Source organism: Euprymna scolopes, chromosome 26, assembly GCF_053919585.1.
Source record: "Euprymna scolopes isolate OS-2025 chromosome 26, ASM5391958v1, whole genome shotgun sequence".
Classification (NCBI taxonomy): domain Eukaryota; kingdom Metazoa; phylum Mollusca; class Cephalopoda; order Sepiida; family Sepiolidae; genus Euprymna; species Euprymna scolopes.
The window spans coordinates 75,847,412-75,991,590 of record NC_136507.1 but is presented as its reverse complement, the minus strand read 5'-3'; the positions used below and the strand labels follow the sequence as shown (position 1 = coordinate 75,991,590).

At 34.6% G+C, this 144,179-nt stretch overlaps 2 protein-coding genes across 3 annotated transcripts in view; both read left to right on the top strand.

Moving 5' to 3' along the window:
- Positions 1-24,813: 24,813 nt before the first annotated feature.
- On the top strand, positions 24,814-110,262 carry LOC145248199 (uncharacterized). Of its 2 annotated transcripts, none has more exons than XM_080110062.1 (4): positions 24,814-25,173; positions 93,534-93,719; positions 101,865-102,832; positions 109,404-110,262. In XM_080110062.1, exons 2-4 carry the CDS (start codon positions 93,563-93,565, stop codon positions 109,701-109,703), a joined length of 1,425 nt encoding a protein of 474 aa, XP_079966188.1. In that variant the 5' UTR covers positions 24,814-25,173; positions 93,534-93,562; the 3' UTR covers positions 109,704-110,262. The 2 variants fall into 2 exon arrangements, with proteins under 2 accessions (XP_079966188.1, XP_079966189.1); XM_080110063.1 differs by lacking the exon at positions 24,814-25,173 and adding an exon at positions 92,419-92,879.
- A 21,404-nt stretch (positions 110,263-131,666) lies between these two features.
- The window catches only part of LOC145248200 (baculoviral IAP repeat-containing protein 5-like), a 14,728-nt gene continuing 2,215 nt past the window's right edge, over positions 131,667-144,179 (top strand). Inside the window, exons 1-2 of the mRNA XM_080110064.1 lie at positions 131,667-131,912; positions 138,651-138,760. Coding sequence (XP_079966190.1) covers positions 131,793-131,912; positions 138,651-138,760 — 230 coding nt within the window. The 5' untranslated portion in view covers positions 131,667-131,792. The remainder of the gene's footprint in view (positions 131,913-138,650; positions 138,761-144,179) is intronic.

Sequence of the window (144,179 nt, the reverse complement as noted above, 5' to 3'; positions counted from 1 at the left end):
TGTGTGTGTGTGTGTGAAAAATTCAAAATGTAAAAATTTAAAGACCAAAACAAGTGCAGAATCTCTTGCAATAAATAAACTTATTTATTTATTAAAATTAAAATCGATATTTCCATTCATAACAGAATCTTCTTTAGGCTTACTTAATATATATATATATATATATATATATATATATATATATATATATATATATATATATATATATAATTCATGTCTATTTTTAATGTGGTGAAATATATATATATATAAATATCTATATATATGTAAATACATATATATCAATATATATATATATATATGTATACGTATATGTATATATATGTATATATGTATATGTATACATGTATATATGTATACATGTATATATATGTATATATGTATATATATACATATATATAAGTATATATATATGTATAAAAATATGTATATATATTTATGTATATGTGTATATATATATGTATATATGTATATATATATATATATATTTATGTGTATATATATATATATATATATATATAATTTTGATTTGATAAGCATTTACATATCAGTGAATATTCCTAAACATTATAAGTTCTTATTATTTTTATTGTTAAGCAAATCTAAAAGTATTTTAAATCTTATTGTATTGTTATTTTGCTAGTTTTATTTTTTTTTATCAGTAATATTATTTTATATATATTATGTATATCTTTATCAATGGATATGTGTATATATATATATATATATATATATATATATATATATATATATATATATATATATATATATATATATATATATTAGCAAAAGTACCCGTCGTGTACTGGGTTCAAAAACACTCTACAGAAAATGGACTCAGATTTATGAAAGTATGATAGGTTATGAAAAGTAGAGGGTTGTAAAGAGATAGTTTCGAATTTGTGGGTATCAAAACCAACGCAAAATATGATGAAAGTAAAAATAAAATAGATAAACCCCATAATTTATTATACCATACCTCTTCACATTGAAACACTTATCACAATATTCTGTGGATATATGTAAAAAAAAAAAAAAACCTTGTTAAATTTTGTGACATATTCCCATTCTATGGAGGTCAGGCGTGAACGAACACCCCATAATTTTATTATACCATATTTATTCAAACTGAAACATAATTATCAAAGTATACTTACACAGATAGATATGAAAAGTCTTTATTAAAGTTTGTGCCTATTTCCATTCTATGGAGGCCAGGCGCGAACGCAGACGCCACAATTTTATTATACCATCTCTATTTAAGTTAAAACCTACTTATCAAAGTATTCTTATGTACATCTATATCAAAAACACTTGTAAACGTTTTTTTTCTTTTTTTAATTTTTTGATTTTTTATTTCCATACTTTGTGGACCATGCGCGAACGCAGACCCCACAATTTTAATGAACCACCGTTCTGCCAGATCAAACATACCCATTTCTGTGTCTCGATACACCTATCATTATATGTAATCAGTTTTTTAAAATAGTCAACCATATAGGAGCATATTCGTGACCACACACACACACACACACACACACACACACACACACACACACACACACATAAACACACACACATACACACAGATATTCAGCGTTATATGATAATATATATATATATATATATATATATATATATATATATATATATATATATATATATATATATATATACGTTTACGAGTCTTCGAAGCTGATTTGAACTTTTATATCGATGATGAATATTATTTTATCCACCTGAACTCTGTCTTAAATCATCGTTTTTCATTTTCTTCCCCAGAATCTGCCGTATTTAGACTAAACGACGCTTTAACATGCATATTGGTAGACATTTTCTTGTGCGAATTCATACGAGAACGGCAGGTAATTGAATTCTCGTTACGGAGAAACCAAAACCTTTCTTCTTCTTTTTTTTCTTTTTTTTTCCGAATGTTTTCATTATCTGTTCATTTATTTTATTTCTACATGTTCCCACGTATTTTTGTAAGATCGGTCTGTTGCGCATCCATTGGAAATAGCATGTACGTTGGTCTGTCACGTTTATGTGTGAATTATAATTTTGGCAGTCTGTAACGCTAAACTTTTAAATAGCATCAGTCTCGGTCTGTTATTTCTTACCAGGGTCGTTCCAAAAGTAATGACTCCTATTATTTTTTTTATTCTGCCAGAATGGATCAGATAGGATTGCAAACTGCAACTGAATTCTTATGATGACTGAAATTATGCACTCATGACCTGAAAGTTTCATCTTTCTGTTGTAGATATTGATAGCCTAAGACTTAAAAACTGCAACACTATCATAGACGTGCGTTAGAAGCAAAAGTGCGTCATTGAATTCCTCCGTGCAGAAAAAAACTGAATTGATTAACATTAACCTGTTGAACGTTTACAAAGCCGATGCCGTTGATGTCAACACAGTTAGAAGATGGGTTCGTAGATTTCAAAATGGAGATAGAGATGGGAGTGGTAAAACGCGCACCGGATGCCCATGCACAGCCACCACCTCAGAAAACACTGTGTATATCTCGTTCACGCTGATCAGGGGATAACGGTGGATGAAATGCATGCGCGTATCAGTGCACTGGAAATGATGTTGTCATCCCTAGAATACAGCAAAGTGTGTACTAGGTGGGGGTCCACGAATACTCACGCAGGAGCAAAACAGTCACCGACGGGATGTCTGTCAGGACTTCTTGAATCAGTGCATGGGTAGGTGTATCAGAATTTGGGGGTAATTTTTGACACCCCTAACACAAAACTGCAAATAAAATATTTTTAAAAAAACTCTTAATTTCTCTTTTAAAAGTGGGTTGTTTATTTTCTTTATGGAATATACTTCCAAAATAAACTATTAAAGTTGTTAAAAAAATAATAGAAATATAATTTTTTTATTTAAAAAAAAAAACAGTGTTTACAAAGTGCCGGCGCGCCTTCATGCAGCCATTTTTTTTTTTTTTTTGCGTGATGAAATCAATTGAATTTTACGAGTTAAATATTTTTCAATTTTTAAACTTTAAAAATGAATCAAATTTTTTCTATTGGTTCAATTTTGAAGATATTTTCAGGGCCAATGTTATATTTTATGCTCTTTCCAATAAACTAAATATAATATTTTAGACAAACGTTATTTTTTAATTCACCCCCCCATTTTTAAAGGTCTATTAAAATTTAAATAATTAATTTACTCACCAATGTTTTATATATCACAAATTGGAGATAAAAGATCAATAAATAAAATATTCTAATTTAAAACAAAAAAAGAAGTGTTTTTTGGAAATTTACATGTAAAGTCCAAAGTGTAAAACCTTTTCTTTTAAAAAAACACGTGGATTTTTTTTTTAAGTGGAAGCTTATGTTATGCTTAGATTGTCAAGAAAATATCGGATACTTACGACAATTTTTTTCTATTTCATTCAATGTTTTCTTTTTTTAGATATTAAAAAAATTCACTCGATAAAGAAGAATTAAAATATACTAAATGGAAAATACATGTATTTCTATGAGAAAAGAAAAAAATTCATCGACTGTTTTTAAGGTAAAAACTTATAAGTAAAATGTGACTATTTTTCATTTATGGGGACAAATATTTCGTCACGATCAAGGCTAGACGGCTAACGCAAACGTGTGGTTTTTACGTCCTTCTGTTCATCCATAGTTCAAAAAAAGAACAAACACCGCTTCGGCGTCTCACTAACACCGTAAAAATGCTTATGTAATGGCGGCCTTTTCAAATAGTTGTTTAAAAAAAATATTTTATTTAAAAAATACATGGAATTTAAAATATAAATATGGATAAATTCTTAAAAATGAAGAATGGAAGTACCCATTGAATAGTATTTTATAAGTAAGTGATTTTTTGGAATTGATATCTATTTTTATAATCGAAGTAAGTAAAATTTCGTTGATTTTCTTCAAATCTTTTTTTAAAGAAAACCGATTTAAAAAATATATATATATATTGCATAATTTACTATTAAACCTGTAAGTTTTTTTTTAATTTCGGTCTTTGCTCCTTTAATTGAAAAAAAAATTAGGGTTTGAATTACATTTTTCAAGTAGTTATAAGCTTGGAAAGATAGGAGGTCAAATTATTCAATTTTTTATCACGCATTTTTAATGTCGGTTTCTGACACTGCTAGTGCATGGGCGTCGGGAGCGCGCTTTGTCAATCACATCTCTGTCAACACTCTGAAATCGACTATTACTATTGTTTTCTACTATTTATATATATATATATATATATATATATATATATATATATATATATACATACATACACACACACACACACACACACATATATATATATATATATATATATATATATATATATATATATATATATATATATATATATATATACTAAAATTAGTAAAATAATAGTAATATAAGATAATTTTATTGACTCCCATTATCATGCAGGGGAGGAGATACTTGCCCTCTGGGGGAGGCTGCACAATTAAATCTATTGTTTATCAGGCCAAAATTATTCCTGAAAATAACCCAAGCAAAGAAGAAATTTTCATTGGAATAACTCAGGGTATCTTCAAGCAGAGACCTGTATGCACACAACTCCACCTTCAAATATCCTAGCCACCACGATTTGGTCATTTAAAGAATCTAACACTTCATATAAAATAGAATGGTCGATCCTTGATGTTAAAAATCTTATGACCCAATCTCCAAGACCTGCCCCTTTGGACCACCGAAAAATATAGAATTCTTCAGGTTATCAATAACCCATCCATAGCTTGTATGAACATTAAAAATAGGATCTTCAGACCATGTCCGCACAAAAGGTAATTCCTCTTTGCCAAATGGCCTAACAGCAGTATAACTTAACCTATACACACCCTAATTAACACAAAGACGCCAAAATACCACATTCACCTCTTATTCTAAACTCCCAACCAATCCTCTTCTAAATCATATTTCAGCCTTCCTCGCTACATAAACTCCTTACCTTAACTATATTACGCCCCCCCCCCCGATAATAAGGAAAACCTTTTTATGGAGCTGTTATATTCCCCCAGGCCCTCGCAACCTTTCCATTTCTCTTACCAGGCTACGTAATTTGACCTCCTTTCTTGACCTTATTTTCAGTGCCATTATACCTTAAAATCGATCCATTCCTTCCCCCACTTCTAGGTTTTTTGCTTCTGTAATTTTCATTATTTATATCTGTGTTTTTTTTTTATTATTATTATTATTATTATTATTATTATTGTCATCATCATCATCATCATCATCATCATCATCATTATTATTATTATTATTATTATTATTATTATTATTATTATTATTATTATTATTGGCTCACATGGAGCTTTCACACAAGTCAACAAACGATCTGATTGGAGACCCGTGGTGTTCTCTGGAAGCTGAGTGACAACAAGTCTCCCCAGACGTCCAGCTCTCTCCTCCTCCTTCGATAGCATTTGCAAATAAATTTGCATCATCGCAACAGCCTCTTACCATTGATTTCTCGCTGGCAGTGGCCATTGGTCTATACTTGAATTTGAGTGGCACTAAGCCTCCCCAAGATCCCAGTTCTCTTCACACTTGTCCAGCGGAGGTCTGGCCAGTGCTCCCTCCTCGGTCTCTCCATTTGAAACTGAGTTAAAACGCTCGTTTAACGTTTTTCTCTGTTTGAAGATACAATATTTATTTCAACACTATATATATATATTCCAAAGGCGTACCAGCAGTTTCATTGCGTTGAATAAACCATAAGAGGTTGGATAGAGTCAGCGCAAGTTAAAACGCTCGTTTAACTTTTTTTTTATTATTTTCTCTGTTTGTTTACTTTGTATTGTTTCACTTTTTCAAAGTCGCTGATGAATTTGCGCTGACCCTATCCCAACTCTTATGGTTGATTCAACGCATTGACACCACTGGTACGCCTTTGAGATATATATATATATAGTGTTGAAATAAATATTATATCTTCAGCTCTCATATCTACGATCAAGCACTTCATTGGATTTTTTTCATCGCCTCCTGACACGGTATATATATATATATATATATATATATATATATATATATATATATATATATATATATATATATATATATATATATATATATATATATATATCCACTTATTAAGTGTTTCCTTTTCAGATTAGATATGTTTTTAACTCTTTTTCAAAGTGTTTTTAACATGTTTTATTAACTTATATATATATATATATATATATATATATATAGAGAGAGAGAGAGAGAGAGAGATACACAATATTTAATTCATCACTATGTATGCATATTTCAAAGGCGTACCAGCTGTTTCATTGCGTAGAATCAACCATAAGAGGTTAGATAGAGTCAGCACAAATTCATCAACGACTTTTTCAAAGCCGCTGATGATGAATTGAAATAAATATTGTATCTTCCACTCTCACATCCACGATCGAGCACTTTATTGGACTTTTTTCATCGCCTCCTTACACGGTATATATATATATATATATATATATATATATATATATATATATATATATATATATATATATATATATATATATATATATATATATATATATATCTTCTTCTCTATTCTTCTATCTTCTCTATCTCTCTCTCTATATATATATATATATATATAAATAAAATGAACTCATTTTTTCCCGTCTGATTTTGACATTAATAGGATTAAAAATCAAGATATTTCATGCAAATATAATATGGGCAAACGGCAGAATAATATCTGAGGTGTGTTATAGGCTTATTATTTCTCAAATTCCTCGATAATCTTAGATTTCTATACTTTTTCTGCTGAGAAGTCACGGCCAAAATCGGTTAAGATCAATGGAAGTGGTAAAATATTTTCTCTCTAATAAATTCCTCCTCCCCCTGCCACCACTTAACACCGTTTGGGGATCGTTCACAAGGAACAGTTGAGAAGAGAACACCGGTTTGGCTTCGTAGTTCTTTCATGTGAAGTTATTTAAAATCACTAAACTAAGCTGCAGTGCTCTGTGGCGTAGTGGTTAGCGTGCTGGACAATTCACATTATATTTTCACGTTCGCGCCGACCTACCGTAGTCGTTTTTTTTTTGTTTTTGTTTTTTTTTTCCTAAACAACTGGAATGGACTTTTCTTGGTGGCCGAACTGTTAACGTTGCAGATGTTTGTTTTTTTTTTCACACTTTATTTTCCTACTTTTACTCATGACTCCGGGTTTGATCCTTCCTACTTACCTACCATAACATTTTTTAAAACTCCCCCCCGTCCCGGAAACAAACACTCGGGCAACGCCGGATACCCCCGCTAGTATATATATATATATATATATATATATATATATATATATATATATATATATATATATATATATATATATATATATATATATACACACACTCGTATATTGTTTTAACAAAATGAAGACAACAAAGACTGGAAAGCAAGTTGTGTATTTTCATTGCTCGTTACAAATGTTTCGCGACTGTTTGGACAATTTCAAACCTTATATCGTTTGAAAATATTCAGAAGAACGGCCTCTCTTCAGACGTTGAGAAAAACACCTTTTTTTAATGAACAATATGGAATCCATTTCCCTTTTAAGGAAAACTATGTGATAAAAATTTACCTGCATTTCTTCCTTCAGAGGGTTTTCCGTTTTCTTTTTTATTTTATATATATTGTATACATATATATGTGTATGTGTGTGTGTGTAGCTACTTCGTTTAATCACATAAAATTAATATACAAAAGTATAAATTTATGCGTAAACTTTACGTATTTACTTCAGCAGTGCTCAATACGTAGGTAAAGCTAGTTAGTAAGTTATAAAGTATTATGGCGATTAAGCTACACTGAAAATTTCGCGTTTCATCCACTAGAGTGGATGAAACGCGTGAATTCAAACATGGCCTGAGCGCATAAGCCTGAAGAATCCTTATATATTTTATAAATTACTATATATATATATATATATATATATATATATATATATATATATATATATATATATATATATATATATATATATATGAGCAAAAAGTTAATAAAATATGTTAAAAAACACTTTGAAATGAGTTAAAAACATATTTAATCTGAAAAGGAAACACTAGATAAATGGATAGTCCTTAATCCGCGGAGTTTCGAAGAAATACTCTCCTTCTCATCAGAGGGTAGGAATTAGCAAAATGCGGGATCGGATTTTGCATGCAGAAGTATTTGATGAAACAACAAGTAAGTCAAAGATCTTACTTGAAAACAAAATAAGTTAAGCAGAGGGAATATGTAAAGAAAAAGGTGATTACACATGAATGGATAGTCTGGTGGAAGATAAAAAATCCAAATGTAAAACTTCAAGAAAGTTAAAAGAATTTCCATTTGTACAAGTAAAATCCAAATATATATATATATATATATAATTGGAGTAAATGAAATTGTTTTATAGTACTATTTTTCTACTATATATTTATAGCTATTTAATGCTGTTACTTCTTTTTAGTAAAATATGTTCATAAGAGATTTATATATTTTATTACTGATGATTTCCGGAACGTGTTTACAATATCTATTTTTTTTTATTTATAATAGTAATTCCATTATTGAATAATATTATCTCTTAGTCACTGCTATATTTATTCATGACAATTTGTTTAGAGTGTCTACAACTAATTCTTACTTCCTATCTTTGGCTTAAGTACTTTCCTCTCTCTTTCCCCCTCCTCTCTCTCTCTCTCTTTCTTTCTTTCTTTCTCCGTATCTATCTATCTATCAATCAATCTATACACACACACACACACACACACCCACACATATATATATATATATATATATATATATATATATATATATATATATCTTTCTCTTTCTCTTTTCCTCAGAATTTAATGATTGCTAATTTTACATTGAGACACAGTTAACATGTAGAGTTGTGTGCTGTACGTGTCGGGCTAAAATACACCGCTTAACAATGGGAACCCAATTGTTCGTAATCAGATACCATATTTTAAAAGATGCTTATGATTAGAGTAAGTGGTTTTAAAACATGTGCTAGTAAACACACACACACACACAGATGTGCACACACGCGCGTAGAATCTTCTGGATATAATGTTGCGGTCGAATTTTTTAGGTGATTTCAGGCATAAAACAATTAAAGCAAGTGGGGATTATGTCCAAAAATTCAGAACGTAATGTTAAGACGCCAGAAGTGGACTCGGTTTACCTAAATATGGAATGGAAATAATTAAGTATTAAACGAAAACGAAACCACATGGAACCACTTTCTGTTTTATCACGAAACAATGAAAAAATAATAAACATTTCATTTTTTTTTTTTTTACATTTCTATTGATATATTTTTAATATTTCAAATATATTCACATGGAAATATTGTATTTCAAAAAAGTAATCCGAACTTTCATAGTTTATATTTCTATAAATAATTTTCTAAATTTTTAAAATACATTCATCTCCATATATAATAATTTAATTGCAGAAATTCCCCTCTAAGCCAAAGTACACTAGGTTTGCTCCAACAGATGTCACATACAAATTTAATGTGTCTAGACTATTAGCCACTATATTATGTAACTTTTGAACGCCATCTTACACATTTATTCGTTATAGTAAAATCCTAAATTACATCCTAGGAGCAACATCATCACAGTCGCAACCTTCTATAGTGAAAGTAGTTGTCATTGTTCTCTCTTAATAAAAAGTACACCTACCGCTCCCAGTCAACATCGGAAAACTCGAAAAGAAATAATGCAGGATGAAGCTTTACAATGATTAAATATGTTTTGTTTTATAATTTAAATTTCAAAACATTAAAAAAAATGATAATAAATGTTGGTTTAATTTTACAGTAGATAAACTTCTGTTTACATTTACAGAGTTATCGGTGTCGATCGAGCGAGTCCCTTATAGTGATTACATGGTTCGATGATATTTGTACAACTAAACGGAAACTCTGTCAAAATTGGTATCGTTTTCTTTCAACATCGACTAAGCCGTTCTTTGCAAGGAAAGGTCAGCACGCCTCAGATACGTACGTTTTAAAGGCGTTTGCAAAGTTATTCACGCCTCGCGATACGTACGCTTTAAAGGCTTAGCGTTACACGTTCGTGCCTACCTACTGCAGATTTTTTTTTCTTTTTGCGCTCGCACAGGTAGTCGCTGCTATTTACATTTTATGAGGGGGTTGCTTAATTTTTTCAATTTTTTTTCGTATTGCTCGCACGCGTAATAACTATTATTACATTTTTCGTTTTTACTTTTGAATGCGAATAGTTTACAAACCAAAATAATTTTTTCCTAATTGTATTTTTTGGGGGGGGTATATATATTAAAAAATGTTTGTGCGTACTTTAAACACTTATGACTAATATTTAATGTTTTTTTTATATATTTATATGAAAATAGGTTACAAAACATGAATTGTTTTGCTTAATTTTACCCAATTTTATTTCCGTGTATATATATATATATATATATATATATATATATATATATATATATATATATATATATATATATATATATATATATATATATATTTAAAAATGTCTGCAAAGAATATTATTTTCAAAATTATTTTCAAAATTATTTTTAAAATTCTGTTTCTCTTTCTGTTGTCTAACATTAAAATTTAAAAAGGTTTACATTGTTTCAAATTATGAAATTTCTATTTATATTGTTTATTATATAAACAAAAGTCTGTATATATTGTTTAAAATAACTAATAAATGTTTATTATTTACAGAAAGCGTTTTGTTTCTGCTAATTTAAAACTGTTACTTTCTGAAATACCGTTTACCTGTTTGCATGGTAACGTACAGGTGACTACATGAATTTAGTTCCTTTTAAGTGATATAGGATTCAAGGGTATTTTGCCATCTAAACTTCAGTCTTGCCAACAAAAATACCATACCATGAACCATACGCTGAACCATACCTTGTCCGCCAGACTAGTACGCACGAGCTAAACGACACTGCAACCACCAAATTTTGTTGTTCATTCATAGTATTTGCGCGTGGTAATCCTGAGATCGATTATCAAAGTTACATTTCGGACAAATTTTATGACAATTCCATCCCCACTCACAAAATGCAATGTCTATTCTAAACATAATAAAATCCGTTCTAAACATAAGAAGGTTGGAGGTGTCCATTCCGAAAGCTGTTCTTTACATGAGGAGGTTGGGGGTTGAACAAGATCAACAGCAACAACAACAGCCGTACTTTAATTCTTTTACGCGGGGGGTGAAGCATGCTACCACTAGGCAACGCCGGTAAACGGGTCCTGCTAGTAAGGAAATAATTTAAAATTTTATCATATAATTTTGTTAAAAATAATGTATCATCAAAACAAAGTAGCTACTTACAATTGTTTATGAAACCGAAACTTTATTTATATATATATATATATATATATATATATATATATATATATATATATATATATATATATATATATATATATATATAAAAACAAGAAAATTCTCATTAGGTTTTATTCGTGGTTACAATAGGAGTTAAAACAAACAAAAAATTATAGAAATATAAAAAGATAAAAGTTTATCATTTTTTTAAATTTTTTCATGATAGCACAAGAAGTGTTAAAACTAAAATACTTTTTGGAGATTTTTTTTTTTTTTTTATATTTCGTTTCGTGTTTACTGACTTTCAATCCATATTTAGGTGAACTGTGCTCACTTCCGGCGTCGTAACTTTGCGTACTGGATTTTTGGACATAGCCCAAATGGACTTACGTTATCACTAGGGCTATAACAACAGACTATTCTTGTCATTGTTTTGACTCTCGGGTATATATCCGACACAGACACAGTTAATCAACTGAGAAGCACATCATTATATAAAAGCATATACGATATCAACTGATACCCACTCGAGAGTTTAAACAATGAAAAGAATGTGCTGCTGTCCTAGACCTAGTTATCACTAACCGTAATTTCATGGATGATTACCGATCGTATTAAGATAAGCTTTATTTGACTATCTTTTAAAACTAAAATTAAAATTATTTTTCTTATATATTACTAGCTTGGGTGCCCGGCGTTGCCCGGCGTTGCCCGGCGTTGCCTGGGTCTTTGGAGCAAAAAAGAAAAAAAACGTTATAGTAAGTAATCGAAAAGAGGGGATGACTTCCAGGAAGATAGACCTTCATTTTTTTTTATTAACTCGTGTTCGGCTAAGTAAAAGTAACGAAATGCATTTTGTATAACAAAACTTGCAACAGTTTTAGAACTTCAAAACAATACAGACTGGTATAAAATTAATTTTTGATGCGTTCGTTAAAAGTTATGTGTTGTATATTTTGTTTCTGATTTCTCGGTTGTAAAGTATACTGAAGGATTGCCAGCATGTTCACTTCGAGTTATTTAAGACTTATTATTTTCCCGCCCGAATCTCTGACAGCTTTAAGACGAATTGGAGTCACCGACCATCCTGATGTAACAATGAAGACAAAAACTAAAAAAAATTACCAGCTTTAGTGCGGATTAGTTGTTTTGCGTGGCAGTCGATCATGTTATAAAGAAAAAAGAATTTCTGTTCATGATTGTAGTTTTTTGTTTTGTTTTTTTTTTTTTAGTTGGAAATAATTTGGGCACACGTTCAAAGTCGTATCCAGAGAAGAATGTAAGAAAAATCCCGCCTATATATTAAAAATTATTTTATACTAGCTTGGGTGCCCGGCGTTGCCCGGATGTTTGAAGGTGTGTGTTGAGCAAAAATGAAAAAAAAAAAAAACGTGATAGTAGGCAATCGAGAAGAGGGGATGACTTTCGAAAATATCGGCGGAAAAAGCGACCCCTCCCTGTAGAAAAGTGTCCAGTTGAGGGTGAAGGAATTAATGTTTTCGGCCAATTTTTTTTATATTTGTCGTCCGAAGGACCGGGCTTGAAAACGATACTGATCTTGTGAAAATCCGTCGCCTCTGTCGAAATTTTTAGGCTGACCTACATACATACATACATACATACATACATACATACATGATGGCAGCAAATTCGTTTTCGAATATTGCCATTACTTGATATATATATATATATATATATATATATATATATATATATATATATATATATATATATATAAACATGAAGACAGATCAGTGGTGGGCCACACGAAGGTGGCTTTTAGCCCTACCAAACTCTGGTATTCTTTGGCACACATGGTGCAGACATGAGCGCCACAAGCAGCACGTTCTTGATGGTCACTTTTATGAACATTCAAATGCCGTTTCAAATCGCCTGCTGTTTTGCACGTCCGCACACAGTTGACACAAGTTAGATCTGACAACACAAGACTGTTTTGCGGCCCATTACGCTGATGAGTAGTCTGGTGGCTTATCAGCCCAGCTCTGCTCAGACATAATCTCCCGCATATTTGGCGCCACAGCTCATCAACTGCTTCCCTTTCCGAATATCACGCTTCAGTCGTTCATACTGGGTTCGATCAGCCTCAAACTTGCCCACACCTCCCCGCAAGACCCTTCTCCACTCTCCACAATCCAAAGCATGACTCTCCCAGGTTTTCTCATCCATCTCACATTTTTTAAGGTGGACCTCAAACCATCCTTGAATCTCATTTTAGGCTTTTGAGCCAGACGTCTTCCCTCGGCAAGCTCGCCATAAATGAGTTGTTTGGGAAGTCGACTGTCTGACATCCTTACCACATGACCACTCCATCTCAGTCTATGTTTGATAATAAAAGCTTCAATACAATTCATACATACATACATACATGGTAATGGTGTGGTGATTGTCACTTCTTGACAGAAGACCATCTTTCCTTTGCTTTATTGTTGATTACTCATTCATTTTCATGTATTTTTGAAATATCTTTTTTTTTATTATATACGCATATATACACTTATACACACATACATATATACACGTGGAGATGTGATCAAGATGCATCAATTCCTATTTTCTGTGGGAACGAAGGTGGTTCTTCAGACCAGCCCTGCTCTTACACAGTCTGTTGCAAAGGTCACACTTAAGCTGAGATTGAGGGATGCCAACTGGTGCTGCTCTACTGTGGACGCTCATATGACGCTTCAGGCCTCCACTCGATTTACAGACCACAGAGGAAACAGAACATCTGTGCCCTGCAATGTTTTCCCCATCAAAGAAAGATTGATCTCCATGTGAACGCTTGTGGCTAGCTAGGCCAGCTCCGGATAAACTCATTTTACCGCATAAATCACAGATGTGGTTCTGCATGAAATCCTCCGACAGACCTGATATATCTGACAGATTTTTCTTACGGATATCACGCTTCATTTTTGCATGCTCATATTTTTCTTTTCAAAACTATCAGCCATGTTAGACCAAGGAGCGCCACTTTTTACGATCATTGGAAGCACATACATACATACATACATACATACATACATACATGATGATTGCAACGTCTTGTCAGACGAGTGCCACTCCCTCAGACACTTAAAGTCCATGAGCCCAAAAATGACTTCCATCGCTACAGCACCACTTTTATGGACAAATGCGTATCTATACACAGCTGATGTTACAGAGTCTTAGCTTTGTACGACAACTAAGTCTCTCTCTCTCTCTCTCTCTCTCTCTCTCTCTCTCTCTCTCTCTCTCTCTCTCTCTCTCTCTCTCTCTCTCTCTCGGTTCAAAATTTTGAGATCCAGCAACAAGCAAGAGCAAGATAGCCAGCAACAAGTCAAACTGCAGACCAGCTTAATATGGGTACTAGTCTCCCGCTTTATGGTTTTTTAAATCAGAGATTTGCTTCTCCAAGAAAGGTTGCCTTCACCACGGCTTATGGAAGCCATCTCTACTCCAGCACACACATACATACACACAAACATACATACACACAAACACACACACATACATACATACATACATACATACACGCAAACACACACGGTGCTAGTTGGCCGTTGACCCCGAAGAAGGGTTCATTCGTCCTTTGAAAGGTCTTGTTTTTAATCCTTCAGGGAGACTAGCCGCCCTCCTCACCAAACAAGCCTGGTGAGGGAACCAGTATAGTCGCCGGTGACCTGACCATGGGGCAGGTAGTACTGGGTTACATGGTACCAGTAGCATATGACATGACCTGACTACAACATGCATACATACATACATTTAAACAGACAGATGAGATTTATAATTTAGATTAAATGAGAAATCATTTTGATTTAAAATCCATTTACTATTACGCGTGTAAACTTGAGAAAAGCACGCTTAAAATGCGCCTGCATTAAGTGAAATCGAACAACAAATCAAATTCGGTCGCTATCTTGTTTTGATTTCGCTTAATCAAGTAATAATAATTGTACCAATTTGTATGCATGAGAAACCAACGGGCATAGATAGAGATTTAATGACAAAAAACACATGGATTAAAAGCAGATTGAAAATTGAATAAAATTTTCAGAGCAATATATACTAGTGGAGGAGTTGTTCCCGTCACTCAGTCCGATAGAGACTATGCCAACTCAGTGGTTGCCGCGCTAGGGTATTTTATCTGTTTAGTCCCACGAGATCAACTCTTCCAGATCTTGTCTCCTTTCTTTGAGAAGGAGTGGATTTATTGCTTACTGTCTGAAGAGCCCCGACCGGGGAATGCCGACGGAACTGCTCAGGAAATTTTTAAGAGGCAAGAGTGCTCAAAATTCTAGAGTGCTGATTTATTCTCCCCGTCTTCTGGCTTTGTGTTACATATTCTTATGGAGAGAAGAAAGTAAATACCAAGTCTAATTTTGGACAACTGGGAGAAAGCGTTGGTGTTGGAAATTTGACAGTGTCATACTGCCACTTTGTTGTAGGGGACTACTATCAGGGACATAGACATCAGGGGTACTGTGTAGGGAGTTGGGCAGAAAGATGTCGGCTCACGTTGCATTTGAACTTCTGCATGTCAGTACAGTTGGGGAAGCAGGGACCTGGCAGAGAATTCCAAAGTCTAGCTGTCCTGGGGAAGAAACTATTGGAGTAGAAGGCTCTCTTACATCTAGGGATCTCTACTATGAACGGGTGGGATTTAGCTGCTTGTTGGGTTTGTCGGGAGTATTTACGTCGAGGGGGCACAAGTGCTTGCAGTTCGTCAGAGCATTCACCGTTAAAGTAATTGTAGAAAAGGCAGAGGAATGCAACATTTCGTCGATGGGACAGGGGCTGAAGTTTAGATGACAGTTCAGGACCTATCAGATTGGCGACTCTCTTTTGAACCTTGTCTAGGAGCGAGATACTAGTGGCAGATGCACCAGCCCAAATATGACAACAATACTCCATACATGGGCGAATGGTGGCCTTATAGAGGTATAGGATACTTTAGGGCGTTAGTATCTTTCTAGCACGGTAGAGAGAACTTACCTTCTTCGCAGCGGTTCTGGAGATACTCTCGATGTAATTGTTCCAACTCATGTTTCCTGAGAGCGGTAGGCCGAGGAGTTTAAAGGATGTACTTTCAGATAAAGAGTCATTGGCCATTGCTATTGGTGGTAGAGAAGGTTTCTTGTAATTATTGAAGGAAACGAGTTTAGTCTTGGCAGCATTGAATGTGGCCATCCATTAATGTCCCCATTCCACTACAGATCGGAGGTAATCCCCCAGTGCTTCTGCCATTTCTTTAGATATGTGTTCATTTGCTTTCCTGTCGTGTCTGTTATAGAGTGTGGTGTCGTCAGCATATATACCCATCTCACAGGCAATTTTGTCAGAGAGGTCATTTATGAATATTAGGAATAACAGAGGTTCCTGAGGCACTTCCGCATTTATATCATATTGTTTAGATGTACGACCGTCGAGGACAACCTGGGTTTTTCTCTTATCTAAGAAGGATTTAATTATGTCATGTATTCTTCCAATTATACCATATGATCTGATTTTCCTGAGAAGACCTTCATGCCATACCCTGTCAAAAGCCTTAGATATATCTAGAGCTACCGCTATACCCTCCCTCGCTTTGTCCACTGACTGGTATATACGTTCTGAGATTACAATTAGGATGTCTGCTGTTGAACGGGCTTGTCTAAATCCATATTGTTGGTCAGTCAGAAGTTTAGTATCTGTAAGGTGATGGACTAGAGCTTGGTTAATCATTGTCTCAAATATTTTGGCGAAAAGTGGGAGGAGGCTAATGGGACAATAATTTACTGGGTCAGTTCTTTCGCCAGAATTCTTGAAAACTGGTACTACAGAAACAGTTTTCCAGCAGGCAGGAAAGCAAGCTTCATTAAGGCATTTGTTGTAAAGTTTGGAGAGAACTACTTCGGCGGAGCACTTTTTTTAATCATTATTCTGGCTGTCACAACAAAATATTCTTTTCATTCTTTTGACCCTCAAGTATATATCCGACACAGTAAGACACAGTCAATCAACCGAGAACCACACCAGTCTATATAAAAACATATAATATATAAACGGATATATACTCACGAATCAAAACAATGGAAAGAATATGCTGTTGTCACAGCCTTAGTTATTATATTGTTGTTTGAAGAAGAGTTTCTTCTGCAGTTTGAAACGTAATTGTAACCTCATTACAACTATGGGAGATTTACATACTTTTTTGTTTGTTTGTTTTTATTTTATTTTATTTATTTATTTATTTTTTCATATAGATGAAAGAGATTCCCAAATAAATTACAATCCAGAAGCCGGCCTACTTAGTCAAGAGATTCGGCACAAATTACTACTTGTTGCTCAAGCCTCTTAAGCTTGTTAACATCCACATTCAACCATCTTGCTTACGTCCAGTTACGATCCTTCCATATAGAGGCCACTTCAAACTTCAAATTTACAAAACTAAGGATCATTTCCAACATGCTTGTTAACAGACTTCACAAACTTAACGAGTACCGTGAAAACTTGGCACTGTTTCGCACATTCAAGATATCGGATTCATTAACCATTACTGCTAGTACAGAAATATTTTTCGACAAGACATCATGCATATCTTATAATTCTGTATCGATATAGACTCGTTGATACATTCTAATTATTTGGAGAAAACAAGTTTGTATGTGTCATTTGTAAACGTCAGATAAGTGAAGAAAAAAAAAAGAATCTGCTTAAAAAACATTTTAAAACAACTCAAGTGGCAAGGATTGATAATTCCGAAGATGTTCGTATTGACAACACGTCACTTCTCGCTTATCTTTACTTAACGAGATTTCTGTCAGGCGATTTTTCTGACGTTGTCATTCGTCAGCCATTTTGTTTTTCATTTCTTTGTTTTTTGGGGGAGGGGGGGTCGATTTGTTTCTGTGACGGCTAGAAAAGTTTATTATTTTGTTTTTATGTTTTTCGTAGTCTTAATTAATTTATGTTTAGTTTAGTTTTCTCTCTCTCTCTCTTTCTCTCTCTCTCTCTCTCTCTCTCTCTCTCTCTCTCTCTCTCTCTCTAGATCCAATTATTTTTGATCGATTGACGTTTAACAATCCTTCCGTATTTTGTCGGCTTTTTCCGTAAAACCTCGTTCTCACTGTCCATGCAATTCTTACTTCATAACGCCGCCATTCAACAACGAGAACGAATCTTCTGAAACTCCGTCCATTTACTCTGTGCGTTTAACGGTGAAAAGTCTATTTCAGACTTAAGCATGACAGACCGACGAAAATCGTAGTTTTTTAATAACTGGTAGCAAGAATGAGAAGTGATTTCTACGAACATTAAAAAAACAACTAGTTCTAATTGCTTACTCTCTTTCTTTTTCCGTTTCCTTTGGGTTCACTTTCTTCCTCACTTCCTGAAGCAAGTAATTTTTCACAGAAACGTGTGTACTCAAAATATTTTTTAACCAACTGAAATTATTCTAAACTCCAAAAAGTAACACATCTATGTGAAAATAGTAAGCCAACATGAAGTATAAATACTTACAATCTCTATTTGTTAGAGAAATGCCTAAACATGTGATAATCGAGGATTATTATGATCATTATTAATATTTAAAAAAAAATAGAATGTCAGAAAGAATGTTATCATAGCGAAATAAACATTTACAGATAAAATTATTTATGGTAAAATGTTTTAATAAAAATGAATGTTAGTTTTCCTAGCAAGCACAAACAAAAATGCTAACTTGGTTAAAAAGAATGTTAGAACATAAATAAATATACGTGACGAAGGTAGATCATTCGATTTATGTCTTTGGTCACGTGGAGTTAATGATGTAAAGAGAAAACGTGAAAGTCACGTATCAGTTAGTTAAGAGTTAGGAGTCAGAGAGAGAAGGCCCGGTTGTGAGTCAGAGGAAGAAAGATGGTCGTGGACAGTAATGGCTCCGAGTAAAGGAAAATGTCGATAGTAAGAATCTAAGACCAGCATTGCAGCTTTCCAGTGGAGGAAACATTCGGTAAATAAAGCTGCTGTAATTAACACCAAAATTTTGAGTTATACGAATCTTCATTTACACCTTTTCCGAGAATCCGTCGAATCAAGATGAAAGATGAACCAGGTATATTTCTCCATTGACTGATGTAAAGCCCCACAGACCGTTATTTGTCTCTTAATATTATAATTGTTATATATCCTGTTTTAACAATCACTAGACGATCAATAGGACATTCATGTCTAAACGATCGATCAAATATCAATAAATACATCATATATACAACTCTTTCGTGTTATATAGAACCCCGCTATACAACGCATTCGAGTTAGTAACAGGTGTGAACTAAAATAACTTATCTTGATAAAGTTTATCCGATGTCTACAGTTAACTACTATTTCGCTTCTTCAATTAAGTAATTGGGGTGGGGAGAATCTTCAAAATGTTTACATTTCCAGTTTCTCGATCGAGTGTAATCGTATTGTCCAAAAATATCTGCGGGTCCTGGTCCATTGTATTATTTTCCATTCGATTATTTGCGAGCACCCGCTTTTTTGTTGAGTTCGCAATAATTGTCCGAAAGCAATGTTTTAAATTATTTTGTTTAATGAACATGCTTTTCTGATTATTATAGTTTTTATTTACGCGCAGTTTCTTCTATGTAATATGCTAACGATCTCTACTCACGTATCGAGATGTGTAGACGTAAATACTGCAAATATATGCACAGCTTCCCTATCTTGGGTTGAGCATATTTGGAAGCGATATACAAATTACCATTAGCGTATTAAGCGATGCTCTTTGTGTAAACAAATGGAGCTTAGGTATTTGAACAATGTCAAAACATTGTTAATTCACTGCCCGCATAGCAGCAGCCGAATAGCGCAACAGTTAGAAATTTAAGGTGAAAATTAAGGAAAAAAAACTCTTTAGGCCATGGCATTTCGAAGCTAAATGCTTCTCATCAGAAGAGGAGAGGGATCAGAATTATACAAAATGCAAATATAGAAAAAAGTGACATAATAATACTTAGATATGAAATGGGAATGAAGGAATATAATAAAATGGTAAATATTAATTAAAAGTAGGTACGGTATATAAGGGTACATCGGAAGGGTAGTATATATGTAGGTAATATAAAAAAAAATCATAGGCTACTATGAAACAATGGGAATCATTAAAGAAGAGCCAATAATAAAAGAAGAAAGGAAAATATAGGGAAGAAGAAGAAGAAGAAGAAGAAGAAGAAGAAGAAGAAGAAGAAGAAGAAGAAGTAGTGGAGAAAGAAAGGCGTAGATAGAAATAGTAAATAGGGATCTGGAAAAAAAACATTTATGAATAGATAAAAATAAAACTAAAACGATCTGAAAGTGAAGAAAAATGGGATTAGAAAATGTTCAAAAAGTGTTCCAAATAAGTTCAAAAACAAAATTAAATAAAAAAAAAAAATAAATAAATAAAATAAAAATAAAATAAAATGATACAAGTTCCAGTGAAGTTTTTCGTTAACGGTTCCGGAAACCGAAGAAGATGACAACCGTTTACAAATATAACAAGGAAGCATAAAAAGAAAAAACTTGTACGCAGTTTATGACGATACATAAAGAAGGATGAAAAAGCAGTTTATAGCTATATCTTACAAGGAAGGATGAAAATCGGAAAGACGATACCTAACAAGGAAGGATATAAAAAAGCAAAAGTATGTCAAATGTTCGTAACTATACATAACAAGGAAGGATATAAAAAAAAAGCAAAACTATGTAGGCAGCTTAAAACTATATATAATAGGGAAGGATAAAAATCGGAATGACGTAATCTTGTGATTGGCAAAAATTCAATCTTTGTATGACAAAGAAAATATTTAAAGAATACATAAAAATAACTTATTCAAACTGCTCACTTAAAAAGCAAACTACAATATATTAAACTCTTTTCACACACATCTAAGCAGCCCCTAAGAATAAATAAAACACCGGATTTAATAACATTAATACATTCATATTCTGGAAATCAACCACTCAAAATTAAAGTCAGATTATTTATTCAAAACCATACATTACAGATTTAAGAGATGTACCAAGGTAAATATATGTATGTGTGTGCGTGTGTGTGCGTGTGTGTGTGTGTGTGTGTGTGTGTGTGTGTGTGTGTGTGTGTGTGTGTGTGTGTGTGTGTGTGTGTGTGTGTGTGTGTGTGTGTGTGTGTGTGTGTGTGTGTGCGTATATATTATAAATTCCTTTAATTTCGCGCAATTATTTAGTAGTAGATTAAGTGTATACAACACCATAGCTACAAAATTATATATAATAAAATCCTGAATTTATTTTTTTATATATATTTTTTTTTTAACAATTCGGAATAATTGCCAAATTATGATGTATACTAGGGTGACCTGTATTCGAGCGTTGCCTGGGGAAATATATTTAACAAAAATTCCGCTATATATAAAATATTATATCTCTTTATAACATTTAATGTGCATACATGATATACATATATATATATAATATCTCCTTATAAGATTTAATGTACATATATATATATATATATATATATATATGCATACATATTATTATTATTATTATTATTATTATTATTATTATTATTATTATTATTATTATTATTTCTACAATCAAACAACGTCATAGCTCACTAAAGTCATAAAGGCTTCCATGGCTTTTGTGAGCTGCGACGTTGCTTAGTTGTGGAATGAATATATATATATATATATATATATATATATATATATATATATATATATATATATATATCACATTATATATATATATATACATATATATATACATACATATATATATATATGCATACATATTATTATTATTATTATTATTATTATTATTATTATTATTATTATTATTATTATTATTATTATTTCTACAATCAAACAACGTCATAGCTCACTAAAGTCATAAAGGCTTCCATGGCTTTTGTGAGCTGCGACGTTGCTTAGTTGTGGAATGAATATATATATATATATATATATATATATATATCACATTATATATATATATATATATACATATATATATACATACATATATATATATATATATATATATATATATACATACATATATATATAGTCTTTGAAGGTTTTTAACCTTTAAAACTATATAAAAAAAATTTAATATTATTTTATCATTCGTTGGAAAACTATTAAGTCAGTAAGTCATTTAATAACCTGCAATCACTGCATAAACTTGCTTTCTCAAATTCACTATACTACCAATGTAATTTAAGGGATCATCAGTTGTTTACCATGAAATACTGTTTCGAGGATTTAAAAATAAAACAGTATATTAGATCAAGGCTCCTCAGCAGTGTTGATCAAACACCACCTCCCTTAATCTTAAGAAGAAAATGTTACAGATATTAGATCTAGTTTCCTATTCTTAATTTAGCTAGCCTATTCATGTTATAAAAATGAATTTCATCTGTTTTCAAATTCAAAATGGATATATTTTTTTTTTATTTACCAGTCTTGTATTTATAAGATTAGGATTAATCCATTTGACTATTTATCACCACTACTATGATTAGTACTTTATATATATATATATATATATATATATATATATATATATATATATATATATATATATATATATATATATATATATATATATGAGCAAACAGTTAATAAAATATGTTAAAAAAACACTTTGAAATGAGTTAAAAACATATTTAATCTGAAAAGGAAACACTAGATAAATGGATAGTCCTTAATCCGCGGAGTTTAAATATGTTTTTAACTCATTTCAAAGTGTTTTTAACATATTTTATTAACTGTTTGCTCATATTATAAGCTCTATTTCCTATTTGGTTTTATCGAGCTTTTATATCTGGCTGAGATAATTTTATAAATATTAATTCTTTAATATTTATAATTTACTTTAATTTTACCATCTTGGATCATTTTCGTAAATTCAATTGTAATTTTCATTTTATATATATATATATATATATATATATATATATATATATATATATATATATATATATATATATATATATATATATATATATATCAGCCGGGGTTTTACCCTTGCCACCAAAGTAAATAGTGTCTAGGCAAATGTTGAGATGGCTTGTTCCCTGTTGTTTCACTATCCCAGGTCTTAGTTCCTTTCTTTTAGAAGGGTTTAGTTCATTGTTAAGCGCTAGAAGTGCCTCTACGATTAGAATATCGATGGGACTGTCCCCGGTATATTTAGCAAGCCAGAGTGCTCTTTATCTAGAACGCTAGCTTTTCAAATTCTATTTTCCGACCCTTGTGTCACATCATTCCGCAATAGAAGTGTGATAAATAGCTTCATCTTTTCTCAAAACGTTTGTTAGACTTGAACGTAACTAGTCAATCACTCGTTTGTTTTCTTTCTTCTGTGTTTAATGATTTTCCTTTACTTTTTTTTATGTTTCGCTACATTCTGTTTCTACGACGTATGTGTGCGTTTGTGTGCACATGTATGCATGCATGTGTATGTATACGTGTATGTGTATATGTGTGCGTGCGCATGCGCGTGTATGTGGGTGTGTTAAAAGAGAAACAACAGATAAATGTACCTATTTACTATGCCTCCCCACGGGACAGAGTTAGACACCAGGGTCGTTTTTTAACGTGGAGAAAAGGTACAAAAATAAAAATTGTCTCAGTCGTGAAGGATTTCTCCTCCACCGAAAGAGAACAAGAAAATGAAGTGCAGCATCTGCAGAACAGATACTACACTTTGATCTTGACCAAAAGGCCAAGGATCTAGCTGGAAAAAATAGCGAACAAAAATAGAATTTTCATACAATGGCTTAAGAATTTAATTTAACGAACACGGTTAGAGAAACATCTCTATAGACAGAAAAAAAAGGAGGAAACAAAAAGTAAAGAAGAAAGAAAAGTCAAACCAACTGATGTTAAATAACGATGAAAAAAACGGATTGAATATGGGGCGGATGAAACACAGAAAAGAAAGAAAAAGAAAACGAAAAAAAAAACGAAAGAGGAAGGAAAAAAGTACAAAGGGTCAGGTTAGGCAAACGATAGATAGATAGATAGATAGATAGATAGATAGATAGATAGATAGATAGATAGATAGATAGATAGAAAACGCAGGGAAACCCGACTTTTACGAGATAAAAAAAGAAAAACAGAAAGAAACTAACGAACAAAAAGGAAAACAGAAATAAAGGAAAAAGAAGAGAAACGGCCAATTTAACGTCGATGTAACAAAATACAGAAAGAAAGAAAGAAAGAAAGAAAGAAAGAAAGAAAAACTCGAGAGGGGAATAAAATTCAACTTGATTCGTATGAGCAGAAGGAAAGAAAAGAAAGAAAGAAAGAAATGAAAGGAAAAACGTAAAAATAAACGAAAAAAAAAAAAAAGGATGAGGGAACGGATAAGAACTGGAGAATTAAGTGTATCCGGATGAATAGAAACATTGCACTACAGAGATCAAAACAAAACAATTATGCGATTGTCATTTTGAAGAGAGGAAATACAGAAAAGAGGCCGATGCGCAGATGTCTGCGCACAAGGACTTAAAGTTTCTACGAAAAGATAATGGCTAAATGAATGGATCGGGTAGGGAGTACAACCAATGAAAATAAATAGCGCGAAATAAAACATTTGTAAGCGTTAATCAAAACAGAGAAATTAGGAGAAAAAGGAAAGAAAAGCCATCGTTTAATGAGAAAACGGATGTTTGAAGCATAGAGAGAGGAAGGGAGAAAGAGAGAGAGAGAGAGAGGGGGGGAGTAAAGATCAGGACGGTATTTGCACTACGACGTTGTTAACGTTGTGGACACTATTGTCAGACTATCAACTTCTTAAATTGGGTTAGAATTAGACTGCAAGGCAAAAAGGTAAGAATTATTTAATTATACTCTTCCAATTTGTGATTTTCAAACTTTCCAAGTGTTTTGTATTTTATTCCAGTTCATTTAAGCTTCTTATATACATATATATATATATATATATATATATATATATATATATATATATATATATATATATACACACACACACACACACACACACACACGAGGGACATTCCAAAAGTAAAGCGTCCTATTTATTTTAAACTAAAAAATTGAAGGCCTATGAAGACGGAAGTGGTACCATTAAAACGAGCAACCTTTTATGCTCGAGGATTTATTTTTTTCTACATAGTCATCACCATTCTCAATGCACAGGCGTCCGGGGCGCGCTTTGTCATACGAAGGTCGTTCCAAAAGTAAAGCCTCCTATTTTTTTTCTTAACTCAAAAAGCTGAAGAGCTATGAAGACAGTAGTGGTGCCATTAAAACGAGCGACCTTTTGTGCTCCAGAATTTATTTTTCTACATAGTCACCACCATTTTCTTTCCACTGCGTCTACTGCTTTTCTACGTCTACTGTTTGATTTCCTAAAGATTTTGAAATAGTTCTTCGAAAGGTTCGGTTGAAATTAATACGCCATATAGTTTGAATAGTATTCGCGTGACCAAACTACCTTGCAGAGGCAGCTCTCCAGAAAAAGAAATACCAATCTTTATGACTTCTACATATATACTTTTTTTTTTTTTTACTTTTTCGCTTTAAGCAAGCTGTCTTGCTACTTGAACGTAAGGAGCTACTATTTGGGATCATGTATACAGGGGATTGTGAAGTGTTAGGTAGCAAGATGTTTGTTCACATTACATTTAAACCTCGGCCTGTCAGTATAGTCAGTGAAACCGGAAAAAGGGATGGAATTTCAAAGTCTAGCAGTTCTAAGTAAGAAACTATTAGAGTAGAAATGCTTTCGAAATCTAGGGATCTCAACAGTTAAGGGGTGTGATTTTGCTACTTGACGGGTTGATATGGATATAAAATACATAAATGAGGTACCGCTGCCACATCTGGGGGAGTTGCTGTTCAAAGTATCATTTCTTTCCTTGACAATATAAAAAATCGACTTCGCAATCTAGTGGGGGTGATCTCTTTTATTCTCTCCAGACTCTTTCTCACAGAAGAGACATGCTAGTCTTTCTCTCTTCCATCGTTCTTTCTATAAAAAGTGTTGACACTTGAAGACGTTCTCGCCGAGAACAGCCTTCTTACCACATCCACAAAGAATTTCCTTTTCTTTCTCCGAATAACTACCCATCTGTGAAACACATAACTACGGAAATACTTCCCTACAGGCTACAACAAACTGTCTTCGTAAATAATCAAAGGTGTCTATTCTATTCATCTGTTTCAATTTTTTCGTCATTCAACTGAAAATCCAGCCATCACATTAAACCTTATCCTCGAGTAGATTTTTACCTTGATAAGTGGTTATATTACATGCGGACGCGCGTGAGGGAGCGTGCATATAAGGGTTGAATAAACGTGGAAGTTGTGGCCATTTTTAGCCCTAACGGCAAAGTCTAAAGGCAACTTACTTCAATAGACACACGATGTTTTCGTGTATTGCTTATGTAGATACGATATCAGTCGAAAAGGTCAACTAATTTGCATACTGGTTTTGAAAAAGGACATTTTATTAATTAACTATTATTTGTTAACGTTTTTGTTTTTAAATAGGCGATTATTTTTATTTTAATACAACAAATAATTTTGTTTCACAACATTGTTTTCTTTCCTGGCGGCAGCGGCGGCGGTGGCGGCGGTATGTTATGCTCGTAAACTTCATAGTTATGACGTTTTACACCGTTTTTTTTTTTTTTTTCACTGAAGAGCAGGCTTTTACACCAAGACTAGTGAGCATAGTCAAAGAATCTATTAGATGAAAAGCACCTGGCGTAGGATAGTTGCTGTGTCAAGCAGAACTGACTTCTGGAGTACAGTGATATTGTACTTGATTCTTTAAAGGAATAAATTATATTATATATTATGAATTTTGGAATATAAACTTTTGTCATTTATTCTACATATTGCTCTGTAATCACATTGAGCTTCTTATGTAAGGATTGATATATAATAAGAAAATATATTTCTACAGAAATATATATATATATATATATATATATATATATATATATATATATATATATATATATATATATATATATATATATATATATGATTTTATAATTGATGTCGGGTTTAAACTATACACGATGTGAGCTCTTTATATTCAATACGGGATTTTAGTGTGTAAATATTTGAGCTCGATTATTAAAGGTGACATGTGATCACGCTATAACTGCCTGAGTTGTACTATATAAATATTTGAGTACTTTGTATAAATTTACATAAGGTCATTGATATATTGATGATGGGTTGTTAGGTTCCTTTGTTAAATGTGACATGAGGTCACAGATGTGAGAACTTTTCTTAACAGTTATATATGGCAACACTATTAATGCCAGGGTTCAACTAGATACTTTTTTTAATTACATGAGATCAGAGTCATGATGCTATATCAGGAGTCTGACTTCATGAGTTTGACTTCATCTACTATTTCTTTAGTGTCATATTATTAATGGCTGTTTTAATGGTGTTTGTAGGTGTGTGTTGAGCAACAAAGAAAGTGGTAGTAGGCAGACTGGCTCGAACCCCTGACGCAAAGGCGGAGAAGAAAATGAAAGAAAATCTGACGTCTTACCGCTACTCCATGACACAACCGGAAGTTCGGAACGTTAAAATTAGGCAAAGTCAATCTAACCGATATGATGACTTGCAAAAATGGCTCGCAAAAAATCGACCCCTTCTTGTAGGAAACTGCTCAGTGAGGGTGAAGGAATTAATGTTTTAGGCCAATTTTTCGATATTTGTCGTCCGAGAGTTCGAGCTTCAAAATGATACCAATCACGTAAAAATTCGTCGCCTTTATCGAAAGTTTTAGGCAAACAACATACATACATACATACATACATACATACATACATAGATTTAAACAGACAGGTGAGATTTATATTATTGAGTGAAGCCCCTGTGTTACAATGGCATGAAGTCTCGCAATTGCTGCTTTATTAAGATCCAAGCACCTCTGTCACGGGTTACACTACTAATATTAATGCATAAAGATCTGGGTACCTTGTTTAAATTTTCACATGTTTAAACGATTAATGAACGTTAATGATATGGATTGGTTTGTCAGTCGAATGATGAAGAATGTTATAAGAGGATTGAAAGTAATGAAATAAGTAACATTTAACACCTATGATGCTTATTTATGGTAAGTAAGGCTATTACAACAGCATATTCTTTCCATTGTTTTGACTCTCGAGTGTGTATCTGTTGATATCTTATATGCTGTTATATAGAGTTGTGTGGTTCTCGGTTGATTGTGTCTAACTGTGTCGGATATATACTCAAACATCAAAAGAATGAAAAGAATATTGTTGTCATAGCCCTAATGATAAGTATTCGTTGGTGTGGTGACGTCCACGTTAAAATCTGCGGGGAGGCAGTCCGGTAGTAATGTGTTACACAAACAGGAAAGAAACAATGTTCATGGAAAGTACGTCTGATACTAGGCACATGAAAGAAGAAATAAAAGTTTTTTCTTCCTCTTTCGGTGGAAAGAAGAGTTTTCCAGTGAATGTCTTACAAGGAGGAACCTAAGATTGGAGTCCAGTCGAGCATCTTCCATTAAAGTAATGATATAGTAGAGAAAGACTGCCAGTGTTTCTTCTGTTGCCTTTTCAACAAAATAAACACTGGCAGTCTTTCTGTTGTAGAACCCCGAAGAATCAAGATCAATTCTATCAGAGGAGACTTATCGGGAAAATGCAAAGCTCAACAAATTGTTTTGGGGCTTATGTAGAAATCAATAAAGAAAGAAAATAACGATATAAAACTATATACTGATATATATAGAGAGATTTTTTTCATTTATTCAATAAAGGTTATATAATGTTATAATTAGGGATGTAGGGTAAGTGATAACTCTTTATATCATGGTATTTCGAAGCTTAATGCTTCTCATCAGAAGAGGAGAGATGATAGGTGTTAAATGTTTTTGACTCCTAATGGGGGGTATGATACCAATGATTTCAACGATTGTTTTTATAACCACAAGTTATAATAGCTAACCAATGAAAAGCTTCCAAAGTTAGTATAAAAATTGTCGAATTTTGGATTCAATCAGTTCGCCGCCATCTTTGTTACTGGGAATTACTTAACACTCAAGATCGGAACTGCACTGATTCTTCACCGCCATCTTTGTTCAACATAATGTCTCAATACTTAACAATAGGTAACGTAATAGGAATGCGACGTCTAGTGATAGCTACATTAGGAGTGAAATAAAATATTGATGCTGTTTGGGTGAACTGAATTGATCTCTGTGATATAGGAAGAGTATGGTTTTATAGCTTTATAATGAAGGTAGATATATATCATATCTGTCATGGTGGGTTTCGCATGATTTACGCTTGCGTAATATTTCCGTAAAAAGATTACAGTAAACACAAAACTTTTTCTATGTATATTTATGCATACGTATATATATTTGTTTTAAAAAATTGCCTACCAAACTCCTCTGTCAGTTTTTTTTTTGTCTGCAGACATGAAACTTAATATATAGAGTATTCGAAGCCATGCGAAACTTTATATTTGGGTTTAGACGGAGAAAATCGGTGCAAAAGTGTGAAAATTTAACAAATGGAATTTGCCAGGTAACGGTCGAACGACGGCATAAGGAATATGCATGCGTACCGTGATAGCTATTGGTCCATGTCTTAATTTTTACCCGTGCAGCAAGCATGTCTTCATAGCTCAAGCATTAACGTCAAAGGAAAAAAGTAAATCGTAAGCTAAACGTTTTGGTTTCGATTCTCGGTGATGGCGCACGAATCAATTTTTTTTTTTTTTTTTTTTTTAACTTTTTAAATTATTACTATATATAGTTTGGAACTCAATCGCGCGTCTCACATGAAAATAATGGCAAAGTAGAGAAAGATTAACAATCTTTCCTGTAGGGAAGAAACTGTCGCGAAAGAAAATATTTAAATTGGAAAGTCGATTTTCTACTCCAAGAGACAACTGTCTGTCTGTGTATCCCGTTTTAATTTTACTTCAGCATGTAAGTTCTCAGAAATCAAAAGTCTGATACTAACACTTGATTTCTACATGAGATATACAGATAATCAAGTGTTCTATTAAACTATGTGTTAATTAATTGTTGGAATTCTTTGAGATGAGTAATTTGTATATTTTATTTATTTACCTAGCATGGGTTCCCGGCGTTGCCCGGGTATTTGGAGATGTATGTTGAGCAAAAAAAAAAAGTGGTTAATTTTTTTAACTTTGACCCCTATTATGACCCCTTAAAATTTATTATTTTGAACTTAAATTAAGTTATTAAGTTAGATCCATGTCCAATGAATCTATAACTAAAATTTCAAGTGTTTAGACCCAAAATTGTCAGAGGAGTTTGGTAGAGTTCTCAAAGGTCAAATCGTTGAACTTTGACCCCTTAATCGCAAAATTTCTGGCCGAAAATCGATCACATCGATTTTCCTAAATCTCAGTACCCTGTGTATCAAATTTCGAGTCAGTAGACTAAAAATTGACAGAGTTATTGCGTAGGGAAATGTACAAACACAACACACAGACACAGATACACAGACAGACAGACAGACACTTTCACTTTTATAGATATATAGATAGATTTATTTGCGAACTATTATCCTCATCTTTAGTTATTGTTGTTTCACGACGTTTCGGCCAAATATTCCTCTGGGCTTCGTCAGGTGGTTAACCGCGATTGAATAGGAAACAACAACTTTTAAGACGAGGATGACAGTCTGCAAATAATAAATAAAATATACAATTTAGTCATCTCAAAGAATTTCAAAAATCAAATGATATATACTATTCGGTACGGACATGACAATGAAAGGCTAGATAACAAAAAACTTGGATTTATAAGACCAAAACAATCCAACCTTGATCGCCCCTTCGAGGCCCGTGGCGTAGTGGATAGAGACGTTGAATCTCTACAGTTCTAGGTGAGCATTGTCTGAAGATAGCCATAGCCGGTCAGAGGATTAGTTGGCCAAAACGTGGTAAGACGACAAGAGATTCAGCATTCTTATCCCATCGCGGTTAATAACCTGACGAAGGCCAGAGGAATAGGTGGGCGAAACGTTGTTTAACAACAACTATAAAAGATGAGGATAATAGTCCGCAAATAAATAAATAAAATATTAAATTCTACTTTACCTCTCAAACGTTAAGTAAGTAAAGAAGCGAAGACATTAATTTTTCTCTCGCCAATTAACCAGTTAAAAATGCTATAGTATATCTTTCTTGTAGTCTCTTGGCCTTATACTGGATTCCAGGACAAGTGTAACGGGAGTCGTTAATCTTCTTCAATAGTGTCGTTACATTTTAACACTCGGTGAGATAGTCGCGAGGAAGCAAATAAAAAAAGAATGGAAAGAAATTCGACACAGGCTATTTTTTTTTTTTTCAGTTTAAAAATAAAAAGGCATTTATTAGCGTTACTTTCAAACAACGCCTGCGTCTTGTTCATTTTGCATTTCCTCTCGCGCCGACACATGATTAACCAAACGCTACCGCGTAAAACGCGTGTTTTAAAAAGTTTCTCACGCCGCCACCTGGCTGCACGTTCTTTTCACATCGGCACAACTTGCCGGTCCCTCGCTGCATACGTGCGTTCCCGTCTCTTGCCGCCCACGTGCGTCCTAATTTGTTTTCTTTTTTCTTTCCTTCTCTACCTCCGCTATAATGTCACTACGCGCACTGGCTCGGTCATTTGCATATGTGTCATGCGACTGCGGCTGCTGCTATAATGCGTGTCAGCGGCGCTGTTACACAAGAATTCATCTGGTCTGGTGAAGTATTCAGCTACATGAGGTAACATCACTAAGAGAAACGTGTGGCACAGTCATGCTGAGGGAATCTTAATTTGCTTACGAATACTGTCATTTTCGATATTTGGTCAGGGTTTATTTTTAGGGGGAAGTATCCTTCGTGTCAGGTTATACTGTCAAGCCTTCATGCAGAGAAACTGGAGACAACCGAGAATGACGTTTAGTAGGTAATTCGAACTCTATCGATCTGTCATTCTGTGTGTGCACTTAGTACTTTTACGTTATAAAACGCAGGAAAGTAAACTTCAGCTGAATAATCAACTATATTTGACGATTGTCGTAAAAGAGACATCTACTATAAAAAGAAGAAAAAAATTATCTAATACATAAAATTATCTCATCCAGTTTTGTCTTGTTTTTATAATCTGTTGTTATATAGCATTTAGCTGACAAATCGAAAATTTAATCCGGATTATTCAATTTTCATTACTTATTGTTGTAACATGTCATCTATACATATAAAATAATTTCAGTTTTCCTTTCTAAATTCAGCAACCGCACACTTTCGATGCACATCTTTTCCAGTTAGCACTAGCATCACTTCCTACAGCCTGTCTCACGAAAATACTTTTGCATTTTTTCTTATAACAAAAATGATTATATTTATTCCGAGATTATTGCCTCTTCCAAATAGATGGAATCAACCATTTCCCTCCCTATAATACATATACTTACACACCACCACTGTACACCGAGTCAATATTTTAAATAGGGAAACAATTTCAGCGCGTCGCTATATATGGCATAATCACGTTGACAAACCGGTTCTCGTTATATCACCGCAATTAAGCAACGTTGAGCTTGGTCAGTAGCAGATAGGCGACCATTTGGGAATACCAGGTACTGTATACAGATGTCGTCAACACCTCTCGGCAAGAACTGCAAACCCCTAACGTCGTCATCTCCTCTGATCGGAATATACATGTGGCTGGGGTCCGCTTGTGAATTTGATATTCCCATGATACTTCCTCAGGTCAGAGACATGTAAAATTCATACGCTGATCTTTTCTATTTCTGTTATTTATTTCTGCACATATTTCCATACATAATACAAACATCTCACGTTTATTTTGTTATCACATGAAGTAATTCATGCTATCACAAAAAAAAATATTGTCGTTTCTTTAAACGACCATTAAACATTCTGTATTGAATTGTGTGTAATTAAATAAACAATAACACATTGTTCGTATTGTTTAGATTATCCGGAATATTGTTCTCATTTTCGGTTTTATTTTTCATAATGTTTCAGTCGATGTAACCTCTGACCTTCTTCAGGCGTATTTTGTTGAACTGTTCTTACAGTGGGAGAGAACTAAAAACCCTAAAAGGATTTCCACTTACTTGCTTTGGGGAGTGCTGAAAAAAAAGTGAATTCCAACGACGTCGTGGAGAAAAAAAAAGAGGGTAAGATATTCGAGTCATTTGCTTTTTAGCGTTCGTGGGAATTGCTTTGCTATTAAGTCACCAAACATATATGTCCGCATCAAAAAACAACACAAATAGTGAAATAGATATGCAACAAAAAGTAAACAAAAAAATGTAACGTTGTTATTAGTTTTTTAAATGGACCAAACGTTGTGTGTAGACACTCGCAAAGAAAAACTTTGATACGAATTTTTTTTTTTTTTTTTTTAGCTAAAAGAAAAACAGTTATTTATTCCGTTCGGTTTCATATGTAAGTCGCCGACATGCATTCAGAACGCGACACCACATGGTTGCTCTTTCTTCCCATTTCCTGATTATATAGCAATCCTTTGTATTTTTGTTGTTGTTTGTTTGTTTGTTTGTTTTTTGTTTGTTTGTTTGTTTGTTTGTTTGTTTGCTTTTAGCTACAATCCGCTGTTAGGTGGTAATAGTTCTCTCTAAGACCATGATCGATCGGCTCGCTTTCAAAAGGGGTACAAGGAGGAGACGCGTGCTTGTCAAGCATGCCTTCCAACTCGCTACGCATTTTTTTCTTTTCTTTTTCCTCTTCCCTTTTCCTTCGATATTGATGCCGATACATGCATTTCATTTCGTGGCGTCACATTAACTCGGCACGTGAATCGTCAATATGTGTACGTATTTAAATGACAGAGCCGGCGACCACGTTATACTACTCCACGGATCTAATACATAATACAAAATTCCGATTAAAAATCATCACATGTCATGATTAAACATGTTTACTTGTATTCTTTGTCAGACATTAGACTATTACATCGCCGAATTTAAATAGCGGTTAACATCAAGGTTTACTCTAGCTTTGGGGGTGTGGGGGCGGTGTATTCATTTTTCTTACTGTTACCTATAATCCTATTTCTTTGCATTCCACCGACCAGCTTCACTGGAATGAAACAACTTTTGAAATTGCCTCCTTCTGTAAAGATTTCTCCTCCACAGACCGAGGACATAACACGAAAAAAACAAATCGTTTTTGTTTTGTTTTTTTTGGGGGGGGAGTTGTCTTTAATGAAAGGTACTAACTTTACAATTAAATTAGCAACCGATGCTTATCAGAAGAAAAAAAATCATCCTTGTTTTATTTTAGGTTTAGATAAGATTTTCAGGAGGGACACATTAATAATTTGTTTTTAAAAATAAAATTTGGGGAGAGTGGATGGACAATTAATAATTTGTTTTTAACAATATTTTTTATTATTAACAGATAAGAATATCAAACTGGTTTTCCTATTTAGAATGGTTTGTTTTTGTTTTGTTTTGTTTTATTTTATTTTATTGTTGTTGCTTTTGGGGGGGGGGTTGTATTTCAGTTGAATTCAGCTCATCTCATGTGTGTCCGATCCGTTCCTAACTGCAAATCCTCGTCAGTTGTCGCAAACGTAAAACTGTCCCTATACTAACTCTGACTCCTAAATTTATTGACTTAAAATAAGAAAACCCCATGTCTGGCCTTTTGTCCAAGAGAGACCGATAAGCAGAAAGAAAACTCACTTTCTCGGTCCCTCTTAGCTGATCACCTATCTTGTTTCAAACTGCCTATTAGTAACTTGATGAATCACTTCTAACACCTGTCATGGCTTTTTTTCTTTTACTTCCAATAGCTTTTTCTTTTTCTTTTTTTAGCAAATCACTTCCTAACACTCTGGATGTAAGACTGCATTCTATCACAATAACACTTCATGTTCAGATCTCATCCATGACTATTTTCCATAAAATTAGATGAACATGAGGCAATGAGAGACTTTTTTAGTGGTGTCAAGACAGGAGAATAACGGCATAAATGTTTTTGTTAATAAAAGAAAAAAATGCCGACCCGGATTTCATTTATTTATTTATTGTCTGTTTGTTTCTGCAACGTTACACACGCAGTCTGACGTCCTTCGTCTCGGTTCAAAGGCATACTGGCTCTAGTGGAAAACGCTCAACCCGTGAGAATAAGAATTAGGGGATCAAAAGTTGCTGTGACCCGATGGGGCTACAAAACTGATCCAACAATCTGTGAATGTGGAGAGGAGGACTACACGATGCAACTCGGCCTTGTTTGCTCTCTCCTGCCCAAACGGTGCAGCTTCAAAGATCTTTCAGAATACAGCAATAATACAAAGCACGGCATAAAACAAAAGGCGGGAAACTGTTGCATGACTACATGCTTCAAAGACACGCAAAGAAGAAGAACCAGCAGCAACTTGCATGTCAATCTTTTAGCTTTCTAAATACGGCATTCATTTTATCAACGTGCAAACGTCTTCACGATAAGTGCGTACGAAATGCCATCGCTTTTCGTCTTGACCTAAGAATTTGCTAGTTGCACAAATGTCGGTGTCAAACGAGCATTGAACTCTTTCGTATGCATCCCATTACGTGGCCTCGTGGGAGATGTCTTTTTCTCTTCGCTGCAACTTCTATCTTACAGAAGAGATGTTGCGAGTTTGTCTCTGCTTTATCGCTATTTTCATGGAAAGTGTTCGACTGAGTTTCAATCTATGGTCTCCCCCTCGCCAAACTTTCACAAGAAACACTCGTATAGCTGAAAACACTATCAATAATTCCCCCAGTCTTTATCTGTGCTTAAACCTAAACGTATATTCCATGTACAAAGCTTCTTTCTTAGAACTGCACGTCTGTGGAATTGTCCTCCGTTTTCCTGCTTTCCAGCCGTCTATAATATGGTTGTCTTCAAGTCCAACGTAAACAAGTTTCTGATGAGCCGTTCCACTTAAGTTAACAAATTTACCGAACTTCCATTACTATCGATTACTATATTGTCCATTTGACTACTGTTCACTCTTTAACCCTTATCCTTGAGTGTCCTCTCGGCCTTGATAAGTGGTGACGCCTATGTTAAAAAAGAAAAATGACCGCCCGATTGGTTCCTCAAATTACATGGATGAATAGAAGGATTACCAGTTAGCAAGTTCTTACTAAACATCAATAAAGTTTTGTAGATGGAGACTTTTTGATAATCGCTCAAAAATCGAAAATTAAACAAAATACCGGTAGAAACCCACCCAATAAGCATCAATAATCACGCGAAAATACAATGTTCCACTAGAATTTTGTTTATTTCTTTTATTTTTGAGCGATTATTTAGACTCTCCAGATGACCGTCTAATGTCGACCATTTCTTTCTTATTCTAACTTGACTCGGCACTACTTGTGTTTCAAACTAAAAAGACGCTTTAAAAGAAGTGAAAATACACAAAACGTATGCAGGTAGGTAAAAGAGTTATTTACCTTTTTTTTATTTGTTATATATTTGTTTGTTTGTTGTTGTTGTTGTTGTTGTTGTTGTTGTTGTTGTTGTTGTTTTTTTTTTTGTTTTGTTTTTTTGGTAGTTTTTTGTTTGTTTGTTTTTTCTTTGTTTTGTTTGTTTTTGTTGATTTTATGTTTTATTATTTATTTATTTATTGCCACTTTTTCGTTTTGTTGTGTGTGCTGCAAAATGCCCCAAAAAATTAAGACAGAAAAGAGAGCGAAAAGGGAATAAAAATGGTAATTTACGTGTTTAGGACGTGTATGGGTTCAGGTCTGGGAACAGAAGTAAACATGTGTCCGCTTTATTCCAGGCAATGCCGAATAATCCTGCTAATCTAAATAAATGCTATCACGTTTAATAGTGGAATCAACAAAAAATGCTGTGCGTTAAAAGAATGTTTCGTAGATGACATTTAAACAAAATTGTGATCTGTGCAAACTTTATTTATAGAACTTATTTAAGGAGGACGTTTACTAATACTACTATTTCAAACATTTGCTACTTCACTCTAATCTGATTTTCTTTCGCATTTTGTTTTTTGTTTTTGTTTTTTTGTTTTTTTTGCATTCATTTTAGTTTAGTTTAATTGGTTTTAATAGAAAAATATTTTTTTACGCAAGGGCAAATACATGTTATATATAATTTAGTATGAAAAATAATATCGTTCCGTTTTCTTTTTTTTTTTTTTTTTTCACTTTGTTGCAAAAATGTCACAAGTAAATTGTTAGTTATTAACTTTACATTGCTCTTACAAGGCAAGAACTGGCAATTATTAGAACAGGTACTTATTTTTTCGTTATTTTTTTAGCTGTTTTTTCTTTTGTTTCTTTTCTTTTGTTTCTTTTCTTTTATTTTATATGGGTTTCGTTTTTATGTATTTGCTTTTACGGAGTGTTATTAGTAATCTTTTCGGGTTTTTTATTTTATTTATTCGTTTTTATATTTTAAAGTATTTTTTTGCTTATTTTGTTGGTTTTTTTTTTGCATCTTGTACATATTTTCGTACTTTTTTTTCAGGGTATTTATTAATTTATTCGTTTTTCGTTTTGTTCGTTTGTTTTATCGATGTTTTTTAATTATTTTATTTTATTTTTGTGTTTGTATATTTCTATTGGAGGATTTGTGTTATTTAATTTGGAGGTGCTTTTATGTATTTGTTTTTAATGAGTATTTATTTATTTATTTATTTATTTATTTACGTAGTGTGTGTAGTCCTGTGTTTTCAGGATATTTAGTTGTTTATTTGTTCTTGAATTTTTATTTTATTAAATTTTTATATTTTAAAAGCAGAAAGACGTCTATTGCCTCCCCCAACTTCCAAATTCCACAGTTTTCATATTTTCATTTTTTTCTGGATAATATCATCGATTACAAACTTAATATTCCGATTTAACTGTATTTTATACGTAATTTCATTCTAAAATGGATAAGTATCGAAAATTTCATGAAAATCTGACCATTAGTTAATTTTTGCTAGATTTATTAAATACGGGTACGTTTTCACGTTCGGAATGTCTACTACATGGGAACGTTATTTTAAAGCGTCAATTATGTAAACACGATTTTCATCTCGCAATTTCATTATTTTCGTTCGATGAAAAAAAATTTTTTTAATTATTACTGGTTTATTTTGCCCTTCTTTTAAATGGTACAAAAGTTATACTGATAATATTCATTTATAATAAAGTTACATCGTGTTACATATAGGGTGGGGTAATTCTGTGGTGAATTTTGGCAGTCCCTAGAGATTAGTTTTCAATTATAACGTTCTGCTAAATTGAACACACTTTCATCGAGAAAAAAATCGCGATTATCTCACGTGACTGGTGAATATTCCCGTCTAAAAGGAACTTTCTTAGCCCCCGCCTCTCTCTGATCTATTTTTTCTTTAATAAATTATTCATTGCCTTTGGTAGCAATTATTTGTTGTAAATTTAAAACAAATCGGAAAACTACTTGTCTGCCCCAAATATAAATGTCATATTGGTAATATCCTATTTTAGCGTCGGAAAAAAACATGCGACTATAATCATTTAAAATAACTTACTTAAACCAATTTAATTTAAACAAAACAAATATATTTTTTCCAATTTTACGAATTGTTTTATTGAAATTCTGAATGTACAAGTTAGACTCGTTGACGTGTCAGGTGTTGTTTTTATTTATAACCAAAACAACGCATTTTTTATGATGGCCAGAAAGTGGGTGTTCAATTTAGTAGAACGTTATAATTAAAAACTGATTCCCGACGAAAAAAAATATAAAAAAAATTATTTTTTTAAATTGTTTTTTAAGCTGAAAGTTAAGCCTATAATCGATGCGATTAACCGGTAATATTTATTGGTTTCTACCGGTACTTTGTTTTATATTTATTTTCAAGTCATTATTGAAACTTCAAATATTTAAGGGGTCAATTCCCGGCCATTTTTATTGTTCTTTTTTAACATTAGATACTATTTGTTTGGGACCAAATAAAGGTTTTAATTAATGTAAGTAAAATCACTAAAAACTTATTTAACTAGACGGATGAGTAACTTATATTGTCTTTGATAACGGTTACTTGTTATATATTTGATTTTTCTTCTTTTTTTACCAATTTTTTCGGGGGGGGGGGGGTATTGTAAAACGAATCACCAAAAATGCCCAAATTAAAAGCATATTTTTTCTTTTAAATTTATTTAACTCCATTAAAACCTTTTTGTGCATGTGTATAAAAATAATGTTTTAGTTTATTATTTGTCAGGTTTTTTTGTTTTGTTTTTTTTTTAGAGGAGAGGTTATTTTTAACAGTAATGTTTACCCTTGTTTAAAAGCATAAGTCAAGAGACACAAAAATATTTTCATAAAAACGTAAACTAAAATTTAATATATTCCTGAATGTTGTTCAATTTTTTGCATCAATAACTTTTATTATACTTATGAAATTCGGTGCAACTACATCGAAATAGAGAAATTCGAAATTTTGGGTCCCCCGACAAAAGGAGGGTGGACCTGTAAATTCACCCTTGTCCATTTGTCTGTCAGCACTTTTCTCAATAACTACACCTTGGAATTTTTTTACATGTTGCACAAACATTAAACATGATATGAGTAAAAAAAAAAGTAACAGAACGGATTTTCCGGGAAAACTCCGGTTGTCCCCCCCCCAAGAATGCCTTGCGGGTTACATGGCTAAAATTGACACTTTTGTGCTTATTAAAAAAATTGATGACTTAGATTTTTATAAAACTTTCTGAAAAGTTGTAACTAACTGATTTCTATATAATTTTGTTTGTCAATACTTCGCGATAACTCTTGGGTGTACCCCAGGGACTCTTTTAGGGCTAATAAAGACTCCATTTTTTTTTTTTTTTCTATTTTACCATATTTGTCCAAAATTTTCTATGTATGCCTACTTAGCAGTTTTGCACGGTGCTGAACTCAAATTTAAATATGTTAAGGCCTTGGGGACTTTTGGGGTTAAATGAGGCGAGGCCAAATTCTGAACTTAGTCATTTTGTATGCCTCGTTCACTGTACACTCACGGGGGGGTGCATGCTTCACTTGTTAATAGTGAATTTCAAGGCAAATCAATGGCCTCTACTTAATGTCATGTTACAGTAATGAATATATCCAAAAATTACGAAAAGCGATAAAGTAGAAAACAATTATTAAAGAAACATTTTTGGACGAAAATAAAATGTTTAACTAAAAAACACCGGAGAGTTCCAAGGGAGGTAAATAGCGTTTAACTATTATTGGAATTATTAATGAGTCACTAACGGTGTGCCCTGTGATTGGATGAAAAAACAACCAATCACAGACATCTCTTTTTAGATTCCTCCCAACCCCTCGAGAGCTGTTATTTCGAATACTCTTCCTCTTTTGCTTGTTGAAGCCTAGAAGACAACACGTGTTTTTCAGTCTTCTCCGCCATTCATACCGGATACGTAGAAGTTTCGACAGCAATTGCAGCACCAAAGAATTCAAGGCTTCCCTTTTTTACCTCAACCTGGCCAAACTAAAAAAAAAGCTTCAACCAGAACTTACTCCCATACTTACGAAACTGTTTAAATGTTGCCTTAAGGAGAAGTGCTTTCCAACACTCTGGAAAACCTCATCAGTATGCCCTGTATTTAAGAACTCAGGTGATAAGTCATCTCCCTCTCAGTACAGACCAATAAGTCTCCTGTGTGTCATGAATAAGTTGCTGGAATCCATATTAAATAAAGAAATAGTCAACCACCTCAGCAGAAATAACCTTCTTAGTGACACGCAATGTGGTTTCCGTTCTGCAAGATCTACAGAAGATGTGCTAACGGTTATATCTCATAGGATTAGTGAATCTCTTGACAAAGGCTTCCTTTCCAGGGCAATTGCTCTCGACATATCAAAGGCCTTCGACAAGGTATGGCATAAAGGCCTACTTCACAAGATCTCCAGCTACGGTATAACTGGAAATATTCTCTCTATCATTAAATCATTTCTCTCTGATCATAAGAGTAGTGGTTGATGGACAAAAATCAGAGGCCTGCGGTATTAATGCTGGAGTTCCTCAAGAGTCCATCCTGGGCCCAATTCTCTTCCTGATCTACATCAATGATCTCCTTAAACACATACTTAAATCATTCGTTGACATCTATGCTGATGGCACGATCATCTATGGCAACACATCAAAGGCTGTAAATGACAAAGCTCTCTCTGATTCTTTCTCCACTGATCTTGAACGAGTGGTTCAGTGGGGGGAAGACGTGGCTGGTTACCTTTTAATGCAGCTAAAACCAAACTCCTATCTTTATATCATCAACGCTCTGATCCCCATCTGGCATCAATTGAAATGGGTGGCTCTCGTCTAGGAGAAGCCCCATGTTTTGACAAGCTTCTGGGCTTGACCTTTGCTCCTGATCTGAAATGGAACACGTACATCAAATCTGTTGCCAAGGTCGCTGGAAAGATGGTGGGATCCTTCTACCGCTCCAGAAGATATCTCACTACTGATGCAATTCTCTATCTATATAAAAGCCAAGTACGTCCAAGGATGGAATACTGCTGCCACATCTGGGTAGGAGCTGCTAAAAACAGCCTATCCTGCCTTGACGGAGTACAAAATAGACTTCATGGCTTAGTGGGGCATGCCCTTTTCTCTTCCCTGCAACCTCTCTCCCACAGAAAAGACGTTGCAAGCCTATCTTTGTTTTATCGTTATTTCCATGGCAGGTGCTCGTCTGAACTCCAATCTCTGATACCTCCCTCGCCAATCTTTTACGAAAAACACCCGTCTAGCTGAACTCACTGTCAAAAACTTTCCCCACTCTTTATCTATGCCTAAATCAAAACGTAGATTCCATGAACAAAGCTTCTTTCTTAGAACTGCACGCCTGTGGAACTCTGTTCCGTCTGCCTGCTTCCCTCCTGACTACAACTTGGATGTCTTCAAGTCCAACGTAAATAAATTCCTGATGAACCGCCCCCTTAAGTAGACACTTTATTAAATCTCCACACTAACGTACTGTACTTACAATAACCCTTATCCCTGAGTGGCGTCCGGGCCTTGATAAGTGGTGACCACCTTGTAAAAAATTTTTTTTTTTAAATAAAAAATAAAAACTCCACAGGAAACCAACAACGTTAAAAGGACGATTCATAGATGTTCCGCAAAAGCGACTGTTTTTGCAAAGAAGCATTCTTTTTTCCTTCTCTTTTCCTATCAATACAAGTTTTCTTATAACAACTTCATCTGCGTTGTTTCTTTCTTCTTGTCGACGTCACATTATTTTTGTTATCGTCTATAGTTGGGAAAATCCCAATACTATTGCTATTTTTTAATAAATTGTAAAACATAACTCGGTTACTTCCCTTGTTATTATGTCATTTCTTCTCAAAGAAATATGGCGCCAATTTTTAGGATAAAGATCGAAAATTCGTGTTTTTTTGTTGTTGTTTTTTTTTAATAATGCAGTAATATTTAAGTACTTCTGTCATACTAATTAAGTAAATATCATTGCTTTTTAGTTAAAATTAACACAAAAATTCAGTAGACACCATTGTTGTTTTTGTTTTTTTGTAAATGAATTTTTTTTTGTGTTTTCCGAATTTCGCTATTAATAGTGTAGTTGCACCCAAAATTCATTACTTAGCCAGATTTTGGTGTTTATGTGGAATACGGGCCGTGCTGAAATAATAGCGTTATTATTTACAAATCCGTCCTTAAATAAATTATCCAACAGATTTTTCTATACTTTTGATTGAGAAGGATATATTTCCAGTAACTTTGTATTTAAATTGTTTCCTTGAATTTAAATTGTTTTCATTTTGTAAAATATTTATCGTTCGATGTTAATTTGTTTGATGGTTGTTTGCTTATTCGTCAAATTCACCAAGACAACAGCGCAGTGATCGTTAGCGGTGGGAATTGGGGAGAATTTGACTATTCAAAAGTACGACTCAACAAGAATTTGTTTACATTGCACTTGAAGAGGACCAGATTATAGTTAGTTGGAAAGAAGGCCGGCGGACAGAGTTCCACGGGTGGCAGTTCTAGGAAAGAAGCTTTGTTCATGGAATCTGTATTTAGATTTAGGCACAGATAGAGAGTGGGTAAAACTGTTGATAGTAGTTGTAGCTAGACGAGTGTTTTGTGAAAATTTGGAAATGAGACACCATAGATTGAAGCTCAGACGAGCACTTGCCATAAAAATAGCGATAGAGCAGAGATAGGCTCGCAATGTCTGTGCTATGGCGAAAAAAGTTCGCAGGAGGAGAAAAGGGTATCACAAACTAGATTTCGAAGCTGATTTTGAACTTTGTTAAGGCAGAATAGGGTTGTGTGTGTGTGTGTGTGTGTGTGTTGTGTATGGGTGTATGTGTGTCGTAAATCTTTACAAACCTTATGTAACTTTTCAGTGCTAATGCACTTGCTGATCTGCGCTATTTTTAAAATCGTATTCCAAGTTTAAGTAAAGTTTTATGATATGTTTTTTTATTCAATTGTAAGGTTAAAGTTCAGAATAGGTACAAAACACCCTCCCCTCCCCATGTTAAGAATGGCTTTTTAAATAATAACGTTATTATTTCAGCACGGATCAATAAGTGCATGAGTACCAACTTTTCTTTAACTCTTTAGATTAAAGTTTGGAAGATATGCAGGTACACCGCCCCTCCATATAAACTCCATATGTTTATAGTTCTTTCTTTCTAAGACCAAAGATTTAGAACTAAATTACAGAATTATATATATGTGTGTGTGTGTGTGTGTGTGTGTGTGTGTGTGTGTGTGTGTGTGTGTGTGTGTGTGTGTGTGTGTGTGTGAGTGAGTGTGTGAAAAAGAATACAAGAATGTCTGTATAGGCAAGAAAGATTTTGTTTCATGTCAATTTTTTTTTAATCTGAAAAATATAAATTTTTAGGTGGGCGGTGGTACCGCGACATATCTTAGCCAACAAAAAGAAACCCGTAACTTTTCTCGTACACACTATATGTATAAAATGTAACTGATACTTATAAAACGTTGTTCGTTTATAAATTAGTGAGTAGACTCGCCTGCTGTTCTCAACCTAAAATCTATGCTGTTTGTCTAATTGCAGCGACGTCTTTGATGGTTCGGGAATGCAATTGACTCCCAGAGTGGAGAGGGGGGTGATTAATTTGCGATATAGTCCTCCCTTCCTCTCTTCCTGAGAGTGGTGCAAACGTAATTGGTGACAGCTGAGGACGTAGACGAGAACCGTCGAGGGAGGGGGTGGATTGTGCTGAATTCTCAAGTCTACAAGTTGTCGGTCTTCGACGGTGCGTTCACGATTGGTCAACCATCTCGTGCGTAGTGTTGCGGTTTTCCCACAAGATCAGGAGATTTTGTTTGGAATCTTGCTAGTAAGAATTGAATCTAGCAGTTTGTTTGTTTGTTTGTTATTTGCTTTTTTTTTTTCACTTAGTAGTATGTAAGTATCGAACGGACTTGTCTGCAATTCCTGGTAGGAGCGCTTCGGGCAATCGGCAATAAACTATTACTACCCTTCTGAAGGATGCTTGAGAGGATGGTCTTTTAGAACTAAGCCAAACCACAACGCATCCCGACAAAGAAGAGTCTTGACCAGAATTGTGCCAATGCGAAGTTGGACTGAAAATAGCTGGCACACAGCCAATTCAAAAGTATCTATTAGTACATATGTTTGTTTGTTTGTTTGTTTGTTTTTTCTTTCTCATTTTTTTTTGTTTGTTTTTTTTTTTTTGTTTTTTGTTTGTTTGTTTTTTGTTTTTGTTTTTTTTTCCTGTATACACGTTGTTACGGTAAAATCCGATACTTGACGATCAGAAAACGAAATATTAAGTATTCGAAACAAATGCAGCACTGCAGCAGCAACTGACGCAGGCAGTTTAAAAAAAACAAACTAATTTCTGAATTAGTGACAGCTATTCAGCTTTAACAGAAGTAGCAGCAGCAGACAGTGCTGTACTTCCTCCCTTTTTTTTCTTTTTTTTTTCTTCACTTCTCTTATTCGTTTCTCTCTCCCATTTTCTCTTCTTCATATCGCAAATCGGACCGGAAATACGTACTTCGTTTTTATTATGTAGGACGATGGGCGTTCCAAAAGTAACACCTATTTCTTTTTTTTTTTCTTCTTCTTCTTCTTCTTCTTCTTCTTCTTCTTCTTCTTTTTTCTTTTTTTTTTTCGGACGAATATATCAGAAATTATATGTGCAAAGATCGTACAGTTTATTTAGCAAAAATTTACCAACATACTCTAGCTGCTAATCAGTCAAAATTCTTTAGTGACAGTTAAGACTAACAAAAAAAAACTCTAGAGGTGGGCACAGAACAGAATGAGTCACACGCTTTGACGACCATAGCGGTGAACGCTTCCACGGTGCAGTAATCTACCGTCTGGCGGACGTGCTTGTTGGTTTTAGTCTCGATAACGCCCCAGAAGAAACAATGAAGGTTGAAATTGATGGTGTTTGGCAGCCACAAGTTTGGTTACCAATGGTGATAACTATTGTTGAGCACCGAGGCCTGGGTCTTCCTCGCCTTGTATGCAAGAGCATTCTTGCTGAAAGACGTAGAAGCGCATGGTGGCAATGTCGTTTATTCAGGGCTTCACCACACGCCTCAACTCCACTTGGTATTTCGTTTACATTTTATTCAAGTGTTGGATTTTGCTGCAACACTCTGTATACATACTCGTGCAGTAAACTTTTCAATAAATTCCTTAACGATCTTTTTTTTTTCTGGCTGCTGGAAAAATGCTTCTGTGGTACCAGTTTACAAGAATTGTAGCGAAAGAACTGACCCATTAAATTATCACCCCATTAGCCTCCTCTCTCTTTTCGCCAAAATATTTGAATCCTCACTTAATCAAGCTCTAGTCCAACTCTTCACAGCTACTACACTTCTGTCTAACAAGCAGTATGGATTTAGGCAAGCCTATTTTACTGCAGATATCCTAACTGTAATCTCTGAACGTATATACCATGCAATGGATAAGACAGGGGAGGCTAGGGTAGTAGTATCCCTAGATATTTCTAAGACATTTGACAGCATATAGCACGATGGTCTTCTCATGAAAATCAGATCATATGGTATTACTGAATGAATACTTAATATAATTAAATCTTTTTTTTTAAAATAAGAGAAGAATCAAGGTTGTCCTCGATGGTCGTGCATCAAAACAATACGATATAACTGCAAGTGTGCATCAGGAATCGATCCTTGGACCTTTATTATTCCTGATTTCTATAAATGACCTCTTCGATAAAATTGTCTCTGAGATGGATATATTTGCTGACGATACCACGGTCTGTAACAGACATGAGAGGAAAACGAATAAATACATATCCAAGGCAATGGCGAAAACGCTATAGGAAGACCACCAGTCTGTAGTGCAATTGGGACCAAACATGGCTGGTAACATTCGATGCTACCAAGACTAAGCTTTAAGCTTTGCTTTAATAATTACAAGAAACCTTCTCAACCACTGATAGCCATGGCTAATGATACATCACCTGAAAGTACTTCGTTTAAACTCCTCGGCTTAACGTTCACAGAGAATAGATACATTGAGGTCATTGCCAAGGTTGCTTCAAAGAAGGTTGCTTCTTTCTACCGCGCTATTTACTTACGTTGCCACTAGTCTCACACTCTTGGACTGGGTTTAAAAGAGAGTTGCCAATCTAATAGGCCCCGCACTGTCAGCTAGGCTCCAACCTCTGTTCCATCGACGAAATGTCACATCCCTTCGCCTGTTTTACAAGTACTTTAATTAAGTGCTCCGATGAAATACAAAGTGAGGGACACTCTTATACCTCATTTATTCACTCATCTCCGATCGCCAGAACCTATGTCTGCTCCAGGATTGACCTCCCTTTACCAATCCACATCTCCTCCTTTACTCCACGCTGGTCTTGCTATGACTTGGGGCTTCCTGTTTTTTTTCCCCCCTCTTTTTCTCTTTCCCATCTCTCTTTCTATCTCGCTTGCTCGTTCATTCATGCCAACTTATGCGCTCGTACATTCTTATCCAGCGACATATCAACCTGTTTCTTCTTTCTATATCTCCTCTTTCCCTTTCCATCTCTATCCCTATAGATATAACTGTCTTCAGACACACGATTCAAAGAAACGCACATTTCTCGACTACCATTTAGGTATTTTCACATTTCTTTTGAGGGGTGAGAGAAACATCAACAATACTTTGCATATTAAGATAAAACATTCATTACGGAAGACCTAATTAAGAAAACCACATCGACTAAAACGAATGAGTGAAAACAACAAAAAAAAATGCCCTTACCTCGCTTCTCGTTCTCGTCTGTTTTTTTCGTGCACTTTTTGCACGGGTCTTAGCTATGTCCTAAAAGTTCAATTTGGATCCTTTTTTTTCTTTATCGATTTTATTTATTTTTAATAGTCCTTTTTATTTCAAATTTAATTTTAACAAAATTTCTGTTCTTTTTTTCAAGAAACCAGAGTCCCAAACACTTTTAAAAAAAATGTGTTCGTGATTACTCATTCACGCATTTAGAAATGTAACATCCTGTATCAATTGCACCATAAATGTAATATAGCCCCTGGTTGTGTTCGTCGATTTCGGCTCACGGGACCATAGATGCAACCCAGCAGGGCTAGGGCGTACAAACGGGCATGAAAATGTGCACTAACCCTAAGTCCCGGTGGCTATACTATGGGCTCTGTCTAGTGGTGGACCCTTCAAAATGTAATCAGATGCTTACTGGTTATTGGAAACTACCGCTCTGATACTCTGCGCATGCAAAACGTGCACGACCCCAAGTCTGTGTGGAAACAGTTTTATTTTCAGCTTGCCGTTTGTTGTCAGATGCTGCTGTTGAATTCATCTCTCGTAGGTGCTCTGGTGACTGCCTGGTATACTGCTTTTCTCAGCTGCAACTTGGCGTCGGGTTCAGGATAGATCTGAAATCAACTGGTTACTTTCAAACCGATATGCAATCAATAATAATTCTCGAGATCATTTCTTATGAACAAAAATAATTATTGCATAAAATCATCACGGTAAATTTCATACAAGAAAAGCTTTGGGTTGTTAACGGCTTTCTGATGCAGGACGTTTTCACTTAAGTCCATTTAGACAATTTACCAGCTAGGAACAAGAGTCTTTCAACTTAGTTCTTATGGGGGTTTTGCCCTTGGGCAAGAGCCCAAGGCAATGCGTTCTCTTCAATGCCAGTCAGCTAAATCCCTCGTTTCTCATAACATAATGGTTTTTATTAAATCAGCGTCTATCCCTCCCATCTTTTCGGGATCACTATTTCTCCTCTCCAGGGATTACTCTTCCCTTTCTCTGTCCCATTATTTTATATTATTTTTCTTTTCTCTTTTCTTGTGAATCTCTTCTTTCTCTATCTTAACCATATCTCTCTTTAATAATTTTTTTTTTCTTTCTTTCTCTCCAACTCAATTAATTTTTCTCTTGAAGAAACTGTAATGCTCTCCTATCTTTCGGTTTTAATTTCTATCACTTACACAGGGGGTCTGGCACTGAAATATGACAGGTGGACCAATGACAATATTTCCTAGATACCAAGTCAGACTTTTCTTCGCCATGTTAACTTTACTGTTCTTTTCTGTTTATCATGTCGACAATAAAGATATATTCCAGTCTTTGGAGAAAAGAATGAATTCCTTAAACCCCATGTCAAACACCCCACCCAACTCCCAGCCCGTAAGCAAGGTAAATGGGTGCTAACCGGGCATAAAACATTGTTATATCACAAACCAAACGTGACTTTACTTTCAACGCATTTGTCTTCAGTTAATCATCGCCATCTTCAGTAGAGTCGTTGCCCGGGTATTTAGAGGTGTATATTGACAAAAAAAAAAGCCGTCAATTTTTTTAACTTTGACCCCTATTATGACCCCTTAAAATTTATTGTTTTGGGTTCAAATCAACTTATTAAGTTAGATCCATGTCCAATGAACCTATATCTAAAATTTCAAGTGCGTAGACCCAAAATTGTCGGAGGAGTTTGGTAGAGTTCTCAAAGGTCAAATCGTTGAACTTTGACTCCTTAATCGCAAAATTTCTGGCCGAAAATCGATCACATCGATTTTCCCAAATCTCAGTACTCTGTATATCAAATTTTGAGTCTGTAGACTAAAAATTGACAGAGTTATTGCGTAGGGAAATGTACACAGACACACACACACAGACACTTTCATTTTTATAGATATATAGATTTATCTATGTATCTATCTCGATATGTCTAACCCCTCTCTCTCTCTCTCTCTCTCTCTCTCTCTCTCTCTCTCTCTCTCTCTCTCTCTCTCTCTCTCTCTCTCTCTGTGTTTCATTTTACTTCAGTCAAAGTTCTCAGAAATAGGAGACGGAGAGGTGGGGGCTTCCAAGAGTTAACACTTGATTTCTATATGAACTACACAAATATTCAAATATTCCCCTGAAGTTTTCCTTTACATCTTAAACACTGAGTTAGTATCGCAGTTAAGAACATAATTTTCCTCTCTCCAATTAACCATTTAAATATGTTATAGTATATCTTTTTTGTGACCACTTGATCTTACTGGATTCCAGAACAAGAACTTATCTAGTTTGATGGAGTATCCAGCTTTATGCTGTTATTTGAGGTAACATCACTTGGAGAAGGAGCACCATTTCTCGTAAAAACAAGTGTAGGTTAACCATACTGAGGAGATCCAATTTGGGCCGTGAATACTATGTGATTTCGAATATTTAATCATATTTTTTACTTGTAGGGAAAATTATCTTCATGCCAGGTTGTCCTGACAAACCTCTGTACAGAGAGACCTTAGACACTCGAGGATAGTGTCTAGTAGGCATTTAAGTTTCTCTCAACTTTTCTCGTATTTTTCTTAATTCAGATTGGTTGTTTGGTTGGTTGGTTGGTTGTTTTTATTTTACGACATATCAACCCTTTTCAGGTTATTTAATGCCAAATTCAGTAATTTTGAAAAAAAAAAATTTTAATAGAATATATTTGTATTTCAAGTCGGTTTCTATTTAATCCATAGTTTAACTCCGGGTTAGAGTAGACCTGGGAGCAATGGCAATTAAAAGGTGGCTCCATACTCCCCAGAGCCCGCAAGCTGGCTTCTCACCATCGAATATAGTTTAAAGTCATATCTAGGACCCTCTTAATTCAGACAATTTAATACAAGCTAAATTGATGTCCCAACGTGTCACATTTTTCTCTTATGACATAATATTTTGTAGTCATAAATCCAAAATTTAAACATCAATGTTTCAAGGATTTATATATATATATATATATATATATATATATATATATATATATATATATATATATATATATATACATAAATTCGTATTCCTGTGTGTTTGTTTGTTCACAAGTAGATTAAATCCATTACTCTATCATATTATTCATTCCTATATATACTATGATCATTGCAAAATATAAGATTAAAGAGGTGACGTCATTTGCATATTACATTAAGGAAAATATTAGTTATTGTTTATAGTGAGAGAATTATTTTAAGTGTTCTATTTAAGTTTATTATTTAAATTTGATTTATATTGGTAACATGTTTAATTTAATTTATTTTACAACCATCGATTTATTTTATGAATCGGTTTGAGTTATTTCCCTGAGGCACTAACGGTGTTTTTTTTTTCTTTTTTTTTTTTTTCTTTTTTTTTTTTCTTTTTTTCTTTTTCGGCGGATATTAAAACTAAAAACTTTCAAGCATTTTTTTTAACTAGTTTAAATAAAATAATTTCCGTGATTTCGCAATTAACGTTGTGGTCCAGTGAATTTTTCTTTTTAAAATAAACAAACAATTCAATTCAACTACGATTCTTTATTTAAAACAAAAACAAAAAAAAAACTTTCATTTACGTTTTTTACCAGTATTTTTTTCTTCACATTTTTTTTTTTTTTTTTTTTTTACATCGTAACTAATTTTTTTTTTTTTCTTTTAATAACGCAATAAGTCATAACTCATCATTTTTATAACATAAACATTCGGTTAACACAAATTCTATTTTGGTATTTCTGAAACTGAATTATTTACAGTTTGTTTTCGTTGCAACAGACCGTAAAGCAAATCTTTCTAGACTGAGGTAGCATTAAAAAACTTCGCTCGAACTGGAATATAGTCATAAAAAGGTGCTCAATATCCGGAGAATAGTTTCTCTTCGTATCCCTTCTGCCGAAATATCTGATGGAAAGTTTGTCATATACTTCTGTTCTTTTTTTTTTTTTTTTCGGGGGTGGGGTTACATTTTCCTGTTTTCATTCGTTCTTTATTTTTGAAATTTTTGTTGGGGTAACAATGGAGTTGACATATAATAATGAAAAACTGCTCAATATTCTTAGTATAGCAGGTGTGGCCAATCCGAACTTCATGCCGACCCTGGCAACGCTGGGTATCCATGTTAGTTCTCAATAATTTAATTTATCCGCACAAAAAAAAATTGGTGCAAATACACCATAATAGCGAAATTCAGAAAACGAAAAAGTCCAGTTGAAAAGGCGCACTATGGTATATACTGACTTTTTGTGTCAATTTCAGCTAAAGGCAATGATATCTACTTAATTGGCATGTTAGAAGTACTTCAATTCTACCGCATGATACCCTTAAAAAAACAATCCCTATCATGGACGTACGTCTGAAACAGAGATGCATCATTAAATTCTTCTGTTCAGAAAAAATTGAATCTATCAAGAGACAGCGGATGTGGAAGAAACTTCGCCAACCGAATCGGGTAGCTTTCCGATATATTGTTCAAGATGGAGACAAAAGGATCATTACCAAATTTCTGTCTTCACATAAACTTGAAAAGATAATTGGTGAGAAGCTCTCTGCTGGTCTCGTTGACTTTTTTTCCCCCTCACAATATGTTCCCCAAAGATCGTCTGCTTCTTTGCGATGCATTAATCGGTGTCTTAACGTCAGATTACAATGAAGTGTAGTATCTGTTCTTCAGATGCTGCACTTCCATTTCTTGTTCTCTTTCGGTGGAGGATCAATCCTTCACGACTGAGACAATTTTTTATCTTTGTACCTTTTCTCCACGTTAAAAAACGACCCTGGTGTCTAACTCTGTCCCGTGGAGAGGCATAGTAAATAGGTACAATGAAACCGGGGCCCATGACGTCATGTTCCGAGCAAAGCGGTTAGTTACGTCTGGTTCAAATTCAGCACAAGTACTCTCTCCTCTTCCACCCTCCATGTATCGATCTCTTCGATCTCAACTGTCGTTTTACCATGGTCCGTGGAGTTAGGGGGAAACCGACGCTAACTGTTATCTAACTTTATAATAATAGTAATAATAATAGAGGAAGTCACTCTTCTCATCTCATGAACTCGACAAGATAACTGTTGAGAAACTCCTGACGTTTGCCACTGACTATTGATCCAGAGTGGAGAAATTCATCTTGTATCAAGTTGTTAGAAACGGCCGTTTGAGGGTGTGTTTATTTAATTTACTGATTTTTTTTCTTCTAATATTTTTCCCAAGGATCGTCTGCTCCTTTGTCGGTGTCTTATGTCAGACTAGCCTGTGTGCCGGCGTTGCCCGAGTGTTTAGAGATGTGTGTTGAAAAAAAAAATGATTGTAGGCAGGCAGGCTCGAACCCGTACCACGAAAGAGGAATAGAACGTAAAAAAAAAACATGACGTCTTTGCCATTGCGGAAGTGGTGAAGGTTTAAATGAAGCCTACTCAATCGAAAAGAGGGGATGACTTTTGAAAATATCGGCGAAAAAAGCGACTCTCCCTGTAGAAAAGTGCCCAGTTAAGGGTGACGGAATTAATGTTTTCAGCATAGTTTTCGATATTTGTCATCCGAAGGGTCGAGCTTCAAAACTATATCGATCTCGTGAAAATCCGTTGCCTCTGTCGAAGTTTTAGGCAGACATGCATACATGCACACATACATTTAAACAGACAGGTGAGATTTATATTATAGATCACAGTCAAATCCGGTCGCATGACGTCATGTTCTAAGCAAAGTCGAGCAAAGAGTTAGTTCAAATTCTACACAAGTATCGGAATGTTTAATAGCGATGTACTTACATATATATATATATATATATTGCATATTACATATTACATACAATTGCATATTGGTTCCCAATTACATATCGTTATCCCAATATGATGATTATTTTCCAATAGCATCGATTAAAGCGGAAATTACCACCATTCAGACTTCTTAGATGTGATATATATATATATATATAATAAATGAATTAAATATATAGATATAATAAATGAATTAAAAAATAAATGAGCTAAAAAGAATATTTTCTTTATAAAGCAAACTTATCAAGATAGTAAAAGCTCTACCCGCTTAAGAGGAGCAATTCATAAATTAAATTTAAAGGCAAGGGATAAAAGTTTCATAGGACTTCATTGAATCAAGTCAATAGGACGAATTATTGACCGCATGATTTAATGAAGTTCTATGTAACTTTTATTCCTCACCCTTTTAATATATATATATATATATATATATATATATATATATATATATATATATATATATATATATATATACTCCAGGTAGAAAGATATCCAAAATTTAAGAATAATTGAATTTCAACAAGGGTCGTTGATAGTGCTCAATCAAAGAGAAAAAAATGCCTAAAATGCATTTTTTCTCTCCTCAAAATTTGAAAAGGTATGGAACCGTTTTAATTTTTCTATTTTGATTTTTCTTGCCCGATGAAATTAATTATGATTGAAACGGTCTGCACATCGTAGCAAGATGTGACTGTATTTACATAAAGAATAAAAAATATATATATATATATATTTAAGTAATCGGTCGATTAAGCAGAAATTGGTCGATTAATTACTTTTCTCTTTTCTAAGGAATTTAAACCATTTCATCGATTCCAAGTGACCCATCAGATAGCTTTAACACATTAACACAGTAACTGGCAAACTGTTAAATATTTGGCTGCTATTCTGGCTTTTTTTTTTCTTTATTAAATAAAATAAGAAAATACAAATTACAATTCTTAAATGAATAACTATAAGCTGAAGTTCTGCTTCCACACAACTGCATACCGTTCTGCACCTGCTGCTGCTGCTCTACCTCTTCTATTCATTCTGCCTGCTTTCTCTGCTCTCATAGTCCCATCAGTGTTTAAGGTTGAGTAGTCTTAAGTAGAAAGATTAGAGTTTCTCCTTTCTCAGGACGCAACCTGTTGCTCATAAGTTCATACATACTACCATCTATACCAAAGAGTTTCTCTCTCACTTTTCACAGATGAAAGTGATGCGCTTAAATATTTTGAAGCTAATTTATTCAGCAGCAATAAAATCTTCTGTATCTTTTTCCACCACTGAAATGGACCATCATCTCTTGCAAGTAGTGGTAAAGCTACATAATGTTCAAGTTATTCTGTGCAATTATGACTAAGGAATTTAGTCCTTTTGAGTTTAGATTCTGCTTCTTGCATTTCTGTTGTAATCTCCGTGTTTAACTCGATCTCTACCTGTTTTGGATTTGTTACTGCAGGCTTATTCGAAGCTAATTCATCAAACAGGCTTGAAAGAGATGCAGTTTTACTTTGATCTTTGATCTTCTTGACCCTCGTCAGAGCTTCTATTAGTGTATCTTGATTCAGCTTCAATATCATCAGTAGAAAGTAGATATAGAATCCAATTCTTAATGGTGTTTTCTACGTCATTTTTTTATTATTATTTTATTTATGGATCTAGGAAAGTAGACATTTTTTTTTATCTTTTAGATGAAAATCTTGTTTCCATTGATTCGTTGAACTGTTCAACAATAGTAAGAAGGATTCCATTAATGTCAGAAATATCAGAATTATATTGGGTATATTTTTTTTTTTTTTTTAATTACATTTTCACCCCAAACAAGGCAAATTGCCACTTTGGTGTAGGGGGCTACTATCAGGGGCAACACTACTGGGGTACTATGTAAGGATTTGGGCAGCAAGGTGTCGGTTCACGTTACACTTGAACTTCTGCACGTCAGTACTGTTGGGGAAGCAGGGACCTGGAATGGAATTCCAGAGTCTAGCGGTTCTGGGGAAGAAACTATTGGAGTAAAAAGATCTTTTACATCTAGGGATCTCTACAGTGTGGGGGTGGGATTTAGCAGCCTGTCGGGTTTGTCGAGGGTGCTCACGTCGTGGGGGCACAAGTGATTGCAGTTCGTCAGAGCATTCACCACTAAAATACTTGTAGAAAAGGCAGAGGGATGCAACATTTCGTCGATGGGACAGAGGCTGAAGCTTAGATGCCAGTTCAGGGCCTATCAGGTTTGCGACTCTCTTTTGAACCTTGTCAAGGAGCGAGAGACTAGTAGCAAATGCACCAGCCCAGATGTGGCAGCAATACTCCATACATGGGCGAATGGTGGCCTTATAGAGGTACAGGATACTTTCGGGTGTTAGTAGTTGTCTAGCACGGTAGAGAGAGCCTACCTTTCTTGCAGCGGCCCTGGCAATGCCTTCAATGTAATTGTTCCAACTCATGTTTCCTGTGAACGTTAGGCCATGGAGTTTGAAAGATGGACTCTCAGATAAAGAGTCGTTGGCCATTGCTATGGGTGGTAGAGAGGGTTTCTTGTAATTATTGAATGAAACTAGTTTAGTCTTGGCAGCATTGAACGCAACCAACCACTTTTGTCCCCATTCCACTACAGATTGGAGGTCTTCCTCTAGTGTTTCTGCCATTTCTTTAGAAATGTGTTCATTCGTCTTCCTGCCGTGCCTGCCATAGAGTGTAGTGTCATCAGCATATATACCCATCTCAGAGGCAATGTTGTTGGGGAGGTCATTTATGAATATCAGGAACAATAGAGGTCCAAGGATAGAACCCTGGGGCACCCCCGCATTTATATCATATTGTTTAGATGTACGACCGTCGAGGACAACCTGGATTTTTCTCTTATCTAAGAAGGATTTAATTATGTTAAGTATTCTACCAGTGATACCGTATGATCTGATTTTACTGAGGAGACCCTCATGCCATACCCTGTCAAAAGCCTTAGATATATCTAGAGCTACCGCTCTGCCCTCCCCCGTTTTGTCCAGTGAATGGTATATACGTTCAGAGATCACAGTTAGGATATCTGCTGTGGAACGGACTTGTCTAAATCCATATTGTTTGTCAGTCAGTAGTTTAGCATCTGTAAGATGATGGACTAGAGCATGGTTAATTATTGTCTCAAATATTTTGGCAAAAAGTGGGAGGAGGCTAATGGGGCGATAATTTGATGGGTCTGTCCTTTCGCCAGAATTCTTGAATACTGGTACAACAGAAGCAGTTTTCCAACAGCCCGGAAAGCAAGCTTCATTAAGGCATTTGTTGTAGAGTTTGGAGAGAACTGGAGCTACTTCGGCTGAGCACTTTTTTAATAGTACAGCTGGGATAAGATCGGGTCCACATGCTTTTGAGGTGTCAAGGCTTTTTATGATAGCATGCACCTGAGCAGGGGTGGTTTTCAGATCGTCTAGTGTGGCGTCTGTCCGCATAGGAAATTCAGGTAGGGGGTGGTTGGAAGGGTCCAGTGTGGAGTTTGAGGCAAACCGACTGGCAAGCATGTTAGCCTTGTCAGTTGCTGAGGAGACAACCTCGTGATTGTTGGTTAGTGGGGGAAATAATCTCAGAACAAAAAATTATAAGTATTATCATTGATATTGTTGTAGTTCTGTTATTTGCGGGTTTTTTTTACATGGTAGTCACCACTTATCAAGGCCAGGAAGCCACTCGGGGATAAGGGTTATTGCGTGTACAGTAATCAATGGGATAACATCATAGTAATCGTTAGTAATGGAGATTTGATAAAGTGTCTAACTAAAGGGGGCGGTTCGTCAGGAATTTGTCTATGTTGGACTTGAAGACATCCAAGTTGTAGTCAGGTGGGAAACAGGCAAGCGGAACAGAGTTCTACAGGCATGCACTTCTAAGAAAGAAGCTTTGTTAATGGAATCTACATTTTGATTTAGGAAGAGATAAAGAGTGGGGGAAATTATTGACAATGGTTTCAGCTAGACGGGTGTTTTTCATGAAATATTGCCAAGGAGGAACCAGAGATTGGAGCTCAGACGAGTACTTGCCATGGAAATAACGATAAAATAAAGACAGGCTCGCAACATGTCTTCTGTGGGAGAGAGGTTGCAGGGTAGAGAAAAGGGCATCCCCCACTAAGCCATGAAGTCTAGTTTGTACTCTGTCAAGGCAGGATAGGCTGTTTTTAGCAGCTCCTGCCCAGATATGGCAGCAGTACTCCATCCTTGGACGTACTTCGCTTTTATATAGATAGAGAATTGCATCAGCAGTGAGATATCTTCTGGAGCAGTAGAAAGATCCTAGCATTTTTTCCAGCAACCTTGGCAACAGACTTGATGTACATGTTCCATTTCAGATCAGAAGTAAAGGTCAATCCCAGAAGCTTGTCAAAACATGGAGCCTCCCCAAGACAAGAGCCATCCATTTCAATTGATGCCAGATGGGGATCAGAGCGTTGATGATGTAAAGATAGGAGCTTGGTTTTAGATGCATTAAAAATAACCAGCCACCTCTTCCCCCACTGTACCACATGCTCAAGATCAGAGGAGAGAGAATCAGAGAGAACTTACAGCCTTTGATGTGTTGCCATAGATGGTCGTGTCATCAGCATAGATGTCAACGAATGATTTAAGTATTTGTTTTCGGAGATCATTGATAGAGATCAGGAAGAGAGTTGGGCCCAGGATGGACCCCCTGAGGGACTCCATCATTAATACTGTGGGCCTCTGATTTCTGCCCATCAACCACTACTCTTATGAGCCTATCAGAGAGAAACGATGTAATAATTGAGAAAACATTTTCAGTAATACCGTAGCTGGAAATCTTGTGAAGTAGGCCTTTATGCCATACCTTATCGAAGGCCTTTATGTCAAGAGCAATTGCCCTAGAAAGGAAGCCTTTGTCAAGAGATTCACTAATCCTATGAGATATAACCGTTAGCACATCTGCTGTAGATCTAGCAGAACGGAAACCATATTACATGTCACTTAGAAGGCTATTTCTGCTGAGGTGGTTGACTACTTCTCTATTTAATATGGATTCCAGCAACTTACTCATGACACAGGAGACTTATTGTTCTCTATTGAGAGGGAGATGACTTATCACCTGAGTTCTTAAATACAGGGCATACTGATGAGGTTTTCTAAGGGGTTGGGAAGCACTTCTCCTTAAGACGACGCTTAAACAGTTTTGTAAGTATGAGGGTAAGTTCTGGTCGAAGCTTTTTTAACACTATAATTGGAATGCTGTCAGAAATGCTTTACTGGAATCTAGGTTCTTGATTAGCTTGGCGACCTCACGCACAGACATTTGTATGTTGCATAGTGTGTTGTTTGTTATAGGAGGAAATACGGGGAGTTGATGGCCTTGGTCGCATAAGATAGAATTAGCTGCAAAGTTCTTGGCAAATAGTTTGGCTTTGTCTGATGCTGACGAGATGACCTCAAGTCCATTGATGATGGTTAGGATAGAATGCATGCTTCTGTTCAGGATCCTGTTTGCTATTTGCCAAAACTGGTGAGAACCAAGCTGCTGCTCAGCTACTTTGGATTTAACAAACTGAGCATATAGCTCCCTTGCATTTTTTATTACTCTTTTACAGTGGTTGCTGGCAGTCCTGAAAGCAGCTTTAGTCTCAGTACATCTATTACGTTGGTAGCAATGGAAAAAGTGCTTTCTGCGCATGATGGCAGCAGCACATTCTGGGGAGAACCATGGCTGGCTATTAGGTTTTTGTTGGAATATTTTGGATGGTATGAACCAGTGTATGCCTACAATTATCCATTCGGTCAGGTCTGATACTATAGAGGACACATCCTTTTTAAACATGGAATGGAGAGGTAGATCAGATATAAATGTGTGGAAGCTATCCCAGTCAGCCATAGAGTATCGATATACAGTACGGTGGAGAGGTACGTCTGAAGACTTATTACATTTCATTTTTATCTTAACTGATACAGCCGAGTTGTCGGAAGATCCCAGAGATAAAACAGAACATGAACATAGCTCAGGGGAAGTTGTGAGAAAAAGGTCTAGAAGGCTTGCATACTGACCGGTAATATCGGGCACACAGGTGGGTTCGTGGACAATCTGAGTGAGGTCATAGGCAATGGCGAAATCATGAAAGAACCTCCCCTCATCACCTGTCTTGTTTTAGTGGGTCAGCCATTCCACATTGTGGATATTGAAGTCACCACAAATGTGAATGTTACTTTGTTCATTTAGTGATTTCCTGTTACTTAAAATTGTCCAGTTACTGTGTCCATATTAAATAACTAAACAATTTTTAGAACTAGTCCTTATTTGTAAGTTGTTAAGCTAGGAATCTTCTTATCAACATACATTATAAGAGCTTTTTGTTTTTATAAATTTTTTTGCAGCATATAATATGTTGAATTCCACTGCGTGGTCACATCTTGAATTAGTTTTTTCGAATTAAGTTGATCTTGTATTTCAGTTAATTTTCTAATTGCTAATGGAGAGTGATTAAAGTGAGAGACTATATTTCTGTTAGTTATAATGATTGTCTTAACAGCCTGTTGGAAAAATAATGACTCATTTATTGAGATTTGCAGTATGTATGAAGCATGATAGTGATTCTAAACCACAATTCCTGGCACCAGCAACCATATTTGGGCTGAATCCTGCAAGACTAAGAAAATTTTATTGGAGATTTTATACTCATCCAGAACATTGTGCAATTCTTGACTTATTCTTGCACCTGTGTGTGCATCAGGGAATGGAACAACTCCAAGCACAGCTTTGCATGGTTCAAAGTCATTTGAAAGCTAATGACCTGTCAAATACTGTTGTAGATATCCAAATGTCTGTAGTCAAAGAAATGTTCTTAATTTAATCAAGTGACGATTGAATTTTTGCTTTTACTTTTGTAAATATATCTGAAATTATTTTTTCAATAAAGTACTTCTTATGGAATACTGTAATTTAGAAAAAGTTTTTCAATAAGTCTAGTAAATCCAATGCTACAAAATATGGTTAAATATCAACAGCAATCATTTCTCCTATCAGATAATGAATCTCTTGTGACCTGTGGTTATTATATTCCAACTTTTCTTCTTGAACAATATTGATTCTGTTTCGCTAGTAGTTGCTGCCACTTGTTCCTAGAATGTCTGCCCCTGAATATTCATTGTGTTTCCTTTTCTTATCTGCAACTTTTGCTTCTTCTGGATGAACTTTTCTATTGTAAAAGTTTTTGCTGATTTGCCTGGATATATTATAACTTACAGGTGGATGCATTTTTATTCTTGGGATTGATATCAAAATGCTTCCAACAGAAATTAGTTGTCATAATGATTGAAGGTTGTTATCAATATTTCAGTAATTTTTTTTTACGTATTTAAATTACTTATGCCTGATATCTAATCAGTAATTTATCTCAATAAAATATGCATTATCTAAACCGATAATAAAAATATATATAATGGTAACACGGGTCCAAAAAATGAAGAACAAGAGTCTAACTGATAAAGAATATATTATTTTCCGTTCAAACATGGTCACAATTCAACAACGTAAAACTGAAATAATTTTCTTTGATAGTGATTTAAAACACAAAATGATTCGATAGGAAGTAAATTCAATGCAGCGGCAAAATTTTGGCAGCGTATCATTAAAAATTTGGTGTAGACAATTCAGTGAATTTTCAAAAAAAAAAAGAGGGGGAGTTTACTTGTCTTTATTTACAATATAATAAAATTAATATTAGAACAATTTATAACAACAAAATTTGCTGATAAATTAGCATTAGAAAACCTGTTAATTGGCCATTTAATTAGTAATTGGCCGATTATCAAAAGCTAATTAATCGGTAATCAGTAATTGGCCAATTTGCTTATCAATGTAACCCATAGTAATAAGTTAACTATTTATTGTGCATACAATTGGGGAGAATTTCGTTTTTCTTGTTTAATAGGTTACTGGTTACTGATAACTAGAGCTATGACAACAGCATATTCTTTTCCTTGTTTTGATATTTTATATGTTTTTATGTAGAGTGATGTGATCCTCAGTTGATTAATTGTATCTAACTGTGTTGGCTATATACTCGATAGTCAAAACAATGAAAAGAATATGCTGTTATCATTGCCTACTGATAACATATTAAACAATAAAGATGAAATTTAATAGATTGAACTTAGTCATCTGATTAATTACCACAAAGCAGAAACATCTGCCCTTACCCGAACATGGGGGACAAAGGAAACATTTGTTCTGTTAAATATTTAAAAGTGAAAAAGATTTTCACATTGTTTCTTTCACTGTTCTCAACACTGAAACATCTCTTAAGATTTTATCACAAATTAAAAAAAAAAAAAATGACTGGGTTGAATATTAAATTATTGAATTCCACATAAATTATAACCCAAGAAACACTATGCTTAATCTTGTTACAGTGCTTTGTTATGAATGAAGAATCTAAAGCAAATTAGTTTGGCAGGCATGCTTCAGCTATAAAATAAAAAATTCAGTTCCTGAATCCCATCTAATTCTGTTAGACCATGGCAAATGATGAGAAGATGTTTTTAGCGTCAGATCACAACTGCGACTGCTCAAAAACTGCTGTATTTTAGCTCAGGCTGAGTAGAAATTTAGAGTACAGAAGTGTTTGAATTGCTGATGTATTTCTATGCGAGTTTTAACATGGTTGTTCTAGCAAAAACTAATCACTATGCAATAGATTGCAGTAAATATAAAAGTCGATCTCAGTCACGCAACTGCTACAAATAATATAAAATATGCATTGTGTTTTGATGTTTGTGACACATGGAGACGTTGTCTTCACTGTTTATGACGCAACTGTTTGTCTTTTCAAAAGACGCAAATTTTTATTTGATCTGTTGTGATCTCAACTGGAAGTGAAGGTAAATATAAGTACAGCTGCTGTAGTTCAAATCGAATTTTACTTTATGTTTTGTTTGCGTCAGAATAAATATAGCATAAGATTATACATGTATATTTATAATATTTTTTAATAAATATTAACAATTATTTTTACATCTATATCCACTTTGCGGTTAAACACACTTAAAAAATGCATTCATTTCTTGTTTAAAAATAAATAAATAAATAAATAAATAAAAATCCAATTACGAAATTGATAAATGTCAGAGGTGCAAAGATTTCACAAAATACGCTCACGCAAATTCTGCAAGGAAGAAAACTTAAAATGTGTTTTGTTCGGCGGACGTAGTCGGAAGCATACCACGTGACAAAGACGTGCACTTTTTAACTAATCAACGCTCAAAGAAAAACTTAATTTTCAAATCTTTTTCCCAGCTGCTGTGTTTTGCATCGAATTTTACTTTACATTTTTTTGTGTCATAATAAATATAGCATAATATTATACAGGGTGGTCGCTAGAAAACCGGGAAATTTGAAGGTCAGCTTAGATCATGAATAAAATGTGTGATTGCTATTTTTTGATTGGTGCCGTGTGAGTGTTGTAAAAATAAATCGTTATTTGACACTGCAGTAAAGTGCACGGACGAGATTTTGAGTATCTATGGGTATAATATAACCTTTGTTTTTGAAAAACTTTGTAAAAATTACTCTTTGTAAAAATAAATCGTTGTTTGACAAATTTCCCGCTTTTCTAGCGACCACCTGTATATGTATATTTATAATATTTTTGATAAATATTGATAATTATTTTTATATCTATAGACACTAGTGTTTCATGCTTATCCAGTCGTCAGTGTAAGAACTGATAATTACTGCTGCTATTACCGTTGATTTCATAGGCGAACATTCTACCTCAATGCTACCAATAATTAACAACAAACATTGAGGAAAATTAAGTGTCTCTAAATGTTAAGTCAACAGGTATACATAGTAATCAGTCAGAGGGTATTCAGCGTCTGGATGTCGGAAGATTGCATTTGTGCTAAATTTGACCGTTTTTTCCTTAATTCCATAAACAAGGCTCAACTTTAATTTCTTAAAAGAACCTTATAAGTATAATCATTTACTGGTATATCTCTGTACCTATAAAGTTGAATTTTTTTCCTGTCCTGGCATTGATATTAAAAGCCTACTTTTTCTATTTAAACATTACTAAAGCGAACGTTTTGTATTATTACACTGAATTCTATTTATGTATAGTTTCTACATTCTGCAAAATTGCGTAGAATTTAAGATGAAAACGTTCTAGCACTCGGAAATATATATATATATATATATATATATATATATATATATATATATATATATATAATGAATGAATGACAAAAGTCTATATTCCAAAGTTCATGATGTTGACCATCTTACAATTTATTCCTTTAATTCAGTTGACATTTACAATTCTTGACAGTATCTGTTTCATAGCACAAAATCAATCACTTAATTATTATATCAATCAGTGAATCTATTTTGCCCTTAGCTCATCAGAAGAAATAGCAACAATCAATCCATCAACTGAATTAAAGGAATAAATTGTAAGATGGTCAACATCCTGAACTTTGGAATATGGACTTTTGTCATTCATTCATTATATTGCTCTGTAATTGCATTGAGCTTATTAAATAAGGATTGATATATATTATAAGGAAATAAAGTATATTTCCACAGAAATATATATATATATATGTGAACATAAATTTAAGACTGTAAAGTATATTTTACATTTTTTTTACAAAGGAATCACCACTTATCAAGGTCAGGAGGCCACTTGAGGATCAGGGTTAATGAGTGTACAGTGGTCAAGTCATCGTTAGTTGTGAAAATTTGGTAACTTGGATTACTTAAGGGGATGGCCCATCAAGAATTTGTTCACGTTGGACTTGAAGACAACCATATTGTAGTCAGTTGGAAAGCAGGAAAATGGAACATAGTTCCACAGGCATGCGGTTCTAAGAAAGAAGCTTTGTTCATTGAGTATACGTTTAGGTTTAGGCACAGATAAAGAGTGGGGGAAATTATTGACAGTGGTTGCAGCTAGACAAGTATTTTTCGTGAAAGTAAGGACAAGGGGAACCATAGATTGGAGCTCAGACAAACAGTTGCCATAAAAATAACAATAAAGCAGAGACAAGCTCGCAGTGTTAGAAAGAGGTTGCAGGGTATCCCCCACTAGGCTAGGAAGTCTATTTTGAACTCAAGGCAAGATAAGCTGCTTCTAGCAGCTCCTGCCCAGATGTGGCAACAGTACTCCATCCTTGGACGTACTTGGCTCTTACACAGGTAGAGAATTGCATTAGCAGTGAGATATCTGCTGGAGTGGTAGTACGATCCCACCATATTCTCAGCAACCTTGCCCACGGATTTGATGTACATGTTCCATTTCAGATCAGGAGTAAAGGTCAAACAGAAATTTGTCAAAACATGGAGCCTCCCCAAGACCAGAGCCATTCATTTCGATTAATACCAGATGGGGATCAGAGCATTGATGTAAAGATAGAAGCTTAGTCTTAGATGCATTAAAATTAACCAGCCACCTCTTTTCCCATTGCACACGTGCTCAAGATCAGAGGAGAAAGAATCAGAGAAAACTTGGTCGTTTATGGCCTTTGATGTGTTGCCATAGATGGTAATGTTGTCAGTATAAATGTCTACAAATGATCTTAGGGTGTGATTTGGAAGATCATTAATGTAGATCAGGAAGAGAGTTGAGCCCAAGATGGACCCCTGAGGGACTCCAGCATTAATACTGTGAGCTTCTGATTTTTGCCCATCAACCACTACTTTTATTAATATATCAGAGAGAAATGATTTAATAATTGAAAAGACATTTCCAGCTATACCGTAGCTGGAGATTTTGTGGAGTAGACCTTTATGCCATACTCTATCAAAGTCCTTTGATATGTAAAGGGCAATTACCCTAGAAAGGAAGCCTCCATCAAGAGATTTGCTAATCCTATGAGATATAACTGTTAGCACATCTGCTGTAGATCTCGAAGAATGGAAACCGTATTGCATGTCACTAAGGAGGTTATTTTTGCTGAGGTGGTTGATTACTTCTTTATTTAACACAAACCCTAACAACTTACTCATGACTAGGGCTGTGACAAGCATATTCTTTTACAAAAGAATATTCTTTGCATATATTTCGTTAGAGCATATTCTTTTAACAAAAAGCATATTCTTTTTTTAAAAGAATATTCCTTTAACAAAAAGCCTATTCTCTTAAAAAAAGAATATGCAAAATATTTATGGAATAAGTTGTGCCGAAAATATGTTGAAATAAATATTTGCATACGAGTCTTAATTTTACGAACTTTTCTTTTTTATATAAATTAAATTAAACATGGTAAAACCTTCGTAGTTGTGAATTTACAATAACCTTTGGTTCCTAATGAGAACCATTCTATTAGAGGATTGTATTAGGGACGAAATATCTGCATATCCTTTTTGCCCTAGGTCTCCAGGGCCGATATATCGGCCCCGTAGTGTCCAAAGGATTGTAACTACAATATGTATCGAAAAAATAGCCAGGTTTAAATATGGTCCAGTAATCTCCTACGATTGAAACGAGTTTTTTTTGTTTTTTTTTCATTATAAGGCTATTTTAGCGGACAACCAAAGAAGCTTTAATTTTGATAATTTAAAGACTAATTTAATTATAAAATGCAATAAATAAAATATTTAAGTTCCATAGAGTGTTCAATTGTTCACAGTATATAAACAGTATATACATTAATGAGTAGGGCAATGTCAAGAATATTCTTTAATAAAAAACAATTCTTTACATATATTGGGTTAGAGAATATTCTTTTGATAAAAAGCATATTCCTTAAAAAAAGAATATGCTTTTTAAAAAAGAATATGCAAAATATTTATGGAATAAGTTTTGTTTTGCCAAAAATATGCTGAAAGAAAATATTTGGATAAGAGTTTTTAATTTATTCATTTTTTTAGATGAATTAAACGTGGTATAACCCTAACAGATGTGAATTTACATAAAAAATGGGTCTAAAATTTGGTCTGTTGAAAAAGAGTGATATTATAGGCATATATATAAATATGTACAGACATCTCGTCCTTGTAGATACTCAAAGCGTGTTAGTACCCAGGACGAATTTACAAGATCTAAAAAAACTAAACAAAAAATGCCGAAAATAATTAGCACTCCTGCTGAACGGATGGCAAGATATGTCGATGAATTTGAAGATTACCAGTTAACTGGCAATTGCTTAACCTGCAAATACTGCAATATCCAGGTAGGAACAAACTTTAATACATAAAATTTGCAATATAGTTGACTAATAGATTGGCGTTTTTATAGCAGTTTTGTTTTTGAAATTCTATAACGGTAAATCTAGCTGTATGTATTAAACTTTGATTGAACGTTGAAATTTACAATTTATTTTATCTACTTTTTACGTTAATTAATAAATGTTAATCGGCTTTAAATAACTTTTTCCACCCTTCCTTTAAATGTATATATTACCATTAAATAATTGATTTTTATTTTTACAGATCAAAAGTTGTAAAAAATCTCTAATAAAGCAGCATTTAAAAACCAACGCACATCTGGCAAAAAAGACCTACACGGCAACGTTAGGCGAAGTTCCTACTGAAACAACTGATTTAGGAGCCAGTACGAATAATTTGTTCAATGCTGACTTATGCAAAGCGTTGTTTGCAGCGGATATTCCGTTTCATAAACTGAGCAATAATGTGTTCAAAGACTTTCTTCATAGGTACACACATAGATATATTCCAAATCAGACTACACTAAGAAAATATTACGTTAGTGAAGTGTACGAAGCAAAAGTGAAGTCACTCAGAGAAAAAGCTGCTGGAATGAAACTGTGGGTCTCGATTGATGAAACTACTGATGTAGAGCAGCGTTTTATTGCTTGCTTTGTGTTTGGCATTCTTGGGGTAGAAGAGGAACGCAGCAAGTGCTATTTGGGAAATATTGCATGTCTGCCAAAAGTTAATCATTCTACAATTACTGCTTTTTTTAACGATTCGTTGCAGTTTTTGTGGCCGCAGCAAGTCCTTTATAATAATGTGCTCCTTGTAACCACTGATGCAGCTGCATATATGTCCAAAGCTATGAATGCTCTTCAGATTTTATACCCGAAAATGGTGCACGTTACTTGTTTGGCCCATGGCTCGCACAGGGTTGCAGAATTAGTCAGGCAGGCGCACCCAAAAGTAAATAAACTGATTTCAACTGTAAAAAGTATATTTTTAAAAGCACCCAATCGGATCGAAAAGTTCAGGGAACTAGCCCCAGGAGTATCCCCTTCCACCGAGTCCCATTGTAACAAGATGGGGTACGTGGTTAGATGCAGTGCATTATTACGCCAAACATTTGCCCGAAATTATTCCTGTAATAATGTCTCTAGATTCAACAGAGGCCCAAAGTATATTGGAGTCCAAAAAACTGTTGGATGAGGAATCACTGCCATTTTATCTCGGCTTTATCGCCAACAGTTTTTCCATTTTAACAAAAAATATTGCAAGGTTGGAGACTAAAGGGCTGAGTCTTTCAAAATCTATTGAATTAATTAGAGAGGTCGAAATGACACTTGAGGAGATGGATGATTCCCAATTTCGTAAAAAGCTGAAGAATGTCATTTCAAAGAACAAAGGTTTTGCTACTTTAAAACGTCTCGATGTACTTATTAGTGGGAAGGCTTTTGAAAATGAAGGAAATTTGGATGACATAGATCATTTAAAAGTTTTAAGTGCCGAAGAAATGGCCAGCTTGAAATATGCCCCAGTAGTCTCATGCGACGTGGAACGAGTTTTTTCCCAGTATAAGACCGTTTTAGCAGACAACCGCAGAAGTTTCAATTTTGAGAACTTAAAAACGCATTTAATTGTAAAATGCAATGAATAAAATATTTGTTTAAGCTTAATAGTGTTTAATTGTTAGAAGTATTTATAGCATAAAAATAAACGTTTTTTCTATATATTTTCTTGCGTTTTCGGCATTAACTGAAGCGTTTACAAAATCCTCAACAGAATTTATAAAAAAAAACAAATAATTAACCCTTTCGACCTTAACATTGCAAAATTACCAACTACTCAACTATACCCGTTCTATTAAAATACTATAGTAAGGCCGAAATATCTGTAGGTCTTCTTTTACCTTAAATCCCCATGGCCGATATATCGGCCCATTAGAATCGAAAAGGTTAATATTGTTGCAAACGTAAATCTAAGGTACCTAGCATAAATATATTCGCTTGAAGTACAGTGAAAATATGCGATTTATAAAAATAAATATACGGTAGCCAAAGAGAATATTCCGTCTCAAAGCAGCATATTCTTTTTAAAAAGAATATTCCTATGCAAAAAAAAAAGCATATTCTTTTTAAAAAAGAATATTCCCGTGTAAAAAAAAGCATATTCTCGAGCATATTCTTAAAGAATATTCCCGGCATATAAAAAGAATATAAAGCATATTTGAAAGAGAATATTGTCACAGCCCTACTCATGACGCACAAGACACTGATTGGTCTGTATTGAGAGGAAGATGAGTAATCACCTGAATTTTTTAATACAAGAGTTTTTGATTAACTTGGCAACATCATGCACAGATATTTGTATGTTGCATAGCGTGTTTTCAAGCACAGGAGGAAATATGGGGGGGGGGGGTAATTAGAAGGTAGAATTAGCTGCAAAGGTTTTGGCAAAGAGTTTGGCTTTATCCGATGCTGACGAGATTAACTCAGGCCATTGATGATGGTTGAGATACAACACAAATTTTTTTACAGGACCCTGTTTGTTATTTGCCAAAATTGGTGGGAACCAAGCCACTGTTCAGCTACTTTGAATTTGACGAACTGAGCATGCAATTCTCTCGCATTCTTGATCACTCTTTTACAGTTGTTGCTGGCAGTCCTGAAGGCAGCTTTAGTCTCAATACATGTATTTATTATTAAATAATAATAAGAAGAAGAAGAAGAAGACCGTTTTCCAGAAACTGAAAACAACCAGGATGGTCTCTAGTTGGGAGTGGGGTGATTTACTAGAGGAGAGAAAAAATTATGGTGTGGAAGGTGATCTCTGAGTGAGAGAAGACCGGGGGCAAAAGAAAGGGATGCATGGGTTGGGCGAACTTGGATGTTCTCTCGTACCAAAAACAAAGCAGAAACAGGATCTCATTGATTACTCTTTTACAGTGGTTGCTGGCAGTCCTGAAGGCAGCTTTAGTCTCAATACATTTATTATGTTGGAAGCAATGGAAATAGTGATTTCAATGCGCAATGGCAGCAGCACATTCTGGAGAGAACCACGGCTGGCTGTTAGGTTTTGCTGGAATTATTTGGAGGGTATGAAGCAATCTATACCTACAATTAACGATTCTGTCAGGTCTGATACCGGGCAACTTGGGATACATTTTCTAGTATATCTATAAAAGTGAGAATGTGGGTGTGTGTGGACCCTACTCAACTTATCTACTCAACAAATGTTTGATCTACAGGCTTGAAATTTGGTATATAGGATATTCAAATATGTAGAAAACTTTTTAATCAGTTTTCATTCAGAAGAAAAGGTCCATTGATGATGGTTGGGATAGAGCACACACTTCTATTCAGGGCCCTGTTTGTTATTTACCAAAATTGATGGGAAAAAGCAAGTCTTTGCAGGTAAGTCTCCAGTGAGACAACCAGGCCACATTGACCCTTTTTTTAAAATGACATGCTTAAAAGTTAAAGTGTTTTTTTGTTTATGTTTTTTTAGGGGGAAAATGCAAAAAATCTAATATCACCTAAGTCTTTCTTCCAAACTGTTGTTTTTAATTCCAGCAGGGTTACCACTTATTGTGCAGAAATTACTTGCTTGTTAATTTTGTCTAATCACGTGGATTTTTGTAAATCGAGCAAAAATATTTATTTCTACTTATTAAAAAGGTATGTTCCTATTTACTTACCTCTCCACGAGGGCAGAGTTAGACACAAGATCAGTTTTTAATGTGGGGAAATCCAGCTCCCAAAAAGGGGCACTCTGGATAGGAACAAGAATAAAAATTTTCTCAGTACTGAAAGATTTCTCCTCCACTGACCGAGGAAAGAAAAGTTGAAGTATAGCATTAGAACAGATACTACACTGTGATCTTGTTTATATAGTTTATTACATGAAATTTACAAATTAATTTATAAAACAAAAAATGAAAAATAACATACAAGAAACTTAGGCATGAAATCCATAAGAAATTTGAAGGAAGGAGGGATGGGTACAGAGTCTTTCTAAATGGTCTATAAAACTTTGAAGAATACTCTTGGCTGGCTCCATTCACCATAATACCGCATTCACGCCTACTTAATAAATTCCTCAAGCATTTTTATAAAAATTATGTACATGCATGCATGTGTGCGTATATACATTTTTTTTTTAAACAAAAGCAGAAAAAGTTCATTGGAAGAAGTCTTTGAATTCGATATTGTAAAAAGTTCGTGGTGAGGAGTGGGAAAAAGCTAAGAAACACCCAAAGAGAAAAGACTGAGCCAAATAAAATGCCTACTCGGGTGTGTTAGTATGGTCCCTGCTGGCCTTAATCTATTAGGTCGCCCACTGTTTTCCAGAAACTGAAAACAACCAGGATGGTCTCTAGTTGGGAGTAGGGTGATTTACTAGAGGAGAGAAAAAATTATGGTGTGGAAGGTGATCTCCGAGTGAGAGAAGACCGGGGGCAAAAGAAAGAGATGCATGTGTTGAGCAAACTTGGATGTTCTCTAGTACGAAAAACAAAGCAGAAACAGGATCTCATTTATAGCATCAGTCAAGAATCTTTTTAAGAGCTAAGCTATTCTAACAGGATGGCTTTATAGAGGGAGCACGAATTTGAACCTGGCTCCTCAACGGATACATAAACTAGTGTTATGCATCCATCTCATTGAAATCCACTCAAGGCAACCTCCTCCAATCACATCTGATTTTCACTTTAAATGAATGTTTAAAGTAAACCATCAGATCCCAATCTGGAACAGATGTCTCTTCATAGACCTTTTTGAGGTGGGTGATCCAAGACACCATTCTCAACTACTGCTAGAATAGCCAGAAAAAACTATTCTTTTCTCCCCGGACAATGGCAGATCTATTTTGTCTATTGTGAGTCTGGGTAGTTGGATGAAGCACTTTGATAAATGCTCCCGAAATCCCTCGCAGATCTCCCACATTCATATGAGGGTGTTTCCTTCCAGGTCATTTACTTTCTGAATGTACTTGTCCGAACCGTAACATAGAGCAGCCTTATGCTCAACAGTATCAACGTTCACAGCTTCGTTTGTAACTTTCATTGACCTAGCTCTAACTACCTGACCTTTGTACCACTCGCTAACCAAGTGGTTGAGGTTGTCCTTAGCTAGTGCTATTTCTAAGGCCCCCCCCCAACCGTTTGCACACTTCTTTGCCTTAGCTCTATCAACTACTGCTAGAATAGCCAGAAAAAACTATTCTTTTCTCCCCGGACAGTGGCAGATCTATGTTGTCTACAACATATGTTGCGTCAAGGTAAAGCAAGTGATCGGCATTAATGCAAGCCGTTACTTCTTTGACATACTCCATGAGTTCCCAAATTCGGCTGCAATAGAAAAAGGCGTTCTCGGCCATTCCAATTTCATGGTTATTACAGCACAGACACTAGGGAGTGATGCTTTCATCTTCTTTTTGAAGTTTGGCAAAGAGGGGCAGCACATTCCGGACCAGTCCCCAAGTAAGGGAAAACTCAGAATTATTAAGAAAGTCCTGTCCCGGCGCCCAATTCCACTGTGAGGGAGTCTCCTCCTTCTCCTCCAACCATCCCAGCCACTCCCTAAAGGGATCCAAAGTGATACCCACCATTAGTGCCCAAAAAAGTTTCTTCCTAGGCTTCGAGAGGACACTAGTCCTCAGCAAAGCTCTAAGCACAGCTCGGCATTCGGCAAAGAACTTTGATTCCTCTCTCAGCCTATGATGGCAGAGGTCAAGTTTAAGGTTGGAAAAAACGGTTCTAACCGCAGGGACCTATGAAACTTCCTCCTCTAGTGAACGACCTAGGAAAACTAACCTCTCACCATGTCTATGACATTTCAGATCGGGCAATCCCAGGTCTCCCTCGTTCGGACTTTAAGTACAGACCTCTCTGCAAAGATAATGCTTTCCCTTCCCCCACAAAACAAGCTTTTATCCAGCTCCAAACCAGACACAGAAAACGGGGACCAGACCATCGATCCAGCTGAATATGCCCAAAAATGCAGATTCACCACTCTAGCCGCCCAACCACAGGCCAACAGATTTGTTGTGGTTGAAGACAGCCCCTGTTACTTCTTCGTAGCAAGCGAGCACCTTGGTCATCGTTTTGATGTCTGTGCAGCTCAACATGCATACAGTGACGTCATTGACGAATGCGGAAACCCTAACTCATGTACGACCAGGAAGAGCTATTCCATGCAGGACTGGTGTAACCCCCCCCCATCTCTTAACTTGCGAAGGAGGGGTTCCAATGCCAGGATGTATAACAGAGGTGACAGCGGGCAGCCCTGACGCACCGACCAAGAGGCAATGAAAGACTCCAAAAGCCTACCATTGATCTGCACCGCTAACGTCGGCCTGTGGTACAGAATGGAGACCCGCCTCTAAAAGAGATCCCAGGAAACGATGGTCGACCCTATTGAAAGCCTTTGACTGATCTAAATTGATCAGTGTGGCTTGGGTGTCGTTTTTGATTCCCTCTGTGATCGTGCAGATCAAATATAGATTGTCTTGAATCAATCTCCCCTTCACAGTGTAGCTCTGGTCCAGCTCGATCATTAATGATGACAACCTGCAAGCGATTTGCAAGAATCTTTGCCAAATTCTTCACCTTGGTGTTTATCAGAGTCAAAAGCCTATAATCATCTAAATTTTTCACTCCACCATGCTGTTGACCTTTCCTCAGCAATGTGATCACTCCCTTGGTCACCTGCCCGGGAATGGAGCCCTGAACAAACCAATAGTTGAACACATCCATCAGAATAGGGAACAACATGGACGACAGCCTCAAGTAGAATTCGTAGGGAAGACCATCAAGTCCTGGAGACTTGTTGTAGCCGACTTGCTTCAACACAGTAATGATCTCACGCTCCATGACTGGACCATCACAGCTAGTCACTTGAGTCGCCATGAGGTGGGGCAAGTCAGCCAAATAGCTGCCAAACTCCACGACCCTGAGTCTGGGTAGTTGGATGAAGCACTTTGATAAATGCTCCCGAAATCCCTCGCAGATCTCCCACATTCATATGAGGGTGTTTCCTTCCAGGTCATTTACTTTCTGAATGTACTTGTCCGAACCGTAACATAGAGCAGCCTTATGCTCAACTGTATCAACGTTCACAGCTTCTTTTGTAACTTTCATTGACCTAGCTCTAACTACCTGACCTTTGTACCACTCGCTAACCAAGTGGTTGAGGTTGTCCTTAGCTAGTGCTATTTCTAAGGCCCCCCCCCCCAACCGTTTGCACACTTCTTTGCCTTAGCTCTATAAACTACTGCTAGAATAGCCAGAAAAAACTATTCTTTTCTCCCCGGACAGTGGCAGATCTATGTTGTCTACAACATATGTTGCGTCAAGGTAAAGCAAGTGATCGGCATTAATGCAAGCAGTTACTTCTTTGACATACTCCATGAGTTCCCAAATTCGGCTGCAATAGAAAAAGGTGTTCTCGGCCATTCCAATTTCATGGTTATTACAGCACAGACACTAGGGAGTGATGCTTTCATCTTCTTTTTGAAGTTTGGCAAAGAGGGGCAGCACATTCCGGACCAGTCCCCAAGTAAGGGAAAACTCAGAATTATTAAGAAAGTCCTGTCCCGGCGCCCAATTCCACTGTAAGGGAGTCTCCTCCTTCTCCTCCAACCATCCCAGCCACTCCCTAAAGGGATCCAAAGTGATACCCACCATTAGTGCCCGAAAAAGTTTCTTCCTAGGCTTCGAGAGGACACTAGTCCTCAGCAAAGCTCTAAGCACAGCTCGGCATTCGGCAAAGAACTTTGATTCCTCTCTCAGCCGATGATGGCAGAGGTCAAGTTTAAGGTTGGAAAAAACGGTTCTAACCGCAGGGACCTATGAAACTTCCTCCTCTAGCGAACGACCTAGGAAAACTAACCTCTCACCATGTCTATGACATTTCAGATCGGGCAATCCCAGGTCTCCCTCGTTCGGACTTTGAGTACAGACCTCTCTGCAAAGATAATGCTTTCCCTTCCCCCACAAAACAAGCTTTTATCCAGCTCCAAACCAGACACAGAAAACGGGGACCAGACCATCGATCCAGCTGAATATGCCCAAAAATGCAGATTCACCACTCTAGCCGCCCAACCACAGGCCAACAGATTTGTTGTGGTTGAAGACAGCCCCTGTTACTTCTTCGTAGCAAGCGAGCACCTTGGTCATCGTTTTGATGTCTGTGCAGCTCAACATGCATACAGTGACGTCATTGACGAATGCGGAAACCCTAACTCATGTACGACCAGGAAGAGCTATTCCATGCAGGACTGGTGTAACCCCCCCCCAATCTCTTAACTTGCGAAGGAGGGGTTCCAATGCCAGGATGTATAACAGAAATGACAGCGGGCAGCCCTGACGCACCGACCAAGAGGCAATGAAAGACTTCAAAAGCCTACCATTGATCTGCACCGCTAACGTCGGCCTGTGGTACAGAATGGAGACCCGCCTCTAAAAGAGATCCCAGGAAACGATGGTCGACCCTATCGAAAGCCTTTGACTGATCTAAATTGATCAGTGTGGCTTGGGTGTCGTTTTTGATTCCCTCTGTGATCGTGCAAATCAAATATAGATTGTCTTGAATCAATCTCCCCTTCACAGTGTAGCTCTGGTCCAGCTCGATCATTAATGATGACAACCTGCAAGCGATTTGCAAGAATCTTTGCCAAATTCTTCACCTTGGTGTTTATCAGAGTCAAAAGCCTATAATCATCTAAATTTTTCACTCCACCATGCTGTTGACCTTTCCTCAGCAATGTGATCATCCCTTGGTCACCTGCCCGGGAATGGAGCCCTGAACAAACCAATAGTTGAACACATCCATCAGAATAGGGAGCAACATGGACGACAGCTTCAAGTAGACTTTGTAGAGAAGACCATCAAGTCCTGGAGACTTGTTGTAGCCGACTTGCTTCAACACAGTAATGATCTCACGCTCCATGACTGGACCATCACAGCTAGTCACTTGAGTCGCCATGAGGTGGGGCAAGTCAGCCAAATAGCTGCCAAACTCCACGACCCTGAGTCTGGGTAGTTGGATGAAGCACTTTGAAACTTTCATTAACCTAGCTCTAACTACCTGACCTTTGTACCACTCGCTAACCAAGTGGTTGAGGTTGTCCTTAGCTAGTGCTATTTCTAAGGGCCCCCCCAACCGTTTGCACACTTCTTTGCCTTAGCTCTACCTTGAGCGAGGACATTGACTGTATCGGACATAGAAGAGTCTAATCCTAAGCTTAGTGCTAATCCACCACTTACTTCCCGTTACCATCCCCATTAGTGCCCGCCAAATTATCACTATAACCTTCTGCCAGAAGTCTTCTAGTTCTAGTAAGGAGCTATTAAACTTCCAGTATCTGGCTAGATTAGGCCTAGTGCTGAAGTTCAGTCGGGCTATAACCAATTTATGGTCTAAATGTCCTAAAGAGGGGAACATAGAACAAGATAGGAATCGACATCGCCTCTTCTGACTAACATTTGATCCAAATAAATGCTTGGATGGGAAGACACACTGGGTGATCCAGATGAAATCTGTCGATGAGGTTGCGCAAAGCTATCAGATCAGATAGACTGCTGTCACACCACTTTGACCCTCTACTCCTCCCGACCTTATCTATCTTGGGATCAAGGATGACATTCCAACCATTCATTAATACTACCCACTCCGAATCCTCCAGGAACACCTCCAACCACCGAAAAAAGGAAGCCCTCTTTACCGCAGAATTGGGCATATAAACCGCAATAATCCAAAACACTCAGCTATTAACAGCAACATCGACAACATATACCCGCCTATCCCCATCCATATGAACGATATTTACCGATACTGACAGGATCCGTCTCACTAGCAAGGAGATTCCATGACTGTAGGTATTGCCATATGCTGAGTAAACATCAAAGTTGTTTACCAGCACCTGACAATTCTCATCCAAAATAAAGTAAAAAATAGCAGCAATATCTACCTTGAGAATCACCAGATCTCTCAGCACACACACAACTTTGCTTCGACATCTCATGCCCCTCACATTAAATGTAGCCAGGTTCAAAGACATGATCACTAACTTTACGCAGTGTCACACACGACACTAAAGGAGTAAGAAGGTGGCAGGCCTGACCGAGACTGCCCGAGAGCAGTTCAGATGTAATTTGTCTGTCTTGTACAGCGCCTCCCACATCCAAGGAAAACGTTAGTTTAAGTGCACTGTAAAATGAAAGGTGAATGTAAAGAAGGACCCTAGCTTCGCATCTCACTGTCGGCTGCCTCAGCGATAGATGTTCTTCATCCACCAGCTTCTGGTCCATGAATGCTTTCTTGCCCTCCTCCACCATGTTCCATAGTGCTCTTATCCTGTTATCTCTGCATCCTCTCATGAAAGTGGAAAGCATTGGGGCATCCTTGAACTTCGTAGGGTCTGTGACGTTGTCTCCCTTGACATAGACAAAGTTCTTCAGCTTATTGTAGGACGACTTCTGCTTACTCTTAAAGTCTGGGTAGGTCAGTTTCACACAACTTTTCTCCCGGCAGGAACGGAAATTTCTTTTTCCATTTTGTAGGACCCGGTTTAGGTTTCTTTGGCTCTTGTTTTTTTTATTAATGCCGATTTTATATTTTTATTATGTTACATTGGATCCAATACATAGTAATGATTTAAAAAGTTTAAAAAAAAAAAAAAAAAAGTGACGTGTGCTACCACCGAGAATCAAAACCAAAACGTTTAGCTTATGATTTATTTTTTCCTTTGAAGTTAATTTCTAAGCTATGAAGACATGTTTGTTGCAAGGCTTAAAATTAAAACATGAACCAATCAATAGCTATTACGTTACACATGCATATCCGTAATGTCGTTGTTCAATCTTCACCTGGCAAATTTCATTTTTTGAACTTTCACATATTTGCACCGATTTTCCCCAGCTTAAACCCAAATATAAAGTTTTGCATGGACTCGAATACCCTATATATGAAATTTCATGTCTGTAGACCAAAAACTGACAGAGGAGTTGGATAGGAAAAATTTTTTTAACAAATATATATACGCATACATAAATATATATATATATAGAAAGAGGTTTGTGTTTACTATAACCTTTTTGCGCAAATATTATGCAAGTATAAATCATGTAGAATATCTGCATGAATATAATTACCCATAATAGTTAACTAAAGATGATTATCCCATAAGAAAACCAAAAATACTTATGGGGAATTAATTAAAATAAATGTTTAAATAAAATATGCAAATTAGTTAGATCTTTTGCTAGTGAATGCAATTCAATGAGCCATATATAACAAAGCTGTATTTTCTTTTATGAATATCAAAAAACCCCTGAAAATATGTGTGCGTGTATTAGTGTGTTTATTTTGTTAGTGAAAGAATGTTTATTTTGACTAGCACCATGTACATTTATGCAAATAAATGTGTAAATAGCGTACCTTTGACTTGTTAGTGAGAGAATGTATGCGTCTATGAACGTGTGTATGTGAATTCACGGAGCATGATGTGCGTTTGTTTTTCTGAGCTACAGATGTGTATGAAAGTCTTCCATCATGTGTGTGCTATTTGTCAAGGATCGTTCACGCCAAATAAAAGCTATTTTACTGTTTATGCCTGTTGGTCCACTGGTACAACAGCTGCTTCTAAAACTAGAATACTCGTCAGCATTTGGGCCATCTTTGCATGTCAGTCAAGACAACCTCTGCCTGTCGCCTAAAGCAACCTCTATCCGTTGGCTAAAGAAACTTCTGCCAATCAGACACAGCAACGTCTGCCTGTCGACCAACAACTTCTGCCAATTAGCGAAAGCAACATCTGCCAACAGCTAAAACAACTTCTGCACATCGATTAAAGCAACTTCTGTCCATTGACCAAAACAACCTCTGCCTGTTGGCTAAAGCAACGTCTGCCAATCAGCCAAAGAAACGCCTGCCAATCAACTAAAGCAATTTTTGCCAATCAGCCAAAGCAATCTCTGCCTTGCCTAAAGCAACCTCTATTGCCGGCTAATGCAATTTCTGTCCATCAACCAAAGCAACGTCTGCCTGTTGGCTAAAGCAACGTTTGCCAATCAGCCAAAGAAACTTCTGCCAATCAACTAAAGCAATTTTTGTCAATCAGCCAAAGCAATCTCTCCCTTGCCTAAAGCAACCTCTACTTGCCGACTAATTCTTGATTATTGTATTGTACCCAATATATAGTAGTGATTTCAAAAGTAAAAAAGAAAAATATGTAACTAAGGTACCATCAGCTAGAATCGAAAGCAAAACATCATGTAATAATAGAATAATTAGCTCTCCATATTTACATGGGAAAAAAATTTACATTTTTGGCAAAATTATTCCTAGTCTGGCTCAAATCATGACACCCTGAACTGAAAATTCCCGAAAGGATGAAACACTAGGATCTGTAAATATTTAATAATTATTATAGTAAATAATTATGTTAGCCCCTTTAAGAAACTCATTTCTTATCGTTGAGCACTTTCAGTTGAAATAAAGTCGGTCAACTTAGCTCTTATGCACAGATCATCATATAATGATTTTAGATCACTCTGACTGACGTAAAAAAAACATTTAAAAATAAAATGTTTAAATTTCAACATTATTTCACGCAGCTAACGGTAGCCAAATGGATACCGTCCTCACTAATGAAGTCAGATATAGTAAATAATTATATATATATATACTAGCAAAAGTATCCGTTGTTGACTGGATTCAAGAACAGCCTACAGAAAATGGACTCTGATTTATGAAAGTATGATAGGTTTTGAAAAGGAAGGGTTGTAAAGAGATAGCTTCGAATTTGGGGGTATCAAAACCAAAGAAAAATATGATGAATGTAAAAATAAAATGGATAAACCCCATAATTCATTATACTATACCTGTTCACACTGAAACACTTATCACAATATTCTGTGGATCTATATTAAAAAACCTTGTTAAACTTTGTGACATATTTCCATTCTAAGGAGGTCAGGCATGTACGAACACCCCATAATTTTATTATACCATATTTCTTCAAACTGAAACATAATTATGAAAGTATACTTACGCAGATAGATATGAAAAGTCTTTATTAAAGTTTGTGCCTATTTTCATTCTATGGAGGCCAGGCGCGAATGCAGACCCCACAATTTTATTATACCATCCCTATTTAAGTTAAAACATACTTATCAAAGTATTCTTATGTACATTTATATCAAAAACACTTGTAAACATTTTTTTTTTTAATTTTTTATTTCCATACTTTGTGGACCAGGCGCGAACACAGACCCCACAATTTTAATGATTCATCATTATCCCAGATCAAACATACCCATTCCTGTGTCTCGATACATCTTCTATCATTATATGTAATCAGTTTTTTAAAAGTCAACTATATAGGAGCTTATTCGTGACCAGACACGCACACACACACACATTCAGCTTTATATATATATATATATATACTAGCATTTCAGCCCGGCGTTGCCTGGCTGTTTGGATGTGTATGTTGAGCAAAAAAAAGAAAAAGTGGTAGTAGGAAGGCAGGCTCGAACCCGTACCGCAAAAGAGGAAAAGAACTGGGTAAAACCTAACGTTTTATGCTGTTACGACCACCACCAAACCGGAAGCGACATTTTTTTAAATTAAGGCTAGACAATCTAAAGGAGAGGATAACTTTAAAAAATATCGGTGAAAAAAGTGACCTCCCCCTTGTAGAAAAGTGCCTAGTTGAAGGGGAAGATATTAATGTTTTTAGCCAATTTTTCGATATTTGTCGTATGAAAGATCGAACTTTAAAACGATACTGATCTTGATAAAATCCTTCGCCTCTATTGAAAGTTTAAGGCAGACATGCAAACAGACATACATACATACATACATTTATATATTGGTAACTAAAAATTTTCGACCCAAACTGATGAAAAAGCTTGCCCTATCTCTGAATACCCTTTATGTAAAATTCCAAATATTTAGACCAGAAATTGTCTGAGTAATTTGGAAGAGACCACAGAGGTCAATTTTTTTTAACTTTGACCCCTATTATGACCTCTTAAAATTTATTGTTTTGGGCTTAAATCAAGTTAATAAGTTAGATCCATGTCCAAGAGATCTATATCTAAAATTTCAAGTGCGTAGACCCAAAATTGTCGGAGAAGTTTGGTAGAGTTGTCAAAGGTCAAATCATTGAACTTTGATCCCTTAATCGCCAAATTTCTGGCCAAAAACCGATCACATCGATTTTCCCAAATCTCAGTACCCTGTATATCAAATTTCGAGTCTGTAGAGGTAGAGTTATTGCGTAGGGAAATGTACACAGACACAGACACACAGACACACGTTCACTTATATATATACAGATTAAAAATGTTGTTTTTGAAAATTTATTAAAATTTTCAAAAAAACATTATAAACCTGTAAAGAAAGTATATACAATTTTAATTATCCAACGAGGAGTTCAAATAAACAAGAAAAGCCTTATTCCATGGAGTTTCGAAGAATGCAATTCTTCTCATCAGAGGGAAGAGGTTTGTAAAATATACAATAAGTTTTACAGGTTAATGCATTAACAGAAACAAACAATTTTATGTCCAGGCGGCCTACTAGTTTGTTAATAAAAATGTATTATTTTCTATGGGTATGTATATCATTCATTCATGTCCTATCCGTCATTTTATACTTATTTATCAAAGTATTCTTATGTACATCTATATCAAAAACACTTGTAAACGTTTTTTTTTTTAATTATTTTTTTATTTCAATACTTTGTGGACCAGACGCGAATGCAGACCCCACAATTTTAATGAATCATCATTATGCCAGATCAAACATACCCATTCCTGTGTCTCGATACATCTTCTATCATTATATGCAATCAGTTTTCTATAATAGTCAACCATATAGAAGCCTATTCGTGACAAGACACACACACACATTCAGCTTTATATATATATATATATATATATATATACTAGCATTTCAGCCCAGCGTTGCCCGGGTGTTTGGATGTGTATGTTAAGCAAAAAAAAGAAAAAGTGGTAGTAGGAAGACAGGCTCGGACCCATACTGCAAAGGAGGAAAAGAACGAGGTAAAACCTAACGGTTATGCTGTTACGACCACCGCCAAATCGGAAGCAACATTTTTTAAAATTAAGGCTAGACAATCTAAAAGATAGGATAACTTTAAAAAATATCGGCGAAAAAAGTGACTCCCACCCCTGTAGAAAAGTGCCTAGTTGAAGGGGAAGATATTAATGTTTTTAGCCAATTTTTCGATATTTGTCGTATGAAAGATCGAACTTTAAAACGATACTGATCTTGATAAAATCCTTCGCCTCTATTGAAAGTTTAAGGCAGACATGCAAATAGACATACATACATACATTTATATATTGGTAACTAAAAATTTTCGACCCAAACTGATGAAAAAGCTTGCCCTATCTCTGAATACCCTTTATGTAAAATTTCAAATATTTAGACCAGAAATTGTCTGAGTAATTTGGAAGAGACCACAGAGGTCAATTTTTTTTTAACTTTGACCCCTATTATGACCCATTAAAATTTATTATTTTGGGCTCAAATCAACTTATTAAGTTAGATCCATGTCCAAGGAACCTATATCTAAAATTTCAAGTGCGTAGACCCAAAATTGTCGGAGGAGTTTGGTAGAGTTCTCAAAGGTCAAATCGTTGAACTTTGATCCCTTATATATATTATTCCTTAATTGGAATTCATTTTTTGAGATGAGCATTATATATTAATTTATTTTTATTTCGGACTATTAGTCCTCATCTTTATTAGTTGTTTTTTGATTGGTTTGTTTATTCACAACGTTTTGGCCAACTATTCCTCTGGCCTTCGTCAGGTGGTAACCGCGACGGATAGGAACTTCGAATCTCCTATGGAATTGACTATGGAAGATCAGATAATAAATAAACGTGGATTTATAAGATCAAAGAATCCAACCTTGATCGCCCTTCAGGGCCCGTGGCGCAGTTGATAGAGACGTTGAATCTCTACGGTTCCAGATGAGCATTGTCTGAAGATAGCGGTTTAAATCCCACCCAAAGCGTGCCAGGGGTTTAATTGGTCAAAATGTGGTGAGACGACAAAACTACGGATGGCAGTGATGTCTGAGAATGCAGTTAGGAGATTCGAAGTTCCTATCCGTCGCGGTTACCACCTGACGAAGGCCAGAGGAATAGTTGGCCGAAACGTTGTGAATAAACAAACCAATCAAAAAACAATTAATAAAGATGAGGACTAATAGTCCGAAATAAAAATGAATTAATTTGATCCCTTAATCGCCAAATTTCTGGCCAAAAACCGATCACATCGATTTTCCCAAATCTCAGTACCCTGTATATCAAATTTCGAGTCTGCAGACTAAAAATTGACAGAGTTATTGTGTAGGGAAATGTACACAGACACACAGACACACGTTCACTTATATATATATATACATACAGATTAAAAATCTTGTTTTTGAAAATTTATTAAAATTTTCGAAAAAACATTATAAACCTGTAAAGAAAATGTATACATTTTTAATTTTCCGACGAGGAGTTCAAATAAACAAGAAAAGCCTTATTCCATGGAGTTTCGAAGAATGCAATTCTTCTCATCAGAGGGAAGAGGTTTGTAAAATATACAATAAGTTTTGCAGGTTAAAGCATTGACAGAAACAAACAATTTTATGACCGAGCAATGCCAGGCGGCCTACTAGTTTGTTAATAAAAATGTATTATTTTATATGGATATGTATATCATTCATTCATGCCCTATCCGTCATTTTATACTTATTTATAAAAGAACGTGTTTTTATTTGTACTTTCATGAGATTTTTTTGTTTTTTGTTTCTTTACGTTTTATGAATAGATAAATACCTTATAAAAAAAAGGCCAGTTATTTGCTCCTTTGTAATTTAGTAGTGGTGTTTTTCCCCCTTTTATACAGAAAGAGTTTTGTTCTTCTTCTTACTAACTAGCATGTCCTGTGTCCCAGCGTTGCCCCAAAAAGTACAGGGTAGAACGATAAAATTGTTGCTCTAGAAAAGACGACATGATTCCATTTCTGTTTGATGAAAACCAGTTTTCTTCTTTGGTTGCAGACCATTTACTAGTTGGTCAATTGTGTACAAAACCCAAAGGTGACAGGAACCTTCTATCATGTTTGAAAGTGACACAATGTTCAATGAGCGAAATCGGAGATGCACAGCTGTACAACTCATGGTTTCTACCAATCTATGACAACAGGACCATTGCCAGCACCCTCAAAATACAAATCCGGTTGGTCCAACACTTGAGGGCACAGCTCAACACATCGAACAACCCACGGTTATGGTCTTTGGTGTGGTTTCAAGTGAGGGCCACATCATGCCACTTCACATCTTCCAAGTCGGCTTGAAAATCAACACCAAGATGTGCTGAAGAATGTGGTGATCCCCTGATACAATCAGGTGGCTGCTGGCAGACTGTGTGTGGCAGCAGGACTCGGCACTGGCTCAAACATCTAAAGAGACCCAGGCTTGGCCTCAGAAAGACTGCTACAACTTTGTACCCTTCTCTTACTGGATACCTCCTCCCCTGATCTGAACCTGCTGGACTACTTCGTTTGGTCATATGTTAAGAACATCACCAACATGACCTCCCACGACACCAAAGCCAGCCTAATCACCGTCATGCACCGAGTAGTTGCCAAGCTTCTGCCAGCACTTGTGGAAAAGGCATGCTCCCAGTTTCACACCCATATTGAGGCAGTGACTGAGGCTGAAGGCGACTATATTATATAGATGTCAGTTCTACTACATAATCAAGTTACCTGAATGTATTTTTTCAATAAAATTTTTTAAATAAACCTGTAGCGTTGTTTTCTTTAGGGCGACAATTATATCATTCTTCCCTGTATATTGACTCAAGAAATTTCAGGCTCCAACATTGAACTATTAAATTAAATTAAATATTATATTATTATTAAATTTAAATTAAATTAAATTAAATATTATATTATTATTAAATTTAAATTATATTAAATTAATCACTATTTATGGTTATACAGCATGAATGCTGACCCAACAAATTTAACGTAAAACATTTGGGGGAAAGGAGGTTTACCACCTGGACTAATGGGAGAATTCTACTTGCCAACCTAGACTTAAGGTTAGTGTTGGGCTTAATGAATTGTTTTTTTTTCTGGTTGTCAGGCTCCACAATACGAGGGTCATCCCAAAATTAAAGCCCTCTATTTAACTCAAAAGTTGAAGAGTTACGAAAACAAGAGTGGTACCATTAAAAGAAGTAACCTTTTGAGCTCCAGAATTTATTTTTCGACATAGTCTCCACAATTCTCAATACACCTTTGTCAGCGATGAACAATAACTATGCATGGGCGTCCAGAGTGTGCTTTGTCATGCAGTGATCGTTTCAAAAATAAAATCTCTTGCTTTTTTTATTCATAAAGTTGAAGAACTACGAAGATGAGAGTGATACCATAACAACGAGTTACCTTTTGTGCTCTAGAATTTATTTTGCTACATGTTTACCACCATTCTCAGTGCATTTTTGCCAGGAATCAATGATGCACCTCTGCTTCTGATGTATGTCCATGAAAGGGGGTTTTTAGAGTCTCACACCGTCTATATTTGCAACAGAGAGATAAAACTTTCAGGTCAGAAATGCATAAGTCCAGTCATCATAACAATGCAATTTGCAATCCCCTTCTATTAATTTAGACGAAATAAAAAATAGGAGGCATTACTTTTTGGAATATCCCTTGAAATCAGCAATTATTAGGTATTCTTGATCATTACAGTGAAACAAGTCAATGCCAACAACTTCTCGTGCTTTGCTGGGGCTGTCATGTGGTTGCAAAGTTTCCTTTGGTTGTGCTGGAAGGTTTTCCTGGTATATTGAACACTAGCGGGAGGGGAGGGGGTTACTTGATCGTAAAATATGCTTAAATATGATATTTTAATTCATCCAGATTTCGTATATATTATTATAGAGTTGCGATTTCAAAAGTAACAAAAAAAAAGTATTTGGGTGCCATCAACTAGAATCGAAACTGAAAACAAAACTGTAGTATTCAAAGCTGGTAATGTTACCACTGTATCAACGTGGCACGCATATAAACTGATTAAAAATTAAAAATTTTAGATAAAAAAAGATGAATGTACAAAATGTATAACAATTTTTTTTTAATTTTGACCCATTTAAAAACTATTTTAACCGGTTAAAGATTCATAAAAGGACGGTCCGTAAAAAATCCAATCATTTGAGGCCTCTAGCTCCGCTCTACGACATTTAGTTTTGGAGGAGATAGAGTTTGAAAATATGGAGACAAACAGACAGACGGACATACATATAGCCTTTGTTTCGTTTCTTATCTCATTCAGGCACTAACTCCTGAATCTCATCAAATCAACTCGAACATCATACCATTTTTTCAGTGTTGGCTCATAGAATCAACTACAGTCATTTCCTGTCTTGGAATCTACTATATTTGCATCTGGTATCCCTGTAGCTTTCTCATCATTCTTTGTAGTCTAGAAGTGGCTTTTGTACTATCATGACGAGTGGCTTATGGTTGGTGAATACTTTAAATTTACATCCATACAAATATACATAAAATGTTTGGACACCAAATGCAATTGCAAGAAGTTCTCTTTCCATGCATGCATATCTGTTAGAAACTTTGATGCATATGCGATAGGTATTTTGTTGTGCAATTATGCAGCTCCATACTTGCATCGTTTTGTGATGCTAGTATTTCAGCTGCGTTATTTTTATTTCTTTTTTTTACATGGGAGTCACCAATTGCACAGTCAACAAATGAAGCATGTATGGTCCCCCGTGAGTGCACAGTGAACGAGTCATTAAAAAAAATGATCAAGTTCAGCATTTGCCATCCTCCCCTCATTTAGCCCCCAAAGTCCCCAGGGGACATCAAATCCTGGTGAAAATGAACAAACGGTGCAGTTTTAGGCCTTAACATATGTCAATTTGAGTTCTGCACCATGCAAAAAAAAAGAAATGACTAAGTCCATCGTTTGCTCTCCTCTCCCATTTAGACCCAAAAGTCCCCAAGGCCTTAACAGATTTAAATTTGAGTCCAGCACCATGCAAAACTGCTAAATAAACATATACAGAAAATTTTGGACAAATACGGTAAAATAGTCCCAAAAATGGAGTGTTTTTATTAGCCTTAAAAGAGTCCCTGGGGCACACTCACGAGTTATCGCGAAGTATAGACAAACAGAATTATATAGAAATCAGTTAGTTACAACTTTTAAGAAAGTTTTATAAAAATCCAAGGCATCAATTTTTTTTTTTAATAAGCACAAAAGTATCAATTTTAGCCATTTTAACCCGAAAGAAATCCCTAGGGGGCAACCAGAGTGTTCCTGGAAAATCCGTTCTGTTACTTTTTTACTCATATCATGTTTAATGTTTGTGCAGAATTTAAAAAAAAATTCCAAGGCATAGTTATTGAGAAAAGTGTGAATGGACAAATGGACAAGGGTGAATTTACAGGTCCACCCTCCTTTTGTCGGGGAACTAAAAAAAGAAGATACACATCAAACTCCTGCAGTAAACCCAATCAATGTAAAAACTAGACGCAGATGGATCCAGACAGGTTCAGTAAAATTGGCTCCATGCCAAAGTCTGTGAGGCTATCAATTAACAAAAGTATACAACTACACATTGATGCACCTAGAAAAAAAAAAACTCACTGCACTAAAAGGCAGCATAAAACAGTACTGACGTGCAGAAGTTCAAGTGTAACGTGAACCGACACCTTGCTGCCCAAATCCCTACATAGTACCCCAGTAGTTGTTGCCCCTGATAGTAGCCCCCTACACCAAAGTGGCAATTTGCCTTGTTTGGGGTGAAAATGTAAAAAACAAAAAAACAAAAAAAAAACAATATCATAAGAAAGGTGACAGGACCAACAGGCCTGATTTCAAGCATAGCATGCTCACATAAAAAAGATGCAAGTCTGAGAATCTGTTTAGACCCAAGACATCTGGACACAGTGCTTAAAAGACCCCATCATGCAACTCTTACAGTAAAAAAGCTAACTCATCATTTTGCAGGTGCCAAGCTATTTTCTAAACTTGATGCTAAATCTGGTTATTGGTTTATATATCCTGGCAGTGAATCTCAACTGCTAACAGCATTCCAATCTCCTTATGGTAGGTACTGTTTTTAGAGATTATCATCTAGATTGAGTCTATCACAAAACATTTTTGAAATGAAGATGGACCAGATACTTGAACAAGCTGATGGCACAGTAGAAATCGCTGACGATGTTGTAGCAAAACAAATAGATGACACAAGATTCTATACAAGCTCATCCAAATAGCTGCTGATAATAGTCTTGTGTTTAATTCAACAAAATGCGAAATCAAGTCAAAAAGCATTTTTTTTTTATAATCTACAGTGAAAACAGTGTCAGCTCAGACCCAGAAAAGCTCAAAGACCTACAAAACATGGCTTATCTAACGTGTAAGAAAGAGCTACAGTAATTCTTAAGCCTTATAACATATTTATCACCATTCATTCCTAACCTGCCTGACAAGACACATACATGAAGAGGACTGTTAAAAAAAAATGCACTCTTTCTTTTGAAAAACTCAAAACTGTAATCAGCCAAGACTCTACCCGAACATAACTGCTCTACCTGTATAAAAGGTAAATATATCCTAACATGGAGTACTGTTGTTATATCTGGGTGGAAGCTGCTCAGAGCACTCTATCCTACCTTGACAAAGTTCAAAACCAGCTTTGAAACCTAGTAGGTGATGCCCTTTTCCCTTCCCTGCAGCCTCTTTTCCACAGAAGAGACTTTGCTAGCCTTTCTCTGCTCTATCATTATTTTCATGGCAAGTGCTCATCTTAGCTTCAATCTAAACACCTCCCCTTTCCAAATTCCACAACAAGCACTCGTCTATCTGCAACAACTACTATCAACAGTTTTACCCACTCTCTATCTGTGCCTAAATCTAAACACAAATTCCATGAACAGAGCTTCTTTCTGCTCCACTCTCCTGCTTTCCAGCTAGCTACAATACGGTCATCTTCAAATCAAATGTAAAAGAGTTCTTGTTGAACCCACTCCCAAATAGTCAATTTCTACCCCACTTCCACCACTAACTATTAATACACTGTTGTCCTAATAACTACTGTACACTCATTATCTCTTATCCTTAAGTCCAACGTTAACAAATTCCTAATGAACCGCCCTCTTAAGTAAACACTTCATCAAATCTCCACACTAACGTAATGTACTTGCAATAACCCTTATCCCTGAGTGGCTTCCGGGCCTTGATAAGTGGTGACCACTGTGTAAAAAAAAAAAAAGAAAAAAAAAATTTCGAACAAAAATGCTGGGCAGACTTCACGGCAAAATTCATGGCTTCTATCACATTTGAGACAGTTAATGAAATACTTAGAAAGTTTTTGTATTCTTATAGTTTGAATAGTTGTGCTTCTATCCTCCTTATTGTTCAACATGAAGTTGTTTTAAGTGTATGTTAGAAGTTTCATATATTTTGCCGATGCTAAGTTTCTTTGAGTGTTAAAGTATTGTCTTTTTTTAACAACATTTTTTTTAAAAATCTGGAATTGGAATGCTGATGATAAGTTCAATTATTCGTTGTTGTTGTTGTTGTTGTTGTTGTCGTTGTTCAGAATTAGATAATTAATATTTCTGTGCGAGTTGTCTACGTCTGTTTACAAAATCCTTTAATGACTTTTCTGGTTTCTAAGACATTAGTTTTAACCAATTTTCTCTTTGGTTCTAGTAGCTCTATGAACCTATTAAAAACAATATCAGAACATTTTCTTTTTCAGTCAATGTTAAACCTCTTCAGTCTCTCGTTACAGATTTGCAATAAAATGTAATAACGTTATTTCAGCTGGTAACATAAGTGCATAAGTACCGACAGCTTTTTTTTTTTTTTTTTTTTGCTTATTCGGTTTCCAGTTGCAATGTTTCTTGCCTGTTATTGCAAATGGAAGTTTTTTTTTTGTTTTATTTTTTTATATTCATGTGATAATGTTGATTTATCAAGGTGTATTAAATTGCAACAGAGACATCGTTATGATTAATGGTTTATTTAATATATATACATAAGAAGAGATGCACATGTTTAACCCATGTCCGGGCGTTCAGGGCCGGTTTTCCATATTCCTACACCAAGGGGTTCCAGTTATTGTGCATACAAAAATAGTTGCATGATATTATTACAGTAGAGACCTATCTTTATAATCTTTTTATAAACGTTTATATTATTGACCTATTAATGTTAACAAACTTCCTTTAGCAAATAAAGGCAGCTAGTACCTTTTTTTTTAATTTCAATAAAACCAGATTAAATTACTGACGGGATCTATTTTTTATTAGTTGCTCCTTTTTTTTGTGTGTGTATTGTTTTTATTTATTTATTTATTTTGTGGTTTTCCAGAATAGCTAACAAAAAAGGTGAAAAATAAATGCACAACAAATAAATGTTACCAAAGGCAAGCTAAGTTATACTTCTACCTACCTTTATAAGTTTTTTTTTTCTTTTAACTTATTTTAAAGTGTTTTTATTTTTTACTTAAAAATAAATGTAGCACAAAGGCTGTCAAGGTAGAATGAAAAACATTTTTAGCAATAATCAAACTTTGATAATCGTTCAAAAATAGAGCATTAAACAAAATACTTGTAGAACATTACATTTTTGCACAAGTGGTGACATTTATTGGATGTTTCCATCAATATTTTGTTTAATTTTCAATTTTTAAGTGATTATCAAGGCTCCACTAAGACCACCATTTTATTTTTCATTCTAACTCAAAAGTCTTTACACTCCATTCGTTTTTAAGTAAAAAAAATCACAATAAGTTAAAACCTAAAAAAAGAATATCCAGGGAGGTAGGTAGAAGAGTAACTTATGAGGTGCAGTCAATAAATTTCCAGACATTTTTATACAGGTATTTAAAATTGTCATAGACTCTTGAAAATTCAATATACTATTAGTATACATCTTATGACCAATTTTTATGATTTCAGGTTCAAACAAATGGCTACAGCAGGAATTGGAATACACCCTACTAAAGCCTGATTGTCACAGCTGGTGAATTTCAAAAATGCAATCTGGATATGAGGACACTTCAGAAGAACTATATGCAATAAAATTGCCACAGAAACGTATGGAATGCTTCAGATTGCTTTTGGACCATCTTGCATGAACCAAGCTTCAAGTTTTGAGTGGCATAAGAGATTCAAAGATGGCAAGGAGTCTGTGAGGGATGATGAGAGGTGTGGGAGGAGTAAGGAAGTTAGAACACCAGAGTTGATTGGCTAAATAAAGAATTTCATGGATAAGGACTATCATGTGTCTATAGAGATAGGTGCACAATTTGTTGTCAGTGTGGGAACTGTACACACAATTATTTACGAGAAACTGAAAATGTGGGAAATTTGTGCGAAGTTTGTCCCAAGGGTGCTTCATCCTTGTCACAGACTATTTGACTAAGATGGGCATCAAGACAGTTCCTCATCCTCCCTATAGTCCAGATCTTGTTCTCTGTGACTTTTGGTTATTCCCTAAGCTCAAGGAAAGCCTTAGATGCTGTCAGTATGAGACAATTGAGGAGATGAAAGAAGATGTGACAAGGGTCATTGACACACTCACGCAAGAGAACTTCTATGGGGCCTTCCAGAAGTTGTTAGAACAGTACAACAAGTGCATTGCAGCCGGAGGAGATTACTTCAAAGGGGACAAACGTTTAATGTGTGTACTATCAATAAAAGTACCCATATGAACAAAGTCTGGAAACTTATTGAAAGCACCTCGTATCTTGCCTTTGGTTGGTTGGTTGGAGATTTTTAAATTTAATGGATTTAAATTTTAAAAAATATAATAAATTTAGTTGGGAAACACCACCCGACTCCTATCAGTGGAAAGGAGGTGGAGGCATGACACATTTAGATTAGGCCATCCTCATAGGCATATTACCTCCTCCTTCAGGATTGGTTAGTTGGTTGTTTTTGTTTTACGGCATATCAACCTTTTTCAGGTTATTTAATGCCGAATCTAGTTATTTTGAGGAACGATTTTTAATGGAGTATATTTTTTTTTAAAGTCAGATTCTATTTAACCCATAGTTGGGACCCTAACAGGTACTACCACTCCGGGTCAGAGTGGACCTGGGAGCAATGGCACTTAAAGGGTGGCTCCACACTCCCCAAGGCCCGCAAGGTGGGGCCTCACCATCGGATATAGTTTTAGGTCATATCCAGGACCCTTGCCTTTGGTAACATTTATTTGGTGTATATTTATTTTTTTCAACCCTTTTTGTTTTGTCAACTATTTTGAAAAATCGACATTTATTTTTATTATTATTTTGTCGATTTTTTTTTTTTTTTCGAAAGTCATAATCTGTTGATAACCACAAAATTATGTAAATTATTATTTTAATCTGAGTGTGCATACATGCGTGCGAGAGTATATTATGTGATAAGTAAAGTTACTTCTGGCGTCGCAAAGAAAATGGAGCCTTGTTTACTATAAGCAACAAAACGAAAACATGTTTAAAAAATATATATATAACAAATGTTACCGTGACATTTATTACGTGTGTGTGGTTTTTTTCCTACTAGTATTGTATTTAGTTTTCTTTCTTTTAGCAATTATCGAGACTCCAAAGATGTGACCCTCTCAAGTCGGCCATTTTTTTGTTCTCACATAAGACTCAACACTATTTGTTTTTCAAACTGAATAAATGCTTTAAAATAAGATAAAACACTAAAAACTTATCCAGCTAAGTTGTGAGAAATTCTACAATTATAAGCAAGCCCCTCATTGGCTGATCTGGACACCCACTGCCTTTAACCAATCAAATTGGTCGATGTTTTTAACCACCAGCAATGTGCTTGGCTTTTGACTGCCTTTCAGATAGTTCCAGACATGCAGCCGACAAAGAAGGAATATGGAACTCAACTCTCTATGGATATGAGGCATTTGGGCGCCTCTGCCCTTCGTCTCCCTGAGACTTTATTTTTATGCCTAAATCATTAGACTAAGTTATTACTATATGTGTTTCCTTAAGACTATTTTAAGGTCTGAATTATTGACCTGTTATTAATGACTTTTTCTTCAAACGAACATTAATTATGAACTTCTGTAATATCGATTCAAGTCGAGATGTGAATCTTTTCATCAGAAGGCATCATACCAACCCCCTTCAAACGGCTGCAATTAATCCAATCTTCAAACAGTGCTGTACTTGGATACCAGTTCCTGATAATAAATAAAAGAACCATTACCTTTTGAGGTTGTTACCAGCTCTATTCAGAGGCATATTGGGCAACTTTTTTTTGCAACGAAGAATTAATAAAATTTGTATCAAATTTTAGAGGTATGCTGTGTTGTAATTGTTTTGTTAAGTTTTTGCCACTGTTTTGGAGCAAAAAAAAAAAACAGGTAAAATAAAATATCTTATAAAGTAAGATGAGTTTATCTTGCCTTTGATAACATTTATTACATATTTGTTTTTGACAAATTTTGGGGTTGTTTTTTTTTTTTTTTTTTTTTTTTTGTCTTTAATAAAAAAAAAGAAATGCACAGAAAATGAATTGTTTTAGTTATTATTCCTCTTTAGCTTCTTTCTCGACTTGTTTATAAATATTGGGATTATATATTACTAGTCTAATTTTTATTTCGATGTTTAAAGTGAAGTGAAATTGATGAAGTTTGCTATTTTCTTTTTTTATTTGTTTGCTTTTTTTATATTAACATACTTGAGATAAAAATAAGTAATTTGGGAGTTAAGCCGAAATCCATTTCACTTTAAATAATTTACGTGGCTGAAATAGGAATTATATCTTATATACATACATATAACTACGTGCGTGCGTGTGAGAGGAGGTATATTCTTTAATGCATGTATTGTCATTTTTTTTTTCTTTTTTTAATCTACATATGTTTGTATATGTTTGCGTCAATGCGTGTATTCATGTCATTTTTATATGTATATACATTAACATGTAATCAAATATCCTTTCGTTGATAGGCGCAACTAACCCCCACAGTTACTAAGAAATGCCGAAAAATTCTGAGATGGCCAGGCGTGAGCAAGTGCAAAATGTTCCCGTATCGTCAAACACTACAAAACCGGATCCGACCCCGGCAGTCTACGACGCCAATAAAATGCTGTCGAATTATCAGAACGTGATACCATATTCTTGCTTATACCTCGGTGAGTACCAGCCTGATTTAAGGATGGCATTCAGAACTTCTTTTCATTTTCAATCTTACTCTAAACACGCACTAAGCGTTTGAGTTTGCGCTCGATGAAGTCACACCTTCCTTGCAGAAAAAAGGCCTGTTGCGTTATCAGCGATGTTTGTATAAGGGAGTTAACTCTGGCTGGCTTAATTTTGTCAAACTATGGTGGCCTCTAAGAGTAACAATAATATAGAATTTTAAAAATTATATCTCCTTACCACCGCTCCTAAAAATGTTATGTAACAGAGAATATAATTTCAGTAATTGTTATAAACGGTGACATATCTGTTGATACATTCTTTTTGCATAAACAAAAAACAAAAAAAAATAAGTTTCTTTATTTTAATAATCTCCTCATATTTTTATTATATTTCTTATCTTGGGATACTTGTGCAGTTGTGCACTTGTTGAACCGCGCTATTTTTAAATAGTATTTTCAAGTCAAATTAAAGTTTTACGATATATTTTTTATTAAATTGTTATGTGAAAGTACAGAATAGTTACTAAACACCCTCCTCTCCATGTTAAGAATGGCTTTCTAAATAATAACGCTATCATTTCAGCACGGTTCAATAAGTGCATAAGTACCTATTTGAGATCGTATCTAACGTGAATCTGTGGAGAATTGAACAGTAAAATGTCTGGGTAATCTCCAAAAATACCGTTAGGGCTTACAACATGGCCGCCAGAAGAGTCACGTGATCCGGTTGATCCAAAACATGAATCGTGCAAATGGAAAACGCAGCCTTGAAGGCAAACTTTGACAAACAATCACAATTTGTTTGTATTTAATTTTTTGTTGATATAATATTGTTATAAAAATAGGCAAACTCTGAGAAACAATCTTAGGTTGTTTTTAGTTAAAACAGTGTTTATAAAAAGTATTTTATTCAGAACAAACAAGTGGTCGACTAGGTGTATCAGAATTTTAGGCGGAATTTTTGACACCCCCAACAAAAAACTGCGAATAAAATATATAAAACTCGTAATTTCTGTTTTTAAAGTGGGTTGTCAATTTTCTTTATGAAATATACTTCCAAAATAAACTATTATTTATTATTATGATATTGAAAAACTGTTTTTGTACTTAATTATTATGCTTGTTTGTCAAAGTTTGCTTTAAATTTGCGTTTTCCGGTTTCGTAATACGGCAATTCATGTTTTGGATCAACCGGATCACGTGACTCTTCTGGCGGCCATGTTGTAAGCCCTAACGGTATTTTTGGAGATTACCAATGTCTGTTCACATCACATTTAAAATTTTGCAGTCTGCAGTACAGTCTGGGAAGTAGGAAACAGGGAGGGGATTCAAAAGTCTAGCAATCCAAGGGAAGAAACTATTAGAATAAAAAACTCATTTTGCTATCTAATTTCCATACTGTTTACGGTATGTACGGGCACCCAGAGTAAATTAGTTGGCAAAATAAAGCAATTGAGAAGCAACACTGAAAAAAATTTTCTTTCTCTAAATGTTCCTCAGGACATTAAAAATATCAAAGAGTGGTTGAATCAACATATAGTAAGAAGGTGAGAGAAATATATATATATATATATATATATATATATATATATATATACTAGCAGTTCCGCCTGGCTTTGCTCGGGCTCTATGTACTGTTCATAACTTTATGTGCATATGTATGTATTAAAAAGTGTGAATATGTACGGTAATGCCTTTCTATATAACAGGCTTCCTTAACTATCATAGAGAAAAGTTGGTAGAGACAGCAGCGGTTAAATTTTTTTTTTAACTTTGACCCAAACTTTGATCTATTAAGATTCATTGTTTTGGGCTCAAATCAAATTAAGATGTTACCCATGTCCAAGTAACCTACATCTAAAATTTCAAGTGTTTAGACCCAAAATTGGCTTAATAGTTTGCTAGAGATCGCAAAGGTCAAATCTTTTGAATTTTGACCCATTGGCAACCAACTTTTCGGCCAAAAACCGATTAAAAAGCTTGCCATATGTCTGAATACACTTTATGTAAAATTTCAAATGTTTAGACCAAAAATTAACTAAGTAATTTCGTAGAGACCACAGAGGTCAATTTTATTTTAACTGCAGGAGATAAGATCATGACCTTCATAATAGTGGGCCGTGTCACTAAGTAATGTGACCTGCCAACGTCACAGGTGTAGTCCTACGGTCACGGACCTACAGTATTGACTATTATTACAAAGGATCGTTCTTTTCTGTTTTAGTTCTAAACGAAATTACCATGGGCTTCATAAAACTGGTCCAAAATTGATTGTATTTTATTTCCCCAAAGATAAAAACTTATTTTACATTTGGACACGTGCAATTAAAAGAGTTGTTTTTGTTTTTTGTTTTGTTTTTTTGCCTGGAAAATATTAAGTTTTATATTTGTTAAAAGTATAATTACTACTTCACATGTTACTTTAATTACCTGTTCTCAAATAATTTTTAAATACGATTTTTTTTTACAATCCTTTTTCTTGATGATGCAGCAAACAATGTTGAATTATTTATCTTTTAACTTTATATTTTCTTATAAGGGTCTAAAAAGTGAATTTTTAGTCAGAAAGTAGAAAATTATTATTTTAGTTTTTGTTTTTAGAACTACGAGCAGTTCAGCCCGACTTTGCTCAAGTCCTATCTACTACTCATAGCTTGCTTTACATGTGAATACACTTTATGTAAGATTTCAAATGCTTAGATGAAAAATTGGCTGAGTAATTTGGTAGACGCCGCAGAGGTTAATTTTTTTAAACTTTAACCCCATTAAGATTTATTGTTTTGAGTGCAAATCAAATTAAAAAGTGTGATCCATGTACAATTAACCTACATGTAAAATTTCAAGTGTTTCAACCCAAAATTAGCGGAGTAGGTTGGTAGAGTTTTCAAAGATCAAATTGTTTAATTTTGACCCCTTGACAGCCAAATTTCTGGCCGAAAACCGATTAAAGATTTTCCTAAATCTTAATACCCCTTATGCCAAATCTTCAGTCTGTAGATTGAAAATTGAAAGATTTATTTGGTAGGGAAATGTACCCACACACACACACACACACACACACACACACACACACATTTTCACTTTTATAAATATATAGATTTAAACAAATAGTTTTACAGGATATTTTTCCAGTTTGTTTTCTTAATCTTCTCTAATATAAATCTTACCTGTCTATTTAAATGTATGTATGTATATTTGTATATCTGCCTAAAACTTTCGACAGAGGCGACGGATTTTAATGAGATCTTTATCGTCTTGAAGCACGGCCCTTCGGACAACAAATATCGAAACATTGGCTAAAAACATTAATTCCTTCACTCTCAACTGGGTACTTTTCTACAGGGAGGGGGTCGCTTTTTTTGCCGGTATTTTCGAAAGTCATCCCCTCTTTTCAATTGACTAGCCTTCGCCACTTCCGGTTTGGCAATGGACGCAACAGCAAAGACATCATGTTTTTTTTTTGGGGGGGGGGTCACATTCTTTTCCTCCTTCGCAGTATGGGTTTGAGCCTGCCTGCCTCTTTTTTCTTTTTGCTCAACACACATCTCTAAACATCCGGGCCACGCCGGGCACCCAGGCTAGTAATAAATAAATAAATAAAACTTCTCACAGTATTATTCATAAATTTTGGAGAGATCTTTAGTTTTCAATATCGGGAGCCAAACAGTTAGTTTAGACCTTGTTCCTTTCTTTCTTTTAAATTTATTTAATTTCTTTAAAACTCTTTTTTTGTATAAAAAAAGAATGTTTCAGGTTTATTATTTTTGTGAGGAAATTAATATTTTTATTTTATGTATAATATTTTTTAAAAGTAATATTCAAAAGTATATTTCCATGAGACCAACGTGTAAACCAAAACTGTTTATATATTTATTCCCAAATAGTTTTTGAATTTTTTGCATCAACAAGTTTTATAACACTTACAAAATTCGGTTCGTATTTAGAATTCGACTTAATTAAAAAAAAATTTTTAAATACAGAAAAATGATGCATGTACTCGTCACGGAACGAAGATGTCATATTCCAAAAGTCACTAAATTAAGTAGTATATTGTTAACTAAGAAAATAAGAATTTACAACTTTTAGCGAAACAAAAAGTTTTTATTATTTTAAATACAAACAAAATTTCAGTAACTGAGTTTAGTATGCTCAAGTTTATTATTTCTGTCAGGAAGTTTTGTTTTATAATAACATTTTTAAAAAGTAATGTTTATCTTCATTCAAAAGTTAAAGTTATGAAATACAAACGTATTTTCATTAAAAAAAAAAATGTAAATTAAAACTGTATATCTATTCTTACTATTTCTATTATTACTGTATTTTTTTTTCCAAAAGATAAAAAATTTATTTTACATTTGGGCACATGCAATTATAATAGAGTATTTTTTTGTTGGGAAAAATACTTTGATGTTTTATAGTTGTGAAGTGTATTTAATTATTAATCCACACATGACTTTAATTTTAAGTTAAAAATGCACCTATTTTCAAATAATTTTTAAATGAGATTTTTTTTCTACGATCCTTTTTCTTTATGATAAGATAAACAATGTTGAATAATGTATATTTTCTCATAAGGAGTTAAAGAAAAATGAGATTTTATTCTACGATTTTCTTTATGATACGATTAACAATGTTGAATATATTTTCTCATAAGGATTTAAAGAAAAAGTGAATTGTTCGTCTGGAAGCAAATGTTTAGTATCGACCATAAATTGTGCATTTTTTTCTTTTAAATTTATTAAATTTCATTAAAACTTTTTTTATATCTATGAAGAATGTGTCAAGTTTATTATTTCTGTGAAGAAGTTTTTCTTATGTTTATCTTCGTCCAAATGTATAAATCAAGCAAACATATTTCTATTAAAAAAAAAACGTGTAAACTAAAACTGTTTATGTATTTATTCCTAAATAAGTTTTGCATTTTTTGCATCAACAAGTTTTATAACACTTACAGAATTTGGTTCATATTTAGAATTCGACTTGATTAAAAAATAAAAAAAAAATACAGGAAAATCTTCATGGTGCATGTACTCGTCACGAAACTAAGATGTCATATTCCAAAAGTCACTAAATTGATTAAGTAGTATGTTGTTAACTAAGAAAATAAGAATTTACAACTTTTAGCAAAACAAAAAGTTTTTATTATTTTAAATACAAACAAAATTCCAGTAACTGAGTTTAGTATGCTCAAGTTTATTATTTCTGTCAGGAAGTTTTGTTTTATAATAACATTTTTAAAAAGTAATGTTTATCTTCATTCAAAAATTAAAGTTAAGAAACGCAAACATATTTTCATTACTAAAAACAAAAACTGTAAACTAAAACTGTTTGTATATTTATTCCCATATAGTTTTGAATTTTTGGCATCAACAAGTTTTATAGCACTAACAAATTTTGGGTTCTTATTTAGAATTCAACTTAATTAAAAAAAAAATACAGAAAAATCTTTATGATGTATGTACTCATCACGGAAAGAGAATGTCATATTCCAAAAATCACTTAAATTGATCAAGTACTTTTTTTTTTAACTAAGCAATCAAAATTTACGATTTTTAACGAAAGAAAAAGTTTTAACTATTTTGAATACAAACAAAATCTCGATAGTCGAATTGAGTTGTCCTGTAACCTTCATAATAGCCATATGTACGAAATTCATAGTTATCTGCCCTTGAATTTTAACATATTCTAAAAATACATGGCGGCTTTTGGTTCCCCCCACCTCGCTCGTCATAAAATATGATTTTCTTAAAAAAAAAGAAAAACTTGATGATTTTTGGGATATTACATCTTCGATCTGTGACCGGTACATACATCATAAAGATTTGTCTATATTTTTTTTATTATTAATAATTCGAATTCTAAATAAGAACCCAAAATTCGTTAATTAATCAGTTTTTGGTATTTACTCAGAATATGGGGCATGCTGAAATAATAACGTTATTATTTAGACTCATTTTTAACTAAATTATCCAACAGATGTTTACATGAGTTCGATTTTTAAAAAATATATTTCTGTACTAGTAACTTCATATTTAAATTATTTCTTTGAATTTAAATTTTTTTCATTTTTAAAATTATTTATCATTCGATTTTAATTTGTTTGTTTAATTATTTTTTATTTATTTTCATAATTCAGTTTTTGCACTATTTGATTGTTTGAGTGTATCTTGCTTCAAACATGCATAATTTTAAATACATAATTGTTTTTGCTTTTTAATTTATTTTGAATAACGTTTCAAATCAAATCGTGTTCCTTTATTTTCTTTTCTTTTTTTTTTTTTTTTAATGCATTTTTTGAAGTAAAGAATAAACGAATTTTAGTCTTTTAAATCCATGAAACAACATAATGTTTCTCTACAGAATTTTGTACTAATTCTCATTTTTCGTTGTTCTTTTTTTAATTAATACTAGCATTTCAGCCTGGCGTTGCCCGGGTGTTTGGAGGTGTATGTTGAGCAAAACAAAAAAAAAAAAGTCAATTTTTTTAACTTTGACCCCTGTTATGACCCCTTAACATTTATTGTTTTGGGCTCAAAGCAAGTTATTAAGTTAGATCCACGCCCAAGGAACCTATATCTAAAATTTCAAGTGTTTAGACACAAAATTGGCAGAGGAGTTTGGTATTCTCAAAGGTCAAATCGTTGAACTTTGACGCATTAACAGCCAAATTTCTGGCGGAAAACCGATTACAAAGATTTTTCCAAATCTCAGTACCCTGTATATCAAATTTCGAGTCTGTAGACTGAAAATTGACAGTTATTGCGTTGGAAAATGTACACAGACACACACACACAGACACGTTCACTTATATATATATATATATATATATATATATATATATATATATATATATATATATATATATATAATAGATAATATAATATAATATAAATTAGTTCAGTTTTAGTAGAAATTGGTTTTCTTATTTTTCTCTTTTTCAATGCAAGTTTTTAAATTTTCTAATGCTTTTGTAAAAGTTCTTGTTCATAATTGACAGTCTAACTGTTTAACAGATCTTGCTTGCTAGGACCTCAGGTATGACGTCATTTTTCAGTGACACAGCCTACTATTATGAAGGTCATGGTTAGACACAAGGTCATGTGTGGGTTTCATGAAAGTGTTTCTGAAGAACAACTGGATTCGAACTTGGCACAGCCAGGCTTACCGTTTGTGTCATTAACAACTTAATTTTTTCTTGGTAGATCCTCACCTTATGATGTGGAGTATTTAGCAAGGGATATCAAGTATGCTTTAAGTCTTTTATGTGACTCGACCAAGTATTGAAACCTGTGTATTGATTATGTGCAGTGAACATCAGTATAATATTATATATAATAGATGTGTGCCCCAAACTATTTGTATACAAATAAAGGTATGCATATGTATTAGTGATGAGACAATTTCAATATTTTTCCCGATTCCAATACAATTGCTGATTCTGTTCTGAATTCCAATTCCAATACAATTACCAATTCCGATTCTTTGAAAATCTCTAAATATTTATTTATAGTTTTGTTTGATTGTTTTCTTATTTTCACATTACCGTAAACAAAAACTCATCTAATAGATGTAGGGTTTTCAATACTTATGCAGCATAAGGACTGTGCTATTGTCAGAATCGTCCAGGCTGTTTATGGAAAATACCGGAAAGTGCCCAAATGCTTTACGTGAAAAATAAATTATGAAACTTATGTTCAGCACCTTCTGGTGCTTTCTGTAAACTGACCAGGCAATTCCGACAATAGCGCGATCCTTATAATGCATAACGTATAAAAGACCATGGACTATATGCAAATATCGAGCAGGTGCAAAATGACATCACAGTAAGGAATGAGAAAGACGATAAAAAGAAGAGAGATCATGTTAGTGAAGTGGGTGACGTCACAGCCATAACAAGAAGTCACACATGGTGGGAGAATGAGGAAGTAAGTGTCATTGTTACACGAAAAAGTGAGTCGAGTTATTACTTGTCCTATGTTCCTTGTGACATAGATTGCATAAAATGTGTGGGTCCCGTGTGTAAACGTGTGTACTATGTTACATAGGTACTAGATTTTCAAACATGTTTGTGGCTCCCATCTAGGAATCACTTCTGTAAAATTTCTTGTGTTTATTCCTTGTTTTTTTTTCTTTCAGACCTTGATTGGGAAGATCTTGTTTACGCCATCAAAGAATGCCTCACGTTAGTCCATTCGACCACTGAAGATGAAGTCATCGAAAATATTAAAAAGATCTGGATTACGCACCAAAACCCCAATCCTGTCTTAACTTGCTTGTCCGTGAGAACTGGACTCGACCTGTACCTTCAAGCAAAGAATTTCCCGCACGGCTCCGAAATCATCATCTCTGCTGTTACCATTCCTGACATACCACGCATTCTCCATCATCATGGTCTTCAAATCATCTCGCTTGATATCGACATCGAAACGACAGCGCCAAAAATTGAAATACTGGAGGAACTGATCACCGAACGAACTGTCGCTATTCTTCTTGCTCATATTTATGGGAAAGTCTTTGACCTTTCACCTTTTGTGAACGTGGCAAAAAAATATAATATCGCCATCATTGAAGATGCAGCTGAGGGCTTTTGTGGCTTCGACTATCTCGGCCACCCTGCTGTCGATGTCTCTCTCTTCAGTTTCGGTACTATCAAGTATTGCTCGAGTCTGGGTGGCGCGATCGCAAAAATCCGGGACTTAGCTGATTACGAAAAAATGAAACAACTTCAAGAAACGTACCCGTCCCAGACATTGAATGAGTACCTGCAGAAGGTCCTCAAATGCTGTATACTTTTTCTCATCTTAGATTGTCCGACGGTAGTCAAACCAGCCATGTTCATCTTGCAGCAATTAAGCTATGATTACAAACGGAACGTTACAAAATTGGTCCGTAGTTTTCCGAATAATCTTATTGAAAGGATCCGATTCCAGCCGTCTATGGCGCTGCTTCTTGTTATGCTCCGCCGATTCCAATCTTTCCGTCCAAGTCAGATCACTATCTGTCGTCTCAAAGGAGAATATATTAGTTCTCGACTACCAAATACAGTCACAGTTGTTGGTCAGAAGGCGCCCCTAAACTGTTACTGGCTCTTTCCAATTATTGTGGCAAGTACATATTGGCATTTAACTATTTTATTTTTTCGTATGATTTCGATTCATCGAACTACTGTTCTCATCTTGATTGTCATTTTCACAACGTTTCCAGCGATGTAACCTCCGACCTTCTTCAGGTGTATCTTGTTGAACTTGGGAATGTTTCTGTCGAACTTGGAAATTTGGACGGAATTTCGAGTGGAACCCTTTATTTACTTCACAGGGGTAGTATACTCTTGTTCCTTCAGCCATGACTGAATAGAAGTCCTAAATAATTTGCAATTGTATTTTTTGGTCGCCCATACTGAGGATTGAACCTTCAGCCTTCAGGAGAATACTTTTTACTATTGATTCTTCCAAGTACTGTAACCATTGCACAGTCAATCCTCAGTGTGGGCGACCAAAAAATACAATTGCGAATTACGTAGGACCTCTATCCAGTCATGGCTGATGGAACAAGCGCATGCTACCCCCATGAAGTAAATAAAGGGTTCCGCTCGAAATTCTGTCCAAATTCCCGAGTTTGACAGAAACATTCCCAAGTTCGACAAGATACACCTGAAGAAGGTCGGCGGTTACATCGACCGAAACGTTGTGAAAATCACAATCAAGATGAGAACAGTAATCCGATGAATCCAAATAATACGAATAACTAATCCTCATCTCAAAAATTCAGAAACTTTATTTTATTTTTTGTCTTTATGCCTATTGTTCTTATTTAAACATATCACCATTTAAAACTTTTTTCTATCATATTATTAAAGCATCATTCATATTTTTTGCTGCAATATTATCAACCATGTTGACCTGAAAACTACTTAGTCAACAGAAAGGAAGTCATCTTCCATCATGATAATGCTTGTCCTCACACAACATTACTTAACAAAGATCTCTTAGGAGAATTTGGTTGGGAAATCTTGCTTCATTCTACATATTCTTCCCTCAGACTACTATATTATTTATTACGTATTATTTGGATTCATCAGACTACTCCTCTCATCTTGACTGTGATTTTCACAACGTTTCAGTTGATGTAACCTCTGACCTTCTTCAGGTGTATCTTGTCAAACTTGGGAATGTTTCTGTCAAACTCTGTCCAACTCAGGAATTTGGACAGAATTTCGAGCGGAACCCTTTATTTACTTCGATCGCACACACTAAGGATTGACTGTGCAGTGGTTAGAATACTAGACTTTGGAATTCCCTCCCAGTTTCTTGGTTCCCTGATTGTACTAATATATAGAAGTTTAAATATAATGCGAACAGACATCTTGCTCATCTCTTCACATAGTCCCCAGTAGACATGGTCCCAAATAGTAGATCCTTATATCTATGTGGCAAAAAAAAAAGAAAAATTAATGCAGCATCTAGAAAGTGGTAAATTATTTGTTTTCAAAAAAACATTTAAAAGTAAAAGGAAGGGATTAAATGTCTTCAAACAAGACACTATATCTAACAAACCTTCTGTCTACCAGCAAGTAAGTTTTATTAGATCTCTATTTCTGGAGAGGTTGTTACCATTTTCTTCATAACAAACACGGCCAGTAAAAGGGAGAAACAGACCAAATATCAAGGTCGGATGTATGATATGAAAAGAAACTGGAATCTTAGGGAGATATCAATCATACCAGTTATTATAGGTGCCACAGGGCTTATGAAGAAGAACCTGAAGTCCTACGTAACGAATATTCCTGGTGAACCATGTGCAAAATAGATCCAAACAATTGCACTTAAGGGAACAACGAGGATACTAAAAAGAGCTCTCGGTTGGTTTCAATAAAAAGCAGGGCAATGTTGGCAGCTGGTTTGGCTGCCCCATACCCAGCGTTACAATTTTCAAAGAAAGAAAAAAAAATTTTTTAAAGTGGATAGCAACACAAGAACCCCACTAAATAAAAAAACAAAAAAAAAACAACTCCATTAATTGTTGAGGTGCCTAGATACCAGAAAGCCTTCTACTCTAATAGCTTCAACATTTTGTCCCATCAGCACAATGTTGTATCCCTGTGCCTGCTTTATATGTACTTTAATGAAGTGTGTTCTGATGAACTCATAGCACTTGTGCTCCCTCAATATACATAATCTATAATCTTAACCAATCTGACCAACCTGACAAGCAGTAAAATCCACCCTTTCATTGTTGAGGTTCCTAGATGCCAGAAAACCTTCTACTCTAATAGCTTCTGTGATGGGCATGCATGGAAGCACCTGAAAACAGTATGTGCTTACTCTAACCAGACACCCCTTGAGGTACAAGAATGTATTCATCCAGAAGTGATACAAGGATGGCTCAAGTCATTCGTCAGTGGCTTAGTGCTGCATAGGGGACATTCATATTGATGAGGGGAAGATACATTTATGTAGTTCTGGAGTATTTCTTCTTAACACATATATTAGTGAGGAGAGAGGGTGATCAGTTCTTTTAACACAGGAGGGGACAGTCATTATTTATGATGGAGCGAGACATTACTAAGGATGGGGGTTATACAAAGTTCATATAAGATGATTACACATTACCTTTTTGGGTTGAATGACGACATGACACAGTTTTACAAAAACATGATGATGACTTTTTTGTTATCAGATCGAACGGTCGAATGATGATGACGTCAAGGAATTCAAAGTCATACTACATGATTAAATGTTCTCCCTTCACTTCTAAAGGGACCCTCCTCTGATCATGTCAGCTCTGTCCGACAGACTCTGCTGGTTGTTCAATCCAGACTCAACTGCCTCCGATTTTCAACTCCCTGACTCGAGGTCCTGGATATGACCTAAAACTATATCCGATGGTGAGGCCCCACCTTGCAGGCCTTGGGGAGTCTGGAGCCACCCTTTAATTACCATTGCTCCCAGGTCCACTCTGATCTGGAGTGGTAGTACCTGCTAGGGTCCCAACTATGGGTTAAATATAATCTGACTTTAAAAAAAAATATACTCCATTAAAAATCGTTCCTCAAAATAACTAGATTCGGCATTAAATAACCTGAAAAAGGTTGATATGCCGTAAAACAAAAACAACCAACCAACCAACCCTGACTCGACTGAAACTAGCTCCTATATTGAGAATTCATTTTTGCTATGACGTCAGATGTGTGGTCTCAAAACGTGATCGACTCACATGGCTTAAACATACATTTCCAAAACACACTTCTGCAACAAAGAATTCTCACTAACCTATTTTCCAACCTAACTTATTTTTCAATATGTTTTAAAATTGCATTGTTCATCATTTTTTTAACTGACCTTTTTTAATTCACTTTCCATTAAAGAATGCACAATTAAATTCTTTTTACAATACAAACATATCTAAACTATTTTATATGAAATTTAACAATGCGAAATTCTAACATTCCGTTTTCTGAATCTATTTTTGAACCTTGCTTACAAAGTTCGAATCTCGGTCTATCCTAATCTCATTTTCCACTTATCTAAAGTTCTTACTTACAGGAAAAGGGGACAGCCCTTTTTCCTGTAACATTAGTAGGTTGCTCACAGTCAGTCTTCCTCCAACTCTAACATTTCCTTCTACCAACAGAAAAGGTTCACTAAATCTCTCACCTTTGTTTAGAAACATTTAATTTTGTTTGTTACCCTCCCCCATTTTACTTTTAAACATTTTTAAGTGAATAATTTACTCCTTTCTTCAAATTGTTTTTAATACTCTATATCTGTGCCTAAATCAAAACGCGGATTCCATGAACAAAGCTTCTTTCTTAGAACTGCACGCCTGTGGAACTCTGTTCCATCTGCCTGCTTCCCACCGGACTACAACTTGGATGTCTTCAAATCCAATGTTAACAAATTCCTAATGAACCGCTCCACACTAACGTAATGTACTTGCAATAACCCTTATCCCTGAGTGGCTTCCGGGCCTTGATAAGTGGTGATCACTGTGTAAAAAAAAAAAAAAAAAAAAAAAAAAACTTTTTTAAACTCCATTGATTACTCCTTCATTGTTGAAAAGTGCTTAGGGATCCCTCTTCCTAATTTAAAATGGTTATTGTCCAGCATTCCCCCTTTATTAAAAAAACAAAAATAACGAAAAATCTGTATAATGTACATATCCATGGTAAAATGAAAATATCACATTCCAAAAATCATATAAATGTCTTATTTTGAAATAAGAAAATAAAATTTTATAAGTAACCGAGGAAATACTATCTTGCCCGCCATTTTGAAAACAAACTCAAGAAAAAAAAGGGAGATAACTCGGCTATAATTCAAACATTTAAGATTTATGTTGTAATGCCTACAAAATCCCACTAATTGCTTAAAAATCATTTTCTTTATAAAAATAAAACTACATGATCAAATTACATGATTTTTGGGGGGATATGATATTTTCGTTCCGTCACTTGTATGTACATGATACAGATTTTTCTTTGTTTTTTTTTTTTTAATATAACAGAAATTCTGTGCAAAAATCTTCAAAATATATAAACATATGCAAATACTATATAAATAGAGATAAGAATTTCCCAAAGGCTTACAAGGAAAAAGTAGATTCCCAAATAATTTGTTTTAGACCAAGGGAGATAACTCCATTTAATTCAAATCAAATCGATATATTTGATTTTTTTTCAAGTCTTTGCCTGTTTATGGATGTCCAATTTAAAAACACAAACTCGACATCATTATTATAAAACTCTCCCATACAAGATTTATAGTACCACTAGCGGAGGTACCCGGCGTTGCTCGGGTGTGTGGAGGTGTATTAAGGGGAGAGGGTGAAGAGAGGTGTTAAACAAAGTGGTAGTGTTGTAGGGTTCCCCAGCCGAGATGGGGGGGAAGGGGGTAAAAAATAAATTGGTAGTGGGGGGGGGGTAAAACAACAGTAGGCAGTTTGGGTGGAGAGAAAAAAAAAATGTGGTAGGAACCCGTAACGCAAAGGAGGAAAAGAAAAAAAGAAACTGACGCCTTTGCCGATGTCTCCACAGTCTGACCAGAAGTTCGGAACGTTGAAATTAAGTGAAGTCAATCCAACCGATACGATGACTTGCAAAAATGGCATTGCCAGTTTTCGATATTTGTTGTCCGAAGGGTCAAGCTTTAAAATGATACTGATCCTGTTAGGATCCGTCGCCTCTATCGAAAGTTTTTGCAAGACATACAAACATACACAAACACATTCTGCCTTTTCTAGATTAGGTTGAATTCCTCATAAAATTTTACTTGCAAAAAGAGTGTTTCATCATGGTATAGGGCTTTGTTTTCAAAACTTGCTCTAAAATAAACATGAAAGGAAAAAAGAATGTACACATATCCAAGGCAATAGCAGAAATCCTAGAAAACGATCTTCCGTTAATAGTGGAAGGAGGGGAGGTAAATGAATGGTAACATTTAATGCTACTAAGACTAAACTTCTTTCCTTTAACAATTACAAAAAAAACCCTTCTCAACCACCAATTACCATGACAAATAACACATTACCTGAAAAGCCTATCCATCTTCAATTGAACATTCACAGGCAACATGAATTGGAACAAATAAATTAAGGACATTGCCAAGGCTGCTGCAAAGAAAGTCGACTCCCTTTACTGTGCTAGAAAATTACTCATATTAGAGAGTATCCTATATCTCTACAAAGCCACCATTCGCCTATGCATGGAGTATTGTTGCCACATCTGGGCTGCTGCATCTACCACTAGTCTCTCACACTTAGACAGGGTCCAAAGAAAAAGTCTCAAATCTAATAGGTCCCTCACTATTGGCCAAGCTTCAACTTTTTTGTCCCATCAGCACAATGTTGTATCCCTGTGCCTGCATTATATGTACTTTAATGAAGTGTGTTCTGATGAACTCATAGCACTTTTGCTCCCTCAATATACATAATCTATAATCTTAACCAATCTGACCAACCTGACAAGCAGTAAAATCCACCCTTTCATTGTTGAGGTTCCTAGATGCCAGAAAACCTTCTACTCTAATAGCTTCTGTGATGGGCATGTATGGAAGCACCTGAGAACAGTATGTGCTTACTCTAACCAGACACCCCTTGAGGTACAAGAATGTATTCATCCAGGAGTGATACAAGGATGACTCAAGTCATTTGTTAGTGGTTTAGTAGGTTGCTCATAGTCCATGTCAACTTTATCAATCAGGTTCATATTGACATTACTGATCGAGTTTGTGTCGGCACTATTGCTTGATTCCATATCAGCATTGCTGCTGGATGCATGTCGGTGATCATTCCAAGTTAAGAGTTCACCTGTACTTTCTTATTTTTATTTTATTTTTATTTTTTTTTTGATGCAGCTTCTTCGCTCGGACTGCTAGACTCTTATGTTCCCTCCCTGTTTCCTTTTTTCCTGACTGTACTAACCTGCAAAAGTTTAAATGTAATGTGAACAGGCATTTCGCTGCTCAACTCCCCATAGTTACCTGTTAGACATAGCCCTTATGTTCCAAGTGGCAATATGCTGTTTTTGGAGTGAAAAGGAATAAATAAAAAAAATAAAAAAAATTGCATCCCTGGAGAGAGAGAGAGAGACATACAAAGTGAGAAATCACACTTATATTGTACCTATTTTACATATTTATATCTTTTTTTTTTTTTTCTTTTTTTTTTGCTTTTATTTAGGAAAATCCAGATGTGGTGATGCACCGTCTCAACACACTCGGCATTGAGGCACACCGTACCTCCACCCAACTAACATTCATCGATTCTGACAAGCCACCCGAGCGCACCACAACTGGAGCTATGCCTTATTACCCACACGAAGCCAACTACATGATGAACCACACAGTCTACCTACCCGTCAATAAACAAGTCCCTTTCCACGTCCTGGACAAAATCTGTGATGCCGTCAAGTATGTTACTAAAAAGGAAAACAAAAATAGTTTGCCTTCAATACAGCCAAAAATTGTATCAAAACTTTGATGTTGTCTTCTGTTCAGACATTTTTTTTTTACCATATCGTGTCTTTAATTGTTTTTTTTTAAATCTATGCATTTTTTGTGCAAGTATAGAATTCAACTTTATTAAAAAACAAAAATGCAAAAAAATCTTTATGATGTCCATAAATGGAATGAAAATATCATAGTCCAAAAATCACACAAATTGACCAAGTAGTTTTATTTTTAACTAGGAAAATCAAATTTTATAAGCTAGCAAAAAGGGACTGTTTTGCATCACCATCTTGAACAAACAAGGGTACATGAGTTCACATTAATTCAAACTTGCGAGATCAGCCTTGTAATGTTGACGATTTCACATTATTTGCTTAAAAATAATTTTCTTTATAAGAAAACATAAAAAAATCTTGATGTGATTTTTGGAATATGATATTTTTATTCTGTGGCAGGTATGTACATCATAAAGATTTTTGTTTGTTTGTTTTTTTATTTAGGTTGAATTCTGAACAAGCACCATATTTTTTAATGTCCCTATACAACTAAAAGTCCATAAAAAGTTTACATGTGCACAAGGAAAAAGAAAAGTTGCAATTGTTCTAAATTATGACAAAGATGTTTCTTAAGTATTTTTATTATTAACTTATAAAACAAAAGTCATAATAAAAAATATTCAGGACTTTATTTAAATTATGAAAGGATTTGCAGTATAACAGACGGACAGATTTTTTTTTTATATAAAAATACATACACGCTTCCTGTGATTTTTTATTTTTTTTATTTTTTATGTTCTGAGTTATCCGCCCCTGTGCAATTTTATAGAGACAGTCGGCATGTTTATTAATGAATTATGCTGGAGTTATAAAATTGCTTCAGAATAAAAAAAAATAATAACCTATCATCTCAATTATAACAAACATACATCGTACTGTTTTAGTATTAAGTTATATAACCATAATAAAAATAGTCTATGATCAAAATTATAACAAAGACTCATATAAAACTTAAGACTCATATAAACTTTATAAAATTATGTCGGAATTTTATAAATATAAGCTACCGTCTACATTATGATAGAAACATGTATTATTATTTTCTTAGTTATAAAATATAATAAAAATAGTCTATGATCAAAATTATAACAAAGACTCATATAAAACTTAAGACTCATATAAACTTTATAAAACTATGTCGGAATTTTATAAATATAAGCTACCGTCTACATTATGATAGAAACATGTATTATTATTTTCTAAGTTATAAAATATAATAAAAATAGTCTCTGATAAAAATTATAACAAAGATATTTCTGCCTTTAGTAATAAGTTATAAAACCTTATGAAATAATCTGTGATCAAACTTATGATAAAGACACTTCTTAAGCCTTTTAAGTACAAAATTATAAAACGTAATACAAATAGTCCCTCATCTAAATTATACAAATGATACTTATTGGACTTTTAAGTTATAAAACGTAATGAAAATAGTCTGTGATTAAAAAGTATGAGAAAGACATCATTTTTGATAATCTCTGTCTCTACTATTATATAAAAGGATGTGGGGGGGGGTCTCGGAAACGGCTGGGCCGATTTTTTTTTCTTTTTTTTTTTTTTTTAAATTTCACACAAAGATACTCGATGTGTCTGGGAGTGTTCTTATGCATCTGATAAGTATCAGTAATAGAAAAAAGTCTGATTACAAAAGGAAGTTCAATTTTAACCAAAGTTAACACTTTTATACAATCTAACATCACAAGTGCATTTGAGAAGTTTTATCACCACACAAGCAGAAAGGCCCAACCTATAAAGTCAACTGAAGATTATTTTATCAGAGGTGCATTTGAAATTAATGTTTCTGTTTAGAGCACAGTTGAACCATGATACTTGACTTTTGCATTTTAAACTTTAAATGAAGCCATTATTTACAGATAATTTTATAAAATCAATAGTAGATTCTCTACAGTGCAATGTAGACTACAATGTATTGTGGACTAAGTCACTGTGGGGAGGCATGTGAAGCTTTCTTCCTGGTACACTGTCAAAGGAGAGGGTCCTAACTAGAGCAGGCAATCAATTTGATTAAAAATATGAGATTTCACCGATTTTGATGATGCTAAAAGTATGGAAGGGTGGAACACTTGTTGATTCTCATTCAGTTCTATGCAACGTCGGATCTCCCTGCTAGTAAGTTATAAATCTATGTCAGATTTAAAAATTAAATAAGTAATCTTTCATCTAAATTATGACAAAGACATATCTTACTATTTTTTGATACTAAATTATGAAATCTAGTAAAAATATCATTAAATAATGATAAGGACATGTAGCAGTCGAAACTTGCTACAATAGCAGGCAGGGGCAAAATTTTGTGGCTTGAGAGTTGAAATCCATTTTCTTCCTAACTTATCCAACCGGAGGCTAGCTCTTAATCACATGACCGAGTACATAAAAGGCAAAATCAGCAACTCTTCCTCCTCTTTTCTCCCTGGCTTTCACTGGCAGCAGACATTCGCCTGGGCCTTTGGCCCCAGGCTAACGTGAGTACAGCAAGCCAATATGGCTATTGTCAAAACTTGCTTCCACATGCACTTTACACACGTACTCTTTCCTACTATGAAACACTAACCCTTTGTCCTGTCTACTATTGGATGCAAACTCCTACAACACGTATACACTGAACACTTTTCTCTCTCTTTCTATAAGGCTTGTCGGATATCTAATCTATGTTGCAGGACCCTTTAATCCTTTTTCCACAACACATGGTACACGCATAAACTTTCTTAACAAGCTACAGGACTACTCGTGTGGATACATAGACTAGATGCACACTGAATAACTTCCCCTTTCTTCCTCCATTAATCGGCTTAGCTTATTGCAATTAAATGGGCTGGTAAACAGCAAAACAAAATAAAATAAATACAAAAAGCAAAAGTTCAGCTAGAATTCATCACTGTCAACTTTCTCTCTCAACTTCCAGCATGTCTTCCTCCCACCACCTCTGCAGGCATTTTATTAGAAAACTGACCCCATTCCATTTGCATACGTGTGCAGTGGCAGATGAGATCTTGTGAAATTCCACGAGACTACACCTTATAAATCTCTCTCAGATCCCATCCGAAGGTAAGTTGTATAACCGCACAACACACACACACACACACACACAAGCGCTTTCGTCTTTGATTATTACATTCAACTCTACACTTATCTACATCACAGAACTGTCTAATTATTTATTCTGACTAATACTGACAAACAAACCCATCTAAACTGAGCTATTTTCAACAAACCAGCATAATATTCATACTATCCTTACACACAAGAACGCTTCCAGCTACTAACCCGTTTCTCTCGTGTACACGCTACTAACGAAGATGACAAATAAAGTTGCTTTTGAAAATAGAATGAAACTCCATTTCATTGTTTTTATTCTACAGACATTTCTTAATTATATTTAGTTTCTCTACTTATATATAAACTAATGGGGGTTCCCAGTGTTGCCCGGGTGTTTGTGGATGCGTGTTGAGCAGAAGAAAAAAAGGTGGTTGTAGGCAAGCAGGCTTGAACCCATGACGGGAAGGCAGAAAAAAAAGTGAAAGAAAAACTGACGTTTTACCGCTACGCCATGACGTGACCAGAAGTGTAAAGCGTTCAAATTTTCAAATTAAATGTAGTCAATCAAAAAAAGATAACTTGCAGAAATGGCGTTGCTTTTAAACCTCCCACGAAGGTCGTTTTTTATTTGATTACTTTTTTAAATGGTAAATGTTATTTTTTATAACAAGTGTTTTCTTTTGTTGTTTTTTTTGTGTGTGTTTTTCTTTCAAGTTTATAAAATTTGAGAGTTTATTTTTGACAAATATCTTTTGAGATTTTGCCAAAATGAAACTCAATTTCATATAATTATAATAGTTAAATACTGCCAAATAATAATAATAATAATAGTTATTTACTGGCAGAGAACAGAGTTAGACACAAGGTCCATTTTAGATGTGGGGGAAAATCCAATTCTCCCAAAAGTGGTACACTGGATTGGGAAAAAAATTTTGTTTTTAAGAATTTCAATATATATATATATCTATTTTGTTTACTTTCTGGTTTAAGAGAGAATCTTTAAAAGAAAAAAAAGTTTATTTTAAGAGAGGATAGTACCTGGCTACAGAACAGATACTACACCCACTCCCAGAAATAAAAAGAAAGAAGATAATGCCTAGCAGAATGGTATTGTGGTGAACGAATATATACCACCTTTCTCTCAAAATATGTATAATAGCAGAAAAAAGCTGATACTACATTTAAATATAGTACGATAATACATTAACAAAAGTAATACCATAGTCTCAGCTTCAGGCAGACAGATACCAAATCCCCATGAATAATAATTTTTTCTCCGAATTAGTGATATTGAGAAAGTGTTTAAAAAAAAGACAAAATGTTGATGAATGTATAAACAATTTACGTTTTTTTTCTCTTTTCTTCATTTTCCATCAACGTACACACACAGATATGCATATATGTGGAGAAATGAAAAGGGAAACAAACCAAAATTATGCGTTCATCAACGTTTCGTCTTTATTTCAAGACTTCCTCAGGATGATTAATTTGAAGAAATCAAATCAATCATTCCGGGGAAATCTTAAAATAAAGATGAAACCTCGATGAAAATATAATTTGTGTTCATTCCTTCTTCGTCTCAAGAAGGACTCGCTCGACACTCCTCATAGTGCAAAGCTCACACACAACTTCCACATTTTTGATCCACTCAACAATGGGCATATCAGCCAAAGCAACACTAAGTTCTGGAATCAATTGAACATCAAAAATCTTACCCTTCATTGCTCGAAAGAAAATAAAAGGCCGAAATAGCTTCTAGTCGTTGAACGGTTGAGTTAAAGAAAAAAGAAGAATGATTTTAAGATCGCCAAGTTTACTGTGCAAAGCACACGTAACAAAAAATCCGTCCTGTTCCTTTTTCGGTGTTATTACAAACAAGCTTTCTTCAACTGACACCAGATTTCAAAGTACACCGTACTGACATCAAGCCGACACAAAAGAAATTGACTCCAATTTAAGAAATAGTTTTTTTTTATATTGTCGAACCTGACCGCATCTCAATTTGCATAAGATACGTTTTTGTCTTGTGTCAGTCAGGTTTTGAGTTTAAGACTTTTTCTTTTCTTTTTTTCTTTTCTTTTTTTTTCTTTTCTTAATCGAATAACACCTGCGTTAATCATGCACACTACAATTTTCCCTACATGGTGGGGGGGGGCATATTTTTGCTCGTTATCAATAATAATATCATCATCAGACAATTTTTTTCAAGAACTCACAAGGGTCGTTCCAAAAGTAAAGCCTCCTATTTTTTTTCACTCAAAAAGTTGAAGAGCTACGAAGACGAGAGTAGTACCATTAAAATGAGCGGCCTTTTGTGTTCCAGAATTTATTTTTCTACATAGTCACCAGCATTCTGAATGCACTTTTGCCAGGAATTCAACGACACATCTCTGCTTCTGACGCATGTTTATGCCAGGTGTTGTTTTCTTACAGTTTCACACCGTCAATATCTGCAACAAAGAGATAAAATTTTCAGGTCATGAATGCATAAGCTCATTCATCATAACAGCGCAATTTGCAATCCTCTCTGACCCAGTTGGTCAGAATAAAAAATAGGAGGCATTACTTTTGGAATGTCCCCCGTAGCGTTATTTTTCTCCTACTCGAGTCCTCACATCCTCAAATGTAAGCATAACGCATCTCTTGCATTCCAATCTTCTGCCATATTGGCAGCCGAACCAATCTGCCATCATTATTAAAAAAACACATGAAAGCCCTTTCCATGGTCCTTCCAGACTGAGGGAATACAACTTGCAAATAAATTCTTTTATACCCTAAAAAGGATTAAGTCAAAATAAAGCTGTTGAAAGACAGTGGAGATCTATGCAATTTGATCTTTATTCCAAATCACTGACTAATGGGATGAGAAAGGGAGACAGATAGAAATCGATAATCACTGCTTAATCATATCTCATCAGCACATCTCAAAATAACATGTTTACATGTGTAATGCTTTCAACAAACTGCTCAAACCCATTCTCTCTCACTCTCTCTTTGAGCCATGTGACATCTCATCCATTTATATCAATTCTCGCAGTTTAGTCATACCAAACTCGAATTGACTTCGATTGAACTTTCATTTTGTTCTTATGTTCAACTAACGAATTTATATACCAGTGGGTTTACTTGTCCAATATATAACATTTCAAGCTATCAACAGAGGCTGTTATAGGTGCTTGGATATATCGAAAATAAACATGTCCATTTTTTTTCTGCACATTTTGTAAGTAAAATGCAATTTCAAACAGACTTACGGATTCTTTTATAAAGATGCATGCATGCTTTCTGTATTTTTTTCGGGAGGGGGGGAGATGTTTGGAGTTATCTGCCCTTGTGCAATTTTACAACGGAAATAAGAAATATCAAAAATAAGACGTCCATTTTTTTAATGCACATTTTGTAAGTAAACTGCAATTTCAAACAGACTTACGGATTCTTTTATAAAGATGCATGCATGCTTTCTGTATTTTGGGGGAAGGGAAGGACCCTTTGAGTTATCTGACCCTGTACAATTTTATAGATAAGACGGGTAGGCATGTTTTTATTTTTGGTTTATTCTTTATGCAGAACACAGGAAACAGCTAATATTTGTTAATCAATTAATCAATCGATTTTATTAGCAAAAAAAAATAGCAAAGTGCAACAAGCCATGTTAAAAGATATTACATCTATATAGCATCTGAATGTTTGTCCAAGACAATTTTTTACACCTGGATATGGTCGGCATCATTGCAACTTCCTCTGGCTGGATGTTCCAAACAGAGAATGCTACCTTTCTTCTGTGAGATGAAAACGATAATGAATGGTACATCTTCTGTGGATGTTGGGTTAAAAAAAAAAACCCTGCTAAAGTTAGATTTACATATATATATATATATATATATATATATATATATATATATATATATATACACTTTTATTTGTTTTACATAAGCATTAATATATCGCTACACATTCATGAGCATGATTCGGTCAGCCAGTTACAGGTAACTAGAGACCTCTTCAGGCGATATTGTTTATACAAAAGTTAAGTCAATAAATAAAGAAATAAAAAGTATATAAATATATATATATATATATATATAATATGAATTATATTATGTTTTTGTTTCTATATATATGTGTACAAAATAGTGTCTAACACTAATTCTGTAAATAAGATAAGTAACATATAGAAAGTGAGAACTGTTTGTGGTCGCTTATTGTAAAAATAGCTATGAACGATCATTGTTGGATAATTTTGATGCGTGTTGGTTGAAAATAGTTTATTGTTTAAAACAACGTACATTTTGTCGGGATTGAAAACGTTTGCCTAATTTTTTTTTTTTTTTTTTTTTAAATGTAAAGTTTATCTCCGTTGTTGTTTACACACCTGGTAATACAATAAATAATAAAGTGTTATTGGTCTGTATAAACGCTAAAATATGTTATAACCGTGTCTAATATTTTAATGGAGTTTATTTTTTTGTATTTAAAATAAAAATATTATTTTACTCTATGAAAACAGAATATTTTGGAAGCGTTTTCTTTATATTATAATGGGAGAAATATAATTTATTTCTTATTTTTTATTTTATTTTTTCCATATTTTTTTAAATATATATATATATTCTATTTTTTAATATCTATTTTTTTCAATATCTTTTTTTTTAATATATTCTATTTGTTTTTGTATGTGCAAACAAAATATTTTGGAAGCGTTTTCTTAATATTATAATAGGAGCAATATAATTTATTTCTTATTTTTTATTTTATTTTTCCATATCTTTTTTTTTTTCATATATTCTGTTTTTTAATATCCATTTTTTTTTCTCAATAGCTTTTCTTTTTAAATATCTTTTTTTTTATATCTTCTATTTTTTTGTATGTGTAAACAAAATATTTTGGAAGCATTTTCTTAATATTATAACAGGAATTTTTTTATATTAGGAGAAATATAATTTATTTCTTATTTTCTATTTCATTTTTTCCATATATTCTATTTTCTAATATCTATGTTTTTTCAATGTCTTTTCTTTTTAAATATCTTTTTTTTAATATCTTCTATTTTTTTTTTTTTTTTTTGTACGTGTAAACAAAATATTTTGGAAGCGTATTATAACAGGATTTTTTTATATTTGAAGGAAAAATATAATTTATTTCTTATTTTCTATTTCATTCTTATTTTTTCCATATCTACTTATTTTTTTTTTATATATTCTAATTTTTAATTTTCTACTGTTTTTCCCCCCAATATCTTTTCTTTCTCTTTATAAATATCTTTTTTACTTAATATCTTCTATTTTTTGTGTAGTTGTAAACAATATTTTGGAAGCGTTTTCTTACTATTATGACAAAAATTGGTGTAAATGTTTGAAGGGGAACTTTTTCTTTTTAAATATCTTTTTTTTTTTAATTAAATATTTTCTATATTCTGTATTTGTGAAAACAAAATATTTTGAGAGCATTTTCTTTTATGAAGTTAAAATTTGTTATAACCGTGTCTAATATTTACATGGAGCATTTTTGTATTTAAAATTAATTATTATTAATGATAATTTTATTTTATTTTACTCTATGAAAGCAAACTATTTTTCTTACTATAACAGGAATTTTTTTTAATATTCGAAGGAGAAATATAATTTATTTATTATTTTTCTCCATATATTCTATTTTTTTATATCTGTTTTTTTTCAATGACTTCTATATTTCTTTTTAAATATTATTTTTTAAATATCTTCTATTTGTTTTTTGTTTTTTTTGTGTCTGAAGACAAAATATTTTGGAGGCGTTTTCTAACTATTACGACAGAAATTGTTTTAAATATTTGAAGAGGAATTTTTTTCTTTTTAAATACCTTTCTATTTTAATATCTTCTATTTTTTTAAATTTCTTCTATATTCTGAAAATAAAATTTTCAAAAATAAAATCTTTTATAACCATGTTTAATATCTTCATGGATTTTTTTTTTTTTAAATATGATGTAATTTTATTTAAAAAAATATCTTTTTCTACTTTTTGTTTTTATTTGTGAAAACAAGACCGTTTTGCGAGTTATCTTATTTAAAAAAAATGGAAAAATATTTTTATTGCTCAAAAAAATTTGTAACGCTTGTTTTTTTTTGTTTGTTTTTTATTTTGTTTTTTGTTTCAACACAGAAAGAAAAAAAAGTGTTTCTTCTTTGTTAAAGTCATCAAAACTAAATGGTTAATGTCTGACAAAATTTTTAACCAAAATAAATGTTCTCCAACAGTCCAACCAGTTTTTGTGTTGTATAATAAAGGGTGGGGGTCTCATGAGTGACATCATCATGAAAGTTCAAAAAATAACCATCGGTTCTTTTTTTCTTGGAGCAGCAAACATCTGAGACAGGTCAGTAATTTGAGGCTTGTGTTGATTCTTTCTGTATTTCCTCTCCCAAAATCCATCATTGGAGGCAGGGATTGAACGTTCTTTAATGTCAGCCAATTAACAAGTACGGTTTTGTGATATCCTGGCCAAAAGATATAACCTCAATAAACCTACGAATCATAAAAAACGTGTGTCTCAATAAGATTTTTGTGTAAGTTCACAATGTGCATTTCATTTCTATAAACAGACTGGAGCCACACTGAAGCTCTGATTTTATAAATGTGAGCGCCCTGTGCTATGACAATCCACAGATGAACAAAGATTACTTTCTGCATCACTACAAGAAAGCACCTAACCAACGCATTTTGTTAACGATGCAACGTAATAAGTCTGCGCAATGTAGAACACATGAAAAACATTTCTGTAAGCTACTGTCAATAATTTCCCCTACTCTGTATCTAAAACTACACCCAAATTCCATGAACAAAACTTCATCCATCCATCCATCATATCCCTTGAGCCCCTGGGGGGGGGAGGGAGGCCATCTACAACTTTTTGTAGATGTTTTTTTAGCGAGGAGTTCTTTTTACAGGGTGAGGGTGCTGGCCTCCCGCCCAACCTTCCCAGGAGGTACATACAGCGCCTAGCCTTCCCAAATGGTCCCCCATCTGGTACTGGCCAGGCTCAACATTGCTTAATTTCGGTGATCTGGCGAGAACCGCTGTGTCAACGTGATTGCGCTGTACATGAACCAAACTTCTTTCCTGGAAATGCTCACCTGTGGAACGTCGTACTGTGTGACTGCTTTCCAGCTGACTACATGGTCGTTTTCAAGTCCAATATAAACAAGTTGTTGTTGAGCCATCCTCTTTAATAATCAAATTTTACCCAATCAATCATTATGGCATTGTTCCGCTGATCTCCTGACACACGTCAACCTTTTATGGTTGAACTAATTCGTAATTGTAAATAAATGAATATAACTGCATAAATAAAGTGGGAATTGATTCAAACATGCTTTGTACATATTAGTTCAGTATCTGGGTAGATGCCAGATACCTCCAGATTGCAACTGTCCATTGCTTACATTCAGCATGCCGTCATCTGCAATCAACAATAAATATTTTTTTTAAATCATCTACATCATAATTCAGGTCATAAAGGGTTAACATTTCCTTCGGGTGGCCTTCGAGACTTGATAAGTGGTTGACTCCCTTGTAAATAACAAAAATAAATAAAATAAAAAATATATAAATACTAGATTTAAATGGTGAACTTATCTTTGATATCATGATTCTTCAATATCTGGGACTGATTTTGAAAGCTTTGAACTGCCGAATGGAACTTGAGTTAAAGCTTAAAAACAAAAGTAAAGTATTGTAAATCATAGGGGAAAACATTAACTTTCCTACTTTTAGGGATGTGTGGGTGCACGCCTATAAATTAATCAGTAGTCAAACATGTAGCATGGAATAAACAACAAAAGGTTTATTTCGGTAGTCGAAAGCGGGACTGCGTCCGAGTGAGAAAAAAGAAGAGTTAAAAACTTCTTTGTCTATCACAGATCAGCCAGCAGTTATCTTCAGTGAAAATCGTCAATACTGGAGTGTTCAGTGGACAGGGACAGAAAAGAGAAAGAGAGGAGAGAGGTCTGTCTTCAATGCTTGCCAGGTTCTCTGTGCTGAATGAACGTGATTCCTAAAGGGGCTAAAGAAGTTCCGGTGCAACTTTACTATAGTGTGTTGTCTAACCCAATCGTGTATTTTTGAACAACAGCATTTCATGGGAAAACATTATCACGTACTTACGCGTTATGTCGAAATTAGTATAAATTCCAAAATTTACGAAGCATCATCAAGAATAAAACGTGGGAGAGTTAACTTTCAGAAAATAAAGCATATAGTATTATCGAGAATAAGCAAGATGGCCGACTTAAAGGCAATTATCTCCCCTTGATATCAAGCATCTAAAGAGTTAATTTGCAGTGAAAAACAGCAACTTCGAAAAATTCTGTTTTTACTTATAATTATTTTTCTACTAAACCATTTTTTGTAATTTTTGGAATTTATACTAATTCCAGGATAATGCATAAGAATGGAATAATGTTTTTCTCTGAAATGCATTTTTTCGAATACACACTATAGTAAAGTTGCAGCAAAGTTCCTTAGGAGGCAGATGGAATGAATGCATCCCTGCATGCTGATTGATCAATTTGTGTCTGAATAGCTCAACAGTTGGAGCGAAGAGGGAAAATAAATTTTTATCTTATTTGTGACTGCTACACACTTGCCGTAGTTGTATCATACGCATTACATCACTAAACAATGGTTTTCGTATAAATATTTGGTGTACCCATGAATATTCAAGAAGGTGCATTTTGAATTAAAAGCCATGTTTAATTTCAGAAGAGTTTCTGATGGGTAGCTAATCTGTACAGGTCCTGGAGGTGGAAAAAGAGTTTTTGGTCTCAGACTTTAACATTTTGCGGGCAAAGAGCAAAAGATCTTTCTCTTGCAGACACAAAAAAATTATGTGCTGGAAATGCTAAAAGATTCAATATTTTTATGGAGCAATTCTTGTTTCTGATTGGTTGCTAGCAGAACATGGCTCCATTTGATTGGTTTGTTCCTATCATCAGTGTCTATAAGTAGAACCTTACAACTTTTTTAATCATACCCTTACATTATATCAAAAATATTACAACACTGCATATGCAATGTAACATCACATAAGTAGGTACTGATGTAGTCTGTTACATAAGTGTTGTAAGACCGAAACTTACCTGCATCATGGACTCTTTCAGTACTATATTACAATGTGAGATAACACTCTCAGGAGAATGTATCATAATACCGTAGAATCAGCAGGAGTTTTTTTTTTTTTTTTTTTTTTTACACGGTGGTCACCACTTATCAAGGCCTGGAAGCCACTCAGGGATAAAGGTTATTGCAAGTACATTACATTAGTGTGGAGATTTGATGAAGTGTTTACTTAAGGGGGCAGTTCATTAGGAATTTGTTAACGTTGGACTTGAAGACATCCAAGTTGTAGCCAGGTGGGAAGCAGGCATACGGAACAGAGTTCTACAGGCGTGCAGTTCTAAGAAAGAAGCTTTGTTCATGGAATCCACGTTTTGATTTAGGCACAGATAAAGAGTGGGGGAAATTTTTCACAGTGGATTAAGCTAGACGGGTGTTTTTCATGAAAGATTGGCAAGGGGGGACCAGAGACTGGAGTTCAGACGAGCACCTGCCATGGAAATAACGATAAAACAAGAATAGGCTCACAACGTCTCTTCTGTGGGAGAGAGGTTGCAGGGTAGAGAAAAGGGCATCCCCCACTAAGCCACGAAGTCTATTTTGTACTCTGTCAAGGTAGGATAGGCTGTTTTTAACAGCTCCTGCCCAGATATGGCAGCAGTATTCCATCCTTGGACGTACTAGTTGTATGCAGCGTGTACGATTACCCAAAATGGACAACAACATATAGTAAGCTCTGCTTACCCTTTATCCTATCTTTGTAACCTTTTTAATTAATATTTGGCATTTTTTTTTTTTTTTGATTTTTTGATTAATATTTCACATTTGGGTTGGTGCATTTGCTGCTTGTCTCTCACTCCTGGACAGGGTTCAAAAGAGAGTTGTCAACCTGATAGGTCCTGAACTGTTGTTATATAGTTATTCATGTTATGACTAAAGTAAGAGTCTTATTAAAAGAGTGTTTGTTGTATCTTAGAGAGTGAGAGATGTTGTAGTAAGAGAGGCTTTTATTAAGAGGGATGTTGAAAGACTCAGAGAGAGAGATTGTTCATGTTATGATTCTTATATATTAAATGTTTATTCCTTAGATGCGTAGAAGAAGAAAGCTCTTAGAATGATGAGATAGAGTTCACTGTTCGGACATTGTGTAGACATGAGATGTGTATGTCACGACATTTTATAACACAGACATAAAATGCTGACAATGTATAAAGTAATATACAGAAACCAGTGTCTGTCTAGAATGTATCTGCCCAGATGGAAAGGAGGTATGGGGCTCTCGGAGATTGACCATCAACATCGTGCAACTATTGTGAGCACCGGACAATATCTGATGAGCTCTAAAAACCCAACTCTCAAGATGGTACATCAACATCAGGAATCAAGAGCCAGTAGAACAACATCCATCACAAAACTGGCCAAACATTTTGGGAAAGACTGTCTTACAAGTGAGACAGAAACAGAAAAGATACCTGCGACTGAAATAGCCAGAAAAAGTCTATGACCAGGAGAAGTTTATAATAGCTGCCCAAGATCAAGGCTTGATGACCAATGCATTTAAAAAGATGAGTGGTCTCAGCAAAGACAACAAATGCAGGTTCTGCCACACAGAAGTAGAGAGTGTGAGCCACCTGATTTCTAGCTGTAAGGTTCTGCTAGGGGACGGCTACTATACAATGCGACACAATGAAGTATGCAAATATCTCCACTGGACGATCTGCAATAAGTTAAATATCGAATGCAGCAAGAAGTCATGGGAACATATACCCGAAAGAACAGTCGGAAACAAGTCATATACCATCCACTATGACTATGCAATCCCTACAGCCACGTACCTAGAAAACGGAGCTATAAAACCCGACATTGTAATATGGGACAAGAAGGAGAAGGAAGCAACCTTGGTGGAAGTTAGTGTCCCGAATGATGCTGGGTTAAACAGAGCTGAGAGGGAAAAGATTACCAAATACCAGGGACTTATGTATGGCATGAAAAGAAACTGGAACCTTAAGAAGATCTCTATCATTCCAGTAATTATAGGAGCAACCGGACTTATGAAAAAGAATTTTACAAACTATCTTACAAATATACCAGGTAAACCAAGTGCAAAGGAGATTCAAACAATTGCACTTAAAGGGACGGTTAGAATCTTAAAAAGATCTCTCGGTTGGAGTGTCTAAAATAGCAGGTGTATGTTTGGCATCTGGTAGGATGCCCCATCCCTGGCTTAAACAAAATGATAAGAAAAATGAAAAAATAATAACAAATCAATTTACCTTTTTGTAGAATCATAAGACAAGATGACGTTTTATCAAAAACACATGATGGTTTTATTTCTTCACACGCGACCGGCTGTGGTTTTCATCATCAAGAATTCAAAGCTTCACATTTTAGTTTCAAAGTGATCGTCTCGCTTCCTAGATGTTCTGATTAATACTGATTGCAAAAGATAAAAAAAAAAAAAGATGACTTGGATGCTATCAGCTAGAATCAGAACGAAAACATTTAGCATTTCAGCCACGTTCCCTACCGTTTGAGCTATCAACAGATATATAAGAAAGCTTTAAAATTAAATTACTTCAAGCTATTAATGAATTTGCGTATGTGCAAAAGCAATAAGAATATGTCAGCAAATTGAAATGAACATTTTTGCAGTTCAACTTACTGACATTTCTGTATACGTTATTCATCCATCAAAACAAAGATTTTACTCATTATAAAACTTTTTCCATATTAATGGGTAAGGGATCGCCGGAAGATTAAACAGAAACTATATTTTCAAAAAGTTGCTATTCAAGGATAAATGTTTCAGAAAACATTCTAATCATACTCAATATAAAATCATACTATTTCATAAACACAATGCATAAGTGGTTTTCGAGAAATATAGAGAACTAGCAGTAAGACCCGAAGTTGCCCGGATTGAATTTTAGTTTTATGTGACTAGTAATTTGATAGTTTATCGGTTAAATATTTTCACACATTTTCACAACGTTTCAAAATTTCAGTTTATATATATATATTTGTATATATATTATTTTTAAAAACAGTAATCTATGGACAGGTGTGTTTCGGAGCCCTACTCCTCTTCAGCGTAGTTTGACTGTTGTTAGAATTCGAACCCCGGACCTTATGTATTTCAGTCCAGCGCCCTAACCCATTATGCTATGATGCCATAGACAATTTACTGTTTGGTTTTTTATCGTTTATCTGTTTACATGGTTTTTGTTGTTGATTTTTTAAACGATATTAAGGTTAACGTCTCCGCCTCGGAGATCCGGTGTTTTTCTTAGAAAGTCGCCCATTTTTTATTTGGACATATTTTTTATTTATTTATTTATTATTTTTAAAAACAGTAATCTACAGACAAAAAAGAAATACATTTATATATATACATATATATATATATATATATATATATATATATATGTATGTATGTATTTAATACATGTATTTCTTTTTCAATTTAAATATGATAGGACTGCAACAATAGTGTGATTATGAGTTGTTTCAGGAATAAGAGTGAGACAACAAAAAGAGGTTACTTTAGAGGTTTGAAGCTATTAGAACATATGATCAAAGCGTTGGAGAGAATTATTGAGCAGAAAATTAGGGTAAATGTAGACATTGCGTGTGGTTTTATGCCTAGCAAAGGTACAATGAATGCTATATTTATAGCATGCCAGTTGCAAGAATGGCATCTTGAAAAGAAGAAAAGGCTTTACATTGGCTTTGTTGGCCTCGAAAAAGCATTTGACCAGGTCCCAAGGGAAATAGCTATATGGACTATGAGAAAGTCTGGTGTATAGGTACAAGAGTTGCCTATTCTTGACAACAGGAATTAACTAAGAGATGATTGCCCCTGAATAGGAAGTAACCAATGGTGATCTCCCCTGATGGTGTTTTATATATATATATATATATATATATATATATATATATATATATATATATATATATATATATATACATATATATATATACTCGGGGTTTTTTTTTGTAGCAGCAGGATGTGACCATGTTTATATAACAATAAACAAGTATATATATATATATATATATATATATATATATATATATATATATATATATATATAGAGAGAGAGAGAGAGAGAGAGAGAGAGAGAGAGAATAAATGACAAAAAACTTTATTCCAAAATTCATGATGTTGACCATTTTATAATTTATTCCTTTAATTCAGTTGACTTATACAATTCTTGACAGTATCTGTTTTGTAGCGCAAAATCAATCCCTTAATAATTATATCAATCAGTGAATGCTCTTAACTCAGATTCGATTTTTCGGAAGAAAAGATAGTATTAAAGATGGGGAGGGAGTGTCGCCGCTATAACTAGTGTTATCTCCCCGTGGCATTTCTAAAATCCAAACAAAAATAAAGAAAAAGAATCCAAGATTTCTACCTTCAATGTGCTGTCATAAAAAAACGTGTTTTTCCGCCGTAAAAAACAAACAAACAACTACTCGATCAAATTAAGTGAATTTTTTTCGGAGAACTTCATTCCACAACAATTTAAACTTTTTTCGATATTGTCATTTTTTTGTATGAATTCCAAAAATTAAGGAAAATAGTTCAGTGAAGAAATAATTATAATTAAAGACAGAATTTACAATGAACATAAGAAAATGATAAATTTATTTAAATAACATATTTTTGAAGAATTAATGTCGAATCTTTCAGAAAAAAAAGGCCAAATTGATAAGTGTAGCAAAGTTTTCACAAACAAAAAGGCAAATGTGTAGTTTAGCGGCGTAATTTATTTGACAGACAAAAAATTATAAAAACTTTATTTTTATATAAAACACATTATTAGAGCTTGAGGCTGAAATAAAACCCGAAAAATTTTCATTTTTATCATTTTTATTAGACTAAATGTACGACAATCAAAGCCGCTGTATTGCTTTTAAAATTTGGCCTTTCTAAGGTTTCATAGATTGGCCTTTTTAATGCCAAATTCGGCTTTTTTTTTACGTTATTGAACTATATTTTTGGCCGCCATATTTTTTGTAATCATAATTTTGTATTAGCATAAAAGGCTAAATTTGGCCTTAAAAAGGCCAATTTGTTAAACCTTAGTGTTACATGGAAAGGCTGTTCTCTTTCCATGTAAATAAGAAGAGTATTAGATAAGTGAAAATGAGATTAAGATAAGCCTAGAATCGAACCCTGTAGGCAAAGTTAAGATATGGAATGTGAGAAATTTAGTCTATTGTTAAATTCTATTAGAATAGTTAAATAGTGTTTATATCGGAAAAAAGAGTTGATTGTCGATTCTTTAGAAATCTGAACATTAAATATGTCAGTAAAAGAATGAACAATGAAAATTAAAAATATATTGTTGAAAAATAGGTTAGGTTGAAAAAAAAATAGGTTAGGAGAGGATTCTTTTGTTTGCAGAAATGTGTTTGGACAAACAGTCACGTGAAATTAGTCACGTTTGAAAAACACACTTCTGACGTCATAGACCAAGGACAATTCTCCATATAGTTCTATGGGTTCAGATTTTAGAGTCAGTCAGTCAGTCAGTCGATCAGCTAGTCAGTCAGTTAGTCAGTCAGTCAGAAAGGGTTGATCAGCAAAGAGTTGACATAGTCAGAGGAGAGTCCCCTTAGAGGCGAAGGGGTAGAAGATTAACCATGTAGATACAAGTGAATTCCTGACATCATTTGACCGGTCGATCCGATAAATAAAGAAGTTATCATTATGTTTTGTATGTGTTGTCTCGTGTCGTCATTCAGTTACAAAAGAAAAAGGTAATGTGTTTATCATCAATTATAACGAACTCTTGTGTAAACCTTTCCAAATATTATATGTCCCCAACATCATCATAAGTGAAGTATCACCCCCTCCTCTAATATGAGTTAAATGAAACTGCAATATATATAAATGTCTTCTCTCCCTCATCATCACTATCTTTGTATTCTGTTATACATGTCATCGTGATATATATCCCCCCCCCATCATCTCTCCAATATGAACTCCTCGCCACCCTTAAAAATGTCCCCTGCTACACAACATTAGAAAGGCCAAATTTTAAAAACAATACAGCGGCTTTGATCGTCGTACATTTAATCTAATAAAAAAATGATAAAAAATAATAAAAATGAAATTTTTTCTGGTCTTATTTCAGCCTTTGGGTCTAATAATGTGCTTTGTATAAAAATACATAGTTTTAATAAATTTTTGTTTGTCAAATAATTTACGCCGCTCAACTACACATTTACCAATAAAAAGGCCAAATTGAACATTTAAATTGTAAAAAGAAATAACAAAGTGTGCGTGTGTAATATATATATAACATTTACATATTTTTCATTGTGCTTGTGTAGATTGGTGATGTTTTAAATCGACGTATTTCAGGTGAAAACATCATTACGTACTTACGTGTCCTGTTGAAATTAGTATGAATTCACAATAATTGTTTTTGATGGTAAAGAAACACCAATACTTTTTTAGATAAAAGGAAGAAACAAACCCAGCCAACATCAAATCCTGGTTCATCTAAATCCAAGCGTTATTTGATGTGAAGCGGATAACATCGCAAAGGATACGATACACTTCTCTGGTCGAGAAATTACCTACCAACATCATGGAGGAGGTAATAGGTTTACTTAAAACTATACTAGAAGAAAACCCTTACTACTGGCTGAAGGAAGCAATTCTCAAACAAACTGGCTTATCGAACGAGTCGATGCTACGCAACCTATTTACGCAGGTGGAACTTGGAGACCGCACTCCATTGCAGTTGTTACGTCACATGTGCACCCTTTTGGGAGATAACAAGATGTCGGAAAACATACTGAGGAGTTTGTGGCTGGATAAACTACCAGCATCAACAGTCCAAATCCTCGCATCAACGGCAGAAGGAACAGAGCCTGACAAACTGGCGGAAATAGCGGAGCGGATTCACAAGAACCTCCAAACATGCCGAGTAAACTTGCTACAGCAACAGCCTACGCAACGAAGAGCTAGTCAAGCAAAAATTCATGGTCGAAAAGCTGTCCAAACAATTACAGGATTTACTGAAGGCAGATCGCCAGTGCTCACATCACAACAAGTCGCCTTATAAACGAAGGAGTACCAGCCGAAGTCGAAGCGTGGAATGCAACGGAGCGGGTGGACATTGTTTCTATCACAGTAAATTCGGCAGTAAGGCGCAATGCTGTACCCACCCTTGTTCTTTCAGTAACAGAACACAACAAGGAAATGAGGATGCCAGCCAGTAAAGACGACGGCTGTCGCTGACGCTTCTTTAAAAGATCATCAATTCTATATCTATGACAGCACCCACAGATTTTCTAATAGACACTGGCGCCAAAATAAGCATAATCCCACCACTGACCAGTCAGAAGATTACGACCCAATCGTATCACTTGCAAGCAGCCAACGATACCAAGATATCCACATTCCAACGATACCAAGATATCCACATTCGGGGATAAATCACTGACCATCAACATCGGTTTGAGTCAAACTTTCACGTGGATTTTTACCATAGCCGACGTAACAACACCCATAATAGGAGCGGATTTCCTGACGAAATTCAACTTGTCTGTGGATATGACCAGCCACACATTAACAGACAACCAAACAAAATTGGTGGTCAGAGGAGTCTCCACTCGATACCAGTAAACAGGTATCAGCTCAGCCTTTCCTGAGGACCCATCTATCTGTCGATTATTCCAAAAATATCCGCAGCTGTCTCATCCATTCAGGGACATGGACACGGTCAAGCATAGTGCTAAACATTACATTAAAATGACCAGACAACCAGTCCACGCCACCCCCAGATGCTTAAAACCGGATAAATACTGAATAGTGAAGGAAGAATTTCAGCACATGTTACAACAGGGAGTTATCCGACCCTCAAAAAGCGCATGGTTTTCTCCCTTACATATGGTGCAAAAATCGGACAGTACATCCCGGCACCGATGTGGCGATTTCAGAAGACTAAATCTACAAACTGCACCGGACAGATACCCTATTCCTCACATCCATGATTTTGCGATTGGATTACAGAACGCGACAACGTTTTCAAAGTTGGATCTAGTGAAGGCATACTACACACACACACACACACACACACACACACAAACACACACGCTCGCGCGCAAATAAACAAACCTTTATTCATTTCAATTTCCCTACGCATTTTTGCAAAAAAATAAGTTCTTCCAGCAACGACACAATTTCAAATATGCCCACACACTTTTCTCACAACAATAAAAGTAAAATGAACATATTTCTGACGAACGTAGTTGGCAACAGTATCACGTAACACAAGCGACCAATGAGAAAATTCAAAAGATTGTAAGTAAGGCGAACTTCGCCAAATAAAACACAAACTTATTTTTACACAGGACTTTAACCTTCTTAACTCCTTGATTCCACAAAGGGTTTTCATCTAACATTCTAATCATAATGACTTCAAAAGAACTTTTACCGATCGAACTGTGAATACACCTTGTTGTTTTTGTTAAAAAATAAATGCATTTTAAATCAGAAGGAAGTGTGGTTTTGTCTCATTCTTTTTTTATTATTATTTTGTTTCTGGCAAAGAGATTTAATTTTACTTGAACTCCTGCACCCCTATATAAGTTACACTGGTAGCTTCCAAATTATGAAGTTGAAATTACCTTATTATTACTGAATTATTAAAAAACAACTTTAATCGTGTTAGCAGGTGAAATTTTGCCGCCATCTTTGTTTAATTCAAATAGAAAATTACCTCCCTGTTGGACTCTCTCCTGTGTTTTACGCTTGTTTTCATAATATTCTATTTTTTATTTTCTTTAATAAAAAATTTTCTACCTTATCAATTTTCGTAACTTTTGTATGCAATCATCTTAAAAATACACAGGAATATACGAGGAATACATAGATACCAGTGTTTTCATGTGAAATTCAGTTTTATAATTTCCGAAAATCTCGTCCTAATTCTGTAGAAGCGCCAAAATTGTTTTTGATGCGAAAGAAACAACAATACTTTTTTTTTTATATATCAAAGACGCGTTCTGTTCCTTTTAATTTTACTTTAAAAGAACCAAAAAACCCTTTTAATTTCATCTGAAATACGTCGGTTTAATGTTTATATATTTAAATATGTACAATTTAAATTTTCGCGCTTCTACACACTGAAGACAAAATTTTGTAGTCGATAAATGGAGTTTTCAGATTTAAAAAAAAATGGTTTCTACTGATTTTTTGTCAATTCTAATAAATTACAATGGTAGCTTCCAAATTATGCAGTTGAAATTACCCTGAATATTACTGAATTATTTAAAAAAAAAAAAAAAAAAAAAAAAAAACTTTAATCGTGTGAGCAGGTGAAAATTGCGTTTATCTTGTTTAAATCAAAACGGAAAATTGCCTTCCTGTTGAACTCTTCTGTGTTTTAAGATCATTTTCTTCAAATTCTATTTTTTATTTTCTTTAATAAATAATTTTCTACCTAATCGATTTTCGTAATTTTTGGATATAATCATCTTTAAAACACGAGGAGTACGTCGATACAATTGTTTTCATGTGAAATTCAGTATTATGATTTCCGAAATTCGTCCTAGTAGTGAGAATTGCCAAATGTTCAATTTTTGTGAAAATTTGGCTACAATTAACAATTTGGCCCTTTGTTTTTTTTTTAACTTTTTTTATTCCGGAAAGATTTAGCTTCAAATATTTTTAATCGATCGTCTGGACGACGCGCTATTGTAAAGAAGCACCAACTTGGCTTTAAAAAGGCCAATTTGGCAACCTCGCCGGTACGTGTGTAAGCCAACTCAAAAAGGGGAGATAACTTTTCGCGTACGTCACGTGACTGCTTAGAGTGGGAATTCAAATTTTCCAAACGGTTACAACTTTCATCGAATATATCGCTTTTATTTCTCTTCAAATCACACGAAAAATGCCTAACCCGGCGACGTTACTAAACACAGAAGAATATTTTATGCATTTGAAAGAAAACCGTGTGAAATCGTTTAAAGCATGGCCATTTCAAGAAGACTGTTTATGTACACCAGAACGGGTAAAACTTTTTCTTTTATACAACGAAATCCTCCCATAATTATTAATGATGAAATCGACATGTCAAATTCAGTTTAGTTAACATTTTAAAATGTTTTTGTATTCATATCTTAAAATTTTTTGTTTATTTATTGTACTTATGCAGAATACGGGCTGTGCTGAAATAATAACGTTATTATTTAGAAATAATTTACTAGATACAAAAAGTCACAAATTGATCAAGTAATTTTTTTTTTATTATTATTTACGAAAAACAAATTTGCCGTTTTTTACCGATAACTTAATTTGGTACTACTACAGTTTATCGTCGAAAATGGGAGACATTTTTTTTTTCTTTTTGTCGGGCACCTGTCATCAGAATCGGGCAGAAATCAGTATTTTAAATAATGATCGAAACATGAAATAAATAAAAAAAAAATAAACTAGATAATGATTACTTCCGGAAAGAATTAACTACTACGTGTCCCAGCGACCCAGCGTAGTATGATCCCCCACCCAACCTCCCCATGGTAAGAACGGCTTTCGGATTAAACACCAGCAGTCCAGCACCCCATCTAGAAAGCAGTTCTTAACATGGGGAGGTTGGGGTTGTTTATACTACGCTGGAGCGCGTAGTAATTAGTTCTTTCCAGAAGTAATCATTATCTAGTTTAATTTTTTGTCATTTATTTCATGCTTCCTTCGGTCATAGTTTAAAAAGGTTTTCAAGATATTTATTAAGTAAGTTGTGCTTTTCAAATCTTCTGACGATAAAATTAACAATCGTTTTTCTTTTAATGTTTTTGTTTTTTTGTTTGTTTTTTTACTACATTACAAAAAAATGAAAATGCAATGATAGTGTAGAAAAATTAAGAGAAAGGGGGGGGGTCCATAAAAAAAAACATAAAAGAAAAAACGTTGATTTTTTTTTTTTATTGTAAGAGCGTAAAAAAAATAGTCGCGGAAAAACGGTTGTACCCATAAATATGTTTAGAAGAAAAATATAGCAAAAAAAAAAAAAAAACGTAAATGTTTGAAATAAACAAGCAACAAAACGTAAATGTTTGGAAAAATAAAACTTAAATATGCTTGCAAAAACAAAACAAAAAAAAATGTAAATATGTTTGGAAAAAAAACAAAAAAATTTAAATATGATTGCAAAAAAAAAAAAAAAAAAAAAAAAAACACGTTTAAAAGTAAAATATAACAAAAGCATTTTTATTTCAAGGGTGCCATTATATATATAGATTTTGTGCTTCCGTAACTGAGTGGACAGACAGTAACGCCACCTATAGTCGAACGGAGGAAACAGGCTCTCTCTTTCTTCACAATTACCGGAATTATTTTTATTATTTTTTTTTTTTCGGGTTTGTATTATTGTACACATAGATTCGAAAAAGTTGTCAAAAAAAAAACAAATATATAACAAATGTTATCAAAGACAAGATAAGTTACTTTTCTGCCAAACTGGATATATTTTTCGTGTTTTTATTCATTGTAACATGTTTATTCAGCTCGAAACGCTGGGACTGGGCTTCTGGGCTTGACCTTTACTCCTGATCTTAAATGGAACCCGTACATCAAATCTGTTGCCAAGGCCGCTGGAAAAATGAGATCTTTTTATCGATCCGGTAAATATCTCACTGCTGATGCTATTCTCTATTTATATAAGAGCCAGGTACGTCCAAGGATGGAATATTGTTGCCACATCTGGGCAGGCGCAGGCGCTGCTAGAAAGGACTTGTCCTGCCTTGATAGAGTTCAAAATAGACTTCGTAGCCTCATAGGAGATGTCCTTTTCTCTTCCTTGCAACCTCTATCTCACAGAAGAGATGTTGCGAGTTTGTCTCTGATGTATCGTTATTTTCATGGAAGGTGTTCAACTGAGCTTCAATCTATGGTCCCCCCTCGCCAAACTTTCACAAGAAACACTCGTCTAGCTGTACACACTATCAATAATCCCCCCCCACTCTTTATCTGTGACTAAACCTAAACGTAGATTCCATGAACAAAGCTTCTTTCTTAGAACTGCTCGCCTGTGGAATTGTCTTCCGTTTTCCTGCTTTCCGGTTGACTACAATATGGTTTTGTTCAAGTCTAACGTAAATAAGTTCTTGATGGGCCGTTCTTAGAACGGCCTATATAAGTTATCAAATTTACCAAATTTTCATTATGATTACTATATTGTCCAATGTCTACTGTCTGTACACTCTTTAACCCTTATCTTTGAGTGGCCTCTTGGCCTTGATAAGTGGTGATGCCGATGCCTATGTAAAAAAAAAAAAAAAAAAAAAAAAGCGTTTACCGATGTATTGGAAAATTCAAGATGGCGCCCGACTCTCTCTTTAACACGGTAAGTTCGGGAAAAGGTGATATAAATAATAAACTAGACAAAATTAGAAATTCGCTCAATATGTTACCGTGACATAAGTTGACATATATTCGGTGGTTTTTTTAATAGTATTTTGTCTAGTTTATTTATAACACCTTTTCCCAAACTTACCGTGTAAAAGAGAGAATCAGACGCCATCTTGAATGTTCCAATACATCGGTAAACACTGCATGTTTTTCGAGTTGAATAAACATGTTACATTGAATAAAAACACAAAAAATATATCCAGTTTGGTAGAAAAGTAACTTATCTTGCCTTTGATAACATTTATTTGTTATATATTTGTTTTTTGACAACTATTGGAATCTGTACAGTTATACAAACTCGAAATCTGACACCCCTACTTCTTTTTACTATCATGACTTCATTTTGAAATTTCGTTTCGATTGGCTGAAATTTTGGGCCTCCTTAGGGGTTTGTATTACTGTACACATAGATTCGAAAAAGTTGTCAAAAAAACAAATATATAACAAATAAATGTTATCAAAGGCAAGATAAATTACTTTTCTACCAAACTGGATATAATTTTCGTGTTTTTATTCAATTTAACATGTTTATTCAGCTCGAAAAGCATACAGTGTTTACCGATGTATTGGAAATTTCAAAATGGCGGCCGACTCTCTCTTTAACACGGTAAGTTCGGGAAAAGGTGTTATAAATAATAAACTAGACAAAAAACTATGAAAAAAACCACCGAATATATGTCAAGTTATGTCACGGTAACATATATTGAGCGAATTTCTAACAGTATTTTGTCTAGTTTATTATTTATTACACCTTTTTCCGAACTTACCGTGTTAAAGAGAAAGTCGGCCGCCATTTTGAATTTTCCAATACATCGGTAAACACTGTATGCTTTTCGAGCTGAATAAACATGTTAAATTGAATAAAAACACGAAATTATATCCAGTTTGGTAGAAAAGTAATTTATCTTGCCTTTGATAACATTTATTTGTTTTTTTGACAACTTTTTCGAATCTATGTGTACAGTAATACAAACCCAACAAATATATAACAAATGTTAGCAAAGGCGAGATAAGTTACTTTTCTACCTAACTGGATAATATTTTTGTGTTTTTATTTAATGCAACATGTTTCTAATACATTGGTAGACACTATATGTTTTTCGAGCTGAATAAACATGTTGCATTAAATAAAAACACAAAAAAAATTATCCAATTTGGTAGAAAAGTAACTTATCTTGCCTTTGCTAACATTTATTTGTTATATATTTGTTTTTTTGACAACTTTTTCGAATTTGTGTATAGTAATACAAGCCCATTTTGGGGGGAAAATTTTTACGATGTGCCCCAGTGCCCCACTGGGGCACTGCCCAGCGTCGTTTAACCACTAAAAAAATATCGGCGGTGTTGTACAATCATCAATCATCACCCCTGCGTAATTTCTATGCTGATAGGTTTTTTGACATTTTTTTAACTGGATTATTATTGGACACTAATTAACCAGATTATGAAAAAAAAAAATTGGAAAAAAAAATTCAAATTTCGACATTTGAAAGGAGTGCTCACTTTTTAGTTACGTTCTCGTAAATCGGTCACCCATTTTGTAACCAATAAAAACACGGGTATATCAAAACCATAGAAAATAAAAAAAAAATTGTTTCTCAAAGAAAAAAAGGATAGAATGAACATGACTTTTTATGAAACTAAAGTTTCGAGTTTTTTTTTGTTTTTTTTTTAACTTAGTTTTTGGGGTTTGTTACACACAGATTCGAAAAAGTTGTCAAAAAACAAATATATAACAAACGTTATCAAAGACAAGATAAGTTACTTTTCTAACTGGATAAGTTTTTAGTGTTTTTATTTAATGTAACATGTTTTTAATTGTAAGTATTATAAATTTCTCTAACATGCTGGAGAAATGTTTCATAATTTTCCATCCCGTTGTCAATTTTCATATCGTACGTCTCCCGATATATAGCTTCAACATGGGACCCTTTCATATCGTCCGAAGGCACTTCCGTGTTTTAGAAAGAAAAAAAAAAAAAAATGGGGGACCGATTTACCAGAACGTTGTAACTAAAAAGTGAGCACCCCTTTCAAATGTCAAAATGATTTTTTTTTTTTTTTTCATAATATGGTTAGTATCCAATCAATAATAATCCAGTGAAAAAATTTCAAAAATCCTACCAGTATAGAAATTATTCATGGGGGTGATAGTTGTACAACTCCGCCAAATTATCTTTTTGTGTGTGTGTGTGTGCCTAATATGTTCAAACGGCCTTTATGAATAATATGTAGAGAAAAATTTGGAGGAAAAAAAAAAATCCCATTTTAGAGTGGGTGATCACTTTCTTATATACATCCAACGTAAAGTGGTCACCCACTTTTTGGCCACTTAGCGTTTAACGAGACCTGTGACCCAAGCATTATTTCAAGTTTAGCGATCGAAGGGGAGAGAAGGAGGACAGCAAACATGACAATTTGGAGGACGGGAGACGATTACGTTTAAAACATGAAATAATGTAGTGTTGGGGGGAGAGGGGTGTGATTAAATTTAAAAACAAAATAACTATAAATTTTCGTGAAGAGGGGGGGGGAATTCATTTTTTTTTATTTATGAGACCATTATGTATTTTCACCTAATTTCTCTTTTCATATTTATAAAGGCCGTTTAAGTAGGGTTTTTTTTTTTGTTTTTTTTTTATAGAAGGGGGAGGTATTGGAAACATAGACCAACACACAACCTACCTTTAACAACTTCTTCTGGGGTTTTCAAGTATCCTGAAAATGAATCTCATTTAAAAATGGGGCCAGCAACTAGTTTTCACGGTATTACAAACCTATTTATCTACATGTTTCATATATAAATGTAACGTGGCGACCATGCTTGTCTTTTTTTTTTTTTTTTTTTTTTTTTTTTTTTTTTATAGACTTGCAGAAACGTGTGGGGGGGGTGGGGGTGATGGAATGAAATTACAAGATAATGTTGAGCTAATTTTTTTTTTATTATAAATAACCAAAAGAAAAGTAAAAAAAAAAAAAAAATTGTTTGTACGCGTAAGCACGTGTGACATACAAAAAAAAATCAATTTTTTCATTTCTTTGATCATTATGTAGCTTTACCACTACTCACAAGAGGTGATGATCAATTTCAGTGGAGGAAGTAGATACAGGAAACCTTACTACTGCTGAGCAAACTAGCTTCAAAATATTTAAGCGCACCACCTTCACTTTTGGAGAGTGAGAGGCTCTTTGGTACAGGTGGTAATGTGCTTGAACCTATGAGGAACAGTCTGTGTCCTGAGAACAGAGAAACTCTGTTTCTACATTACAACTTAATAGTATTCAACTTTAAATACTGAAGAGACTGAGAGCAGAGGAAGCATACAGCAAGAATAGAAGAGGAAATAGAGTAGTAGCAGGTGCAGAACTTCAGCTTATAGTTATTCACGTTAAGAATTACAATTTGTACTTTGTAGTTGGTTTGTAATTTCTTTTTTTCTAATCTAATTGTTTAATTATATTCATTTAAGAATTGGAAATTGTACTTTGTATTTTGTAATTTTAGTTAATAAAGGCAAGAAGCATAATGCCAGACATTTAACAAATGTTAAGTTAAATTAGCAGTGGCCACGGTAATGTGTCAAAGCTATTTAATGAGTCACTTGGCAGGGATGAAATGGTTTAAATTAAATTGGAAAGAGAAAAGTAATTAATCGGCTAATTAATCTGCAAAGTGGCCGATTACCTGCTGATTAATCAGTGCACCACTAATATATATAATATCAATTTTATTTGCTGGAAACTAACAGTAAATGTTTTAAACATATTGGGGGGGGGGGGTAGATACTTCGGTGCTTATTTAGAATTACAAAAATACATTTTCGTACATGCAATTGTTATGTTCCAAAAATCGCGTAAATTTCCAGTAATTTTTTAACTAAGAAAATCAAATTTTATGAGGAAGCAACAGCGAGACCGGAAACTGCCACATTGTTTTATAATTTCAAAGTCAACAACTCTGTTCAACTCCCAAGATTTTTTTGTATTCAAATTAATAAAAAAATTATTAATCGCTACAAATCGTTCATTTTGATTTTCTTTATAAAAATAAAATTATTTGATCAGTTTACATGATTTTTGGAATATATCTTCATTCCATAGCATGCCCCATTAAAGACTTTTCTGTATTTTTTTTTTCTTTTTTTAAGTGTAAGTCTAAATAAGCTTCATTTTCTTTTACATTCTATATTCCTGATAATTATTAATGGTTAGAGATTCTACCTTTGATATGAAACTGATTCAGCATTAATTTGAGTAAAATTGTAAATTCCTTTGTGATGTTCTTGGCTATTTGAGATTATTTCTTGTATTTTTAAAAAATTACTTTTTTGTATCTTTTTAGATGGCTTCTGCTGGCTTTTATCATTGTGGCACTGAGATAGAACCTGACTATGTTCGCTGTTTTGTGTGCCAGAAAGAACTTGACGGCTGGGAACCTAGTGATGACCCATTGTACGTTTGTTTTTTTTATTTTTATTTATTTAGCAATATACATGAAAAAAATTGAAACGACTTAAAATATCTCAGTAATGGCATACATAGAAAGAACTTGATGAGCTAAGAAAGCTTTTTAAAATCTGATTAAAATTAAGGAAGTTATGATTATTTTTGTGCCTCACACGTTTGGATATTTTTCCCTCTTTAGGACCATATCACATTTTTTACACTACGTTTTTAGTAAAAATGTTATATCTTTGTTAAAGTACAAGATTAAGCAATGAAATTGGCTATGTACGAGGCGCTTTCAGTAAGTTTCCAGACTTTTTGTACAGGCATTTAAAATCGTCAGACTCTTGAAAGTTCAGTATGTTATTGGTATACATCTTGTAAGATGCCTGACTAATTTATATGATTTAAGATTCAAATGAACAGCTACATCCGGATTTGGAATACACTCTACTAAAACTTGATTGTCACTGCAATAAAATTCTGCTTTTAAACTTGGAAAAAATGCCACAGAAACGTATGGAATGCTTCAGAGTGCTTTTGGACCATCTTGCATGAATCTATCATCAATTTTATAGTGGCATAAGAAACCGTTCTGCACACAGTCACTTATATATATATATAAAATTGTTACCAAAGGCAAGATAAGTTACTCTTTTATCTATCTGGATAAGTTTTGTGTGTATTTTAACTTATTTTAAAGTGTTTATTTACTTTGAAACACCAATCGTCTTAAGTTAGAACAAGAAAACAATGGTTAACACAAGACGATCATCTGGAGAGTCTATATAATTACTCAACGCACCCAATAAATATCACTGACATTTATTGGTTGGGTTTCTACTAGTATTTTGTTTAATTTTTGAGCAATTATTGAGACTCCCCAGATGACTGTTTCATAGTGAATAAACGCTTTAAAATATATTAAAACACAAACTTATCCAGATAGGTAGAAGAGTAACTTATCTTGCCTTAACTAACATTTATTTGCTATGTATATTTGTTTCTTGACCACTTTTTCGAGGCATTTTGTTTGTTTGTTAAAAGCCAAATGTGCTGATCAAATTCGTCTCTTCTAAACCACTAACAGGTAAACCCATGATTGAATAAGGAACTCTGTAACCAAAACCCTAAAACTCTTTATTCAATTATTGATGTGGAGCATGACTATGATTAATTCACTATTGGTTGGGTTAGAAGTGGTTTAAGGACAGGAGCGTTTACTGAAATAATTTTGGGTCAATTTGTAGTTTTCATCCCACCCACCTCTTCAATGCACACCTATCTTTTTTAATTCAAAATTCAGTGCTAGTGCGGTAGCTCTAGATATATCTAAGGCTTTTGACAGGGTATGGCACAAAGGTCTCCTCAGGAAAATTAAATCATACAGTATCACTGGTAGAATACTTAGCATAGTTAAATCCTTCTTAGATAAGAGAAAAATCCAGGTTGTCCTAGACGGTCGAACATCTAAACAGTGTGATATAAATGCGGGAGTGCCTCAGGGGTCTATTCTTGGACCTGTATTGTTCCTGATATTTATTAATGACCTCCCCGACAAAACTGCCTCTGAGATGGGTATATATGCTGATGACACTACACTCTATAACAGGCATGACAGGAAAACAAATGAACACATATCCAAAGAAATGGCAAAAACACTAGAGGATGACCTCCAATCTGTAGTGGAATGGGGACATAAATGGATGGTCACATTCAATGCTGCCAAGACTAAACTGGTTTCCTTCAATAACTACAAGAAACCTTCTCTGTCACCAATAGCAATGGCCAGTGACTCTCTGTCTGAGAGTACATCTTTCAAACTGCTTGGCCTAACGTTCACAGGAGACATGAGCTGGAACAATTATATTGAAAACATTGCCAGGGCCGCTGCGAAAAAGGTAGGCTCTCTCTACCGTGCTAGAAAACTACTGACACCTGAAAGTATCCTGTATCTTTATAAGGCCACCATTCGCCCATGTATGGAGTATTGTTGTCACATCTGGGCTGGTGCGTCTACTATTAGTCTCTCGCTCCTAGACAAGGTTCAAAAAAGAGTCGCCAATCTGATAGGCCCTGAACTGGCATCTAAGCTTCAGCCTCTGTCCCATTTACGAAACGTTGCATCCCTCTGCTTGTTCTACAAGTATTATAATGGTGAATACTCTGACGAACTGCAGACACTTGTGCCCCCACGATGCAGACACCCTCGACAGACCCGATAGGCAGCTAAATCCCACCCCCACACAGTAGTGATCCCTAGATGTAAAAGATTTTTCTACTCCAGTAGTTTCTTCCCCAGAACTGCTAGACTCTGGAATTCCATTCCAGGATCCTGCTTCCCTAACTGTACTGACATGCAGAAGTTCAAGTGCAACGTGAACCGACATCTTGCTGCCCAAATCCCTACATAGTGCCCCAGTAGTTGCTGACCCTGATAGTAGCCCCCTACACCAAAGTGGCAATGTGCCTTGTTTGGGGTGAAAATGTAATTAAAAAAAAAAAAAAAAAAAATGACAAGATACTTCAAAAAGACTATGAAGTCATCAAGGATCACATCAGAGATACTTCATGGAGCAGTATCTTTTCTATACTTGCTGAACAGTGTGCAAATGAGACTACTGAATGGTTCAAAGCCGTAATTGAAGCACATGTTCTCACACAGAAGTTTTATAACGAACTCCACTCTTTACAATGGTTCACTTTTACTTGTGCAGCTGCCATTGCACAAAGGCAGCATGCATTCTGCAGGTTTATCTGCCATAAGTCAAGTGCAGATAGAAAAAAGTATATAGAAGCTAGAAATAATTGTAAGAGTGAAATGACCACAACCAAAAGAAGGCATACCGAAATCACCATAAAATGCATTGCATTGCAGCAATTTTAAGAACTATAAATTTCTAGAAAATCTATAACCGTGTAGTAATAACCAGCTATCAACAATTCCCCCTACTATCCAACAACAATAAGGTTATTTGTACGACAACCAAGAAGGCTGAACTTTAGATCCAACAGACCTCTCTCTCTCTCTCTCTCTCTCTCTCTCTTTCCCCTTTGCGGAAAGAAGTCACTCGATGATCTAAAAATCATCAACCCTTCTCATGTTAGTGATATAAAAACCTAGAGACTTTGAAAGTATGTGAGGCTAATCTTATCCCTGCTATATTATTTAAAAAAAAATGCTCCACTGAGGTTGCCCCTTTTTCTCTTCAAACTTTACCACAAATGCCTTATCAAATCTTGCTTTCTTGATTGCTGGAAAATTGCTTCTGTGGTACTAGTATTCAAGAATTCTGGTAAAAGAACTGACCCACTCAATTATCGCCCCATTGGCCTCCTTTTCTTTGCCAAAATATTTGAGTCCTTAATCAAGCATTAGTCCACCACCTCATAGCTACTAAACTTCTTTATGAGTGAGTGTGGATTAGGCAAGCTCATTCTACTAGATATATCTTAACTGTAATCTCTGACTGTTTATACCAAACAGGGCAGTAGTCCTTGATATGTCTGAAGTCTTTGACAGGGTTTGACACAAATCTTCCCATAAAATGAAACTGTGCAGTATTACTGGGCAAATACTTAATATTATCAGATCCTTCTTAGACAAGAGAAAAATCCAGGTTTTCTCCAATGGTTGCATGTAAAAGCAGCATGATATAAATCCAGGTGTGCCAAAGGGGTTGATCCTTGAACTTTTATTATTCCTGATATTCATAAACGATCTCTCTGATAAAATTGTTTTTGAATTTTTTAGATGAGGGTTGATTGTTTGTATTGTTTTGATTGGAATATTGTTCTCATCTTGAGTGTTATTTGTGTAATGTTTTAGTCAAGGTAACCTTCGACCTTTGTCAGGCATGTTGGTTGCCATCTTGGAGAAGGAGAAAAGTTACCGACTCTGTAGATGATTTTGTATCCTTGGAGTTTTTTTGTTTTTTTTTTCACCGTGGTTTCATGTGAAAAAAAATTTGGTTGACAAAGGGAAGTAATTCTAATAAAGTTTGACAAGGGATTATCTCCTTTTTTACCTTTGAAATTTTAACGAGGGGTTGTACAATTTTTGTTTTTCTTTAATTGCTGTTATATCCTCGCATAGGACACTAGCTCCCCGTGTGTTAAATTTGATAAAACATTTCTTACATCAAGAGGTTTGTATGTGGGTCTTCTCTTTGAGCTGTGTTGTTGCTGGCAGCTAAGAAGTGCACCCTGTATAAGATGAGCGACATGCAGTTTTTTAAAACTCAAACATTGAGTTGAGCTGGAGACTGACCGTTTTTAAATGGCATCCAAAATCCAATTTTTTTGTGATCCGCCTCATACAGTGCCCTGGCGTCAATTGAATTATAAATCATGGAAGAGGAGAGAAAAGCGGCGATACATGAATATTTTATTTAATGTATGACAGATTGTTTAGAATTTAAACTTTTTCAGAAGCATGGCATCAACATTGATCTGGCCTCTTTCGCCTCGACTGCCTTCGCTTTTTGTCAAACTGTCACTTTGAGTAAAGTGAAGGGTTACTGTATTCATTATGTTTTACAAACACTTTTTTTTTATAATTACATTTTCACCCCAAACAAGGCAACTTGCCACTTTGGTGTAAAGGGCTACTATCAGGGGCAACAACTACTGAGGTACTATGTAGTGATTTGGGCAGCAAGATGTCGGTTCATGTTACACTTGAACTTCTGCATGTCAGTACAGTTGGGGAAGCAGGGACCTGGAATGGAATTCCAGAGTCTAGCGGTTCTGGAGTAGAAAAATCTTTTACATCTAGGGATCTCTACTGTGTGGGGGTGGGATTTAGCTGTTTGTCGAGGGTGTCTACGTTGTGGGGGCACAAGTGTCTGCAGTTCGCCAGAACATTCACCATTATAATACTTGTAGAACAGGCAGAGGGATGCAACATTTCATCGATGGGACAGAGGCTGAAGCTTAGATGCCAATTCAGGGCCTATCAAATTGGCGACTCTCTTTTGAACCTTGTCTAGGAGCGAGAGACTAGTAGCAGATGCACCAGCCCAAAAGTGACAGCAATACTCCATACATGGGCGAATGGTGGCTCGGGTGTTTGGGGGGGGGGGTAGATCAAAACCTGGCCGGGTGCTTGGAGGTGTAAAAGAAAAAAAGTTTCAGTAGAGCTGTAGGCTTGAACCCCGAAGCCTTGACGCGAAGGTGAAAACGAAACGAAAAAAAAAAGACACCTAACCATCTCGGCTACGAAGGGAAATGAATTAATAAGCGTGTTAAGTTAATTTTTATAAATCGACAGGTACGAGGAAGTTAAGTCGCGTGATGTTTGACCTTGAAACATGACGTAAGCAATGGCTGTTCAGCAGTTAAGATTTTGTGCGGAACAGCTTTTACCCCCGTTTATTAGGGAAGTGTCTCGAAATGAAAGCAACTGTCTGATATGAAAAAAGCC

Excerpts from the sequence above, each read along its gene's own strand:
- LOC145248199 (XM_080110062.1), top strand. The coding sequence starts at position 93,563 with ATGCCGAAAAATTCTGAGATGGCCAGGCGTGAGCAAGTGCAAAATGTT. Across the intron at positions 93,720-101,864 it reads ATATTCTTGCTTATACCTCG|ACCTTGATTGGGAAGATCTT; the intron begins GTGAGTACCAGC and ends TTTTTCTTTCAG. Across the intron at positions 102,833-109,403 it reads GGCTCTTTCCAATTATTGTG|GAAAATCCAGATGTGGTGAT; the intron begins GCAAGTACATAT and ends GCTTTTATTTAG.